The sequence below is a fragment of the Oryza brachyantha genome, chromosome 12, assembly GCF_000231095.2.
Source record: "Oryza brachyantha chromosome 12, ObraRS2, whole genome shotgun sequence".
NCBI lineage: Eukaryota > Viridiplantae > Streptophyta > Magnoliopsida > Poales > Poaceae > Oryza > Oryza brachyantha.
The window spans coordinates 5,118,003-5,234,432 of NC_023174.2; the positions used below are offsets into that span (position 1 = coordinate 5,118,003).

The window sequence follows — 116,430 nt, forward strand, 5'->3', positions numbered from 1 at the left end:
CATCTTTTTTTGAAAGATCACTTCCATCGATGCCATTACTGATCTCTAACAAGTTTCTTGGTGTTCGATATTGCTGCTGCTTGTGCCTTGCATGAGACCCATTTTTAATACATCACCTAATCGACCTCACCTTATTAATAATTGCTATAGATACGAGATGACATGTAATTAACAATGGGAATGTCCTTATGAACTGTTCATATGGTATCATCCTGTAAACACTTATCAGTAGTGAGGACGTAAGGAAGATGGATAAGGATATGAGTGCTTTTATTTTGTCATAGTCATTTCAACAAAAAAAAGTTGTAGGCCAGTGAAACAAAAAAACACATCATTTGATACTATCTCCAATTATTAATATTTAATGTTAAGCGCAAGTTCTCTTCTAACTTTTAAAACTTTAATTTAACGACAAAGTTTTCTATAAAAGATTATTAAATCTTATAAGACTATGATATTACGACAGTACATACTTTAATTTTGCAGAGAATTCTCAAAGCTAATTAAATATTTGAGAAATTATTAGTGAAGTTCGAAAGTTCTGACCAAAATCTTATCAAACATGAAATATTAATGACCAGGGACGGACGGACAGTAACTATTTAAATGCTTTGACTTTTTCACAAAAATGCTACATATGGGGTCAAAGGGCAGTCAACATTCTCATCTTGTTAACACCCTTCTTGGCCTTATGTGTGAGTGTGCCTTCCAAATGGCCAACACCCCATTTTCTTGAGGTCAATTCTTCTATGCCAATCCATGCATGCATGGTCACAGACACCTGCAGTAGTGAGTAGGATACATGCATGCATGATCATTAAATTCTGCCTTATGATTTGTCCACTTCAGATTGACATGTATGCACTACTCGATTGACATGTATACTAGTTTCTAAATTTTTTTTTCAAAAACATCACATCAAATCTTTGGACACCTAAATAAAGCATTAAATATAGATAAACCAAAAAACTAATTGCACAGTTACGGAAGAAATCTTAAGACGAATCTTTTGAGCCTAATTAGAAAATGATTAGCCATAAGTGCTACAGTACCAACATGTGCTAATGACGGATTAATTAGGCTCGAAAAATTCGTCTCGTGGTTTCCAGCCAAAATCTAAAAGTTGTTTTGTAATTAGACTATGTTTAATACTTTAAATATGTATTCGAAAACTTAATATGATGTTTTTGTAAAAATTTTTTTTGCAAACTAAACACCACTTTAGGTTCACCTAGATCATGTATACTGTCAATGCATGCAGCTTAATTGGCAGCGGGAACTTTGATGTGACTGGGAATGTCATCGAGACATCGCCGTTGTCGGCAACGGCCAATTCATGCCTGCATGCATGTATCCAGCTAGTATATTGGCCTTCAAGTTCATGAACTTGCTGGCTTACTGCGTGTCTGCAGGGTTCCTCTTATCATGATAATCATCATGATTATGATTATCATGATAATTGGACGTACCGTCGAGGAATATAAATTTGATGGAAAATTCAAAAAAATGAAAAAATTGATGGAAAATTAAGAAAAAAACAAGGTCATAGATATGTATTTATTGAGCTTAGTTGTGAAGAAAAGTTTCAAAAAACTTATTGAATCAGACATAAATTTGAAAAAAGACGACCTGAGATGAGTTAATTGGAGAAAAGAAATGGTTTTTGTGCTAATATTGCAACGACACAAAGGCTAGAGGGGGTGCAACAAGGTTTACAAGGCCAGTCTCAATGCATAGTTTCATGGCATAGTTATCAAATCTAAAAACTAGGTAACCGAGCCAGATAAGTTTTATGGGGATAAAACTCCTCTCTCATCTTATGAAACTCCCTTATTTAATGACCCTGCTAAGTCAGCAATTTTATTGATATGACACCCGATTTAATGTGCATGACTCCAACATGAAATATGCATTGAGACTAGCCTAATTGACATGGCAAGAAAGCAAGCTGAGAGGATGTAATATGCATGTTTATTTCGTAGCATGAATTGTGAATTTGTGATTGTTATCTTTATTCTTAATTGTTAAATTGTTGAACTATTAGCAAATGTCATACCAACTTTTTTCATTTACTCTATGACATAGACTGCTCAGGTATACTTTGTTTTTTACCGTAAGCCTCACCATCTTTTCCTCTAATTTTCCCTTTAATTGAGATTCATTTCAATGCCTAACGACCTCTATACATTTTAGGTGATTATCGCTTATATCTCCATGGGTTGTACCAAAAACTACACGATTATCGCTTCAAACCATGCGATTATCCCTCAAATCGCTATTGCCATACTGTCACGATTATCATTGAAACCATCGTGATTATCGTTGAAAACCACATGATTATTGCGCAAAACCGCGCAATATGAAGGCAAAAGCTGTTTTGATATTTTTTGAATTTTCAAATTTGAATTTACACGGTTTTCTAGCGATAATCGCCGATTATTGCGCCTCCTTCCAGGAATGGTTTAGGGTCTCTCCACGGTAAATGAAACACTGAGTGTCTGTTCCATAAATGCAACTTTGGACCATAATCCACATAAATACCATGAACTTTGGATCATAATGCATGGGAAAAGGGAGGGAAAGGGAGAGGGTGAGCGTGAGCGGGTCGAGAGGGGAAGCTGGGCCGGGAGAGGAGAGGAGGAAGTCGGCTACCGAATTTTTTGAATTTTGAATTTTATTTATTAAATAATTTATAAATTTAATTTTGCATTTCAAAAAATCACAAAACTAACCTCCTGCCGCCCCCTAGGAGGGTGGAAAAGTGACATGGCAAACGGCCACTTGATCGTGAGGAGCCGGCAGCACGGGAAATGTTGCATTTAGGTCCTTGCCGACCTAAATGCAAAATTCACCGTGCCGTCCGGGAATTTTTCGATTGAACCGAGAATTTTTCAATTGAACCGTAGTTAGATACGTATATGTATAACGTATGTAATTGTTTGATCACAAGTGCTATCTTGGCTTAGTAGTTATCGTCCCACTCTTCTATCTAGGAGAATAGGGGTTGAATCCTGGTAGAACATATTGTTTTTCTTTTTTCTCGGGTTGGCAAAAATAGGAAGAAAATATGTCCTAGATCCTAAATAGAAGAGGGAGATATGAGCCAAGTAGTACTATTGATTAAACAATCCCATACATTATACATATATCTATCAAATCACGGTTAAATTCCAAAGTTTCCAAACGGTGCGGCAAATTTTGCATTTAGGCCCTTTCCGCCCTCTATAAGGGCGAAAAAGGCCTAAATGCAAAATTTGCCGTGCTGCCGTTTCCAGCCGTTCGTCGCGACCGAGTGACCGTTTGCCACGTCTTTCCGCCCTCCTAGAGGTCGGCAGGAGGTTAGTTTTGTGATTTTTTGAAATGCAAAATTAAATCTGTAAATTATTTAATAAGTAAAATTCAAAATTCAAAAAATTCGTTGGCTGCCTGCCCATACGATTGGGAAAAGAGAAAAGAGAGAAAGAAGGAAGGGAAAGAGAAAAAGGAAGAAGGAAAAAAGAGAGAAAAAGGGAGAAGGGAAAAGAGGAAGATTTTGCCTCCAATTTTGCTGATTTTTATTAAATTTATTCAAGCAAATTTTAATCATTGAAATTTGAATATAAATCCTATTAATTATTTTTAGCCCTTTGATTACATTTTAAAATATTCCGAAAAGCTTCCATTTAATTAAATTAGTGCAATTAGATATTTTTCTCCTAAATTTAATTAACAATTTACTTTTAGCACATTACTTAATTAATTTTTGGCTAGTGTAAAACTCTGGGCGTGACATATTGAAACAAGAAAAATGTATCAAAAGATGGCATTTTGAAACAAGCAAACAGTAATCTAACCAATCCTAGGATTACACGACAAAGTAGCGAAGCTACAGTTTGATTTAAGCAATTTCCGAGTTGATCGATAGAAGGTAAGGAAAATATATAGGTGGGTGGACAATTCAGGGTCGTCCTCTAACTCTAAGACACATCCCTAACGACTCAACTTGATATATGGGCCTATGCCCCAAAAGTGGTGGTGCAACACTAGGTAGTTTTGACATCCCAGTACTGTTTTGATAATTATGACTGATCATTGGAGAGGAATCTGGAGATAATGCCACATCTGTTTGAAAGTAGCTTGAGACCTTTTTATCAAGTACTTATAAACACTCGAAACAGACTTCTGGATCGACGACTATGCTCATTTGAGTCCGATGCTATGCAGAAGATCGAGCCAAAGACGATCTTTATTCATCATGTCCTTTGTTTTAGAGCACAATAACATCATCATCAGCACTTAGTAGTACCCTAATCAGGAAATCATGCATATGCAATCCCAAGAACACATTCATTTCATAATTAAGTTGACGAGCACAAGCACGTGTGATTGGTCCTTATAACACTAGTTCAGTTTGTGGACTTGACATGGTTATATAGTCGGTGGAGATGTCATCATCAAAAGCCGACGTAACACTACAAGCTACTAAATTTGTTTCACTATGTAAGACTTTATATAATTGCCTAGATGTATATGAGTACTAATGAATCTAGACATACATATGAACAATATACATTGATCAACGAATGAATATAAATATAGCTAAAATATTATAATACAAAATATAAAAGGTATCTCGCCTTGGAATTGACAAGCTACTAGCTGCCCAGAAAACTAGAAGTTGTCCTTAGGCAAGTATGTGGTCGATCTTACGTGTTGCATGCATACAAATGAATGAGCTGTTCATCAACATGTAAATGGCACGAGCTCGCTACTCGGGAAACAATTTTTCAGGTGGCCAAAACACATGTTTATAGGCGGCAGTGGGAGCCGAATGAAATAGATCGCCTGTGATGGTGAAGCATCTTCGATCACATGCGGCTCAACAGCCACATGTGAAAATAGTAGTTTACAAATGAACAAATCACATCTCAATTAACCTAACAAAGTAGGGTCAGATGAGCAAGGACATGAATTCTATTTCTTTGGCTATGTTAACACGGCCGGCAAAGGTTAACAGAATAGGGTCAGATGGATAGTTCATTTTTGAAAACGATGCTCAAATGAGGAAAGTAAAAAAAGTAAGGTAATTTTGTTAGTTAGGCTTCAAACAGGGTTAATAGAGCAATTGTCCTTAAATTTTGTGTAAATATGCAAAATCATAAGTCAAGCTTAAAGTGTATTTACTAAAGAAATCTAATCATAATAAAATAATTAATAGTTATGTAATTTTTGAATAAAACGACTAGTCAAACGTAGACAAAAAAAATCCACTACATTAAACAAAAAAGTAAAAAAAGTAAAGGGAGTACATAGATTCTTCTATTATCCATTGATCATATCATTAATATGTGTAGAATTTCTAAGAAACACATGCAATATTCTTTTAAATATTTTGCAAAAGGAATAAGAGGGAATAATGCTAACTAATATGCGTACTCACTGTGCATATCATGACGGTTTGTGTCTGGTCAAGCAGCATGCATGTGACTAAACGATCGAGCATATATACATGTGCCATTCTAAAGCCCATGCATGGGTATGCATTCAGTGTCATACCAGAGAGATTAATTACCAAATAAGTACGTACTATACATATATAGCAACATAGACGACGGCTCTTGCATCTCCTGTCCTCTCTCGTTAATTTGCCCAGTATTTAGTTCTCATTTATGCAGACATAAATATATGCGTTATTAATTAATCATATGTGTCTTAATTAAGAAAATAATCACATACTATATTATTGATTCCCAATGACCACACATAAGTCATTGCACACCGTCGACACAGATGAATACACCCCTCGTATTCTTAAAAGGGAAATTCTATTATTGTCGAAAATCTATCTAGAGCTATCAAATTTTTACAGTAAAATTTTAGTATCTCCATGTACCCAGTACTAATGCCTGGAGATACTAAAATTTGATATAGAAGATATGATACCTCAAATTATACCTTTTCCAGGATGATATAAAACTCTTGTAAAACATGATTAACAACAACAAATCTTTGGCATCGAATCGTTTGACCACACACTTGAGCATGTTAGGTGCAATCTGCAGTGGCACTAGAACACGCGCAGCCACAAGGGGGTAGATGCTGCCAAACAAGCAACCGTGAGAGACCATGAACCCATGCCAATTTGTCTTGGGCTCAACAAGTTATCTTGGATGTTTTCAAACAATGTAGAAGTGATAGACTTTATGGATAAATGTAGGTCGTAAGAAGGATAAATGTAATAAATTGACTTTGTGGATTGACTGGTGGTTGATTCAACGTGCCTTGTCAGTAGAGGTGTTCTTGCATCTACAGTGACTTCACGTTAGATCTAGCTAGAAAAGTATGAAGATTATGGAAACCTTGGCCCCTAACTAAGGAAACAAAAGAATAGTTAATTTAAACTCGGACCGGGAGTATATACGTCTTTTCCACAAATTTGGCTTGACTTGTTTTAAATTTGTTTGTCAACAAAATCCTATTAAAAATATGTGCAATATTTGTAGATCTAACTAAACCGCCACAGTGGTTCTTTTAATGAGCATACTTAATTGCTCGTAATAACTGTAAAATTTTGGAATTTTCTAGTACTTAAATTTGGTAACTTTTGAAGTCTCATATTGTACTCCTTCCCTCCAAAATATAGTTACTTACATTATTTTTTCCACACAGATTAAGAAGAGAGGTAAGGAATTGATCATGTTGTACTAAAATTATTCCAGGTGGGTGGGGGGTTGTGGATTCACTGGTATTTTGGACATTTCGTTACTATAAACAGTTAAGCACTACTTTGTACTTTAGCAGTAGTCATATTTTAGGATAAAATTTCAATAATAAAAATAGCTTATATTCCGAGACGAAGTGAGCCAGCCGTTCTGATCCCTATATATTATTGGAGCCGTTTAATGTGCAGTTTCGGTGAAATTAACTGTCGGCATGTACTCAAAATAAGGCCTAATCAAACTTAATTATTTGAACTTCATAATTAATTAGATGAGCTGTCTTATGTACTTTTATGAAATTCGGCGTCCATTTATCGTCTCAGGCATGCCACAGCAGACTTGATCGAATTAATGCAAAATTATTGATAATCTTGGGTCAGGATCGAACAAGTGCAATGCATACATCCCAGCTGGCCCCCTACTGAGGCTCTTGCCGTTGTGCAATCGGCCATGTTCTTCAATGTATATATGCTGTATGTATTGCTGGACCACAAGCTAAACCTTATCTGGTCTGCATCGATTGGCACTACAACTGCAAATCACTCGGTGGTTAAGCATGCATTCTGTTGGTTTTGGTAGGCTGAGCATTCTATTTCTGAAGTTTTATCTTGCACAACTAAGGCGGAACTTTGGACAAACCACCTATAGTTATGAAAAGTGAATAAATTAAAACCAAAAAAAAAATTACATGAACTATTTTGAAACATATACTGTTCTCTTTATTATTGTTAGGCCCAGAGTTGCTTCTCTAAATATGTGTGTTTGGGTTATGGTGCCTGACTACATTTCTATACTTCTGCTTAGTTACCTATTTGTGGACATGCAAGTATTAATATGTACCTTTGGGGGAAACGTCCATCCCTATTATTGCCTCTGTATTTTTATTTGACACCGTTAGCTTTTGTTTCTTGGTTTGACAATTTGCCTCATTCAACAAATATCATAATTATAAATTATTCTTTTTTGATTTGATTTAGTATGAAAAACACTTTAAGCATGAGTTATAATTTTACATAAGAATTTTAAATAAAATAAACGATTAAATGTAGTTTTAAAAGTTATTGGTGTCAAATGAAAAACCAGAGAGACTATCTCATCTCTTCACATGGCCTATTTCTTATCCAACCCCAGTGACATATAGAATCCATTCCAGCTATTAAAATAGTTAAATTATGTGTCCTTGGGAAGCTATATACTCCGTATGTAGGTAATTTTATCCTAGGGGGCATCCTAACTGTATAGCAACATAAACGGCCCATTAATTTTTAATGAAAAACAAACGATCAATTCCTGAGGATTGGATTTTTTTTTAAAGCCATTCGATTCCTAGGGATAAATGATAAGAAAAACAAAGAAAATTTTCCTTCCCTATGAGTTGTTGAGAGAAAATGTAGAAAATTTTCCATTCACTAAAACCTCTTAAAAAAATTCATTTGGATTGATGTTGCCACACATTCCTATTCCTCTTTTTTTTTTTCAATTTTTATGGGTTAAAATTCCTCCAAACCGAATATGCCCAAAATCTCTGTATAGAATAGGAAGGGGTTAAAAGGCGAGCTAGCTTGTTCATCTTCCTCAACATCTCTATAATGTAGGGTTTGAAAGTCAGATAATTATTGATCGTTTGTTATGATTTGATTTATTACTAGAGTTAAAGTAACTTTGAGTATGATGTATAATTTTGCATCTGTTGATAAATCTTACAATTTTTCCAATTGACGCTGTTGAATCTATATTTGATCATTTATTTTATTCAAAAAAATATATATTATTGATTGCTTTGTTATGATTGATTTATTACTAAAGTAACTTTAAGCATGATTTATAATTTTACGTATGTGGATAAAAATCTTGAATAAGACGAACGTTCATATATACTACTATTATAAAATAGTTTTTCAATCGTCCGTCTATTAGACCCATGCCGTTACTCAATGAAGGAAGCTCTCAACTTTGCAACACAAAGCATTTTTATATAGTCAAAACACAAGGTATGGTACAAAACAAACATGGTAACATGCATAAATATAAATAGGGATGGAGCAGGTAGGAACTATTTTGTTTGGGGCAGAAGAAGTGCTTAGAAATCAAAAGGTAGACACCGTATAAAATTAAATATTTACGTCATATCAAAAGATCAAAAGGTGTTGAACATAAACAACTTAGTTGAAAATTACATAACACTATTTAGTAAGCCCTTGTCTTACTTCGTTATAGAAAGACCATATCCATCTTATTTAATTTGTTTTTCGTTGCACAATTTACTATTCTGAATTGTACACTTTCCTATGCAACATACATTTCCTAAATTATTTGTATGTGGATCACAATTTGCCAATCCCGACTTGATACGTAATTTATTTTTAAAATTTATTTTAATTTATAAAATTAAAATTAAATTGCCAATCCCTATTTGATACGTAATTTATTTTTAAAATTTATTTTAATTTATAAAATTAAAATTAAATTGATCCGGTGCAACAGATGGCCATTTCTTTTCTAGTTTTAGAAAGAAAGCTGAACAAAATATACAAGGGGGTGAGTGGAGAAAGGGGGACGGGAGAAGGGGCTGTTGAACCAACAGGAGTTACCGAGAAAGTTTAGCTTATCTGCAATTCAGGTACTATTCGATAGCCAGTTCCTGATTGAATAATTTACTGCACTTAATCATGAGACGAGTTAGTAAATTAGATAATCATGATAGGATCAGATGACTTATATACCCACGACAGTCCACATTTTTCCTGGGTGATTGGCACTGAAAATGTTTGAAATAAAATGATTACAAGGTAGCTAGAGTACTCATAAGTTTCTGTTGTCCTCATTAGTCCTAATCAACATTGAGCCACATGGCTTGTCCTAGCCATGTAATATGACAAACCATCGGCCATGTGCCTCCCATCATCTGGTTTTTGTCACCTATTGCTGTCTGATCTTGTGCTGAATTCTTCATGATTTAGTTGGATCAGTTTATGGGGTTGATACACAATAGATGGTCTGAGCTAGCCAGCTATAGTTAGTTATGCATAGTCAGCCATGCCTGTCACTGGATGGAAAGACATTCTATATACAAGACCAGCTGGCTAATTAGCTAGTTTACATTACCACCATGGCACCATGTGTCTTGCCACGTGTCGTCGCCATGAATAAGTCGTATGTGCAGAGGAGATGAATAAGTCAAGAATGTTAGCAAGTACACTCTCCATCCTTTAAGTATAAGATATTTTGGAGATGAATCTAGACATGTGTTCGTCTATAGTGTAAGATATTCTAGAAATGAATTTGGATAAGCGCACACATGGTTATATTTATCTTTAGAATCTCTTATATTTGAGTATCAAGGTATTATTATGATTAAATTGAGTAAAACAAATCCATAATACCTTTAATTTGGCACCATAAAAACTTTCTACACCTTCAATTGTTTTACATGATCTTCTTTGAAAACGTTAGAAATTGTCCTATTTTTATGAGAAAAAAATCAAACTGGTTCTTATGAACATCTATTGCCGCATTTAAAATTAAGCCGTACTGTATGGACTAAATGGATAGTATGATACTCGTTCAATAGGTTTGCTCTACAATAATGACGATCTAGTTCACTGACTAATATATATATTGTCTTCGTTTCATACTATAAATCGCACGGTATATCACAGTAATTAACTGTGGGCCTACCGCTGAGAAGGTGCAGCAACAGTAAGGACCCCGTAGTCAAACATGTTAAGAATAACGTGAAATTCAAATTTCAGATAAATTTTGTTCCTCTTGCTAACCACGGGGGTTACGTTTCAAGTAACGTAAGAGAAACCCTTGTGTCAACCCCACACTGTAGATCGACAAAATAATTAAGTATTATCCCTCCATAACAAGTTTAAAAATGTTAGGGGTAATTGTAAATTTGCCATCGGACTGAATCATTATTGCCATGGACAATTTCGTTTCTGCCTAGATTTTCAAGTTTAATATTGATTTTACTCCTCCTTTTTAGGGTTTTCGTTTTTATCCCTATTTTTTTAACCGAATGAACCGTTTGCCCCTATTTTGGATGTAAGTTATGTTAACTGTTAGTTGACCAATATATTTAGTTTAAAAAATAAAAGATTTAATTCCCAAAATAATTAATAACAAAATTACCCTGTTTAAAAAATTATAAGTTTTTAAACATGTCATTTGAATTAATAATATATTGCTTTTGTATATTTCTATGAAACTTATAATTTTTTAAAAAGTTTGACATAGTTTTGAAACTGTCAAATATTTTAAAAAATACAAGTTTTTAAACATGTCATTTGAATTAATAATATATTGCTTTTGTATATTTCTATGATTTAGAACAAAGGGTAACAACACAAATGACTAAAGAAATCAAAATGATATTCTCGTGCAGGGTAAAATAATCCTTTAACGTGTCATTTAATACCGTTAGTCCTTCCATCCAAAGAAGAGGTAACTATTTCGTTCAATTAAAAAAGTAAGGGCAAAATCAAAAAGCCTAAAAAGGAGGGACAAAATCAGTATTAGAAGATTAAACAGGGTCCCCTTATTGCAAGGCTGCCACTAGAAAATTATAAAATTGCCATGAGATCTACCTTTTGTTTGTCATCTTTGCAATAAAGAAATACTTATGGCAAATTTGCAAAACCCCCAAAATGTTACTACCGGATCGAGACCAGCCAAAAGTTGCTTAACTTACTAACCCATCCTCAATTGAACGATTGTAAAAGTTCTGAGCTTAGGTTAATTTGTCCACCTTCAAAGACCCTCTTTACAAAACTGCTAGCACATACAGTTCAATCCTCATCCTCACGTACTGAGACAAAAAAAAAAAAGGGTGGCAAGAAGCTCGAGCAGCCGATGCACTGTGTGATAGCCCATTGGTCCCGGCATGTTCATGAACTGTCGCTGCATCCGCTGCATGTGCCCCTACCATGCACGTTCTCTTCCCCGACGTAACGACGCCATGCCTGCTGCTTCCTCTACCTCTACCTATAGCTTGATTGGCTAAGGCGCTGTTGTTTGCTTGGTAACCGGCGTGAAAAACGTAACAATAAATTATGTATGATCAATTAGTTGTTAGCTATAAAAACGTTAAAAAGTGAATTAGTATAAATTTTGAAAGTCAACTTGTCTATAAAAAAAATTTCACAAAAAACTCACGGTTTAGCATTTCGAGAAGTGTTCGTATGAAAAACAAGAAATCTGGACCAGTTAACTAGCTGAAATAACACGGCTTAACTCACCTTGCCTCCATGTGGATTCAAATCATGCATTCAGCTCAAAAACATTCAGAATTGAATCCTCACGTACGTCGCATCGAAATTTTTTTGCAAGGTAGCTAGCGCCAAAATAGCATAGATAGTACTACTCCTACCGGCCCATCGTTTTCTTTTTCTGTACTGAAGTGTACTGTTTCGTTCTGCTCTCCTGCCGGCAGTAGCTTCCAAATGGAGTTCGAATTAAAGCCATGCGTAACGATGGCAGGGCATGTGATATCCCGCAACGCCCAGGGGCAAACGCCGCTCTCTTCGCCCTATAAATTTGGCCTCGCCGCCGCATCGATCGCCATGGCTCCTCCTCACCTGAGCTGGTGAACTACTCATCACTCGCAAGCTCGCCTGAGCTAGCTAAAGATCGCCGGCCGTCAGAGAGACAGATATATAGCTGGTTGGTACGGAGGAGATGGTTCACCGGGCGGCGGACGAGCAGGGGCGCCGGCGGCCGTCGGCGGCGGCACCAGGATCGGCGTCGGGCGGAGGCGGGAGGCAGAAGAAGGTGGCGGCGGCGGCGGCGCTGGGGCGGCTGCCGTGCAACAAGGGGAAGGCGTGCCGGTTCAAGCGCAGCTGCTTCAGCGAGGAGGACGACGCCGCGTCGGCCGCCATGCTGCTGCTCGCCTGCGTCGTCTGCGCCCCCATCCCTCTGATTAATTAATTAATTAATTATCCATTAGTGATTACTCCATCTAGCTACTTAATTAATCCCAGTCACACTTCGAGGCTGCTGGCAAAATCTCTTGTAGTATTTAATTAATGTGCGTGTGTCTTGTGTTGTACTAGTAACTAAATGTTGATAAATATTAATATAATTCGTCCCCTCCATCAAAAATATCTGTTCACCTCACCTATGGATGGTTTATTCATTTTTTCTGCCATTAGTTTGTGAAATTATAGTCAGCATTATGCACAATTACATGCTGATGCTTGATTATATATATAAAAAAATTGCTGAGTTGTGCACCTATGCAAAAAAAAAACAAAACAAAACAAATGGTGTCCAACTGCATGCTTAGTACAGTGCCCAACTGCCCATTGGGCCTCAGTAATGCTTGAAGCTTGCTGGACCCATGCTTGGGGGAAGACATAGGCTCAGCCTTGTTTTGGGTTTCGGCCCAGTAAACTCTATGAGATCAAATTGAAATGGGCTTCTGTGTTCAAGAGATTCAGGATTAAATTACTGTACAACATGGACGCAAAAAAATGTTTATATTAAATCAAAGTTGAAGAGAAATACTTTGCTAAATTTATCCCTATAAAATTTCTACTACACCTACTGTCGGTGTAGTATAATAAAATCAGATCCTTCGATCTAAAGCAACGGATGACTCATAATCATTCGACGGTATGTTAAAAAAATCCTAGAAAAAAAACATATGTGCAGGTCATGGCCACTGGATCTCGACGATCTCGTGTTCACTCAAGTGTTTGTGGTGGGATTCGTTAATATTCCTTGTCTTGTCTTGATCTCTGGATATTATGTTTATATTTGTTCTTCATGTATGCGTACATCTTCATTTCGGGGTTCTAGGGCATTTGTTGATGCAAAAATCGCACCATTGTGAGGCAAAAATCGTAGTAACACACGTAGGCATGGAACATCTTATTAACTATGTCCGAAATATTTGGGTTTTGAACGTGCAGTAAATTTGACCTCTTCAGTTGACAAAGAAGATAGATAAATCTGGATTAATTCAGCTAGCTGATCATCCTCGAGGCCGATAGGGCTCGCTGAGACTAGCCGATTGGCCTATATGAGCAAACGTAGTAAGACAATCAGCTATGTCATCGGCTATAGCCAACTAGTATACAATCGATCTGGTAAGCCATTGATTGATTACTTGTTGACTGGAAATCCTAAAACAAGGAGCGTGATAAGCCAACTTGATATAAACTATTCATATACCCCAATCTAATAGGTCAGACCTAACCGCGATAATACAAGATTGAAGATATCAACCATGAAATATCAAATTAATGTAAATAACTCAAAGTGGTCGAAGAGATCAATTCAAGATACAAGAGTAACTTAAAACCCACCCAATACAGTCACTAGTAATAGTATTAGTTTTGATCACAACAAAAACCGCTCTCTAACAATACGTGCTTACCAACGCATTGACCATCTGTTGAAAAAACAAACTTAGCAACATTTACTAGTAAGTGAGGTGAGTTTGCAATGGATAATTCACGTTACAACACATATGTTGTAACATCTTACACAATTGGCAATACATAATAGTATATATTGCTAGTTATGTGTTGGAGAAGATGAGCTATGTTGGTAAAACTTTTAGTACTAGATATGTCAATCTCATATATATAGAAAAAATAGCATATTTCAATCTTATCCGTAGTTAGCCAAAAAAATCTCATTCATGAGAAAAATAACATATTTTAATCTCATCCGTAGTTAGCAAAAAAAATCTCATTCACGAAAAAATTACATATTTTAAAAAATTTCATATATAAAAAATAAAATATTTTAATCTTATCAGTAGTTACCAAAAAAAATCTCATTCATGAAAAAAATAACATATTTTAACCTCATTCGTAGTTAGCCAGAAAGAAAAATCTCATTCACGGAAAAATAACATATTTCAATCTCATCCATAGCCAAAAATAATCATTCATAGGAAAAATAGCATGGTAAAAGTGCACAAGTCCAGGCTCAAACACACTACCTATAGGTTGAAACATTGAGTCACTAACCAAGTAATCAATGTGTGAAGACTTGATATGGTGAGTACTTAACTTTTCTAATAAAGAGTATATACCAGAAGTGGATTAGTCATTCACGTTCATTTAATAAAATAATACATTTTATTATAAGTTAAATATTAAATTATTGTACATATCCGTACTCAGAGGTACATGTCAATAATTTAAGAGAAAATTGACAAAATAATACGTTTTATTATAAGTTAAAATATTAAATTATTGTACAAAATAATACATTTTATCAAAATATGTCACGAGCTCACGAACCTAATCGAGATATTTTAAATCATTCTCACGCTCAAGCTGACTACAAATCGAGATCATGATCCAATGGGTAGGGCGTCCCTCCACAAGCAAGAGGGCTTCAGTTATATTTAAATAATAATATAATATAATTATAAATATAATAATAAAATCATAAAACTAGAGGAACATAAAACTGTCGATTATTAAAATTAACAGCGCATAAATATATTGTTACAACTTATCTTCTTTATTGCTAACTAGCCATGCTTATTGTCACATATTACCAATAGTTGTGCATGTATTATAAATGATGTTAGCAATGGCAGCAAAGACAGCGTATATATAATACGTTGGTGCAGACTCTAGCAATACTTATTTGAACTTTTAGCCATATAATATATATATATATATATATATATATATATATATATATATTGCTAAATGGGGTTTTCTCTAGTAAAGATAGATTGATCTATCAAAAAAAGTCGTAATCTAGCAAATACAGTAACTAGGTGACTAACAGAACGAGTGAAGACACAAAAGCAATTTAAAGTGAAACTAATATGATAATTAGCAACGATATATGTTTGATACAAATATTGGACATAACTAAGAAAGCCCCGATCTATAGCATACTAGGGTGAAGACAACTCATTCAAATGTTGTCGGAGATTGAACCTAACTGATGCATCCTAGAAAAGAGCTCAATGCGTCGAAAACTACTTACTCAAGTATCGGATGGCATTAATATGTTTGCCTTTACCCTGTAAAGGCCCCACTGTGTTGTCGTGCGATTGGCTCTGGCAAAGGAGATGACATACCACCGTACAAGGGCTACAAATGTTTTAATATCTCTATTTCAAAAAATAGGAAGTATTCTATTTCATTAAGATAATATTTTAACGAAAGATTATTTTATTAGACTATAATTTTTGTGACATCAAATCAATATTGTTAAGTCCTTTTATGATTATACTTTTGTGTCATATAAATGATATATTCATACTGTTTTGATACGTGGAGATAGTTTAGTAACGCCTCGCGGTGTACATATCTGCACCCTTGCATATATCGATACTAGTTTATATCGGACAAAAGAAAAGACGTTCATAACAATAAAAGATAAATAACTAATTTTGCCTAATTACAAGAGACATTTCAACAAAATATAAAATTGCTTTGCCGTGATTTTAACGATGTGATCTTGTTGAACTCGACTTTCCGTATGTCAATCGGCTTCTTTACTTAACCGAATTAATTAAAGAATTGTACGAAAGTTTGTTGTTAACATCATCACAGAGATCAACCTTGTCGAATTGAGGTAGTGGAGAGCTATTTACATTATTTTTTTTGGCTCCGGTTCAAAATTTCTTATAGATGTTGTTATATCGTAGTATATGGTATTGGTGCCACCAAGTTGGTTCCAGATGAAATTCCGGCACCTATGGCACTTTATAGACCGAACAACTACCGCACTTTCTATGCTATTGTATTTTTCGTATGTACTGTACGTACTCACACAAAGCTAGCTGGATCAATAGCGCCTTAATTATTTATTGAATGAAAAGTGTGCATGGTACATATTAATTCCATTTGTCATAGTGATCATCTCTCAACTTCACTTTAGCTATATTACATAGTACCATCGATTACATGGACAATTTTACTGCTATACTACCAGTAGAACTAATCTCGTCCGTGATTAAAAAGAATATTTTCATACTTGTTAATTATTTGATTTGTATTTGCTAATTATTTGATCGCTTGTATTTTTTTCTTCGTCCAATCTACATCGTTAATTGGACGGGATTAGTTCTGCATCGTCCAATCTGTTCTGCATCGTCCAATCTGCCGTGGTATCCCATTAGGTAATTTAGGATCATAATAAGAAAGACGATATTACCTCTCAAATTTCTACTGCACCTAATATTGTTGGTACTATAATTTAATCACAGGCGTCCGAGAAAAATAGATCAGCGGTGCAGATTAAATTCTACTAGAAGTAAAATGCACCGGAGTCAGCCCTTGGTTACATACATGAAAGGAAATCTTTAAGAGATGTTTTTTTTGTTTGTTAATCTTGGTGAACATCTAGTAGTGAGACCAGTGGTTCCTTTCGTACAAGAGACCAGTGCAACCCATTCACAGGGCTATATAAACATTCAGACGGCAACCTCTAGGGAGGTTAAGATGCTTCAATCATCTTTTCATAATTAAATTAAATATAATTAATATGTTACTGAATAAACTTGATCAATTGGCTGGTGAGCAAGATCCACAAGTTGATTTGTTTCAGTTTAGCTGTGGAAGAGAGAAAATACGTCCCAGCCATATGTACAAGGAAAAATTTAACTTTTTAGCACTCTTACGAGCTGGTGGCATCAAACATCAAATTTGCCATTCTTGTATTACAAGGGTTGGGAGAAGGATTAAACCCTTCATAAATGGATCGATGGCAATTAATGTGTTTGCCGTTACCCTCGTAAAGACCCCACTTTATTGTTGTGCGATTGGCTGTTGGTATTGCCACCATACAAAGGGTTGCAAACGCTTTCCTATCTCGATTTCTAAATATTAGAAGTATTTTATTTTGTTAGAGTAAGCTTTTTAACCAAAGATTATTCTATTGGACTATAATATGGTTTGCTTCACCGCACCGATATTCTATTAGTTTATTAAACTACGTATGGCCACATGATTACTTAAAAATTACCTGGGGATCCCTTCCTCTGCCTCTAATGATTCCATCGCTGAATTAGCTGCTCTTGGAAGAGATTCCATGAGTGTTGGCAGCACAGTGAGGACGGAGCAGCAGAGCTGGTGGCGATGGCAAATTTGGATATCAGCGGATCATGTCATGCATGTTACGGTTAATCCTCTTGTGCTGAATCATTATGACCTCATCCAAGTATATGCATGTGCAGGACATGTGTTGCCGAGATTGAACAATTTTACTATCTTGAGATAATATCTCTAGCTACCAAAATTTACACTTAAGATTTTATCATCTCAAGTATAAAATAACTAGATGTATCAAATTTTATCCTAAAAATTATGGTACCTTACGATACTTTCTCAAGTATGGTAAAATTGCTCATTCACATTTTGTTTAGCTGCAATTAATATTTCCCAATATGTCTGTGGGAACGCTGTTTGTGTTTCTGTATGTACCCAACATGCTGAGTTAGTAAATCCACTTCTTACATTCAATTGCATCCACCTACTGCATCAAATTCACGTTTCCTTCCCTACTTATAAAATCCACCGCTTATGTCTTTTCGATCAAGCCATATACTCTCCCTAATGAGATGGATGGGCATCGAGTAGATCTTAAACATTCTCAATGGACAATTTATCAGTAAAGAATGAGGGGCATGGGGAAACTCACTGAAAAGGCAGGCGGAAAAACCTAAGTTTAGGTGGTGTTTAGATTGAGAAAATTTTTGAGAAGTGTCACGTCAAATGTTTAACCGGATGTCGGAAGGGGTTTTCGGACACAAATGAAAAAACGAATTTCACGGCTAGCCTAGAAACCGCGAGACGAATCTTTTGAGCCTAATTAATCTGTCATTAGCACATATTGGTTACTGTAGCACTTATGACTAATCATGGATTAATTAGGCTTAAAAGATTCGTCTCAAGATTTCTTCCGTAACTGTGTAATTAGTTTTTCGATTCATTTATATTTAATGCTTTATTTAGGTGTCCAAAAATTCGATGTGATATTTTTAAAAAAAATTTTGGGAACTAAACAAGGCCTTAGTTTTGATACGGAAGCACTAAAAACTTGGACATGGTGAAGCTATCTCTTTGTGATCTCCTACTCCACTAACGTAGTTTCTTCTTCAATGTCTTCTTACTACTTGCAGTTTTAATCCTGTGGCCTACTTTTTTACAGTTTCTTTGGATTCGGATTTGGTAGATGACAATACTTGTCATCTGGAGGGTTATTGTTTGTTGTTCAGCCATGGCATGGTGGTTTGAATTGGTGTGTGTGGGCAGCTTTGTTCCAAGGTGAAAAGGAACAGCTTGGTGTCCCAAGATGACGACTCCTTCAGAGGTGCTCTCTTCTTCTACCAAAATTTCCTGTGTGACATGGTAATGAGAATATAAGATTATGTGTTTATCCTGTACATTGATTTTTCCTAGTGGTGCCAGATTTGTTTTTCTACCAAATTGTAGTTTTCATTTTGTTCGATAGATATAAGTAAGTGTAACTTCATTGAACCGAAATATATATCAACTCCTGAAAACAATGTTGAATTTGAGCGAATTTCCAACTATACCAACTACAGAAAATGGGGACAACAAACAATCAAATAAGTGCTTTACTCCAATTCATTACACATCTTTCATGCTCATTCTATAACTCGTCATGTAGATGTGCTCATGGAATTACTATATATTGATGAGGACATTGATGTTCTTAACTAGCCATTCATCTCTTCTCAAGATGAGCACTTGACAAGGTTTAAAACTTTAGTTATAGCTGTTGTTATCTCCAGCGTTAGCCATTTCAGGTGGTTATAGCTATATATTTGCTAGCTCTCATGTACAATTTGGCCTCTATTAGGCACTATAGCCCTATTTAGGTCTCTATTAGCTATTTGAGCTGACCAACCACTCAATACCTGTTTAGAACACTGGCATTTGTACACTCAATAATTCGGGGGTATTAAGAAGACAAACAACCTAGATTCTTGTTGTTTCTTTGCCAACCTACCCTGAAGTTGATCGAATGTTTATTTGGCAATCCGTAGATGCATCTGGTGCATGGTTTTTTGCCTTTATCCTCTCTGCAGAATCATCACACGTAAAATTATTGGGTTTATGTTGAAGGTTTTTTTGACAACGTACAAAGTACATGGTCTATTGACCGTGGTTTCGTGGATCCTGCAAAATGCATCTCCTTCAATGGAGCAAAAATATCTCACATCTGAATAACTTATTAGCCAACTCTGATAAAGTTATGGACTTCTTGGACCTGATTGAGGAACACTGGCCGCTTACTCTGCTTTCGTGCCAGAAACTATATTGGAAAAAAAAGAAGATGCACTAACAGATGGATGAAACTGAGGGATGACAACATAAAATTCTTCTAAGAAGTCACTACAGAGATATTTCGCATTAATACTATCCCCACGTTACAGATGATTCTGGCAGCACTGTTTGCCTACGTAGTGATAAGGCTGAGCTGTTTTATAATTGTTTTCAGCAGAGAATGGGAATTACAACATCACCAAAGATGGCATTTGACCAATCTACAGCTTTTCTATCATCCTTAAAAAGTATCTGAAGGTATAAAGAATTTTAATATAAATTTTTGGTACCTCAAGATACAATGTACCTTAAGAATTTTAGTCTACTCTTTTTAGTGTAAAAAAGGTGGTACCTTAAGCTACTTTTTTAAGAATGGTAAAAAAGCTCACGCTATATACTCCCACAAGTTTAGATAGCTTAGTGGACTACTTCTTCATATAGGAAATAGACAGTCTTATCTGTTTGCTCCCACTTGACAAAGTTCTTGGACCAGATGGCTTCAATGGTTTTTCCATTAAGAAGTTTTGGCCTACTATTTCCCAGTAGTTTATAGGTTGGCTCCTCATTTTCACTTTGAGTGCATTGATTTACAAGGTATTAATTAACAATTCTTATACCACTCATGTGCCAAAAAAGTCGCCCCGCGAAAAATTCTTTGATTACAGGCCTATCTCCTTAATGAGCATCAGATTGAAGATTTTAACTAAATTGAGGGCTGATAGGCTGCAAAGTGCAATTCTCAAGCTAGTACATGCGAATCAGTATAGTTTCATTAAAGGAAGGATGATACAAAATTGTCTAGCTTAGTCTTTCGAATACATCCATCAATGCCAGTAGTCTAAAAGGGAGATAGTATTGTTTAAACTTGATCTTGAAAAGGCTTTTGATACAATAGAGCATTAATATGCCATCATTACAATTATGAAATAAATGGGTTTCCTGATAAATGTCTTATCTTGGTATCCATGATTTTCTCCTCAGCCTGTTCTTCAGTTCCTCTAAATGGTGTCCCAGGTAAAACATTCAAATGCAAGAGGGGTGTGAGACACGGGATCCTCTTTCACTCCTATTGTTTGTTCTAGGTGTAGACTTGTTGCAAGCCGTAGTGCATAAAGCTTTCACTTTGGGGCTGTTATCTAAAACCATTAATGAGCTTGATGATCAGGGTTTTCTAATCATTCAGTATGTAGATGACACTCTTATTCTACTCAATTAAAGCATACCAAAAGGAAATTTTCTCTTTCAAAGCCCTTCTAAATACTTTTGCACAATCTACATGTTTAGAAGTGAATTACAATAAATCAAAACACTACCCCATTACCGTGCCAGCTGAAAGGGTTCATCTCTTGTTGGGCATTTTGGGTTGTTCTATTGGAGAGATGCCTTTTACTTATCTGGGCTTGCCCATCGGCACTACAAAACCAAGGGTTGTGGACTTTGCTCATTTGATTGACATAATCGAACACACAATGACTCACTGCCAGTTCAACATTTCTTTCTTACGATGGTAGACTAACCTTACTAAACGTGATCAAGGCTATTGATATCGCAACGAGGAATTGTATTTGGAGAGGAAATGGATCTAATGTTGGGAGGAGGAAGTCGTTAGCTGCTTGGGAGAAGGTCTGTCGGACAAAAGAGAAGGGCGGTTTGGGCGTTATTAATCTTAGCCCTGCACAACATTGCTCTTCTTTTGAAGCATCTTGCAAAGTTTTGCCAAGGGGCTGATCTTCCGTGGGTGAAGCTAATTTGGAATTCATATTATCAATGAAAAGTACCCCCATGAAATTTTCAATAACAGCTCTTTTTTTGGTGGAGAGATGTTATTAAATTGTCAGATTACTTTTGTGGGATTGCGTGATGCCATATCCGTTCAGGGAGAATAGCTCTTTGTTAGGATGATATCTGGAATCATTAGATAAGAAGCAATGCTTACCACATCTTTTGGCACATGTATAAACAGATTATTACAGTTAGTTGCCCTTGTCCTCTCAAAGCCTCTTGAAGATTCTTTCAGACTTCCTTTTACCCATGATGCTTTTGAGGAATTTTTACAGCTGAAAGAGGAGATTGATGGTATCACTCTCAGTGCTCAGCAAGGAGATGATTGGAGTCTTATTTGGAAAGGGCATGATTATACCTCTAAGAGATTTTATAAGTTGCATTTAGGTTCATTGCAGCCGCCAAGGCCTTTTTGGTGGATTTGGAAAGCTAAGTGTGGAATGAAGATTAAGGTTTTCATGTGGATGCTTTTTAGCAATCGCCTAAATAGAAGAAATATGTTGACAGGAAAAGTTGTGGTCTACCCGGCCCATGCAGATCTATCATGTGGCTTCTGTTCTTTATAGCACAAGGAAACTCTTATTTATCTCTTTTTTTACTACTTGGAATCTCCTGGAACATGATTTTGGAATTCTTTCAGATGCTCATTGGCCCAATTGAGGTTTCGACACCAAGAATTTCTAGAAATTTGTTCATAGGTTGCTGGCATATATGGAAGCAACGAAATGGGAAGATTTTCAACAATATTGATCCAACTTGAATTCTTGGTTTACGACTTTTATGATCAAAATTCTTCTACATATGTGTAGAATAAATGATACTCTCAAAATTTTAGTTTATCCCTGGTTACATAGTTTGTAAGTTTTGATGAGAAGGTACTTAGCCCGTTAGTCCATCACCTAACAAAAACACACAGGATTTTTTGCCTATAGTTGCCATGGAAGTATTACAACAATGTACAATATATTGCGATATACAATGCTACTGCTACGGTTTTAAATTTTATGGTAAGAAAGTTTTCTTATATTGCCATGATATACTATTGTTGCAGCAATTCGATTTTTGTTGCAACAGAAAAATTAAGGGTTATTCCAACGTGATAAAAGCACGTAGAGAAATATATGGTGGAATAGGCTGGATATATAGTGCTCGACGTCTGGTAGTGTCACCTTTCTCCTCCACACCAACCAGAGGAAAGTCGGAAAGTACTAGTCCTCAAGTAATTAATCCACTCTCCCACCAGATTAATGTATTTATCGATTTGTAATGGATCCTTAGCTTTTTTTAAACAAAATCATCGACTCGATTAAATTGTGTTACTCAAAAGATGCTCGATCTTATGCAGAGTAAACATGCAAAATCATCCAGAGGCTACTGTAACTTAATCAGGATATCTTGCCGTTAAATAACAAATCATAAATTCATGTTGTACGTGATTCAAATCTTTCTTGGAACTTTGCACTGAACTATATGGGCCACGCTTCCTAGTGTAAAATTTAGGAACGTCATCAGAAAAAACATATAAATTATCATTATATTCTGTTTCAAATCGATATGTCGTATATAGTTGTCATCAAAAGAATTAAGCCCATGCACAAAGCTACATCATCAATAATCATAATCCAGTTGATCATATTGCATATAAATATGAAACATTGGATCAAGAGTCACTTTTTCACATTTCTTAGAGCAGGTACAATAACATGTTATAAGCAAGCCATAAACATATTTTAAAAAGATGATAGAGGGGAGAGAAGAGAAGTAGGTTACTAATTTGTAGCCAGCTGTAGCACGGACTTCAAAACACAATGTGTGTATGGCATGTGGGACCATATATTAATATTTTGTAGGTAACTATTGTATGAATTGGCTATTAGATTGACTATAGATGAATTGGAGCTAATAGTTGGCTATACTAAATAACTTGCTCTTAGTGGTCTCTTACCTTCCATTTCAACTTTAATTAGTACATACTTACGTACATTTGTTAGTGGCCCAGTCTAGAAATTTTTTTATTAAATAAACCTCTTTAGCAAGTAATTTTTATTACTAAACTATTAGGCAAAATTTTTCTAAAACGAAACCTTTTGGCATGGTGTGGTAAGACAACGTTGTCATGTGGTCTGTTCAACGTGGCATGGCATGGCAAGCCGTTCCGCTACGCCAATGTTGGTGGCTTGGCCAAAAGGTTCATATCATGGAAATATTTTCCCGGAGGTTTACTAATAAAATCATTTATTAAAAATGTTTAAGAAATAAAAAATTTCCGCAGTCTACTGGATAGCTCTAGTGGGTCGGTGGTTAGCCTCCAACATATTGGTTGCTTGACATATATTTCTGGGTTAAGTGTCATTATATTATGTGGAAATTAAAAATATATACCTACCAAAATATCTAAATAAAGAACATATATACGACGTATGCACAGTTAGATGTTTTCGAGGTCCACTATGCTTGTATCGTGTTAATGAGTCCAGTTCTATACTATGTGTAGAGTAATGGTGCCAATCAAAATAGAGTTTAACACACCTACCAAATAGGGGGTGAATGTTAGGTATATCAAAAATCCAAATTTTTTTTGCAGAATTCAATGATCAGATTAAAAACTTATCAGTCTGATCATCGTTGTTTAACCAGTCTGATGGTCGTTTATACTATAGTTGGAGGACCGCCAACCCTCTCTTCTGACCGCAATGACACTAGTTAGATCATTGGGATCCTGTAGAACACCGATTGACAGAACCGGAAGATGTAGATTGACAACCTCTTGACTTTTATTCATCATCTAGTGTCTACCAATTGCACCTACAACACTCCTTAGAAAACTTTCGAACTAAAATCATAATCTAGGCTAAACCCTAATTTTCTCTCATTTATGACTCATAAAAAAAACACGTTCAGGGCCTACCCCTTTGTACCTATTTATACGCTCAATGTGGTTGTGCAAAGCCTATGTGTAGTACAAATTAGGACTCCCACTCTCGTCAGAAACCCTTTCTTAACTAAAGCCAACTTATATTTATATCTTTCCATATGCGGACTTCCTTCTGAATTTAACTTATCTCAATCTCCATACGCACATGCATAATCTCTCTTGTTTGCCGTATGGAAACTTTATCATCGTGTGCATTATCCTCTAGCCTTTAATATCCCGCATGATCTCGTGGTCCCTGTACATTGTACATTGACTACTTCCTACCCAACTCCGATCCCTCAATGACAATACTCCACTAGAACAGAATCAATTATCTCTAACGGGATTAAAGTATCATCTCTATCGGGCAAGACCCCCGTCACTAAGCAAAAGTTAGTGATATGAGAAAATATCTTAATCGGGCATCCGACCGTCACGGATGACACTTATCTCAATCGGACCTAGATTATGGTCCATCACACATGACTCTAATCTCTAACAGGCCATAATTATAGCCCGTCATAGAAGACCCTCATCTATGAGGGGCCTAGATTATGGCTCATCATAGATGAGTATAATCCGAAAGAAATAAATTTTATCATCTGTGTGCCTTTGGTCAGCTCTGACGGGCATTTGGTTTGCCTTTGGCCTCACTCGTGTATCTTCCGGATAGGTCACCCATCTAGGAATTACTCTAGGCTAAGCACGCTTAACATCATAGTTCTTTGAAGATTGCTTTCGAGAAAGAAATTGTAATTTGTTGGTATAAATATTCTATTAATTCTATTAACCCCTAGACCAAGATGTCACATTCTAGTATCCCCAATTCATATACATTCATTCATAAACACAACCATTAATATATTTAACACAACCACATTAATATAAATTTTTACTTTGGTCTTTTTGCTATATAACATTTTTTGAACAATTTGAATTTGAATTTAAAAATATGATAACTTCAAACAATATTTCAAATACTAAATGATTTCAACTGAAAATTCATCAACAACGAAGATGTATAATCAAGATTTATAACTTTTATTTTGGTCATTTTGTCCATCTGACAAAGTGATAGTAACTTTTATTTTTGTCATTTTGGTTATTTTGGTCAGTTTGTTTGAAGTTGTCATAACTTGATGCCCGATTGAGATATGTAATGTTATCTCAATCGAGCCTAAACTATGGCCTGTCACTGATTGGTGTCATCTGTGACGGGCCTAAGTTTTATGTCCTTCTAACAGATGACTCATCTATGACGGCCCACTGATTGCAGGCATGTTAGAGCCTATTACGGATGGAAGGCTCTGTACTAGTGCTCCTCCGAGGCCCAAGCAATACCTACAGATGCAACAGTTGAAAAACCCATATGTCAAATACAAGTTCATCGAACTTGACTCACTTTAGCATAACAACAATACCTATATGTATAGGAACAATCTTGAAGTCAAATCCTCGAAGAATAAACCCAAAACCGAAAAGATTATTCAAACCAGGGACTGAACAACACTTGTCAGTCAAGCCTTGCGGTCTGACCGCCATGGTCAACACATCACAAAATTACTTATTCATAATGTATTACAAACCGTCAATTGTTCACCATAAAAAATTACAAAACAACTCCTTAATCCTACTTGAATTTAATTTCCAACTACTTTGCTCTCTACATAATCCCACAGAGTTAAAAGTAATGCAGTTGACCTAACAATTCACTCTTGTTTCTATCAGCCATTACAAAGTGTGGTGAGTCCTGGCCTTATATATTCTCTAATGTGGCCAATTTTCATTTTAGTACAACCTTTCAACGTGCAGATTCACAAAGAGTTTAGAACCTGACAAGGCATAGCTGTGCATTAATTCAATACATCTGCACCCGTCTCCTTCCCTTAGTTAGCTTCCCGTGCCTTTTTATCCATTTCAGTTCTCAGATGTGAGCTGTCACAAATGATCTTGCTTGGAATGGGAGACAATGGGAACCATGTCTACGGGATATGACATCTGGGAAATGCTGGAACGAAATTTGCATCCCACATGTTATACAAGCATCATATATACCAGAAGAGATGTGTTTATCTTGATGTTCGTTTCGTAGAAACAGATATCGAACATATGAGTGCAGAGGAGACGAACTGATGATTTCGAGCTAGGCTAGCATTTTCAATGTCCTGTTAATAGTCATAGATTTGAACTCATATCCTCACTTTGTGACATGTTAGGATAAGAATTTGAGTAACCCCTTAAACGGGTGCAATCACATTGCGTAGCTCCCGAATTCCTAGAATTTACATTATTTTCACCTCAAAGTAATAAACAGAAAAAGAAACAGTTGCCCTGACTGTCAAGAGCTCAAACAATAGAAGTTACCTACAAAATGAGTTCGCCAAATCTGCCATTTGTTGAAGCACGAACATTGCAGCTCAGCAAGCAAGACCGGGTGTTCCATTTCATGGAGTATTACAGGGTCAGGGATGATTCAATGATTCCATGGTTCCATCTTATGATTTCTTTCTAATATGCTTCTTGGTTGGAGTTTCAAACCATTTGTTCGAAACCTACTTGTTGTATTAGCAAATTATATGAATTGATTCATACAGGTAGCCATTTTCAAATCTGGTTGTATTAGTATTGTTCAATGCAAATCTTGTGTCCCTTCACACAATTTGGCTCCTAATTTGGTAGAACTGGGATCACACGCCCACAAGGAGATCAAGTTGCACAGATTTCTCATTATTTCAGAGTCTACTAAACGCTTAATTTAATTGAGTGTCCAACATCTGAACATCAGACTTAACTAGTTGAAAGATATAGATGGTCGATATTTTCAGTTTTAATAAGTTTTGTAAACAATGTTGTCTTCTATTTCAATGTTGTTAAAGCAGACACGTCCAGCTCTTATGTTTGTCAGAGGGCCAATGGCTAGCTGTTCTTTTAGCGGAAATACTACCAGACATTTACTCAGTAGTGCAATTTTATATGAAGAAGAAAAAGTAATTACAAAATAGATGACAAGAGCTAAGCACCTCCACTCCGAAAATCAAATGTTGTGTAACCAGTCCGAAACTAAAATCTAAGAACTGTCATTCATTCTATACATATGCAAAAGAATATCCATCCTGAAGGCACTCAACCAAGTTTAGAAAGAAGGATCAACATTTTGAAAGATGTTTCCATTGCGTTGTTTCCATATATGCCAACAATCTATAAAACAAATTTCCAATAAACCGTTCCGTCTGAACCTCAATCTGTCTAAAACCAACATTTGATAGAACTCCAAAGAGGTATTCCATAAAATTCCAGGATTTTGCAAGCACCTCCCTTTGTTGCAGGGAACAAAGAACAATAAAGCTCTAATTGTCCCCTTGCTGATCGGATAGAATTAGACCATCAATTTCCTCTTTAAGCTCTAAGAATTTAATATAGGCAAAATAAGCACCAGTCCCTAGCGGGTGGAGTTCGGCTTTACGTTTTGAATTTAAAAATGGGTGTTTCTCACCATTCTACTGCCTTGTTTTTCATTATTTTTACTAAAATGGTGTCTAAAAGCCCTAGCTAAAAGGTTGTCACTACATGGTTCAATATGTGAGTGAGTAACCACTTCCCAGGGCCTCTCGTTCCAACATCCACATGTTTGAGCGTCAGGCAAACAGGCAATGTAACAACATAGAAAATGCAAATTAATGAAATCATTGTTGATATCTCCGGAGTGAAAATGCTCGAGAAGTATTGTTTATATATACCATTCCTTGTTGGTTGATCCCCTACATGGAGATAACACTTTTAATGTCTTTCATATCGTTGTAGATATGTAAGATAGAAATAAGAGCCTTTTTACTCTTCTTGAAAAAGTACTTTAAGGTACTATACTTTTTAGTATAAAAAATGTGGTAACAATAAAAAGTATGGTACCTTAAGGTACCAAAAATTTGTACTAAAATTCATAGTACCTTGATATACTTTTTAAGATTGTAAGAAAGCCCTAGAAATAAATATTATGGGTGAACTCTACAAGCTCAGTTCGTAGGGCTGGGGAACCATTGGTTTCATACCTTTGCAAGCAAGTAATTACCATACATCCTGCAGACATATTGATGTAATTGTACTACTTGTTTTTGGATCTCTCACAAATACAAATCTCATAGGCTGTGCTTTGCTGTTTTACGAAGGATGAAAAATTATGTAATTTTCTTTAGCTATTTAATACTATAAACAATAAAAGTATCTACTATAATAATAAAAATATACTTTACAAAGGTGAGTGATGCACTCTTATATATATATTTTTGCAAAAATTATATCACTTACACATACGGGAAGTGTGAGTGCAAAAGCCAAGAACAAAGCTGGCCAAAAGAATGCAGCCTATTACTTTAATTAATTTATTTCACAAAACATTTACAAGTTGATACAATGAAATTTGTAATATGGTGAAATGATCAGTCAATCCTACATAAAAATAGTATGATCATCAGTCAATCGTTCATAAAATTTATTATGGTCTTCATACTTTACAGACATAGTTATAGCTTTCCTTTGTAGCGTTTCCTTATGGATAGATGGAAGCTGAGTGAAATAAGTAGATGAAAATTAGGTTAATATATTTTTTTAAAGCAGCTTATAAGTATGAAAAATTTGTAAAAAAAATACACCGTTTAACCGTTTGAGAAAGTTAGCCCTATTTTTGTGGTCATCTCTCTTTCTATTAGAAAAACCAAATTACTGTATGGCAAGTGTGTGTATATATATAAGCTCACTCGACTCATACAAACGGACATCATCAGGCACATGTCTGAGTGCAAGCAATAGTACAGTCATAAACTCTACATCTTTCCATGTAGAAACTTCCAAAGGGATACAAATTCTGTGTTGACTCAATAAGCCAATTTATTGGAATGATAGGAAGGAGGATTAAAAATTTAATTGTCAAATGTTTGTGGTACGAAGTCTACAAAAATGTGGGTATATTGTTCCGTTCAGCGACAACTGACAAATTATGCTTTTCGCTGATTCCTGCACATCCGAAAGTATGACAAATATCTCAGTGAAGTGTAAGACGAAGTAGATTTTGGACTTGGTCTCACTTTTCTGATTTCATGTAGTTCTCTGCTTTTACTGTCTCTAATCTAATATATTTAGTAATATGCATATATGCTTAGTAGTTCACCTTCTGGTTTATTAAAACAAAGCATCATACGACGGTAACCGTCATGGACGGGGAAGCAAAACCTTAAGAATGTGTTTGGTTACTCGTATTGTCTTAGCTTGACCCATCTCTCTTATCCAGGCTAAGTATGTCTAGCTACGAGAGTACATATGCAGCTATTTGATTGCTTGCATCAGTATAGCCTGACTGACCGTAAGATTATGTTTGGTTACTTGTATTGGAGATACGGTCGAGTACAGAGTTTGTTTGGTTGATTGCATTTACTATTTGTATGGATAACTATTATATACTATTGGTTAAGATGATCAATTTACGAAGAAGAATTCTATTATAGACAAAAGTACATATATAAAAATGACATTAAAGGATATATCATTTAATTAAATCTTGTATTTTTTTAATCATTTACACAATCAAATCCATCGGTCACTGTTCAGCAATAGCAATAGCAACAGCTTCATCAGAAAATTCACGGTGGGGAAATAATCACTTCAACCGCAACAATTGCCTCGTGTCTGCGTCGGAGACGAGCTCGGAGGTGAACCAGGAGTTGAGCTCGGAGATGGCGAGGACAGCGCAGACGACGACCTAGCGCGAGGCCGGCGGTGACGAGGGCTGGGCGCGCAGGAGGCGAGACGGCCGGGCGCGAGGACAGCGACGAAGACCTGGCGCGAGGCCGGCGGAGATGACGGCGGGGTGCGCGGGAGGCGAGACGGCCGGGCGCGAGGAAGGCGGCGACGACGGCCAGATGCAAGGGAGGCGCGAGGACGACGGCGACGATGATCGGGTGTGAGGGTGGCAGCGACGATGGCCAGGTGCGAGCGAGGCGAGACGGCCGTGCACGCGTGGGGGAGCTCGACCCAGATCTGGTGCGAGGACGGCGGCGACGACGGCCGGGCGCGAGGGCGGCAGCGATGGTGACCGCGCGAGAGGGCCATGGCGGCGACTGGCGTGCACGAATGGGGCCGAGGAAGGTGAGGCGTGCGCGGCCCCTCTCACGCCCCTGCACCCGCGCGTCGCCGCCTGCACCCGGGCGTCCCGGCCCCTGTACACGCGCAGCGTGGACGAGGAGAAACGCTCGATCCCCGAGCGTTTCTGTTGGGCCTGGCTGAGGAGGTTATTTTGCATGCACTAGGCCAGGCCCTGAGAGTCATGCAGTCAACCAAACACATACTATTTGTACAAGACGACGTGAGACAGACTTTATACAGACAACCAAACACACCCTAAACGGACGGGTTGATCGAAATCATAGTTGATCGAAATCATAGGACTTTGCTCAAGACCACCAAAACACACATGGTTTCATGTTTGTCTACTCCACTGAGCCATTTTAATGGTTTAGAAGTAGCACCGTTGGAACAATATTGTTGAATTACTAGTATGGCCCTCGAGAAAAATTTGTGTTCTACTTGGTACTCTATCTGTTATCTGTTATATATTAGTAAGAGCAACTCCACCAGCTCTCTATCTAAACTTGCCATCTCTTTTTTTTTAGGCAAATTCTAAAAAAACCGCATCCAATAGTTTGGTATTTGGGTTCCCAAATTTTAGCAACTTGCAATATCCTCTCGTTTGTGCGCATCTATGAGAGTCCAGATTTCACTTGCCATCCAAGAAGTACGATGCTAGGTTTCTCTCACGCCTTTGTCTGAAAAATTCACGTGCGCTTCGTTCTTCCTTTCTGTCCGCTGTCCCGTTGCTGCCCAGTAGCCGAGCCGCCGCCCACTGGTGTTCCGCCGTTGCCGCCGCCAAGGTCCGTTTCTGATCGCCGCCGGCCGCTGCACCCCGCGCCAGCTCGCCCGTCGCCCACGGCCGTCGACCGTGCCGCACCCTCGCATCGCCCTGGCCGCGTGGCCGCCGCCCGCGTCGCGACACCGCGCCCACCGGCTCGCAGTAGGAGGAGAGTTGAGCAGCAGCATCAGCAGGTGCCAGCGATTCCGGGGAGGCCATTGCTGTTCCACAACTCGTCGAGCCCTGCACATCTGCAGCTCATCTGTGTGGGAAGTCGGTACCTTCCAAGTGGGAGGATGCAGAGAAGTTTCTGAGGCAGGCGTCGTTCCTGGTTTCGTTAGCTTTAGTTTTGTTTTGTGTTTTTGATGTGATTTCTGTAGTTCCTTCAGATGTCATGTGTATTCAAAGTTTCAGTTGTTTGTCCTGAATTTGACAAAAATACAGTGTTGGGCCGGGCGGCGCGGGGTCGCGGCACGACACGGGTGGTGCGGCATGGCGTGGGGCGATGAGAGCGATGGCAATCTGCTATCTCCCTCAACTTTCAATGGTTTTGATGACTAAATCTATTTTTGCCAAGTGAAATATATCCCTAACTGTTGGAGATAAAATAATTTTTTCTTTGCCATATTATTTATAAACTTGCTAAAACACCATATTTGGAAAACTATTTTTGCCTAACTGTTAGAGTTGAATTAACTAGCCTTATATTCATCAAACAATAAAAGGACAGTTTATATAAATGTTCAGCCTATTAGCATCCATATTGTTAGGGAGAGCCTTAGAGTACCTCTAAGAGATGTTTAAAATTGATCTCTAAAACCAAATTTTGGAAATTAGACTTGAAAATATATCTCCAACAGCTTACCAAATTCATTCCTAATATTTATTCATGCCTAAAATTACCTCAATTGTATCCTAAATTTGGGGCAAAAATATGGGTTCCTAATACAATTTATTCATTTGTAGATTTATGTTGAACGAGTATGTAATTTTTATGCTTAATATTTTTTAGATGAATCCAATACAAGTTTTTGAATAACAAAATATTAGCATTCTCTTAGAGATGCTCTTACTTGTTAAACAGAGGGAGTAATAATTTTTCTAATAATTTTTAAAAATTATAATGTGATTTATTATAACTAATTTTTGGGTGGATTTACTGTGAAGCATTGTTGTTTTGGTGACTACCGCCTACGGCCCTAGCCGGTAGTGGTTCAATCAAACCTATATTTATATGCTAAAATGCTTTGAATTTTTACGTGGACATTCCAAAGAAATAGCTGATTAATCAACTTTCAAATACCAATAGATGATAATCTACAAGTTAAGTTTACCACCTCTATCCTTTCCTGTTAGCTTCTTAGCTGTAGCTAAAATCTAAAGTTTGAAATTTAATATTATATCTGATTTTAAGGTGTTCTTATTATAGTTTATTTTTTTACATTGTTTTTCAAATTGCTAAGAACACAAATAAAAATTTTAGTCATAAATTATATTATATGTTTTTTATAGTTTTCCAACAAGGAACTAATTTTTAGTTATGGCCCTATTAAATATTAAAAAAATTAATGTTCTTACCGTAGGAAAACTTCCATGTCCTTTTATACTCCCTCCGGTTTGATTTTAATTGACGCCGTTGACTTTTTATCTACGTTTGACCCATTGTCTTATTTAAAAATTATATAATCATTGATTATTTTGTTATGATTTGATTTATTACTAAAATAAATTTAAGTATGATTTATAATGTATTTTTCAAAATAATTTTAAAAAATATAAAGGGTCAATCGTAAATCAAAAAGTCAGTTGTGTCAATTAAAAAAATCGGAGGGAGTATACGATAACAAGCATATCACATTTTCTTTTTCTATTCAAATATTCATAAGAAGAAATCAATTTCTTAATTATGTGATAATAAGCTTAATATTATAATTCAATATGAAAATAAATATAAGGTTTGAAAATAAGAATATAGTTACTTTTATATTTTAAAATTCAAAACAAAATAACACCGGCCATTTTTTAGAGTCAAGAGGGAGAAAAATGTAGGCATGGTGGATTTACACAAGACCTATTGGTTAAGGAGACAGAGCAAACCAATGAATTCGACATACTTTCTTCTACAGATAGCCCCACTGTCAGTATGTAGCTCTGCGCAAAAGTAAATAGCGCTGATCTATTGTGATTTGGCACTCATTTTTTCATTAAGATGTTAAAACTCGGTGCAACATTCAATGCCGCAAAGGTCCTGGCCAATGAGATTTCAGCCCTGTCGATTTTTTTTAAATAAGTACGTGTCCATTGTTAATCTTTTTTGCGTGCAATGGCGCAGTTTGGCAATGTGCATGAGCCTCACGGGCTGGCTTCACAACAGAAGATCCACAAATTAGCCAAGCTGGCTTGTGCCGTGAGAAGGCTCTGGAAGAAGTGGGGCTAACAACGCTGAAACTGTTGACACTACGACCTCCCGTACGCCTCCCATTTCCATTATGGTGAGAACTCAACCACAGCAGCACCCAGAATCATATCAGCCATGGTTTCAAATTTATTCCCATGCTTTGTTGCCTTGTAAGAAACTGGGAGTTAAGAACCTGAAGAAGACTATGTAAGTGTAAACTAGCACAAAGTGTATATTTATATCATGCTCACGTTATACCACTGGCCCACTGGGCGATCCACAGATATGCAGTTCAAAATAAGAGTTGGTGAGATGGGTCCTATAGTTCAATTTGCCATGGGGTGTACCAGCATCATGTGGTTGTAATTTAATTAATTCGGCCGATGCAATGTTAAATACTGATAATCAGTTTGAAAAATAAGACAAATACTACTACTGTAACGTTTTCCCTTTGGCTTATGGTTATAAGCCAAATTTTAAATTTTTAACCTTATATTTGAAGTTAATTTTGGGGTTTTTTCGTCGTACTTTATTTTTTGGCCTTTGCTTTTAGATCAATAGAAACAATTATATAATAGTTTTGTTCATAAATTATTTTTTCATTTGCAAATATACTGTTTGGCTTGAAAGAACCAAACAATCAGCCACTACATATATTATACTCAAAGGCTTCAAGTTAAATTGCATGTATTTAAACAAGTTATTAAACTTTTGGTACATTCAACGCATTTTCATATTTTTGCCTATTTTAAGCATTGGAAAAACAGTATATCAACTATTAAAAAACAATTGGTGGCTTAAGCATTTACATACACATTCTTAGTGATGAAAAGAAGTGGCGCAAGAGATAAAATATAGTAAAAGAATCCTTAAAATTATTTATATTTTATATTTTAACTTATAAACATAAGCACGACAAGGGGTATTAACATCGAGTCAGAGCTGCTCTGTTCGACATAAAAGATCTTTGACACACAGCTGTCTAGAGTCTCTAGGCTCTGTTGTAGAAACGTATGCACTCTCTGGCCTCTTGCTGCTTCTCTCCTACTCCCTCCATTTAACAAAAAACCAACTTTTTGGTTTTTGTGTTGAGTGTTTGACCATTTATCTTATTTAAAAAATTTTTAAGGAATTTTTTAAAAAAATTAGTCACACATAAATTACTATTCATGTTTTATCATCTAATAAAAATAAAATTATAAATTATAATTTTTTTTTAATAAAACGAAGAGTATCTGAAAAGTAAAAAGTTGATTTGTTTTGGGACAGAGGGAGTATAATATATTTCTCTTGAACCCTAATCATGGCAGAATTCCACAAGCTTGGATCATCTAGTTTGCTGATGGATCGGGTTTAGTAAACAGGTGATCATTCAGATTTTACTACATATTTGCAAAAAAAAATTAATTTATAAATAAAACTTATAGAAACGCTACTCTACCACTCATTTTCTCCAAGGCTTCCTTCCCCACGTGAGTGCCGCATGCTCCTTCGCCGCTGGTGCTGCCTCCTCAGTGCCCAAACCTCTGCACCGCCGGTGCTGCCTTCCTTGCACGCCCGTGTATCTCCCCTCTGCACCATTGTTTTCCTCCTCCACGGACTTTGCTACCACAGATGATTTTCAACTGTGCTAGAGGGGGCTTCACCACCGCCGCCAATCTCCGTTAGCGCTCTCCCCTCCAGCGCCTTTGCTGCACTGTCTCGTCGCACAACGTCAATGAACTGGTATCATCTACCACCTCCGTTTTATAATGCAAGATGTTTGATTTTTTTGGTTGCAATGTTTGACCATACGTCTTATTCAAAAATTTAGTACAAATATAAAAAATATCAAGTCATGCTTAAAATTCTTTTGATAATAAAGTAAGTCACAAGCAAAATAAATGATATTTTCATTATTTTTTGAATAAGACAAAAGGAAAAATATTGCAAGCAAAAAAATCAAACATCTTATATTATGAAACGGAGGGAGTAGATCATAATTTTTATCTTGTTTGAATGGGATACCATTATGTAGTCAGGCTTTACAATTTTTGTATGTGTGTTCTTAGCAATCTAAAGCAGACAATAAATAATAAACTATGATAAAAAATTTCCAAAATATAGTCTAAATTTAAGGTTAAAAATTTATTTTTTTTTTGTCTATTATCATAAACAAAACCGAAAAGATGGGGCTGAAAGTGAATATGTGATAGTCTAACATTGGACATAAATTGTTTGTGCCCTGGTTATAGATGCATCTAGACTGACAAGGAAAATATTTATAAAATAAATCTTTTAATCATATAATTTTAAAACTAAACTACTAGGAAATCTATTTCCATAAATGAACATTTTCGTCATATCAACAGAGATGACATGGACATGTTATAAAGTTGCCACGTCAGGACAATTGATATGTCAATATAGAGCCCGTGGTGGTCAGACGTTGGGCTGGTCAAGTGGGTGTTGACGTGGAAGTGTTGACTATCCACATAGTGAATGTACACAATCTATAATTGCCCTGAAAAATATTTATAGATGATCAATAATATTATGCATATTGTCTTAAACAAGAACGGATACCGGAAAATACGAAAGATTTTTAACGAACAACGAAGATGGTGGCTATATTGTGACAAATGAAATATTTTCTTCTGAATGTCTCATGTTCGAGGGATGTTGTCACATGGCAGCAAGTTTTGAAACTACATTTTGGACGCTCGGACCATTCAGGGATACCTAACGGATTGTTCCTCCAATCGAAGCCAGCAGATTGTATGTGGCGTTTGTACTCCATCAATGCATGAATGAATTGGGTTATCGATTCGGGTTGTGTTACCCTCCCACCAAAGAAACGTACTCTCACTGTATCCGATCCACTTTTTGAAACCTACGATTTCGTTAGAATAGATCGCACATAAAAGACACACAAGTAAGTGGTATTGTATAGATAATGAAATGAACTTACCACAATTGAAGTCGTTGTCAATTATGTGTGGACAAACAAAGCATCTTTATCCTAGAGTTCTATGTTTTACCGATCTAATAACCTGACAATGTTCACCACAATGACATTCAGGACGCTCTCGCCACATTGGTAGTCTGTAGGATTTACCTGCCAATCTAATGCTTCTAGCGTGGCACCGACGATATTTCCCCTACCACGTGAGGCGGGCTGGCATGGCACCGTCACGCCACTGAGCCTCGCGTGGCAAGCTCAGCCAACTGCCCCTGGCACCTTAGCACACAGTAGACTAGTTGAGCGCCGATGACTGCAGTGGGATGGCTTGCACAGTAGACCAATTGACCTGGCGTGGCAACTTTACTTGCCCATGCCATCTCAGCTGGCCTGGCGAAAATATTCATTTCTAGAAATAGTTTTCTCGATAGTTTGGTTTTAAAACTATTTGCTTAAAAGGTTTATTTAATAAAAAATTCACTGACCAATTGATTGCATTTGGATCAATTCAAGCGAAGAAGACGAGAGAACTAGATTCCATTGTGATGCTTGTAGTCCTGCTTGCCCGGCATGTAGAACCTGAGTGGAATTTCAGAGAAATGAACATATCAACTGCTGATGTGCACATTCCTCATTACGTATGCCTCCCATTTCCATTGGTGCCCCAGCATACTCGGACTTGAATGTTGGGAGCTTAGACACAAAATGAGATTTCATTGGACTGACTGTATGATCTTTGAACATGATCATAACAAATGTTTGTTTTTGTCAACTTCTAGTATAAATGGCATGCATTGCTTTTGCATGCCCATTTGTAAAAAAAATAGAAGGATTTTATAGTACTTGCGACGTAACTAGTGGTACAAAAGATGGTGCAACATGAGCTTTTGATCTGTGAGTGACAATGCATGTATGGAAAGGAAATATTGTAATCGATGATATTGGTGTAATTATAATGATATTTGAATGACAAATGTATTTCGTGTGCATACCTTCCGAGTTTTTAAAGTATGGAGAGATATTTTCCTTATTATAGATGCATACGTACGCTTACTCTTATACTGTTAGTTGGTATAGGAGGCCATTCTCTATGGAAAATATTGGATGGAAGAGAAATCTATGATCTGTTGTATTCTGTTGTATATTGCACTGACCCTCGTGGGTATATTTATAGGGTATATAGGAGATAGAAAATTGGAGTACAAGATAAATATTCTATCGTATATCTCTAGAATTTTATCTTTATCTCTAGAATTTCTATTGGACTCTGTTATCTCTAACCATATGTATCCATATCTCTAACATCCCCCTCAGTCGTAATGGGAGCAAAGCGAACGATTGCGACTGGATTTGAAATCTTGGGTTTCACCATCTTTTCTTCTTTGTTTCTCCATCATCATTGTATCTCTGATGGATAGTCCTCCACTTTGGTGACCGTGTCTCCTTCCGTGTCGTTTCGGTCCTTCACCTTGGTGACTGCGTCCCCTTCTGTGTTATCTCTTGTCTCTCTCCTCTATTCCCTCCCGCAGTCATAGCGGGAGTGTCATGGACAATAGCGATGACACGAACGCTTTTGACTGGAGTTGTCGACGATGATTTGTTGTAATGTTTGTCGAGGTAGTCGATCATGTGGTAGCCGTGGTCGTTGTAGACATGGTAGTTGATGTAGCCGCATATAGCCGAAGGCGAAAAAAATTGGAGACGGAGCTGCAATCGTAGATGAGGCACCTTGCAGATGTCAGAGGATGCCGTTGAAAGCGTCTTTGCATATGTCAGAGGATGCCCTTGGGTAATCTTGCATATTTCAGAGAACGTTGTTGACGTCGGGTCAGCAATTTTTGGTTGTACTCCGTACGTCACGTAGGAGGTCACCACCGTAGTGATGCCAGGTTGATGCAGTCTTTGTCCGTCGTAGATGACGTGGTCGATACCGTCGTCCATGAAGCGTCTTGTAGAGATTTCTGTCAGAGGACGCGAGATGAATGTCCATCGTTGTGGACGAAGCGCCGTCGTGTTGTTTCCATGTTGATGCAGACCATTGGCGGTGTTACTTCAATGCATGTTGATTGCGGACGTGGAGACCGTTGGTTGCTTGATGTAGTGCTTGCTTGTTAGTTGATTGATGTCGCCGCACCTCTGCTTCTGTCGCTAGAATTTGGGGATTTTGTAGTGAGAAGAAACTAATCTAATCTAATCTATATATGATATATGGTGGCTAAAAAGAAATTGATCTAATACTAATTATTGGAGAAAATCTAATCTATGAATAATCTGTAGAGACTAGATAGCTACTTAAAACACAAAATACATGCACAGTATCGTGTTTCTGTGCTGAAAACTGAAGATGCATGGTCGTCGTCCTCGCCGCCGCCTTGCCGTTGATTTTCAGATCGGAACGATATTGCTGCCGGCCGAAGGCTCGATGTGCTGCCATGCGTTTGCTGATCGATGGCAGTGCATATTGATGAGATGGATGGCTGGCGTCCTCGTTGTCAGCCGGAAATCAGTTGATGGGCATGGACTCGAAATCAACGACTAGTGTTGGGATCTAGGCTCGGCGTGCCGGCATGGACTCGAAATCGACGACTAGTGTTGGGATCTAGGCTCTGATACCATGTGGAAAATATTGGATGGGAGAGAAATCTATGATCTGTTGTGATCTGTTGTATATTGCACTAACCCTCGTGGGTATATTTATAGGGTACATAGGAGATAGAAAATTGGAGTACAAGATAAATATTCTATCGTATATCTATAGGATTTTATCTTTATCTCTAGAATTTTCATTGGACTCTGTTATCTCTAACCGTATGTATCCATTTCTCTAATATTCTCATCTTCTATTTTAGGTAGTAATCACCGGAGAAAGAAGTCAGTGGCATGGGTTAGGGTTTGTGCCACACGGAGCGTCATCCGGTCCTGAATGGACGAGCATATATATATATATGTTCCCTCGAGAGTTTAGAATAGTTTCCGCTATGCCAGTATTTAATCTGTCAACCTTTTCAGCTATAGGGCACAACATGGTTTAGGTTAGCTTGGTTGGCGGTCTTCGGATATATACATCTTCTAACCTACTGTCCACTAAATTGAAGTGGATGATATCATATGATTAACTCATACCAAAGGACAGTACGTCAAAGAAGACTCTCCCGGTGGTCTTCTGTGTTCAGTCAGTCGATGAACCTGGAGTGGAGGATATGTAAACGTCATTGAACTTTTCGGTTATGGAACCAATGAACCAGCCAATATGTTGAATCTCATCTCGAAGCTACACACGGTAACTGTGCTGCATGGAGCATTTGGGTTGAGCAAATTGGATGGCAACGTTGTTCATCATTACCGCTAGTCTTTCGAAAATGATTCTTTTCCTGCCTAGTAGTCGCAGGGAGCAGCAGGCATGCGACATTTCCAAAGCTTCCCATTCCCATGTATTCAGCGTCTTATCTTTGTACCATGGAGAAAGTGGACAAATTGACCCCCAGCAAATGTGCCAAAGGAGCAAATGAGCAATGACGATATTGCATGAACTGTTTGCGTTGTACTAGTCGGGAGCCTAGCTAAATCTCGTGCCTAATGTAGATGCAAATCAAACTGAGAAACTACAGCCCATCCCGGATGATGCCTTGGTGATGGGCTGTAACTTACGGCCCGTCAAAACAGTTGTATCGGTGACAGGCCTTGTTGCGGTCATCACTTTTGATTTCTTTGACTGACTTTTTACACGGCCATCACGGATGTGTTTGACTCCAAGTTAACTCGTTCTAGGGTTATCGGAAGGTGAGTCACTCCACGCCCTGCCCCGCCCTGCTTCTCGTCTATTGCACGCTCCAAACCTCAGAGCAGCACACCGTCCATCGCGCCCCCCGCGCTTTGCTTGCCCCGGATCTGAGCCCTCGGCCTTCCATTCGTTTATGTTTTTGCAGGTCGACTTGACTTCGCACATCGTTCGTGACCTGACTTCGCTCAAGGTACGCTTCCCTGTTGGTGCCTGCGATCTGTTCCTCTCGCGGGAGATTCAGCTGGCCGATTCATCACTTTGAAGTTAGTGATGGCTAAATTTTTAGTTTCCCTGAGAGAATTACTAGTTAGATTCTTATTTGTTTCTTATTTTTGTTTTTCTCCAGGCTGTCCCTACTGCAAAAAGGACAAGCACTGGCTAATGAATATGGCATCATGTTTCTTGAAAGAGTTACTCTCCATTGCATTTTACTTGTAGTATTATACTACCAGTAGAAAATGGGTATTTTTGTATTTTATTAATTACTTGATTAGCAGTATTTTGTAATTTTATTTTTTTCAATAAAGATTACAATAAAAAGGACGATATTACCCTTTTAAATTTCTACTGCACCTAATGTTGTTGGTAGTATAATTTAATCACAGCCGTCGGATAAAAATAAATCAACGGTATGGGTTAAATTCTACTTACTAGTAAAATGCACCGGAGTCCGTCACTTTTTAAAACTGTATGTTGCTCGCCTGAACTGTTTCATCTTTTCAGTTTACAGTGAAAAAAATGTTTTGATTTGCCCTTCCAGAGTGCCAAAACGAACCTTAACGTGGAGCAAGTTTTTTTCTCCATTGCACGTGATATTAAGCAGAGGCTTGCTGAGACCAATTCCAAGCCTACGGTCCAGATAACTGTAACTGTATATACTGAATTGTGCCTCAAACACCTTCCTGTACTAGTACTCTTGTTCTGGATGGGCAGTTGTTTGTTTCTTTACTCTGATAACACCGATAATATGAACGATGTAATTCGTGGACGGATGTAAGTTGTCATTTCATCGACAGGGTCCTGAAATTTGGAATGTCTGATTCCATGTCTCGCATAAATGCACCTGCAGATTCTTTGAGCTGTGCCTTTACAAGCTCTGGTCTGGTTGAATTGTAGCTGGGGATTTAATCGCAATAGGGGTTATGTAATTTTCAGCAGTATCAATTCTCAAATCTTTGAGTAACTCGCTTTGGATTAATCTTTCGTGCAAAGGACATGTCTAGCATAATTCTGAGGCTAGCTATTTTTCAAATTATTTTTTTCCCTATTGCTATCGGTGACGGGCCATAACTCCAAACCTATCACGAATGGTATATCTTTGACGGGCCGTAACTTAAAACACATCACGAATGTGGCATCCGTGACGGGCACGAGGTTATAGCCTGTCACGGATGATATATCTCTGACAAGACCGTATGCATAATCAGCTACAAGCTAATGTTTTGGTCCATCATGAATGGCCATAGGCATAATCGGCTACGGCTAAAGTTTTGGCCCGTCAAAGATGCAACCATCGGTGACGTGCGTCACCGATGGTTTTTCTTATCACTGACCACTCATCACTGATCAGTTATCCACTTGTCACAATTATGTCTTTACACTCTTCACAGATAGCGTATACTGTGCTGGTGAGAGTTACCTCAGTTAAGAACTTTAACACCAATAGTTATGACATTGAGATGTTAAAACTTGCTAACAAATTCGATGGCGCTAAGGTTCTAATTCATTATACTAATAAGATTTCAGCACTTCCTATATTCTGCATAAGATCCTAGATTCTTCCTTCATGGCAATTACTTTTGTCTAATACTCCATGGAGTATCTCGCGTAGAGGAAATGCCGGCATCTCGTAGAGTATCTCGATTATTTCTTCTACGAGATGCCGGCCAGTGCATTTGCAGTCTGTGAATGTGCATGAGCCTCACGGGCTGGCTACACAACGGAAGATCCACAAATTAGCCAAACCCGCCTGGCTTACGCCCTGAGAAGTCTCTCCAAGATGTAAGGCCAAACAGGAGTAAAGAACCTGAAGACTATGCAAGTGTAAACTAGCACGAGTGTATGTTTATATCATGGCCACCTTAATTATATCATGATCCACACATATGCAGCACAAAACAAGACTTGGTGAGATGGGCCCTATAGTTCAATTCGCCATGGAGAGTACCAGCATTCTGTGTTTGTAATTTAATTAATTCAGCAGATGCAGTGATAAATTCTGATGCTAAGTTCGAAAAAATAAGATAAATACTATCACCCTCCTCTTTTTGCTTCGGCTTATGGCTATAAGCTAAATTTTAAATTTTTTAACCATAAATTTGGAGGTAATTTTACGGTTTTTTCATTGTAGTCAATTCTTTGGCCTTTGCATTTAGATCACCAAAAACACTAATATAAAAGTTTTATTCACAAATTATTTTTCATTTGCAAATAGATTGTTGGACCTAAAAAAACAAAACATCAACCTCAATATGTACTACACTCAAAAGCTTCAAGTTAAATGACATGTATTTAAACAAGTTATTAAACTTGGAGAAATTCCGTCCAATTTAATATTTTTGCCTATTTTAGGCATAGGAAAAACGGTTTAACAACTATTAAAAAATAATTGACGGGTAAAACTTTTACTGTCGTATTCTGAGGGATATAACGAAAAGGCTAAAATAAACTACAATGAGAAAAATCTCAAAATCAACTCTAACTTTAAGTTCAAAAATTTTGAATTTTGACTTATAAGCATAAGTACAAGTAAAAAGATTATGGGTATTAACATCGAGTCAGAGCTGTTTTGTTCGAGTTAAAACATCTCTGAGAACCAGCTGTCTAGACTCTCGGACCGGTTGTAGAAATGCAATCCTTGGCTTTCTTGCCGCTTCTCTTCCATAATATTTTTCTCTTGAACCCTGATCATGGCAGAATTCCTTGAGCCAGGATCATCTAGTTTGCTGATCGATCAGATTTAGTAAAAGGGTGATTGTTTGGCATATTAGACAAAAAGCTAAACTGTATATTTACAAATAAAAATTAATTTCTGAATAAAACATTTAGAAACTCTGCGCACCGGCTTCCTTCCCCCACCAGCACCGCATGCTCCTTCGCTGGCGGCTCAGCTTGCCCCGCGCCTACGACTAAGTGGATGTTTGGATCCAGTGACTTTTTCGTAGTCTCTTGTCACATTGGATGTTTAGATGTTAATTAGGAGTATTAAATATAGACCGATAATAAAATTAATTACATAAATAAAGGCTATTTTATTAGACAAATTTTTTAAGCCTACTTAATCTACGATTAACAAATGTTTACTGTAGCATCACATTCGCTAATTATAGACTAATTAGGCTCAATAGATCCTACTCACGAAATAGTCTAGAGTATGGGGTGGGTTTTATTAATAGTCTATATTTAATACTTTTAATTAGTGTTCAAGCATTCGATGTGACAGAGACTTAAAAAAAAGACTCTAGATCCAAACACGCCCTAAGCCTCGGCGCAGCTTGCGATGCCTCCCCCCGCGCTTATTGCGGTCCCCTCCTGCTGGAGGAATTGGCCGCCACATGCTGGAGGGGCCTTTGTCGCCACCACCGATCCCCGTCGGCACTCTCCTCTCCACTATGTCCTCCGACGGCGGTAGCAACGATAGAGGCAACGCAGGAGATGGCAATGGCACTCTCCTCTCCACTATGTCCTCCGACGGCGGTAGCAACGATAGAGGCAACGGAGGAGATGGTAATGGCAGTGAAAGAGACACCGTCAACAATAACACTTCATCAACTCAGAGACCAAATACGTTCTCAGGGTATAACCACTCCCTTACTTTTGTGCTAAATATATCTATATTAGATGTTTTTACAGTTACTTGTATATTCATGTTTAGCATATTCACAAGGTCAATATTTTTGAATGTCATGATTAGTATTTTGTTTCTCTAGATTAAAACATGCCGATCAATTACCATATTTCCAACATATGTATTTTGCTACATGTTGCCAGCGCAGGCACAAAATAATTAGTACTGGACTTTTTTATGTTCCTACTTGAAAAGGCAGTACTCATCTTCACATTTCACTACTACCCATACCATTTTTGCAAACGGCCCGGAATAATTTTCGCATACGGTTGCCCTAACCGTATGCATCAAATCGTATGTAAAAATACAACACTTTGCATGTGGGCAGGTCACCCGCATGGGCGCTTAAGCCGAGCGTATGCGAAGAGAAAAAATCATGGAAAAAAATAAAATTCCAAAAATATAAAAAAGAAAAAAAACAAGCGCCGCCGCCCGTCCGAGCTCTCACCGCCGCCGCTTCCTGTAGTAGATCAGCTTGGCGCAGCTCTGGAAACCGCCGTCGTTGCTGCACACCACGACCATGTGCAGCATGGAGTTCCCATCGGTGGTCACGCCTGGCGACGAGGCGGCAGCAGGACAAGGACGCCGTGGAGCGCCGTTCCACCACCTCCAGCCGCAGCAGCACGACGTCGCTGCCATGCTCGGGTTCCACCACCGCCAGCTGCTCCCTCTGCCGCAGCACCAGCAACAGCACCCGGAGGTGCCCCAAGATCCCAGCGCCGACGAGTTCATGCGGAAGCGCTACAAGGAAGCCGACGACCTGTTCAAGGACACCTCTCACCAAGACCCCGACGGCACCGCCGCCGGCGAGAGATCCGCTGCCGAGCACCGTCGCCGTGGCCGCTCGAGGACGGCGCCGCCCGTTCCGCCGTTGTCGTGTCCCCGCCGCCGGCCACCGAGCGCCGAGCTCGTCCCTAGGGCAGCGGATCCAGCCCTCCCGAGGAAGGCGCCGCTGGATCCGCCGCCGTCGGCGCCTGCCGACGCCATCTCGTGCCAGAGACGTACATGCGGACTATCTAATCGTTCGTATGAGAAAATATATTTTTGCATGCGGCTGTTTAAGAGTACCGCATGCAAAAATATTAATTTGGTATTAAATGAACTTCGAGTCGAATTTTAAGATATTAAATGAACTCATGTGAAAATGTTGTCAAAAGCAAAGTTGTAGAGCTCATTGAGATCTACCATTTTTCTTTTGTTAATTTCGTCATCCAAGCTTAATTGAACTATATAAAATTTGAATTTTAAAATATAAGAAATTCAAATAATTTTTCGGGTAGTAAATGATTTGAAATAAAAAAGATCAAAAACAAAGATGTCTAACTTATCAAGAATAACAACTTTTGTATTGGTAATTTTTCTGTATGACTTTGTTTGAATAGTTTGAATATGAATTTCAAATTATGACAACTTCAAACAATATTTTTAAATACTAAATGATTCCAACAGAAAAAATCATCAATAACAAAGTTATATAGCTCATCAAGATATATAACTTCTATTTCGGTCATTTCTTTATCTGATAAAGTGATTTGCAAGATTGTTCACAAAATTTACATCTCTTGTATAGTTATATAAAAACTAAATAAGAGATGTACATTTGGTGAATAATCTTGCAAATCACTTTCTCAGACGAAGAAATAATCAAAATAGAAGTTATAGATCTTGATGAGTTATACAACTTTATTATTGATGACTTTTTCAGATGAAATCATTTAGTACTTCAAAATATTATTTAAAATTTTGAAATTCAATTTTTTAATTGCTAAAACAAAGTCAGAAGAAAAAATAGCCAATATAATACCAGCAAGAACACAATAACATGATAGAGCATGATTTTAGAAATATTTAGGAAAAAATCATCTAATTTACAGTTCATATGAGTGAGATACACTTGTTTCAAATTTTTCAAAATTTGCAAAATTTATTTTCACAAATGGCTTCTTAAGTGGCCTGTATGAAAAAAATCGATTTTTCTATGCGGGCGCTTAAGGGAGCAGCATGGAAAAATAAACTAATTTTTGCATGCGGCCCCCTTAAGTGGCCCGTATGGGAAAATCGATTTTTTTCATACAGGCCACTTAAGCAACTGTCTAGGAAAATGACCATCGATTTTTACAGACGCTATTAGTTATGGTCCGTCTAGAAAAATAAGGGGGTCTCATAGAGAAAAATCAATTCTGTAGTAGTATTTTGAACTCAATAGCAGAAATAACACAGGTCGAAGCTAATTAAGTTACCACTGTTCAGATGAATACAATTTTCGTTCCACAGAGTACATCATACCTTTCTTATTTTATAATATTTTTATACACAACCATTTGCGGCAAGCTGTTCAAGGACCATGCACAGATCCATTTCTTGAACTATATATGTAATTTCAGATCATCCGTATTCAGCTTCGTCAGCACAGAGCTGAGTTGTTGATGTTTGGATGCATTCCGCTTCTTCTTCCTCCAATCCCACGGCTTCTCAGGGTTGTCATACGCCCAAAGCCCTCGACGTGCATCTTGCGCCATCTTTTCCCACTTCACAAATCACAGGGAGATTAACACCCTCATGAGAATAGAGTTCTTGAGCGAGATTGGGATTTCGATGGTGTATGACAATCCATCTTATTTTCTAAATGTTAAATTTAAGATCGATGCAGATATGTATGTATTGTTTAAAATTGGATCTAGTACTAGTTTAACTACCTTATTTTAAGTTGCAAAATCAGCATGGAGAGAATGTTCACACATGCAGGTGATGCACCAAACTGTTGTAATTAGTTTCAACACAAATAGAATTTGAGCTAAAATCACAAGTTGTGTTGATTTGGTTAGTCTGCAGAAACAATTATAGTGATATGACAATCTATGCACTATCAATAATACTTGTGATTTTGGAAGTACAAAATGGAATGCAGCACAATATATAAATATGCTAACCAAAAAATATACTACTGAATACACCACCATTGTTTATTGATCCATTTTACAATCCAACAACAAGTAACAAAAAATACCTCGAGGTACCAAATCGTTTCGGATCGTTGGATCTAACAGCACACATCCTACTTAGCTAGATCCAATGGTAAGAAATGATTTGGTACCTTAAGGTATCGCTATCTCGAGGTACTTTTGTTTATTACCTTTGCAAATTGCGGGCGTTTGTCGTAGGTCATGAAATGCCAGGCATGACCATTCACCAGCATTTGCTCCTGAAATGAAAGATCACGACATGCACAAACATTTACGACCAAACAAAAAATTTAATCGTTTGAATATGATATGATACGAATTAGAGCTTTACTCTTATCCTTCCTTTTGTACCGCAATGTACTCGTATCGTAGGACATTAATATTCTCACTCGTGCTATCCACTCCACGACTAAACTAGTACCTCGAGGTACTATGTAATCGTAACCGTTCAATTTATCATTACCAACTGTCGGGATTTTAGTACCACCTTGATCATGAGGTGTATAGCAGGAGTGAGGATTTTAGTACCTCACGGTATTAGTATCACACGGTACAGAAGGAAGAATGAGAGGAAACTCTACGAATCATGATATGATATGGCTCTCTGTTTCACCTGGACGAACACATTGTCACAGTAGATATCACAGACGAAGCGATTGAACTGGTCCTGCCCATAAACATGAAGTGTGACGCACTTCCAGGCGATGAGTTTCACCAGTGCATCTTGCGACTCCTTTCCATACTGCATGCCCATCTCCGGTGCATCGATGCCCCTGCCAATGCATGCCACTTAATTAAGCACTTATATTTCATTTAATTAATTAATTATTGCGTTGAGTTGTAATGTGTATGTATAATAGAGTCTGTATACCTTAGTCTAATTTCATATTGTCTTGCAACGATCTCACGGCCCCCATAGAAAATCTGCCTGCTCGTAGAGGTTAGTATGCTATGCCGTCTGTATGTAATTTGAATGGTGTACAGCTTTCGCTGTTAAGGGAAAAGTCAACAGCATAACAAGATTGATGTAATGGACCTGGGCTTGTTAACATTTGCAGCCCTTATGCGTCTTGATTTATAGTTGTGGAGAAAATGTAAATACATCCAATACTCTACAACTAGTGGTAATTTCGCCTCTGCATCATAGGTTTCCAACAATTGGAGCCCACATGTTATTCCAAGAGATAAACACTAGAAATTCTCGCATTAATAAATAAATCTAGAAATTTTCACGTTAATCGGAAAAAAAATCTTCACCATCCAATATACATAAAAGATATAATCAATAGCTAAGATTGATATATATAGCTTATGGCTGTTAATGAAACCTGCGTGATTTCACATGTTGAAAAACAAGACGGACTGAAATTCTAAATTTTTGTATCAAAATGCCAGTCTTACACCCTAGCTACCCGTAAGAAGTTTTTCTTTTTCCTTCTGCTTCTACTTATAAGCCAAAATTTGAAATTTTAAACATTAATTTGAAGTTGATATTGGGATTTTTTTTCTTCGTGGTTTATTTTTCAGCATATGCTTTTGGATAACTAACAACTCATATATAAAATTTTTACCCATAAATTATTTTTAAATCATTAATAAACAGTTTCATTTATGCTTATAATCAGCAACACAAGAGTCCCTATCTAAACTCTACTGGAAATATAGATTGTGCAACATTGAGATATCTATCTGCATATATACTAACTGGAGGCTCTCTTAAAAGCCACCACATTAATCATACAAATAAATAATGGCTAGACTGCATATATACTAACTGGAGGCTCTCTTAAAAGCCACCACATTAATCATACAAATAAATAATGGCTAGAACTTCTCACATAAATTAAAACATCTAGAAAATTTCACATAATCAAAGGAAAAAAAAGGAAGTCCAAGTAGACATATAGTTTAAAATATATGAAATTGGACATGAAGTATGAGAAATTAAAAGAAGAGTCCATCTAGAAGCAATAATTCAAAGTCGGAAATAAAAATATAACAAAATAAGTTATTGATTACAATATAAATTCCACAGTAAAACAAAAATTTTACTATAAAATTCAGAATATAAAATAAAGAGAATAAAAAGAAGAGTCCGTATAGAACATAATATGGACTAACTAAAATTTGAAATTAAGTAAATTGATTAGAATAGAAATTCCGAAAAAAAAGAAGTTTCACTGTGAAATTCGGAATAAAAAATTAACAGACTTAAAATAAGAGTCCATACAGAACACAACATGGATTAATTAAAATTCAGAAAATAACATAAAATAAATATATAATTTAATTACAACAAAAAATCCAAAGTAAATTAAACTGTTATTATAAAATTAGAAATAAAAAATAAATAGGATTAAAAGAATAGTCCATATAGAATGCAATTTGGACTAATAAAAATATAATAAGATAAGTAATTCGATTACAATGCAAATCCCAAAGTAAAATATAACTTTCGCCATAAGATGTAATTATATGAAATTTGGAACAAAAAATAAAAGAATTTATAAGAATTGATTTTGGAATGCAAGGTTGGGTAATTTGAGATTGTAAATTTTTGGCGGTATGAATAATGTTTATTTCTTATAAGATAAAAAAATTCAATTGTCAATAACACTCTTAAGTATCATAATAGATTAAGCTTACATATATGAATTAGAAACTCCTCTCTATTTCCATCCGGACCTATGGCCTAAAGAACGACACACGCAAATTCCGTAGTAAAATTATAAAATTATGAGCATTCCATTACATTTAAATTTGTAGTGGAGAGATAACAAGCTATCCCTTTCTTTCAAGCTGTCTAATCAACTATTTACGAATTTAAGTAGCTAACTCTAGATACAAATAAATTAAAATAAGAATTTGTGCATGTCGAAGGTAAAAAAATTTGTGTTCCAACTAATAATTTAGTGATGAATTAAATCTAAGTTTATGGTAAACAAAAAATAAAACAATATTGTAATGACATATTTCAAAATATTGATAAAATAAAATCTATCTATTAGAAAGGATCAAGCATGCATGGTGTAGAAGACAAAATAAAAGTTATCAATGATTTACAACGGGGCACTAGTGAAATTCAGAGAAATAAATTAGTCATACTTTGGACGGAAAGTAATTAACGTAAAACAAAGATAATCTAAGAAATTCAATTGACAAACACCTAATTCTATAAAATGTCATCGATGAACATGAGTTCTATGAAATGCCATTTTGTCTAAGAAATGGCATCGCCATTACTTCTAGGCGCATTGGGTAACGGTGGTAACATCATACCCCCTTGGCCAAATATTACACAACCGAGAAGGAACTGGACGGGTGGTAAAGTGGGCATCAAGCTCTCGGAGTTCGATCACCACTTCGCGGCACGCCATGCAATCAAAAGCCAAGCACTGGCAAATTCCGTGGAGGAATGGACACCGTCCACCACCCCCGAGCTACCCCTGGAGCCCGGAGCCGTTGACCTGGAGGATAGCATGAATCGCGGTCCACAAACCACACACTGGACAATGCATTTCGACGGCTCCCTAATTTTGCAGGGGGCTGGCGCAGGTGTTATCCTTACGTCACCCACCGGCGACATACTCCGCTATGTGGTGCGGCTTGTGTTCTGGATGACCAACAAAACGGCACAATATGAAGGGCTCCTTGCTAGACTACGAGCCGCGACGAGCATGGGATCCACCGCCTCCTGGTTCTAGGCGATTCATAGCTAGTCATCAACCAAGCCGCCGATACAGATCTATTTGCCTTTTTGGTCTGACCCCAAATTATTTTCTCATTATCTCAACAACTTTATCGGCCAACTTATATTCCCTTGCTTTATCTTCATTGTGCCAATATCAATGAGACTCTTCTGGCCGATACTGCCCCCCGAGTCGAATTCCTTGAGCAGCGTATTCATGAATTGTTGTCTTGATCAAGTCTTGTAACGTGCTCATCACAACTCCAGATTGATCGAACAAGGCACGACAAACCAATTCATCAACTGTATCTTGAAGTGTCTTGACCATCAGCTTGGGGAATTGAATCTTCTGAACGGACCCTTCTGGTGTCATGATGAAAGATTGAAGGCAACGCTTGTTAAGATCTGTCACATGTTGCTTCACCAGTTCCCTCTGCTCTTCCATCAAATCCTCCATCATGATCGAGTTCTTGGCATCTATTTCTTTGGAAGACATATCTGACTTCTGACCAGATGATGGTTTGTGAGTAAAAATAGCACACGTGTCCCACTAGGCGTGCCAAAAATATGTTGGCGTCAAAAATGTAACTCAACATGTCACACACGAAGGCTTGAGAGTCAATCTCAGACAGCTCCACTGCAGGACCTAAATTCTTAGAATGATGCGCTGGCGTGCTAGTTAGTTTGATCCTACAACTGACAAGATGAACAGTAAAACAAGCCGATCGACTACCGAGCCGATAGGTAACCAGATATTCAGCCGATCGGATATTGATGCTACAACGGTTAGCCGATAGGATAAACGGTCGGCTGTAAAAAGCTTGGATCGGCTAAAAACTTGATATAAATAGACTTGAATTAAATATTAGACCAACATAACCCGCCAAGTTACTTATTAACCTTAGTCGATCAGATGAGCCCCTATAACCAGATCAAACCAGACGTACATAGATCGGACTTAACCAAGAAAGTATGCAGTCGAGCACGACATAATTATAGGAAACATGAAGATTGATAAGGCTAATAAACAAACCAACGAATTACATGGAATAAACAATGAATCATGTATTACAATCGGCTAAACCCAACTTGCATGTAATTCTCATAAGCAGATGCAACATAAATAACTGCCAATCTAACATAAATAACTGCCAATCTACTAGATTGCACTGAACCGAGACAGTACTAGATTGAATATGTCAAATAGATAATATCAAACCAACGTAGATCGTCCAAAGTGCTCAATCGGATCAACTCAAAGCACGAAAGTGATCTACTTGAAACCGATACGATAACTAGCAATCGCATAACTTGATTAGAAGATTACACTTAACCGAGACAGTCCTAATCTCGTCGATGCGATTACCGTGGCCCAGCGGAACGTAGGACTTACCCCTCCGCCGGATATCGAAGCGATGCAGCACCGCATCAGGTGCCAAGTTCGGCCGGAGTTGAAAACCTTGGACAAGAGGGTGGCGATGCACCGAAATTTGGTTGATCTGATTGTAGATGCTTTACAATGACCCCGGGCATACATATTTATACCCTTGGGTGGAGGCTAGACCGTGTTGGACACGACATACAACTCCTAATAGATAAAAAGAAATAACAAACCAGTCCCATATGGACTCTATCTCTAACTTCTACTGGATAAAACACACACAAGCCCCGATCGGACTCTAATCTCTTAGAGATAAAAAAGTCCTAACTAACTCTAATTAATAGATACAATTAAATTACACGGACTCTGATTATTCCCGAATCTATCTGCAACATTCTAGGCCCAATCAGACTCTATTTCTTATCTGATCCATACTCCATCGGCTGAATCTAAGTCGTATGCCGCCTAGTCTTCTTATCCGATTGTCATGTTTCCTATCTGATTCGGTCTTTAATCATAGTATAATCTCCAGCGGCGATTATCCAAATCCTGGCGTTAACACAAGCCCCCCAGTTTTGGAGTATGATATCTCATACATCAAAGTTATCTTATCTACTCTGGCTTTGATAACTAAAAAATTTTTCTTCCTCTACCTCCTACTGCAATCGGCTTTCATGAACCGATACTACTTGAATGGGATGGGCCAAACTTGCAAACTCGTGGCAACAGAATTTGTCTTTGATATGATCTAGCAGTCCTCCAAATGCAAGCTCTGCCAACTGTTTATCATCCAAGCTCAAACCATAGCATCGGTTGCGGACATTACGGAATCTTTGTATGTATTCCATAGCTGATTCTCCTTCCTGCTGCTTAACCAGAATTAAATCCGTAAGTCTCATCTCATCCATGCCAACAAAGAAGTATTTATGAAATTGCTTCTCTAGATCGGCCCAGCTTCGGAAAGAATTTGGAGGTAATGATGAAAACCAGGTGAATGCCGATCTGGAAAGGGACAGTGAGAACAACCTAACCTTCAGGGTATCATGAGCCGATGTCTCTCCACACTATGCTAGGAATCGGCTAACATGTTCAATTATAGAAACATCGTCTTGCCCTGAAAATAAGGAGAATTCTGAGATCCTATATCGGCGTGGCAATGGAACCCTATCAAACCACTCAGGATACGGTCGCCGATACAGATCTATTTGCCTTTTTGGTCTGACTGCAAATTGTTCCCTCATTATCTCAACAACTTTATCAGCTAACTCATCTTCCCTTGCTTTGTCTTCATTGTGCCAATATCGATGAGACTCTTCTTGCCGATACTGCCCCCCCGAGTCGGATTCCTTGAGCAGTGTATTCATCAATTGTTGTCTTGATCAAGTCTTGCAACGTGCACATCAAAACTCCAGATTGACTGAACAAGGTGTGACAAAGCGATTCATCAACTGTATCGTGAAGTGTCTTGACCATCGGCATGGGGAGTTGAATCTTCTAAACTGGCCCTTCTGGTGTCATGACGAAAGATTGAAGAAAACGCTTCTCAAAATCTGCCACATGTTGCTTCACCAGTTCCCTCTACTCTTCCGTCAAATCCTCCATCGTAATCGAGTTCTTGTCATCTATTTCTTCGGAAGACATATCGGACTTTTGACCAAACGATCGTTTGTGAGTAAAAATAGCACACGTGTCCCACTGGGCGTGCCAAAAATGTGTTGACGTCAAAAATGTGATTCCACGTGTCACACACGAAGGCTTGGGAGTCAATCTCAGACAGCTCCACTGCAGGACCTAAATTCTTAGAATGATGCGCTGGCGTGTCAGTCAGTTTGATCCTGCAATTGACAAGATGAACAGTAAAACAAGCCGACCGACTACCGAGCTGATAGGTAACCAGATATCCGGCCGATAGGATATTGATACTACAACGGTTAGCTGATAGGATGAACGGTTGACTGTAAAAAGCTTGGATCGGCTAGAAACTTGATATAAATAGACTTGAATTAAATATTAGACTAACATAACCCGCCAAGTTTCTTATTAATCTTAGTCGATCGGACGAGCCCCTATAATCAGATCAAACCAGACGTACATAGATCGGACGTAACCAAGACAGTATGCAGTCGAGCAAGATATAATTATAGAAAATACGAAGATCGATAAGGCTAATAAACAAACCAACGAATTACTTGGAATAAACAATGAATCGTGTGTTACAATCGGCTAAACCCAACTTGCATGTAATTCTCATAAGCCGATGCAACATAAATAACTGTCGATCTAACTAAATCAAGCCGATTGGTATAAAAATAGCATAGTAAGGCAATCGGCTACTCTATTGATGTAAATATGATAAGCATGTAGATCGGTAAAAATCATCGGCTATAGACGGTAGACAAACAACTAAGATCTATAAAATATCTAGCCCGGATTGTTAAGAATAATCGTAGAAGATCGGACCCAACTGAGACAGTTCAAGATTAGGCCTAGCAATGTCAGGCTAGATAATAAACAGATCTAGATTGCTATCAAGCCAATGAGCCGACGACTGATAACTTATCGTCTGGAACTCTGATAAAACAATGAACAAAACACATCGATCTGATATAAACCATCTGATAAACGTAATCTACTAGATCACACCAAACCGAGATAGTAGTAGATTGAATATGTCAAATAGATAATATCAAACCAACGTAGATCGTCCAAAGTGTTCGACTGGATCAACTCAAAGCACGAAAGTGATGTACTTGAAACTGATACGATAACTAGCAATCGCATAACTTGATTAGAACATCGGACTGAACCGAGACAGTCCTAATCTCGCCGTTGCGATTACCGTGGCACGGCGAAACGTAGAACTTACCCCTCCATCGAAGATCGAAGCGATGCAGCACCACGTCAGGTGCTAAGTTCTGTCAGGGTTGAAAACCTCGGACAAGATGGTGGTGATGCGCCAAAATTTGGTTGATCTGATTGTAGATGCTTTACAATGACCCTAGGCATACATATTTATACCCTCAAGTAGAGGCTAGGCCCAATACAACTCCTAATAGATAAAAAGAAATAACAAACTAGTCCTATATGGACTCTATCTCTAACTTCTACTAGATAAAATGCACACAAGCCCCGATCGTACTCTAATCTGTTAGAGATAAAAAATCCTAACTAATTGTAATTAATAGATATAATTAAATTACATGGACTCTGATTATTCCTGAATCTATCCACAACATTCTAGGCCCAATTGGACTCTATTTCTTATCCGATCCATACTCCATCGGCTGAATCCGAGTCATATTCCACCTAGTCTTCTTATCCGATTATCCTGTTTCTTGTCTGATTCAGTCTTTAATCACAGTTTAATCTCTAGCGGTGTTTATCCAAATTCTGGCATTAACACTTGCGTTGAGGAAGTACGACGTATGGAGCGCCGTTTCGATGGGCTCGAACTTCGGCACGTGCCTAGAGAGGATAACACGTTGGCCGATGAGCTCTCTAGGCTCACGTCTGCGTGAGCCTCACCCCCTCCCGACAACTTTAAAGAAAGGCTCGTCTAGCCATCAGTGAGCCCCGAAAGACCCCACGAGCCACAGACACCACAGGGGCCTTCGGAGCCCGATGGTGCAACCCTGATGGGTCAGACCAGGTCAGACCCCGTCGAGCCCGAACAATCCCGACTGGTCGCTTGGATGATAGGAATCCAAGACTAGTTACAGGACAAATCGTTACCCACTAAAGAGATGATGTGAGAAGAGTTATACAGGTTCGGGCCGCCAAGAGGCATAATACCCTACTCCTGTTGCTTATGCACTATATGAATCGAAACATACAAGTCATTATGGGGAGTCCAAAAAGAGTCCAAAAAAGGTCCCCTTCTCAATAGGGCAGGACCTCCTTTTATAGTAGAAAGGGGTCACCATATTGCCCACCTTTCTACCAACTCCTAGTCATAGGTTATCATCATGCTTCTGTTGAAAGCTACCTGGCGCGCCAGCTGGTTGCTGCGACGCCATGTTGGCGCCACGCCACCCTTGCTCAATCCCATCCGTCAGAGGGTAGGTGATGTGGGCAGTTGTGCTGCCCTTGCTTGGTCCCATCAGTCGGTGGGTTGGTGCCTGTATGGCATTTAATGCGGTGCAGACGCACGCCTTTATCCACCACGAGGGCCGTGCGTGCCCCCGGCCCTCTCCCATCGCAATAAATGCGGTGGTCGAGTTCCAGGACTACGCCCTCCTGCCATATGGGCCCCACAGCGCCTTAGGGGCATACCACGGGGGTCGGGGGTGCCCCAATCCTCCATTAAGTGCTATAAGATGAACATTATATTTAATGGTGCGAGATAGACGGAACCTTAATGGCGATGACATTTCTTAGATTAAGTTGTTTGTACAATGATATTTTGTAGAACTCGTACTATCAATTATATTTTTTAGATTTAGGCGTTTGTCATGGTATTTCTTGGATTTTCTCAAAAACTAATTGTCAGTAAACTCATCAACTGAGAGTTCCCAAGTATTGGAAAAAATTGAAATTCCGACATTTATATATAAAATCCATGCAGATGCACGGGTTGAAGGCTAGTTAGAGGTCAATAGGCAGAGAATATATGTTTTTCTTCATGTACAGTAAATTGTTTCACAATTAGTGCCGTTTTAATTTTTTTGGGGGGACACTTTTCAGTTATATGTTAAAATTATTTCGTTCTACGATATGCAATCTGTAACTTATTCTATAAGACATTTTCCAATATTGTTTTACTCGGTTTGATTAGCACTCCTTTCTCCCCACAAATTTAAATCCCATTTGAGCAAAACTGAATATATATCAGCATACTGAAAGTCAATTTGAGAGAGAAAAGACAGAGAGGATACTACCTCCGTCCCATAATAACTTTATTTTTCGTTTTTTCGTATCCAATGTTTGACCATTCGTCTTATTTGAAAATTTTGTAAAAAACTTAAAAAAATTAGTCACGCATAAAGTGCTATTCATATTTTATCATCTAGTAAAAATAAAAATACTAATCGTAAAAAAGTTTCAAATAAGACGAAAAGTAAAAACATTGTATCAAAAAACTGAAAAATGATCTTTTTTCAGGACGGAGGTAGTATTAAATAAACCTCGCATGCTGATATACAGGTGGTGATTGTTTTGACTTTTTAAGACATTAGTGAAACGTATATAATTAGAGAACAATTTTTTTTCAGATTTTCCTCTCTTCTTCATTAACTCATCAGCTAGTTCTCTGTTGAAATTACTGTACACGTGGAGCAATGACTCTGCCCCAATTCCATTTAGCCTACACTGATTGATTACCTATGGTTTCGAAAAAAAGGCAATTTTGATTCCAAGAATATGAAGAAGTATAAGAAAAAGTTCAGTTTGCATACTTATGCCCAGCATTTTGGAGACTTGTTTGCAGATCATCTGCTCTTTCCTGCTTCCTTTTTTGCCTTCTAGAGTTGGGATCCTGACCACCTGCATCCAAATCCTCACACACTTCTATAGGAATCGCTGTGTCGACATAGGCAGTAAAGCCATCACCGTCTACTATGCGTTTTGCATTAACCTGATGAAAGAATTGATTATTTTGTGAGAATTAATCACCAGTTTACGATATTTGCTGCCAAGTCGAAATAACACGATGTTTTGTGACAAAATCTGGTGTTATCTGACCGGCAAAGTTTTTAGCACGAACAGCACGCCCTTAGGTATCGATGGTGGATGTGTTGTTTCTGATGCCTCTTTGGGGGTTGGAGGAATTGGAAATCCATAAAATGCAAGAACTCCCTGGGGACAAAACACATGAGTGAATTGATTGCTTGAAATTCTGTAAATTGTAACTGTATACTGCATTTTTAATCATTTAGCTATAATTTACTTTGTTTACAAACGGTCTTAGTTGTTCTAGCATATCACTCATGCATTGCAATTGAATATTAAAAAAGTATCGTTAGCCTGTTATTAAAGTAGAGTTAATAAAAGTGGTTTGATATATATGTCTTAGTTATTTTTTCTTTCAAAATAGGAGGGAGTTGGTGGTGGTAGATGGCAGATTCACGGTCACCCACCATCACCATTGCTTCTTGTGCAATACCTGTATTAGGGGTATCCGTAGACTACATGTATACATACAGTCGTAGGGGTACTGAATAAGAAGAAGATTATATCGGTATGGTATCAACCAGAGTTTGGTTACGGCTGGATTCATGCCGCCTATACTGGATTCGAGTTGTAATCGAATTAGGATAGATCTTAGTCTCATTAGATTAGGACTCTATCTGTAAGCCCTATCCCCCACTATATAAGGGGATAGGGGCACCCCTCATGGGGAGGGCCAGACAGACGGCATATTTAGATCAGCTATCTTCTAGTTGATCTGCCCACGATCCAATACAACCACCAAGCAGGAGTAGGGTATTATCTTGCTAGTCGAGAGCCTGAACCTGGGTAACCCTGTGTCTTCATCCTAACCATCGATCTTTACGCTTTGCTAGTCACCCCATATATATTGCCGACATCCGAATTGTCAACAGTTGGCGCGCCATGTAGGGGAAGCTACTCCGAGGTCTTCGACGAGATCAATGGACCCAAACTTGAAGATCATAAAGACAAAGTTTATCCCGGGGCAAATCTTCAAGTTTGGCGGCATCAACTTCCTCGCCGATCAGGGTGGTGCGCTCTCCTACACGTGTTCAGATTCATCTGGGCCTGAGGAGGATGTGTGCCGCTTTGAACCAAGTAACTCAGCGCTGTTTCAAGATGAGATCCAATCTAGATCTCACCACACCGAGCTGCAGTCTCCTGAGTTAGCGCCTCCGCCGCTTGGGATTGAGGTCAATGCAAAGCCGACTGGTCAAGTCACCGCATCAAACACCTGCAGCACCTCGGGAAGCTTCGTTCCCCCTAGAGAGGTCATCACCATCACTCGGGCAACAATCACCGAGGTTGAGAAGAAGTGGCAAGAGCAGCAAGCAGCCAAGCTGGCCGGAGAACAGCGGCAGGAAGACGAACGCCATCGACTTGAAGACGAAGCCAGACGCCAACGCGAGAATCAATCTCGCGAACAACTAAGGAGCCAGTCGGGCAAAGTACAGCGCGATCTACTCCACACACGGGTTGGGGGACATGCAGTTTTTAAGACCCCTTGACAAAACATCCCAGCGGCGGCGGATCTACTTGGCAACATCGTTCAGCAGCTACCTCAACAAGATCTACCGATGGTTGAAACCATCACCAAGATCAAGGCAATGGTGACTACAGCTGCGATCCAATACTCGTTGCAACGCAACTCGGGAACACCCCCGGTACGGTAGGAGGCTTAGTCGTCTAGGTCACCCCGATCTAGATCGAACGTTTCCAAACGACCATCCGGAACTCGGCCACCGACTAGTAACAGATCGCATCGAACGTCTCCCGACCCAGATCAGAGGAAAGACACAACCAGTAAGCAACGCCGTCTCAATGACGAAATCCGCCAATTGGATAAACAACGCCAAGACCTTGAGGCCGAGAAGAAGCGTATCTACCAGGAAGATAGCTTCAACCTCCGCCGAAAGATCAAACGCCAATGTCAAGCCTGTCAGGAAGGTGGTTGTTGGGACGGCGAACATCAGAGCCGTAGTCGGGGGTCTAGACATCGGTCACCCGAGAGCTCAGACACCGACATGGTTGACGGTGTAGCGGCCTTCACCAAAAACTTGAGCCAACTTACTTGGCCGACTGCTTTCAGGCCGACTGGCATCAAGAAGTATGACGGCTCCACCGACCCCAAGGCTTGGCTAACAGTGTACACCATGGCTATCCGAGCAGCCGGCGGTGACACTAAAGCAATGGCCAACTATCTACCAGTCGCTCTGGATAACTCGGCTAGACATTGGTTGTTGGGACTCCCCAAACAGTCTATTGACTCCTGGGCAGAACTCCGCAATCGTTTCATAGCCAACTTCCAGGGCACTTAGGATAGGCCACGACCCAAATACGACCTATACCAGGTCCAACATAAGAAGAACGAATCTCTCCGGGCCTATATCAAACGATTCTCTAAGGTTCGCAGCCACATCCCCGACATCAAGGATGACGTGGTCATTGCCGCCTTTCGCAAAGGCATGAAAGATGAGCCATTTATCGCGAAGTTCACTCGCAAAGAGCCGACTACAGTCAAGGATCTCTTCGACATGGCTAACTCCTATGCCGCATCGGCAGATGCAGTCTCTGCATCTCGTTCCGACCAGCACGACGACTCAGACGACAAGAATCAAGAAAGTTAAATCTACTGCTCATGAGCTCTTCGTCTGTTTACTAGATCGACGTCTGGATGCGGTTATACGACTTCGTGGCTACACCCTACTTACTGTTCTGAAGCAGGTAAACGACGCTATGCTTCGCGCTGGCTAAGTCCGCCCGGGGGCTGTCAGGATGGGCACACGCCGCAAAGCCAACTCATCTCACGACTAAGAGACATACAACAGTAAAAGACTACTGGCAAACAGATTAACACCAAACATAATTGAAGTCCGCCGAGTGGACAAAACGAAATGAGTGGTCATCAGTGACCCTAGTTTCCAACAGAAGGTCGTAGGTTCTTCATCAACTTCATCACCACTGAGATCATCGTCGCCGAATGGAGATCTCTTCACCAAGTCGGCCACACCCGTTCATCCTCGCCGAGTGGTGATCCCATCACCATATCGAAAGCATGCACCGTCACCGTGTCGGACGCATCAAATTCGTCGCCGCTGAGCGGTAATCTATTTACCATGTCAGCCATGACTCTATTCGACGTTAGGATCGTCACCACCAAATCATGATCGCATCCGTATGTCGGCCGTCATCATCAACGAGAGAACTTATGGAATATCGAACAGCTAAGTCCCTTTCATACTTAGTACATTTTTCGTAAAAACCTCCTCTTTCTCCATCCTTCGACTGCCCACGCCGAGTGGTTTTCACACTCAGCAAGACAGTCGGGGGGCTCACTGTATTATGTCATACGGTTCTTTTAAAAGTCTATTGTTTAAAAGCTCTTTTTTGATCACGAGATCAATATCTGAATAAAGCTAAACAAACTTCGCGACTACGCCCTACTTACCGTACCAAACCGAGTAATACGCTACGCTCTGCATTGGCTAAATCTACTCGGGGGCTGTCAGGATGGGTACACAGCATAAGTTCACACAGCTCATTTCAGATTGCGAGATCTAAATCAGAATAAAGATTTAAAGCAATAGCAAAACGATTTACATTACAGACAAACAAATGTCTTGCAAAAGACAGGTTACTGCTAATGACTATCTTTCCTATTTGCATGTTAAAGGTCCGAACTATGGATTCGGCACCGGCTTCAGTCTCCTCCACTAGCGCCAACACCTTCTCCGAGTCGCAATCGGCTGTAAAATCTTCGACGGTGGCTAAAAAGACTACCTAGGGGCAAAGGGACTTCATTATGGCGAAGGCTTAATGAGCTGCAATCATCGCCATGTCCCTTACCCCCTCGGCCACGTGCTCGGGTACCTCATTAAAACCTCTCAAGGATTTTATTGGGTGGCATGGAGCTGAAGCTGGTCATCATAGTCTCGAACGACCCAAAGATCGCCAAGGCTGCAGAAGCAAACTGGTCCCGAGTAGCTTTGACTACATTAAGTCGGGCGTCGAGGTCAGCTACTGTGGCACGGGTGCTCTATCGCACCAAATCTCCAAAATTGCCGAACTAAAATAGTTCAACGGCTCAAAATCTCCAAAACCAACTAAGTGTTACTATGTCCCTTCGTGAGCCTAGCGGACCGATGCGTAAAACTCGGTGTTAGCATAGTTGATACCATGTCGACGAGGACGTTGCGAGTTTATGGTCCGCCCAAATGGTGACATAAAATTCGTGATTTCCCACATTTCGGGAATCAACGATACGCCTATGTTATGAGCCCATGGCCGCACTCGTACATGCGTTAGTTGATATCGCCCATGGCACTTAATTGCGGTTTTCAGCCTGTGCCTAAACTTTGAGTAAAACCAAATATACTCGGTACTAACTACTCGGCTGTAACGGTTAAGCCAATTGGCGTAACCTATTTCACGGGCAGAACATAGCCGAAGGTTGTATGTCTGGGGAGACACGGCACAAAAATCACCTCCAAACCACTTGGGTTCAAATCGCTCGAAGAGAGCAACCAGAGCTAGGTACCACTCGGGTCCGGAAGCACTCAGAATAGTGTTGCTCGAGTCGGAAAACTCGAAACTTTGAGAAACATCTTTTGGGTAACAGTCCATACAAGACTCTATGTTTAATTGTTATGCATTTAAGCATAGAGTCGGAGGCTACACCTATTAGGTGCATCTCCAATGCACCTAAGTTTTTTTTATACAGTCTCCAAAAGACTATGTTTAATTGTTACGCATTTAAGCATAGAGTCGGGGGCTACACCTAATAGGTGCATCTTCGATGCACCTATTCCTTACTTCCATTCGGAGCCATCCACAGCCTCTACAATCATCACAGAGTACTCGGGATCACTCGGGAAGCACTCGGATACTGTGTGAAGATACGCCTGATGATCAACAATCCACACGGATGCTTTGCGCGGCTATGTACAACTCAGGGAGCTGTTGTGGAATACCTGTACTAGGGGTATCCGTAGACATGTATACATACAGTCATAGGGATACCGAATAGGAAGAAGATTATATCGGTATGATATCAACTGGAATTTGGTTACGGCTGGATTGCATGCCGCCTATACCGGATCCGAGTTGTAACCGAATTAGGATAGATCTTAGTCTCATCAGATTAGGACTCTATCTGTAAGCCCTATCCCCCACTATATAAAGGGGATAGGGGCACCCCTCATGGGGAGGGTCAGACAGACGGCATATTCAGATCGGCTATCTTCTAGTTGATCTGCCCATGATCCAATACAACCACCAAGCAGGAGTAGGGTATTATCTCGCTAGTCGAGAGCCTGTACCTAGGTAACCCTATGTCTTCATCCTAACCATCGATCTTTACGCTTCGCTAGCCACCCCATATATATTGCCGACATCCGAATCGTCGACATTTCTTTTTACAGGAGTATAGATGTAGTGCCAACAGCTGATATTCTGATGATTTCTGTGGACTTGTTCATATGCATTGATAATAGGCATATAATAAAATGTATATGCAACGCATCACCAGGTATTGATTTGTTTTTTTTAAAACACACATCGTATTGAACAACTTTAGAATCTTAACAAATGACATGTTTAATTTTAGAGTGAAATGCATCAGCGGTCCCTAAACTTGTGTGCATGTATTATCTAGGTCCCTGAACTCTTAAAATACATTTTTGGGTCCCCAAACTTGTTCGGGGTTGTCAAATAAGTCCAAACTGGCTCCAACCTGCTTTATCCGCTGACGTAGCATGCCACGGTGGCGCCTACGAGAAGGGAGAATAAAGAATAAGGAGGAGAGAGAGAATGAGATGTGGGACCCATATGGCACCACCAACATGTAAGCACCACCGTGGCATGCCACGTCAGCGGATGGAGCGGGTCGGAGCCCGTTGGGACCTATATGACACCCCGGACAAGTTCGGGGACCCAAAAATTTATTTTGAGAGTTCTAGGACCTAGATGACACATACACACAACTTTAGTGACCGCTGGTGCACTTCACTCTTAATTTTATCTATACAAGTGAAATTTGCAACTACTCTAATACCTTAAGAAATTACCTCCAAATTAGTTTGTTGTATCCCTCTCAGGGCTGTAGCAACTAGTGTGGCTGCATCTGTCGATGACCGGGGTGGACATTTAGTGTTCTTGTATGCGGCCAATATTTTCACATACCTATCAAAAGTGAATGAATGAAATTAATTTGCACAAACAAAATTTTAGCATAATTTGCATTTTAGCACCCTCAAGGGTGGAAAATATTCAATTTTCAACCTCTCCTCTAATTCAGACCAGACGATTTGTTACCATAAAACTCACAACCTTTCATGTCACCTTTCCACTAGCAATCGTTCTTTTCATAAAGCTGCCAATAGAGCTAAGAATGAACAATGCGCTAGATAAATATTGTAACTTATTCTTTTCCTTCCAAATTAGTTTTGTAATCATCAGGTTTAGTCTGAAATCAGGCTAGAATATAATATGGGTTGTGCGTGTCCTTAAACTCTTGGCTCATATGGATGGATGTGATTTAGCTTCAACATAATGAGGAAATTAAGAAGTAAATGTTCAAACTCCCCTAAATTTTCAATTTGAGACTATCCCAACAATAACTAAATTTTCAACGTAGAACAATTCCAACAATTCTCCCGTCACACGTTCGTGCCCACGACACTAACCAGCATCTAACAAGGCCATTTCACCGGGCTTTGGGTCTACACCCATATTATTTATTCTATATATTTTAATAGAAAATTACGGTCAAATGTAGATTTAGGAGACCACGTCGTCGTTGAAACCATACAAGTTACCAAACTGGAGAGAGAGTATGTATTTTCAAAAGAAAACTATGACAATTGATCATCAGGAATGATAATAGTGATAATCATAGCATTTAATAATAACTTCTATATTCAATATTCACTAATAATTAGAAAAATTAAGAAAAATGTTCAGAAGCTGTTAAATTGGGATCTTCTCTCCTACCTACCATGTAACTTGCTCCACCTTAGACGACGATGTAACATGCCGTGCAAGCCCCTCAGGGACCTAAAATAGGACAACAAAATCCAGTTAAAAGAACATATCACAAACAAAATAGTGATGCCATCACGTACATAACATTAGCAAGAAGAAACACATGACTCCGGGAAGAGCAATTTAATTACCCGGGAGGTTGCCGCGAGGTTGACCAGGTCACGCTCCAGGGAGGAGGCGCCATGAGAAGCCAGAGGTGATAGGTTGGTCCCACATGTCAGTACCGGTACAAATACATGGTTATCTTTCTCATCACTGCACCTAAAAGGTGTGTGTATATATAGTACCAATCATTAGTAAGCCTTTAATTCGTGCTTTTCGGCCGGGCATCAAACTGTTTTGTTATTCAATACATTTTGAAAAATAGAAACAAATGGTACTACTACCGGGGTGATAATGGACCAAGATTCTTGGTTCTTTCATAACCCTACTAAATCCTTAAAAATTTTTAGCTTAAAAACCTATATAATTTCAGCATACCCCATTTTGGACCCTAACCCATAAATTTTGTATAGAAAAACTTAAGTCCTTTACCACCCCTAGGTAGTACAATTAATTTATATTTTCAGCGTGGAATAAAAAAAATCGTGTACAACTTGATATGATATGCTGAAAAATAAAATATGATTAAAAAACGCCCCAAAAATCAACCCCAAAATGTTAAAAATAAGAGTGTCAATAACAGCATTAGTGCGTTGACAATTTATAGATCTTGCATTCGTGTCAATTGCAAAACTTAGAATTCAGGAAAACAAAAAAAACAAAAGAAACCAAAAGCTGTTAGGATCTCAGCCATACCGATTAGGATGTGTCTTCCTGTATGATGTATCGTTATGTCTGGGTCCTGCTGAAACCTAACAATATGGCAAGCAGTGTATTATTTATGACCCGGCAAAACACTAGGAGAAATGGTGTCGAGAAATTAAATGGTATAACATTAAATGTTCTTTACATGTTGCCAATTCTAAAAATTTTTAGAATCTAAACGCACCCTAAATTACACCCACCTTACGACCTACGGTTCTTCCGGTCAATGTTCCGCATAAAAAACACATGGCACCTTTTGGTTCCATCTTTTTTAGAAGCCAAAAAAATCTCCAAATAAAACAAAGAGAATTTATAGTATTTACTTTACAGTGTCAAGGTTTATTCATCTTGTCTTTTGGCAGAAGAAGATAAAAAAAAAGTGGACAGGTCTGAAATAAAAAAAAGTGTGACACTTTAAAAAAGTTGAAGTGATGACGTAGGCTCTATGACTTCACCAGTAACGCATGCACGTAGTAACACGCGCTGGGAGCCTGGGCCCTGGGACTACAGTCCTTGTAACTCATGATTCAACACTAAACTCTATTATTTTTCTGAAGGTAGAAGTGGCCATTTGAAGTTTCTTTGCCTGCAGCAGTACTAGGAGAAGTTTTGGAGGCGTCTTCAGTGAGATAATAACAAAAAAAATCCAGTAGTCCATCTGTTCAGACTACCATGAGATCAATATGACAGTTATTTGAATTACCGTAGATGTGAATTCCAGTTTTAGGAAATCGCGACACTGGGCGCTGGTCTTCTCTACCCTGACTCCATGGCGGTAGCCCAGAGGAGGCTGCTGCCGCTGCCGCCTAGGTCGCGGTGGTGGCGGTGACAATGGCAGTTGGTGGTCAGCCGAACGCAGAGGCTGGTAGTAGTAGAGTAGCCTTGATGAGGGCGAAGAGTAGCTGTAGTTGGGGAAGTGATCAGCGCGGCCATTGCCGCCGCTAATTCCTTGGTCTTCTCCGTCAAAGCAACTGATGAGGCACCTCAGGATGTTCCCCATGGAGCCCTAGTTTTGTGTTTGATCTGCTGGCTGCTACTCCATGATCTCCATCCCTCTAGTTTGCCATCAGCTCTATTAATATGAGAGTGATGGAATCATAGCAAGTTACCTGCTTACTTGTGAGCTAAGGAGCTAAAAGGATGCTAGTGCTATAGTGTGGTCAAGTCTTCGCCAATAATATGCATCCCATCACCTGAATCAAGGGTACATCCGGCTAAACTACTCCTCGGTTTCCGTTAGCATGTTTTTTAAGCTACTAAATAGTGTATTTCGTGCAAAAGTTTCTATACAAAAATTATTTTAGAAGATCAAATAAATCTATTTTTAAAATTTTTAATGAGCAATACTTAATTAATCATATACTAATTACGTTTATCGTTTTCCGTGCAGCTAATGGGCTTTTGTAACACGCAGCCAAAAGGTGAAAGTTTATCAGCAAATCTCTTCCGTCCATATTTGATCATACCATTGGGACTGATCATACTCCAAAGTAACCGTACTGTGTCATTACTTTCAAAAGCCAAAAGATGTGTGCTCTGCCTGCCTGCCTATGGACCAAATCGATCATGTTGGTAGTAAGTGTATAGTAGTGGAAAGAGGATACTTAATCAGTGAGGCAATTGCTTTTAGTACGACTCATGGAGTCATCCTGTCCAACATGCGGCGACCTCATGATGCGTTCTCACCACTGATGACATGGAAAAGGATATAAACAACGCTCCCTTTCTGGAAAGTAAACAGTGAGTTAGGTTTGGATCAGTGCAATCAAATGTTCAGTTTCATTGTTCCAATCATCCATCCCAACAGAAAGCTGTTGCATCTCTAGAATCTCTAGTGCTAATCCATAATGTTAGAGAAGTGTTGCTCTGTAGTGTAAAAGAAGTGGTACCATTTGACAGCTTTGTTTTTTTAAGCATCATCAAATCATTCCCTCCTGTCTTGGCTTTATATATTGGAAGTTCCATAGAAATGTTTGTCACAACAAAACATAATGGTACTGTATCGTGCTTCATTTCTTTCAATATTTATTAGAGTATTCCCACATATGTCTTTTGAAACACAGCATATTGCAATGGAATCACTACTGCATAACAGCTCAAATGTACTTCCATATCAGTACCGATTAAATTAAAATCATCGTTGAAAGGGTCTTCCCGCCTAAATCCATGCACCTGGTATATAATATGCTCATGCTAAGGCTATTGCTGCTATATCAATTGCCAAATTTATTTTCATATAAAAATACAATCAAGCTTAAAACTTATCCACATTATATATTAAATATAACTAACGCAATGTGCAAATAATGTATATATATATATACACACACAATGGTGCTACACAAAGCGCCATACAAACGATGCGCTTTACAAAACAACGTAGCACGTCACATAGCAATCGACCAACCATCCTCCACGTCAACCCAACCCCTCTCCCACCACCATCACCCCCTCCCACCGTGGAGTTAAAATTTAACTGATAATAACATGGAAGGAATGTGTGTGTTTACTGGTTGAGGAGTTAAAAATTAACTGAAGACCACCATAGATTTTAGTCCCCACGAAGGTTTACGGAGTTAAAAATTAACTAATCACAACGTAGGTAGCATGGTGTTGTGTGTTGAATCAAAAATTAACTTAAAAGTGATTGTCCACTTATTGAACAATGTGTTGGCTGTTTAGTTAAAAATTAATTCGCGTTCACTGGCTTGTATTCGTGCTTCAGTAAGTTAAAATTTGACTGAAAAGAGTCAAAACTTAACTCATTTTATTCAGGCCATCCCGCAAGTAATTTAAATAGTTAAAATTTAACTATATCTTGTATATGCGGGGTAGTTGCTCTATTGGTGGATGGTGTGGGGCCTGGCTTGGTTGCGATGTGTCACACACCGTGTATTATATAGCGCTCAGAGCGCTGTAGAGCAGTTATATATATATATATACACACACACACAGTGAGTTGCAACTCACGGGCTGCTCCATAAGTCGGAGTCCAAAAACATATCAAATCTCCTCTAAAATTTTGGTTTATATGGCTCACTAGATTTTTTTTATCAAAATCTTGTAGCACGTAAATTTTTTCATTTTTGGAGATTTTTAAGTATTTGTTTGAGATTTTTAAAAGTGATTACACTATATTAATAAAATAATCAATGTGTTATGTAGCGCCAACGTTGTATATTATATATATATATATATGGTGTGTGTATATATTTAGATTGACTAATAAGTAATAAGGGAGCCTTTTTTACACGGTGGTGGTATTTGTAATCCACTCTCTAGGCAAAAGAGTCGAGCTGAGCGAAGTGAATAGCTCATTAGCATAAGAAGCCAAGCCGAATCAACTTGCTTTCCTAGTGAGCCAAGCTGACTCGATCGTCGATATTGAGCATCAGAGCGTGTTCAGACGTAGAGTCTACTATAGACTCATGTCTGATCCACATAGTAACAAGAATATATTTTATAATGATGATACATATAATTGTAGAGTCATGTTTGATTTCTTTTTTAATATAGCAAAATATTTTTTTACACTACTTTACTTTTTATCTATCCTCATACAATAAAATCTATTTAATAAATCCTAATAGTCGACTCTAAGCCATTGTCATGTATAACAACAACTTTTATCTTTCCTTCTCTCTTTTCTTCATATCACCAAATTTACTTATAAGGCAAGGAAAAAAGTCAGTAAACATCTTTTTATGTGCTCTTTAGAGGTGGCCATGAGAAGTTACTTCGGCAGGTTCAATGGTTTATCAAGAACCCAAACCAGCCCATGTACAAATGGGAAATTGTTTGGGTTTGGTTTGGTTGCCTAGGTTCAGTGGGTTATGCCGATTTTTTAATTTTTATTTAATAAATCATTTACAAAACTATATTTTTATTTTAAAAATTTATAAATCTAACCTCCTCACGGTCTCATAGAGGGCGGAATATATAAAACACCCTCTAGAAGGGCACGGTTGATGACGTGGCATACGGCGGGGAGGCCACCGGGGACAGCCGATGATGACGTAGTGGCGATTTTACGGTTTAACCCCTTGGGGGAAATTGAAAAAACGTGCGCGCCCCTGGGGAGGCCGGGAGTAGGCCATTTCACAGACAGCCTCCTGTAAGTAAGGGCAGTTTGGATTATTTATGTTATAAGCCAAGTTTAAGGGTTTTGATTAGGGTTATACTTAGTGTTAGAATTAGTTTTGGGTTAGTATGGAGGGCTTTTACTAGTAGTTTGGGTCTATCGGTTAAACGTTGCCACATCAACATCCGATCGGCTAGTTTCTCAGTTACCTATCGGCTCAACATAGCCGATCACCTTGTTTTACTGTTTATCTTGTCAGTTGTAGGATCAAACTGACTAGCACTCTCACACACCTTCTAAGCATTTAGGTACTGCACTGGAGTGTTCTGAGAAGTGACTCCCAGGCCTTCATGTGTGACACATCATTGGGTCAACTTTTGACGTCAACAAGGCCTTATATAGGTCTCGAGAATAAAGCCCTTACAAAGGACGGCAAGGGTGCCGCCTACAAAATGGCCAGCCCCGTGCCTCCCCAGGCGTACATGTTGTTTTTCGTTTTGCCACCTTGCCACCCTTACAGAGGACAGCAAGGGCTTAAACTGCAAAAACACCACGGTGCCATCATCGGCCATCGCCGACACGCTTCCCGTCGTCTGCCACGTCACCAACCGCGCCCTTCTAGAGGGCTTTTATATATTCCGCCATCTAGAAGGGCGCCGGGAGGTTAGATTTATAAATTTTTAAAATAAAATATAATTTTGTAAATTATTTATTAATTAAAATTAAAAATAAAAAAAATCGTTGAATGCTTGCACCCTTCGAAGGCTGGAAAGAATATGGAGCAATAAAGGATAAAAATCGATCTAATGGAAGTCTGCATTCATAGCTTCACTCTTCGGTTGTGGCCGTCTTCGCAGTGCATTCCTGGTTCTATCGATTTAGACAATTCTTTATTCTTTTGGGTGAGGCCTTGTTTTTTTATAACCATTGATTTTCGCTTATGTCTTGCCACCCTGTAGTACTATTGTCGATCTGAATCATCGTCGATTGGTTATATAGCATTCAAAATTCACTGGTTTAGATGCATAGCATCGAAAGTTCTCCATTTATTTTAATGGCATCGAAAGTTTCACCCGTTCCTCTGTTTATCATTACATTTAAATGTCTATCAAGTTTCCTTTATTTTTAATTCATTTCCAAAAACACAATGTGCGAATACCTATACTACCCTTGATTCATCTTCCTCCGCAAGCTCTCTCTCCTTCTCCCACCAATGGAGTTTAGCTACGGTGAGCAGCCTGCCAGATTTGATCCTCCCCATCAATTGCCCTGATCACTGCCATTGACCCCACCCAGCACGTCGTCCTTGCACTCGCCCGTGTAGTCCATTGTCCTCGCACACCCCCGTGGCCCACATGGCAGCTAGCTTTCATCAACCTCGCTGACCATCGAAGTCCGGTAGTCCACTTCACTCGATTCCAGCCCCCGTGGCCACCGTCATTGTGATTTCCCACAATCGACGCCTTCAAGCTCGATCGCTTGGACGACCAATGTCATCCAATCAGTTTGCCACCCTCGAACCCCCCACGACTACCGTCGTTAGGGTCCTCCATGGCCACCACTGTCAGGCTTGCGTAGGATGCGGCCACCCTCAATGTTGTATTGCTTCATGTAGAAAAGCCTCTATTGCTTCTGTGTACTGTCTAGAAGAAAGTGGAGAGGAGCAAGAGGAAGAAGGTAGATGGGTAAGTTGGGAAGGCTAACGGTGTTACCTACCAAATGCTAAATCAAAGAATGGAGAAAACTTTCGATGCTACTAAAGTAAACATAAAGCTTTTGATGCTGTATATCTAAACTTGTGAACTTTATATATACCAGGGTATCTACGACCATCGATCGGCAATGTTGCCAGCCAATCGTTCTCATCTATGCTAAAGATGCCACTGTCATCATGCGGTTACAACTCTATTTAAGGGAGAACCTACGACGATTTCGACTCTAACTCTACTCTACACATATTACAACTCCAAGTTCTAAAATATATCTAAGTACTTCCACATATTCAATACATACTCGAACAAATCACCTTCACAAATATGGCATGCCAAATTGAATTTGTTCCAACAGTGAATCTCTATATACCAACATTTGAGTTGGTTTCTTTAGCAGTTTATGCCAAGCCACCTGACAAGCCCATGCCAGCCTCACCGACATCAAGATACTTCACTATCACTGTAACTTCTTCCTCCAGACTCTACCTGCAACAATGCTCCAACTTGTCTTCTATCATCTCAATCGTCTTCCTAAGCAAAATTGCATTCCTCCTTAACTGGCATGTACCCAACACCTAAGAATATGTTCACCTCCATCTTTTGTCTTAAATTTAATTTAATCTACTCCCTTGCAAGATAACTAATGTCATTCCTGTTACAGATATAGATGCATACGGTTAGAGATAACAGAGTCCAATAGAAACTCTAGAGATAAAAGATAAAATCCTACAAAGATACAGTAGAATATTTATGTTATACTCCAAGCTTTTATCTCTTATGTACGCTATAAATACACCCACGAGGATCAGTGCAATATACAACAGATTATATAATTTCTCTTTCATCTAATATTTTCCACATAGTATTAGAGGCTAGATTCTAATATCAGTCATCAAATTCGAGTCAAGGCCGGCACGCCGGCAGCACCTCGCCGCCGGCGAGCCCATCCAACCGATCGGCGACGAGCAGCGTCTGGTTGTACCGGGCGAATATGTCCTTCACCTCCTTCTTGGAGGCCTCGTCGACATACTTCTGCATGTAGGCGACGAGGGCCTTGGCGATGGCCTGGCGGATCACGTAAATCTGGGCAGTTCTAACAGTGAGGACACAGCAGGCATGCATCGTGTCAATTTCCAGCGCACAAGCACAGATACAGTGCATATGCAGCGCATGCATTTATTGCATTTATTGTTCTTTCAATTAGCTACGCAATCTCCCAAAGATTATTCATAAATTAGATTTTCTCTAATAATTAGTATCAAATCAATTCATTTTAGACACCATATATCATCTATAGATTAGATTAGATTAGTTTCTTCTGGCTACAACATCTCCCAAATTCTAACGACAGAAGCAGAGGTGCGGTGACATCGATCAACCAATAAGCAAGCACTACATCAAGCGGTCGACGTCTTCACCGAGTCTCCATGTCCACCATCAACATCCATTTAAGTAACATCGCCAATGGTCTACATTAATATGGGAACAGTACAACGCCACTTCGTCCATAACGATGGATATTCATCTCGCGTCCTCTGACAAGAATCTCTACAAGGCGCTTTATCGACGTAGGCAATGACAGCATCATCTACGATGGTCAAAGATTGCATCAACCTGGCATCACCATGGTGGTGACCTCCTACACGGCGTACGGAGTACAACCAAAAATTGGTGACCCAACGTCAACAGCGTTCTCTGACATTTGCAAGATGACCCAAGAACATCCTCTGACATATGCAAAGACGTTTCCAATGGTATCCTCTGACATCTGCAAGGTGCCTCATTTATGATCGCAGTTTTGTCTCCAATTTTTTTTCTGCCTTCGGCTATATGCGGCAACATCAACCTACCATGTCTACGATGACCACGGCTACCACATGATCTGCTACCTCGATAGACATTACAACAAGTCATCCTCAAAAACTCCAGTTAAAAGCGTTTGTGTTATCGCTATCATCCATGACACTCCCGCTATGACTGCGGAAGGGAATAGAGGAGAGAGACAAGGGATGACATAGAAAGGGACGCAGTCATCAAGGTGGAGGACTGAGACGACACAGAAGGGGACACAGTCACCGAGGTAGAAGACTATCCATCAGAGATGCAATCGATGGTGGAGAAACAAAGAAGAAAAGATGGTGAAACACAAGATTTCAAATCCAGTCGCAATCGTTTGTTTTGCTCCCGTTACGACTGAGCGGGAATGTTAGAGATATAGATGCATACGATTAGAGATAACAGAGTCCAATAGAAACTCTACATATAAAAATAAAATCCTATAGAGATACGATAGAATATTTCTCTTGTTCTTCAAGTTTCTATCTCCTATGTACGCTATAAATACACCCACGAAGGTCAGTGCAATATACAACAGATCATATTATTTCTCTCCTATCTAATTTTTTCCACAATTTCAAAGTAGAAAAATTGTAAATCACAATACCGATATGAAGAGAACCATTTCTTACTAAACGTCCTATAAACTGAGCTAACAAATCCAACATCCACAGTTAAGAATAATTCACCGTTGCCTCAAATTGCTAGAATAAATTATCATGACAGATTGCTCTTCCTCCTCCAGTGACACAGGTTTCTATATCCCTGTCATTCTAAACCGTAGATTCTGGACATATCATGTACTTCCAAACAGCTACGTTGACTACATCAAAGAAATCGACCAGTTGTTGCCCAGTGAAAATTAATTGTTTTCCTGTCCAAGGCGACCCTCCTAGCAGCATGAACAGCACCATGGAAATATGTAAACAGTACTGTGTCTGCGTGAGCAATGTTCAGCCTGCCAAACCACCGGACCAACTCATTTTCAGCCAATCAATGATTAATTCCAACCTGCTCACGAAACCATTTCGCCGCCCTCGCTCGTGCTCTTCGTGCACGCACCGATGTCAGCCCCATCCTAAAGTTGTGACTCCACGACCAGTATTTCTGCTTCTTTTCATGGGAAGTATCACTGTCGCGCTAAAGCCATCTCCGATATACAAATCCCACCGGAACTCCTCCTAGAGCTCCGACCCAAACTGCCACCTCCTCTCACTGCAGCTGACCTGACGAGTTCCACCGCCTATATCGCGCTCTGTTACACCGGCACATGCCCCGCAACTCGTCCGACAACATAGCTTCAACTTACAATTTAGAGGGAGTACAGCTTACCAAAATGTTTGGCCCTTTTCATCTACAGTATTTGACTCCACCGATCGAGAACTTCGATGCCCTCTGCTTTCTGTCAACCTAAGCATCACATATGTGTTAGTGGTATGTCCTAGAGTTAATCCTCGAGATGATTATACCACACACTATATTTACATACTATGCATTGTTCTTTGAAATAAAGAAGTTATTATTGACTAATGAATAAGTGATTTGTTTACGAGACTTTATGTTGTAAGTTACTTACTTCATTAAAGGTTCTTTGATTAAATATCTCATATGGAACAAAAATGATTAGATGATCAGCACATGTATTGATTAATGATCATGTCTCATGTATCATGGTGTGGAGATACCAAATCGATCATATGGACACATGTTGGAGAACATAATGTTGGATAGATCCAACATGAGACACTACGGGAGCTCTATGTGTGTGACGTGCCATCAGTGTTCTCACTAAGTATTGATGTATGATCATTTGACTTGATATTATCACGGTTCTCAACATGTATAATGGATTTCTTAGGGACTACTAAACTCTATATCATGACTGGGTAGTCATAAAAGTAGTCTTCGGGCATACCATAAAACATATAGTGAGATGTGAATAATCAAGCTATAATTTGCCACTCCATTTGAGAGATAACTCTAAGCCCCTTAGTATTATAAATTATGGAAGTGCATGGGCATCACAAAAGTCATTGAGAAGTCAATCACAGGTTAAGTAATCTATTGCAGGATCGAGAGAACAATTGAGTTGTTCAAAGAATGACACATATCTAGCCTTGAGCTTAATTGATGTCGTGAGGCAAAGGGATTAATAAAAAAATACACTATAGGTTCAGTCGATGTGATCTTTATGGATGCTCGGCGAGTCAATATGTTCTGTTAGGAGCCACTATTGGCACGTAGACCGAAAAGGAGTTTTAGGGTTGTAACCGAGTATTCATGAGCCTATGGGTCGCATGCTGATGGAATATGAGAAATGGATGTTGATCCAATACGGGCTTAGTTCGGATAGGGATCTGAGTAAGACTCATACCAGCCTTGGAGTCCTGATTTTAGGTCTTGTATGTGTAGGGTGAGGAGGCTGGTTTGTCACGTGAGAAAACCGTAGACATCCTCCTCTCGAGTGAAACCCCAGCCGCATGTGGACGATAGCACATCCGTGCATGATGTTCCATCCATATACGTGTGGATACCAGAAGAAGCACCGATAGATTATGGTGTTGATCAGCATAGTTGCAGACTAGGGTACATGCACGTGTATGAGAAGATTGGGCTACAACTATGGCTACATCCTCTACATCGGCACCGACGGCACGCATCATATCGCCGATATTTCTTTGGCTTTTTAGTACCTTCTTCCACTACACAGTGTGTCGTGTGGTAACGATCCATGAATCCACTATTTGCATGGTTCTTGGCTTAGTGATAGAAAATTTTGTTTTATGTTATAGTAACCTACATGTATCCATAAAATATGATCTCCCCATTGAAAGTAGCTCATCGAAAAGTTCAGGCCACCCTTTCAAAATATCTTACAGTATTGACTGCATCGCTAATTGCTTCTATCGTGAATCAACTTGAGCTCTACGTCTAGTCACCTCCTTGTTGATTGCAGTCCATCAAACAATTCAGGCCACAACCCAAAGTGTTCAAATCAACTGATCAAATTTCGTTGATCACTGTCGAGTTCCACTTTTGCGTCATTTCTCTCCCTAGACATCCTATGTAGTAGTCATTGTGTGGAGCACCTCCATTGCACCTATATCCATAGATCTCCCTTCATCACCAAGTTCTAATACCACTTGTTATAAAACTTTGTGGGAAACAAGGTATCCACATTGATAACTCGTGCTTCCTAAAAGGCCAGGTGGCACTTGGTTAAAGCTGATCATCAGTCATTTCTCACCAGTCGATCGGCTCTGGTGATGGTCTTCCAATCGCCTGACCTTGGTTGCTCCCATCGGCCCATTAGCTAACATGGTGGTCTAAGGATGTGGCTTCCCCCAATAGGAGGAGTGAGCCTGCCCCGACTCCTGTCACGCCCAGAAATTCCTCACACGAATTTCTGAACTTAATTGTGTATTAAAATCCCTGTCCAGGACCAGCCAGGGTACACAAAAAGGCAATGTTGATTACATAACCATCGTTCTTAGAAACAACTGAAAATTACACTTATTCTAGCGGAAATGCAGCGGAAAGAAAAAGGTAGATTAGCTCCAGCGGGTACGGCTCCAGTCCACAGGCAACGCTTCGACGGCGAAACAGCTCACTCCTGAGAGGCACCTCCATCGGACTCAACATCTACCTCTGGGGGGAAAGTTAAGCAAGGCTGAGTACAAACCACCGTACTCAACAAGTGACACGAACAAGAGAACAATAAATGATGCATAGGGATTAACAAGGACAGGCTTCAGGTTAGTTGCAGTAAAGCAGCAGTTAAACAAATCACAGAGATTAAAAGAAATACAGGTAATTGAATACAGTAAAGCATAAATAAATAACAGTTGTAAAATACCACAACACTGTCCAACGTTACACCACGTTGCAACAGGCCCAACCACTACTCAACGCTACACCACGTTGCAGTAGTCCCGAGTGACAAACCAATTACTCAAGTTATTAAAGGTTCACTAATCACAGTGAGGCTGGGAGCTCGCCCGTAACCGTGGGCACGGCTATTCGAATACTTTATACTCTGATCAGAGGTGTACTACTGTACCCACAAGACACGACTCCACTACACTTGAACGTGCGCCGACATACCACCATGGTATACCGGAAAGGAGACCGTGATAGGACCCGTTACACAACCCTCCCTATTTAATCGTACCACACTTCAGGTTTCACCCCCTCCTTTACACCAAGTCGGGCAGTCCCCTCTTGTGCCTTGGCAGATCCGGAAGCAGCAGAGACTTTCGTTACACCACGATTGCCCGTCCATACTCCATCACGCCTACCCTTGCCACGGTACGTCAAATAGTTCGAAGTCATGCTTCAAATCCCACCTTACCCATTTCAACATGTGATTAGCACTTAATTACTTCCAGGGTTTTCCGTGAACCGGTCCTTAATTGCCATGCGTGCGACTCTCAAAACCATGCACCCACAGCCCACCATTATCAATATTTTACGTGACAGTAACCCGAACCGGGTAATGAATCAATATCTCAGCTATTCAGAACTAAGCATGATTAAATGTGATCCCAATGAGCTATTTGTTCTAAGCACGGCTAAGCATTAACCTAGGCCTAACTCTAATCAAGTTACCCCTGGTCCAGCATGGGTAAAGTTGGGTAATCAACGACATAATAATAAGGTTTACCCGAAAAATACATACAGTAAATACTTTAATTAAAACAATGCATATTTGAATTAATAAAGCGGGGAATTTGCAATAATGGGTTCAATATGATCAAAGATGAGTGTCACTTGCCTTGCTCTGGCCCCTGGGGAACCTCGGCGACGATCTCGAAGTAAACCGGCTCTTCGGCGGGGTCCGAATCTAAGCGACAAAGCACAAAAATAAATAAAACAGGCACAAACTCTACTGAAACAGCAAAAGAAAGCATTTTTAATGGATTCTTGACAATTTTATGAATTTAATGAAATTTGAATGGACCTAAACGGAGACTAGATGAATTACTTATGAATTTTAGAAGTTTTCTGGGTTTTTTAGCTAAACAGAAAAGTCCTAAATCAATTATTGCGCAATTAATGGGGCTGCTGACGTCAGCGAGGAGAGAGGAGGCTAACGGCTGACAGGTGGGGACCACCTGTCGGTGAGAGAGAGGGGGAGGGAGAGACTGACACGCGGGTCCCACGGGAGGAGAGAGGGAGGAGGGGCGCGGGGTGACTGATGGGTGGGCCCCGTCGGTCAGCGAGAGGGGAGCAGCGAGCGCGGCCGGCGACGGGAGCTGCGGGCGGAAAATAAAGGCTAAACGTAGTTCTAGGACAAGGAAAATAAAGCCTAAGACTACTATATTTTGTAGCTTTTTCATGCTACTGGATGAAAAGAAAAGGAACTAGGGTAAATTCAAGCCTAACGGTATACCTAAAGCTTTGATGTCACTTGATGGAATTGGGGTGCTCAACCTTCCGTCTGGTGATGATAACTATTGATTTAGCATAAACTTGACGCACACGATCTAGCTTCCGATCAATACGATCCTAACCATGCAATCATAGCACCACGTCTCATTTGGTTATCAACCGAGCCAAAACTCCATTGGCCTTGTCGAGAAGGCTAATCCCTACGTGCAAATCAAATAACACAATCAAGAATGATAAAGATAGCAACTCAATTGCAGATGATTGATTAATCAGGAACTCGGAGATGGGGTTTTACAAACCGACCTTTTGGTGAAACAACAATGGTAGAATTAATCTAAGCGAAATACAAAAACCTAACATGGGGGGTGGTGACGAAGTATAGTATGTGGGGCGTGGTGCCCCCTGAACACACCCCTTAATAGGCTCTAAGATGTTACACGATCCAACGGCCCAAAAGACAATGGCAGCACCCTAGCAGATTCTGAACGCTGGTTTGTTTTGATGTTTTCCATTGACTTCAACGTGATTCTAATGTCAAACTAAAACCGATCATTTGGTGAAACAACAATGGTAGAATTAATCTAAGCGAAATAAAAAAAAACCTAACATGGGGGATGGTGACGAAGTATAGTATGTGGGGCGTGGTGCCCCTTCGACATAACCCTTGATGGGCTCTAAGACGTTACATGGTCCAACGGCCCAAAAGACAATGGTAGCACCCTAGCAGATTCTGAACGCTGACTTGTTTTGACATTTTCCATTGACTTCGACATGATTTTAATATCAAACTAAAACCATTGGATAGATTATAAAATTATCTTTCCATGGATATGTGGATCATGAAAGAGGGGGTTCGTATGCATCTTGGGCATCCATTTTAGTGCATGCTTGTCTTGGAGGCCGAGACAAACTTGAACTCGAGTTGGACTAGGCCTCTTGCTTTACTTGCACATCCTTAATGGTTTTCTCCAACTCCACACCTCTCTCCATATATTTCATGACCCTCTCCAATACTCCTAAGCATAATAACATAATTAGGTAATAATCTATTCTCAAAACTATAAAACGAAGTATTTAGGAACGAGCTTACATATAAATTCAATTGGCAGGCGAGCTCTAATGATTGGACCTTGCATAATAACTCAAGGAGTATTATGTGTATCTAAAGTAGTGATGTTCTCATTACAACTATATTGATGAATGTATGTTTTTGTAATCTAGAAACAATTTGATTACAATATACAAATTTACTTTTTCTCCAATAAAAGTTCAAATATATAGGGCATGTTTGCTAGGACTCCAAACTTCAACTCCAGTATAAGCTAACTCCTGTGGGAGCTAGAGGACACCTTAAACGTGTTTGTCTAGCCTTATCAGCTCACAGGTAGTCCACAAGATGCTCAGCAGCCACGCACTCCCCTTTGTCATTGCGTGCTCCACCCGGCCGTCGCATATGCTCTACCCATGGCTGCACGCGCTGCCCGCTTGGCACCCTCCAGACACGTTTGTCATGTGTATGCGAGAGAGAGGGTACACGCTTGTGTTAGGGTATTTGAGTGGCAATTTCGTGCAAATACATGAAAATAGTAGAGGGTAGTTGGTCTTTTGGGGAGTGAAGCAGCAAAACCTAGCTCTACCCATATAGTTCATTTTGTAGGAGCAATTCCGCTAACTCGGCTCCAAAAAATAACGAATCTGTATTGTTTGGTATAACTCTAGCTCTATCTCTATGTACTCTATGTAATACCGTTTGGTATAGCTTCAGCTCTTGGTGAATTGAAGTTGGGAGCTAGAGTTTTGCTAAACAAACCTATAAATTGTAATATGGCAGCAAAATTTGTGGAATGACTACATAAGAGTTGTATTTTCATCAACAGATTCTTCGTTTGTACATGTTTTAAAACTTGATCTGTCATTTATTCACTGCACATTACTTTTAAATTTGAAATGTTTGATTAAATATTCAACGTTTGATAATTAGAGCCATCACCCAGTTGTGATACAGTAGTACGTATAAGAGTACATTGGACACCGGTCGCTTTTGTTCTGGATTGACCACCTAGCAAAGCCAAACAAGGACTGGTTTTATACTAGGGCTGCCTTCGGTGGAGCGGGGTGTGGGGACAACTTAACTTACCCGACGCGAAAAACGTAGTAATAGATTAGTACATGATCAATTAATTATTAATTATTAAAAAATATAAAATAGATTAATATGATTTTTTAAAATAACTTTCCTATAGAAAATTTTTACAAAAAATATACCGTTTAGCAGTTTGGCAAGCATGCGCGCGAAAAACGATGAAAATAAGTTAACTTATAGCCTCGCGTTTGGCGGGGGCTAAGTTATCTTAGCTTACCCGTTTTTCATACGCACGCTTTCCAAACTGCTAAACGGTGTATTTTTAAAAAAAAATTCTATGAAAAAGTTGTTCTAAAAAATCATATTAATCTATTTTATATTTTTTAATAATTAATTAATCATATACTAACCTATTACAATATTTTCTATATTGGATAACTAACCCACCCTCTCAGCCCAAACAAACGCGGTCTAGGTGTACTAGGAAACAAAAGGCAATACTCTGAAAATATTCTTTGCTTGGTGCAAGACAACAGAATCAGAGCAATATTGTCCCCAAACTATACCATCAACCTGCAGCCACTTTTCTGGAAACTTCGAACAGTCCAAAATTACAAGGGGTGGTTGTTTCGTTTATTTAGAGAAAAAAATCAAACAACATATTTATAAAATATAAAATAATTTATAAATAAAATTTTATATACACGTTGATAGCGATCTATAAGCCAAGACTGGAAAGTAAATTTAATAAAAAACTCTAAAACTTACTTTAATATTAGGTTAAAAATTTAAATGTTAGCTTAAAAACGTGGCTACCAGTAAATCAGTGATACCAAGATACAGTATGCCACTTTGCGAGTAAGAGTACTGCATCGGCATCGGTTGGTTTGGTTGCGAAAAAAACACAAAATCATTATCGGATTGTTACGTGTAAATATAAGTGTTCCCCTAAAGGATGAATTAGTCGGTTCGGCTGATTAGTTAGTCCAAGTCGGCCCCGTTAATTCAAGTCGACCAGTATAAATTGGTAACTATGACCTAAATAGATCAACTAGGACGTAGAAATGTGGAACGGACCAAATATTTAGAGCAAACACCCATCGCACGCGCTCTGTCTCTCTTTCCGTGGGTGCTCGCAATAAGTTTAACTTCTCGCTCTGTTGTAAACTATAATTATTTATAGGATTTGAATTTTGTATTTAATATAAATATGTCTAAATTTTTCATGGTACTTAGCACATCAATTATTTTATATTTAAAATTATTCTTGTTTTATCCCGTACCCTCTCACCCACGCTTATTCATCATTTATTTAGTGACGGTGTTCTCAACATTAATCTATATTAAATAATCTAGAAATGTTTACTTTTACGCTCATTCATCATTTATTTAGTGACTGTGTTCTCAACATTAATCTATATTAAATAATCTAGAAATGCTTACCTTTAGATATGCAGTGGTACGATAGAAAGTTGGATCTTCGATGCCTTCAAAATAAGTTACTTATTGATTCTGGTCTATTCAAAAAATTCATTTTTATACTTCTTTGATTTTGGTTTTTTCAATAATCGAATGCGTCAAAACAATCAAACTATTTCAGTTGTACTTTTTCTTTCATCAGGGCAGAGCATATAGTAATTTTCTTTTCTTTTATTAAAGCAGACATAGCAAAAACAGCCATATGGTTATAGTAAAAATTGCAACACATAAAGCAGTAAGTCAATAAACTCAATAAATTTCAGCAAAAAAAGTTCGGTTTATTAACTTTTACATGTCATGTGACTTGTGACTAAAAGTTCAGTTTTCTAACAGTTTCCCTTTTCCCTCATATTGTTCAGAAGATCACAATCTCACGTGAAACACAAATTTAAATAGGTTCGACGTTCAGTGCAAGTAACATAAAAACAAAATATTTTCATATGGCATCAGTAGTTTTTAGGCCTTGTTTAGTTCGAAAAAACATCACATCAAATATTTAGACACACATTTAAAATATTGAACGTACTATAATTATAAAACAAATTTTAGTTTCCGTCTAGAAACCGCGAGACGAATCTTTTGAGTCTAATTAATTCGTCATTAGCACATGTTGGTTACTGTAACACTTATGGCTAATCACGTTTCAATTATGCTCAAAATATCCGTCTCACAATTTCCTCCGTAACTGTAATTAGTTTTAGTGTTTAGGTATATTTAATATTTCATTTGGATGTCCAAAAATTCGATGTGATGTTTTTATGAACTAAACATGGCCTTAGTTTTGTCTATATTTATTACTTATTACTTCCTTTGTTTTATATTGTAAGACATTTTAGCTATTTCTAGATACATCCATTGATCGATATATAACAGTTGTATATATATATATATATAGATTTATTAGCATCCATATAAATATAAGCAATGCTACGAAGACTTACATCGTAAAACGAGGTAGTAATATATATGAATGTATATATGTTTTGAGTTATTAATATCAATGTAAATTTAGATTAAAAAATTAAAAAAAAACACACGGAGTATTTACCATGTTTGTACTCTAATATTTTTTCCCAAATCTCAACCGACAACAGAAAGCTCCAACATCCAACAAACAAGTAGAGGAGGCGAGCGTCAACCGTCAGCGAGTAGGTCACATGCGCTCGGCTCCCAAAACCGCCCGCCGAGGCTACGGTGGGGCCCACCCATCAGCGAGCGCCGACCCGCCCCCTCCCCCGACACCCGCCACCTCGTCGGTGGCAAAGCGAAAGCGCATGCAGGGTCACCCACTAATTAATTAATTACCAGTCATTAGCCCCACTAACTAGGGACAGAGAGAGGGAGTGATTAACCACAGAAACCATACTGCCAAAATTAACTTGCACTCATCCCACGGATGATGCTGTAGTTAAATGGTACTGGCTCCGTAATAAAACATCAATTTCTTTTTTTTAGGGAAGAAAACATCAATTTCTGGTTTGACCATCTGACTTATTTTAAAAATTTATAAAAAAAACCTCAAAAAGTTAGTTAGATGTACAGTAATATTCATATTTTATTATCTAATAATAAAAAATATTAACTACATAAAAATTTCAAATAAAATAAAACTGAAAAATAAAGTTATTTTGGTAATTTACTAATGTGCCTTTTGCCATAGTACGCAGCTCAGCTGTCCCGCTCACACGCTGTCAGCATGGGCATGGCTACTTCCACGTGGAGGAGGCGGCCAACGGGAGACCCGACACCCCGCAAAGTGCACCCGCGAAAGCTACCCAGATGTGTTACGTTCATTGAGGGTTTTGATTTTTCTTTTTCTTTTTTTTTGAAGGAGATTTTTCTTTTTCGATGTCACTTTCTCGAATGACAAGAGACGACGGTTCTTTCTCATGGATATTTGTTTATTTCTATCCGTTCTTATCTCCTCTCGTGGATATTGGTCCCGGGAAAAAAAGAGTGAGGTGATCATAGTTTGAATTTGTTTATATAATAAGCGCACATCTTTAATGATTGTGTTTTGTACTTAGTTTTTTTTAACTCATGCACTTTATTTAGTACAGAAGAGTATACATGTCATGAGTAGTCCTCGGCACCAAGGATTGAACTGCATGTATCAGTAGTTTTTCAAAGAGGGCCCTTGCAGAAGGCCAAATTAACCTAAACTCAGGACTTTTGCAATAAAGGATTTTGGAAGATCAAAAAAAGCAATCATGCCCTTCGTTGTTTCTCCGCTTGGACGAAGACAACTATGGCGACGACGATGGTGATTTGAAGACCACAAGCACTTGTAAATAAACGTCAAGAAACAAACCCAAAAGGGGCCTCCGGTGGAGGTTGAGGCTTCATTGACTGCAATAAGAAAGTTCAGCCACTCGCTGAAGATCCGTCCGCGTTGACGAAGAAGGTCAACGTTCTTGCGGATGGATCGCCGGAGATAAAGGTGAAGGCCGGCACAACCTGCTAAAACGCAAACCTGCAGCACATCCAGTTGAAGACGCCATGGAAAAAATCGGAACTGTCACCACAGAAGATCAACAACCATGGTTTTGCACCGAGACAAGAGGACGCGACGCTGGTGACCTCTTGAGCTGCACAGAGAAAGGAAAACACAAACAAAGTAAAAGGATTTACCCTACTATGGGATCTACCCGACTAACCTGGACCCCCCTCCCGCCGCCGGCGATCGAAGTCGCCGAAGTCGGAGGGGAAAGGGGCCGACGAAGTCCTCGCGGCTAGCTCGAGGGGAAAAGGGGCGAGGGGGCGAGGAGAAAGGCGGCAGCGCCGCCGGCGCCACACGGGCGTGCGGGCTTCGCCTTCACCTTTGCCTCCGCCTCCGCCTCCACCGCCGAGGGGGGGTCCCTGTTGAAACCCTGTTTTGTACTTAGTATTACTTACATTTGTAGTCCCTATCACATGATAAATAATGTTATTGTATATTTTGTCCGTTATTGATTGGAAATAAATAAGGAATTGGAATGATAGTATAAAATGTTGCTTTTACACGCATAATAAATCTAGCCAACATCTGTTATTTAGGCTTTGGAGGATTGTACATGATACATTTTTTTGAATTCACAAGGTTTTTCACATTTGTTTAGGCTTTGACTTTGTGGTTTTGATCTTAAATAAAAAGCATGATAGTAGGAGCATATGTGTTATGTTGGTTTCGTTGTCTTATTAGGGTTGTGTTCGGCAGTCGGGGGTGGGTTAGTTATCCGGCGCAGAAAACATAGTAATAGTAATAGATTAGTAAGTGATTAATTAATTATTAATTATTAAAAAAATATAAAATAGATTAATATGATTTTTTAAATAACTTTCCTATAGAGATCTTTTTGTAAAAAAAACACCGTTTAACAGTTCGGGAAGCGTGCGCACAGAAAATGAGGGGTTTAGATAACTTAGCCCTATGGGCAGAACGCGGCCTAGAAATGAGATGATTTTTATGAAGTTACAGTTAAATATTATATGCATGTAAGTGCAACTTATTGGTTTTAATTTTTGGGCCCAATTACAAAGCCGTGCCGATGATAACGATTTTATTCTACAATTTAAAGATTGCTGCCATCTAGATTTTCGCCGATTCAATTAAGTTTATCTCTCCTTCTAGTTTGGTGTGTTTAAGAGTCTTTTATCTTCTCTCACGAACTTTGCAATACTGCTATGTGTTGATTTCAAAGTCCTATAATAAGTGGTTGTAGATTTGTTTGAAGTAAAGGTCGGATGTTATTCATCCATTATCTTACAAAAGATGTAATTGCAAATTTACTACCGGTTTAAAATATTATTGTAAAGGTGGAATTAGAAAATTATGAAAATAACATTATATATGTAATTCTAGTTGCACCCTTATAACAAAGAAAAAACGGTGACAAACTTACGAAAGCCTCTAAAAAAGCTAATCTACAGTTGCTCTTTCATGTACTATGAAGTTTTAAGATCCTCTTTTTAGAAAATTGGAGCAAGACAATAAAATAGAAGCAATGCTAGAATTATCCCTAGTATCAAATCCAATTAAATACCACTTCCAAAGACCTAAGCTAATAAGACATCCCAATTTTGCCGAGACACACCTGAACGAAAGACACGCCATCCATGCCAAATGGAAATGAAAATTTGGTGGACATCAGCTGGGTTCCCCAAGCAAATCCCCAATTATCTAACTACCGTCTCATGCCGAGCTAATCATCCCTATCAACACACCTAAGCACACACCAAATTCCAAAAAAACAAAAACACCAAGAGAGAGAAAAGCGGCCACCGTCTCCATGCCACCTCTCCCATGGCACCACCACCCTCCTGACGCCGACGCCGACGCCGCCGCCGACTGACTCCGCCGGCCACAGAGCCATTCAGCCCCAACTCCGGCGACGGCCATGCCCCCCGTCGCAATCCAGCTCTACAGCCTCATCTTCAAGCTCCTCCTCCGCCGCCGCCTCTCCGCTGCCGCCGCCGCCCCGGCGTCGTCCTCCTCCTTCGGCGTCTCCTCCCGCCCGGCCGCCGAGCACCACCCTTCCCCGCCTTCGAAACCTTCGTTCTCCTCCGCGGGCCCCGACGCGGTCGCCACCAAGGACCTGCACCCCGACCCGCTCTCCGCGCTCCACCTCCGCCTCTTCCTCCCGAGCCCGCAGAGCGCGGCGCCCGCCGCTGCCAACGCTCCGCTCCGCCGCAACTCGTTCCCGCAGCCCCACGACGGGCACGCCCCGGGCCAGGAGCTCTCCCGCCGCGCCAGCGCCAGCTTCAGCGGCGTCGCGTCCCCCGCCGCCTCGTGCTACGGCGGGTACCTGCCGACCGCGCGGTCCGCCAGGAGGCTGCCGGTGATCGTGCAGTTCCACGGGGGCGCGTTCGTCACGGGCGCGGCCGACAGCGCCGCCAACGACGCCTTCTGCCGCCGCGTCGCGCGGCTCTGCGACGCCATCGTGGTGGCCGTGGGGTACCGGCTCGCCCCGGAGAGCAGGTACCCCGCCGCGTTCGAGGACGGGGTCACGGTGCTCAAATGGATCGCCAAGCAGGCCAATCTCGCCGCGTGCGGGCGGACGATGGCGAGGGGGGCGGGCTCCGGCGGGGCCGATTCGTTCGGCGCGGCCATGGTCGAGCCGTGGCTAGCTGCCCACGCCGATCCATCCAGGTGCGGTTTCTTCGGGTGCTTTCTTGGGATCTTTTTTGCTGCCTTGTAGATGAATGCTGTTCGTGGTTGCTGCAGGCTAGAGTTCGCATTACGCATTACCAGTTGCTAAATTATGATGAATTGATTGATTTCGTTTCATGGATGAATGGCTGTATCATCATGAGTTAATTTCAGCTCTTTCGGATTTCAATTGCCAAAATTACAATATGTGATAAACTTTTGGGGATGTAAGTTTTGTCTGACAGATCTAGTGAGGATTGTGTTTGTAGATCTGATTAATTCTGTACTGGACCTTGGATATGGCCATTTGCTAATTTTCTGGATTGAGAAACCTGAACTAAACTCCCTCCCACACAGTTGCATAATGTGCCATACATGGTAGTTTTGCAGGGTGTATTCAATTGCCACTGACACATGGCCAACTCATTATGGTTGGTTTCCAAATATGTTCAATGATGGGCAGTTGAATGTAGGAGTAAACAATATCAACTTATGAAACACATACTGAATTTAGAATTGTTCTCTGACCCAGTCTTATGTTTTTCCTTGGTTGAAATCAGTTAGTTCCTTCTTGAGCCTCCAATGTAAGTATAGTAGTTCAAGTTCAAATGGTAAAATATATTACTCTAGTTCTAGTCTCAATTGTAGCCTATACTGTTTGTATGATTAACATTGGCATAGCAGTAGCACGAGCTATATAACAGTCATTCTGATGCACATGTTCAAAATTTGTCTTTGCCTGGCTGCATCATACTTGGTTCTCACTCATTCAAGAAGGTGGTGTCAACCATGACAGCATTTCTGTTTGTCTGATAATACCAAGAGGGAAAGATTAGTAGTCATGAGAAGAGGGGATGGAGAAAGGGTTAGAGGACAAATATCATGTTGCTTCCGCATGCTCTTGGATATGGAGGTAAAAGGAGATTAACATACCAAAGAGAAATAGGACATGACCAGTGGCACTGAATCACTAGGTTTTAGGAGCAGGGGAGAGAAATTCAAACCATTATTTGTAACTTGGTACGTTGTATGAACGTGAAGACTTGTATGAATAGCATTGGTGAGGGAGGAGGAATAAATAGGAGCTGAACAGAAGGAAGGGATAAATTATAGGTGTTGGAAAGGTTGAATTATCATTGAGAATGACGCGAAGGCACATGGTGTTTTCTGTTGGAAGTTTGGAACATGTTGAGATGATTTGTGGGCTTGCAGTTGCATTATTGCACTCTATATCTTATATACTTTCCGTGATGTTCTAGATTGTTTTGTATGCACTTTATTTGTTTTATATGTCTATATATATACATATTTTTTTTGCCAGCATTTGATCCATGGTGTAAACTACATCTGAGGCCTAAAATATTTATTATAAAATATTGGAACCTAAAGTATTCAGGTTGTACGCTTTATCAAAAATTTATTTTGTTTTATGGTGACCATGTCTTTCTCCTTGTTATTTGACCTAATACAAAGCTAACAAGGGCCCAAAATTATTTAAATACTCATCTAAATGATATATGGTGGTGTCAATATTTGCACTGTGTTTAAGGTTTTGGGAGAAATGAGAGCAGAGTGATTACTAGGAGTCTAGGATAATGAGAGCAGAGTGACAGCAGAATGTATAGCTGTTCCGTTTCCTTTGTTGTAGGGTAGTTTTATGCACTGAGAACTTGACATAGTCAGTACTACGATGAATTATGTTGAAGGATTAAAGTCTGAGTTGATCCTATATAGATTGATAAGATTAGTGAGTAGGAATCATAAACTCTTTGGGAGAGGGGATTAAACTAGTTATACTTCTTGTCAAATATGTCAGATTGTCAGCAGTTATTACTTACAACAAAGATGCATCGTTTTACACTTGTATGTGATACATTTTATAATTTTATTTACTATGACTTCATTGTTTTAGTATTCATGATTGAAGTCTGACAAGAATTGTCTTTTTTTTCATTTTTATGTCATGTATTTTCTGAAACATAAATATCATTTTAACCTTTTGTGTTGATCAATAGGCAGTGAGTGCAAGCTCAATGTCAATTACATTTGTACCATTCTTGTGAACATCTATTTGAAGTCATATGAATCAAGTTCATAACAAGATAGAGACTACAATATTTAAGAGTATATATTTGAATGCCTTGGAGTCAGAATAAGAAAGAGTCCCGACAGTAGGAACTTGGGGCAAAACAAAAGAGGAATGGACTGATGGAGCTAATTCAGAGTTGTAGTCAGTTGAGAAAAGTAATTAGAAAATTTTAGACTAGCTAAATCTCCATGCTTCACTACAGTCTACGGATAAAAGGAAAAAATATCATAAAATTGCCTAAGATAAATAAATGCATATTTTACATGAATATGTTGCCCATCTTTTTGCATAGAGAACACTCACCTTAATTTAATTTTATATATGGCTACTCATCTTGATTTAGCAGTTTAAGGAACAGATTCACTGCTACCACCATTGGATTAAAGGAGTATAGACATATATAACTTGTGAGTTCAAGTACTTTACAAGAGTCCTGGCTTAGGACTTTAGAACAGATATGATTCTATGATTTTTGGCAAGCAAGAAATAAGTCAATCTCTATATACCAATTGCTGTTTTCAAGCCCTATATTTTCCGAGTCCTCTTATAATGCCAGCCATAACACCTACCTAATGATAGTGGTGTTGTATGCCTGTGAACCATCCCTAAAATCTTTGTTGCACATGTGCCCTCAATAAGGATTGTAATTCATTGATTTGATAAATTGACAAAAAAAAGCGCTTGAAGTAATCATTCCCTACATCTGTTTTGCTCTAACTATTTGCATCAGTATGTTCAGTCACCCAGTCTATGATTAACATTTGTGTTCAAACTTTCTGTTTGCTGTAGCAACATAATTGATTTGCATGTTAAACAGTAGGTGTTTTGCACCAGAATCCAAATGTGCTGATTAATGTGTTGTATGTGCTTTATGTTCTAGCCATTTCATTTCCTAGGCATCATTGCTGTTGCTGGTATGCTGCTCATGTGACTTCCAACTATCAGTGTTCTGTATTTTGTTTTATGGTAAAATAAACTGCCGATGCTAACTCCTTACACGCATTTCCTCTTTGTTGGTAACAGGTGTGTTCTCCTTGGTGTCAGTTGTGGAGCAAACATTGCTGACTATGTGGCTCGAAAAGCCGTTGAGGCTGGGAGACTCCTCGACCCCATCAAGGTTGTCGCTCAGGTTTTGATGTATCCATTCTTCATTGGGAGCAGTCCCACCCAATCAGAACTAAAGCTGGCAAACTCCTATTTCTATGACAAGTCAACGTGTTTACTGGCCTGGAAACTTTTCTTAACTGAGGGTGAATTCAGCCTGGATCATCCAGCGGCAAACCCTCTCGTGCCTGGTAAGGGTCCCCCTTTGAAGCTTATGCCTCCAACATTGACAGTTGTCGCGGAGCTGGACTGGATGAAGGACCGTGCAATTGCTTACTCGGAGGAGCTCCGCAAGGTGAATGTGGACGCCCCAGTCCTCGAGTACAAGGATGCGGTTCATGAGTTTGCCACGCTAGACGTCTTGCTGAAAACTCCACAGGCTCAGGCTTGCGCTGAAGATATATCCATCTGGGTTAAGAAGTACATATCACTGCGTGGCCATGAATTTTCATATTGACTCTGCCTGGTGCGCTTCTGTGAGATTTTTTTTCACCTGAGCTGCGCCCCCCCACGTTCAAGGCTTCACGCTGGTCGCTCCAGTCATGTGCCTTGCGTGCTGCACTGAACCATTTGATGAAGCAGGGAGAATACAGTGGCTGAGTGGTAACATGCGTGCTGATTGATGAAGAAAGGAGAGAGCCCTGCTCCTCCGTGATGTTAGTTGGTTCTTGTACGGCAATTTAGGTTGCCTGGGTTAAGGATCTGAGTGTAATCTAGTACAGAACTGATGATGTTGTAAATTTCGACGTTCTAATGGCATCATTTTCATGTGTCCACTGCCTTGTCCATAGATCTGCTTGGCCTGATCAAAGCGGTTTATTTTTCCCTTGTTTCTTTTCTCCCCGGTAATGAGTTCATATGCAAATGATATTATATTATAATAAAGAGGCAATTGCAAATTGGTTTGAATCGTTATTACAAAATTGTCACTACAAAATAGCAAAATTGCCACCTGAACTATGAGTGGCATCCTTGTAATAAATAAACTATTTGACACATTTGCAAAAGCCTTGTAATAAGTGGGGGGAGTGATGAAACGGTGTATATCTCTTTTTAATTATTTTGACTAATGTGAAGAGAGTTGATAACTGACAAATAACCTATTCCCTCGGTCTCGTATTAATAAAATATCATTAAATATCATTAGACATATTCTAGTACTATGAATTTAGATAAAACCTTTATAGCAAGCTATGTCTAATTCTATACTAAGCTTACAATTTTAAGATAGAGGTTTTAGTCCTATGCATATTATGAAGGTAAGTGGTTTAATTTTGTAGGAATTCCAAATGGTCTCTCATTCATTTCAAAGGGCACCAAGTAAAGGCTTTTTACGATATTTTAATCTATAAAAGTTCTCTATTTTCCTTTGTTCTAAAGGAACCCAACTTTATGAGAACACCACTTTTGTTCTTTTTCTACTCTACATGAACACCACTTTTCTAATGGTAATTAAGCATTCTAATTAACATTCTCCTTTTGAATTTCATTGTAGTTAAAATTCAACGATTATGTCTTAAGAACCCTATCATCATGGTCCACTTCCCACCAACTCCATTACCACCATCCAAATGTAGCACACAATCTCCACCATACTAAATCGACGCCTCTCTGTTGGTCAACTCCTGGTTCTGCCACTAGCAACCACTATAGTTAGTGCCCTCTAGATCACCGCCACTCCCTATGCACAGTCTAAGGCCTCCTCTGTCCCGTTAATCACCGGTCTTATGACCGGATCTGGCCAAGGAGAGCCCGAACATTGGCAAGACTACTTTGGAAGCCCAAGCCTATTTGTGTTGTGCGGTCATCGACTACATCCTACCTATGGAGCTTTCAGCAAAGGAGGAGAGGAGCTCCACAGAAGAGAACATTGTGACAAAGAAGACATGCATGACCATTGTACCTTCGCACCATTAGGCCGCCACTACCATCCTCACACTAGTCGACTTTGACGCTAATGCGCCATAGGCTCATAGCCTTGTTGCCTACCGGTCTCCTCTCGCAAATCAATGCATGTGCCACCTCACCTCCCACTAGCAGCCTCATGGGTTAGAGATGGTGCTTCGCCTATACCTCCCAACCACCATTGACCTCCAGTGGGCCATACTGACGCCACTATGCCACAACCTCATTGTGTCTAGATCCACCCAAGGGGAGACTAGATTTGGCCATAAGCTAGCTGAATCTAGCCAACCCTATCATCGCTAGTCGCAGCCTCCCTGACAACAACCTTCTTCAATGGCTAAGATCCTTCGTCATCCACCATATATTGTCGACTATGTTGTGTTGGACTTCACCTTGCTGACTTGCCCATCATGGTTGCTTGTGTGCCTCCCATTGATGAAACATTATTTTTTGCCATCCTCAGTCACCACTCATTTCCGACGGCTCTCTTAGATGGTGCGAGGCGTAGGAGGAAGGGAGGGTCACAGCGGAGCTAGGTTTTGCTCACCACCAACGTCACTCGCATCGCCTGCGTGGGAGTGACGTGAAGGCTTTTTTGCGTTGGCCATATTTGATAGAGCGGATGTTCTTAGCTAATATGAACACAAACAATGTAACATTTTATCATAGCATGACTAATGAAGCATACTCTCTATGTACCAAAATATAAGGATTTATGTGATATGAATATAAGCATTTATAGCACTATTCAAAGTATTGTTTGTCTCATCAATCACCTCCTATTCAAAATTCTTCTCATTTTATCCTCATATACCCTCCAACCCCCATTTATTCCGTGTTTATTAAGGGGCATAATAGTATTTTTCTTCCCAACATTAATCCTAATTAAACAATCTAGAAATGCTTATATTTTTGGATAGAGGTAATAGCTGTTACAAGTTGAAAATGTATTTGTTTTATCATTTTAAGGAACTTTTATATAGAAGTTTTCTTTGGCAAATGACGCATAGTTTGAAAAGCGTGTTCCCAAAAAATAACAAATCAGTCCATCCAGCAATCGAAAAGAATGGGTTCTTAAACCTATGTTTTTCCTTTAGTTTACAGAAACCATTTTTAATGCTAAATAGGCAATCAAGTTTGTATTCAATGATCAAGTCTTAAGCATAGTTGACTAATACAATATAATGTATGACATCTTGACTTTAGACTCAATGTTTGACCATTTGTCTTAGAAAATTAGTGCAAATAATCAAAAATATATATTATTCTTAAAGCAATTTTATGAATAAAACAACTCACAACATGGTTAAACTTCGTCTGCAAAGGTTAAAGCGTTGTACATTTAAATATGGATTAGGTAGTTTCTTTAGTCGAAAAAGGAGAGTTCCATTGAGAAGCACTAGTGTTGTGGTGTGGAGTCATGTGTGCATGATTCTATCCACCATAGTTCAAATCCTGGTGCCACAAATATTCCGCACATGTAAGTAGTGCCATTGGTTTATGCCTCTTTGAATGTGTGTTTGAGCATATGTGAGTGTAGTGCTACCGTTGACATCAAATTTTGACTGCTGATGACGCGTCACACATGAAGGCCTGGAAGTCTCTTTTTAGATCGCTCCAGTGTATGACCTAAATTCTTAGAATGCGTGGGTGTGCTAGTCAGTTTGATCCTGCAACTGACAATATGAAGAATAAAACAAGTCAATCGGCTATCAAGCCGATAGGTAACAAAAAAATCCAGTCGATCAGATATTGATGTAGTAGTGTTTAGCCTATAGGCTAATCAATCGACTGTTGAAAGCTTGAATCGGCTGAAGATCCGATACAGACATACTTGAATAATTGAATGAGGAATGAATCATGTGTTACAATTGGCCAAAACCAAATAGCATGTAATTCTCATAAGCCAATACAACATAAATAACTAACAATCTAAATAAACAAAGCCTATTGGTGTAGAAATAATGCAATAATGCGATTAGCTACTCTACTAATATAAACACAATGAAGATGTAGATTGGCAAGGATCATCGGCTAATCAACTGATAATCGACCAAAATCCATAAAATATCTAGCCTAGCTTACTAGGAATAATCATAGAAGATCAGACCAAACCGAGACAATTCAAGATTGCGCCTAGCAATGTTAGGATAGATACTAAACATATCTAGATTGCTATCAAGCTGATAAGCCGATGACTGATAACTTATCAGCTGGAACTCCGATAAAACGATGAGCAAGATACATCGACCTGATATAAACTATTTGATAAACACAATCTAATAGATCGGACCGAACCGAACTGAGATAATATTAGATTGAATATGTCAAATAGAAAATATCAAACCAACGCAGATCACCCAAAGTGGTCAACCATATTAACTCAAGATATGAACATAACCTAAGCTGAAACTGGTATGATAATTAGCAACCGTACAACCAAATCAGAAGATCAAACCAAACATAGATAGTTCCGATCTAGCCGATACAACTGTCGTGGCCGACAGAACGTAGTACTTACCCCTCCGCCGAAGATCGAGATGATACAGCCCCGCATCCGGTTCCAAGTTCTGTCAGCGATAAAACCTCGGTGAAGAGGGTGGCGATGCGCCAAAAGTAATTGATCTATATTATGAGAAGTAGATGATTTACAATGACCCCCGGGTGTACATATTTATACCCATGGGCGGATATGAGTCCATGTCGAACACATCACACGATTCCTAATAGATAAAAAGAAATAACAAATTCTATTTGGACTCTATCTCTAATTCCTATTGAAGACGACATTGTTTCCTAATAGATAAAATAAATAATAAGTCTCGATCAGACTCTAACTCTTCTTAGATATAAAGGAAAAATCCTAAACTAACTCTAATTAATAGATAAAATTACGTCGCCATGCCTTGATCTTCACGATTCCTTGTTGAATTCGAACTCTTCCGGATAAAATTTGCATCGGTGATTGCACCATTCCTTATCCGAATCCAATAAGAAAATTTACCAAATTTTGGTGTTAACAGCTACGTGTCTATTGGTTTCCTTTTTTGAGTGTATCTCAGTGTTGCGTATGTCTGGTACATATGCCCATGCATCCGTCATGTAATGGAGATAGAGAGAGAGGAGATTTTCACCAACATCTCGTATTGAAGAAGGAATACTTGGCTTCTTAGGTTGTGCCTCAAGCATTCCATTTCTAAGTTGTCAAACACAACCATTTGTATAGTCTATATTTATCCTGAATAGCGAAAGTTGTTCTAGTATTTGATTTTAAACTGCTATTTTCCATTTAGGTAGGCTTTCCATAAGAAAAGTGAGTGTCCAAGTGAGTATGTGACCCATTGTCAAGCTCACTATTGTCATGGTCAGATCAAACTTTGATTAACCCAATCAAACTCGGATATGATCAAGGAGTATGGTTTGCTTGTTTGATTTGTTAGTGATATGCCATAAAGGCAATCATAGAGATGATTGTATCATATACTATGTTTGCATATTATCATGCATTGATTGTTGAGATAAATAACTTATAATTGATTAATGAGTATGTGATTCTCATAATTTATAATTGACTAATGAATATGTGATTCGTTCATAAGACTCTTTATGTTTTATGTTACTATTTTTGAAACGGATATCTGATCAATTGTCACATATGGAGCGCATGTGATTATATGATCAACACATGTATTGATTGATGACCATGTTGATGGATCATGGTATGAAAATACCAAATCAATAATGTGGACAAATGTTGTTAGATAGATCCAACGTGAGACATTGCGGGAGCCATATGTGATGTGCCATCAATGTTCTTATTGAATGTTGATGTATAATCCTTAGACTTGAGATTATCGTAGTTCCCAATATGTATAGAGGATTGCTTATGGACTACTTCATGACTAGGTACTTATAAAAGGTAGTCTTTGGACATACTATATAAAATATATAGTAGGATGTGAATAATCAAGATGGGGTTTGCCCATCATTGGAGAGATATCTTTGGCCACATTGATGTTATAGATTATGGAAGTGCATGGCCATGCTAAAAGTGATTAAAGAGCCAATCACAAGTTAAGTAATCTATAACAGGATCAAGTGAATGATTCAGCTACTAAAAGAATATATATAGCCTTGAGCTTAATCAATATTGTGAGGCAAAGGGACTAATATAAGTATATACTAGAGGTTCAGCTAGTGTTCTCTTTATGTTATCTAGGAGCTGCTATTGACACATGGACCGAGTATACATGAACCTATGGGTCATGCACTTAATGGGCTGAAAGAAGGGAATTGGATGATTATTCAATAGAGCTCAATTCAGGTAAGGATTCGAGTGTGACTTCTACGTACAGGCCTTGGAGACCCATTTTCAGATCCCATATATTCAAGAGTTCTACGAGCCTTGGAGACCCATTTTCAGATCCCATATATTCAAGAGCGAGGAGGTTAATCGAGAGTGAAGAAAAGCCCTAGTCATCCTTCTATCGAGCCAAACCCTAGCTGGACACAAACGCTAGCATGCCCACGCACAGTCTTCTGTTCCTGGATGTGTCAATACTAGTAGAGGCCCCGCTAGATTGCAATGATGATCGTCACAACTGTACGGTGAGATGAATGTGTGTGGAGGAGAAGATCGAGCTACTGCGATCAACTACTTTCTCTACTTCGACGGACGCCATATCCTCAACGTTCTTTTCTTCTTAGCACTTTCTTCCGCTACACAATGTGTTGAGTGGTAACGATCCAAGATCTTTTACTTGAAAGGTTTTAGGTTTACATGGTATCAAATTTTTGATTTATGCTATCGTAGCCTACATGTATCCCTATAGTGTTATCAAAGCTACCTTGCGTAGTTTGTGATATGGATACAAACATATAGTTGATATGTGGGTGTAGTAGCTAGATGAAATCTATTACATGCCAGAGAAGTTGTGCCTGAATGGAACATGGGATGCATCAATGGACATTCAAATTGATTAGATTAAATCGTAAAGGGTTCATAATAGCTGCGCACTTGAGAAAATAAGGTAATGAGATTGACTTATGTTCGACGTAATTTGATCATGACATATGCATCATCCCTTAGGTTTCACTTTCGGTAGAATTTAATTATACACTAAACCTATGCTAAGTGAGTAATACTATGCTAAGTGAGTAATTCAGCGATAGAGATCATATCACCACTTCTTGAACAATTGTGTGCTACGTTTTATGTGCTAGCATATGACTTTCTATTTTGCTTCATTGTAGTAGTATATTTGATATGATGACACAGGCCGCGTTCGAAAGGCAACATAACTTATCTTATCTCTCTCATTTTCAACGCACGTGCTTCTCAAACTATTAAATGGTATATTTTTTGCAAAAAATTTCTATAAAAAAGTTTCTTTAAAAAATCATATTAGTCTATTTCATATTTTTTAATAATTAATAATTAATTAAGAATGTACTAATCTATTACTACATTTTCCGCGCCGTATAAGTTAACTTATCTAGCAACCTAACGAACACGACCATAGTACGACATAATCCCTTAGTAAAATTAAGTGTTATTGATGCCATTCCATTAATTGCATCTATCACGGTTGAGATCGTTAGTGATGTGTTTGACATAGTAGAGTGTCACGGGCTATCACAATAAGATAGAATAAATATCATATATATATATGTGCAAAGATTATTGGTTTGCTTGACAATGTTATCAAAATGGTTTTGAACTATGGAGCAGGTTGGGTTGGAATATGAGGACATTACGTAACAATATGAGAGTCACGTGTAATTTGATTGGTAAATTGTTGCTTACCTATTTTACTGGTATTCTAGTTGTGATGCTAAAACTCAATAGAAGCCAATACTATCAGGATTATGATTCATGTTAAAAGAAATTTTGTTACAAAATATATACCGGGAGCGTATCTCGTTGAATAGTTTGACGAAAGATCAATGTAAACACAGTGTTGATTTTTTATATATACTCTCTTTGATTTTCTATATCTGACCATTCGTCTTACTCAATTTTTTTAAGTATACACAGTTATAAGTCATTTTTAAAGTTTTAAAGTTTCTTTAGTAATAAATCAAACCATAATAAAATAATATAAATTATATATATATTTTTGAATAAAACAAATGGTTAAACGTAGTCCCAAAAGTTAACTACTCAAAAGAAGTATTTTCTATAATAGGATGCGGGCATGCGGTTAGTTTGAAAGTAAAACACATTGTTTTGGTTTTAATAAGTATAAGCAAAATCGTTTATCAAGAGCGAAAAATTATTATATAAAATTTATATAAACGTTGTTAGCAACCTAAATGTAAAGGATGAAAAAGTATAAAATTCAAATTTTGACTTATTGCATAAGCGAGAAAGGCCTTGTTCAGTTTGCAAAATCAAATTTTTGCACGTATATTTGAAGTATTAAATGTAGTCTAATTATAAAACAAATTTTAGATTCCGCTTAGAAACCGCGAGATGAATCTTTTGAGTCTAATTAATCCGTTATTAGCACATGTTGGTTACTGTAGCACTTATAACTAATCACGTACTTATGACTAATCACGTCCTAATTAGGCTTAAAAAGATTCATCTCACGATTTCCATTATAAGTGTGTAATTAGTTTTAATGTTCATATATATTTAATGTTTTATTTAGGTGTCCAAAAATTCGATGTGATGTTTTTTAAAAATGGGTGTTTAGATTGAGAAAATTTTTGGGAGAAGTGTCACGTCAAATGTTTGACCGGATGTTGGAAGGGATTTTCGGATACGAATGAAAAGACAAATTTCATGGTTAGCCTGAAAACAGCGAGACGAATCTTTTGAACCTAATTAATCCATCATTAGCATATGTTGGTTAATGTAGCACTTATGGCTAATCATGTACTAATTAGGCTCAAAAAATTCGTCTCAAGATTTCTTTTGGAACTGTGTAATTAGTTTTTTGATTTACAAAATTTGATATGATATTTTTAGAAAAAATTTTTGGAACTAACCAAAGTTTTTGGAACTAAAAGGCCAAAGATGCGAGCCAGAAATTTAAAATAAGCAACTGTTCAAATTTCGTGGGTCTCGTCAGAACCCTCGCCTATCCCCGTATCCCCTCCCTCTCCATGGCGGCCTCCGTCTCGCCCGCCGCCTCCCCTCCCCGCCGCCACCGCCACGGCCACGGCCACGGCCACGGCCACGCCCGCCGCGACCACTCTCCGCGTCGCCGCCGTACGTCCCCGTCCCCGTCCGCGTCCCCCTCCCCCTCCGACCGCGACGTCGACCGCCGCCGGGACAGATCTAGGGCTTCCCCGCGCGATCACGACCGCCGCCGCGGCCGCGACTCCAAGCCCTCGGAGAGCAACGGGGGAGCACCGAAGCCTAGCGGGGGTGAAGACGGCGACGGCCGCGCCCCTCCCAGGCGCCCTCGGTCCTCCGATGGGGAGGAGGAGGGCGACCGCCGGAGGAGGCAGTCTGGGGTTTCTGACGACGAGAAGGAGGGCGGCCGCCGCAGGAGGCGCTCTGGGGACTCCGATGACGAGAGAGGCGACCGCGACCGCCGCCGCAGGCGGGAACGTGACAGCGGGCGCCACCGCCGCCGGAGCCCCAGCTTGGAGTCAGATTCGTCCTCTGGTGGTGACCGTAGCAGCCGTCGGCACCGCCGTGATGAGAGCTCCAGGCGGCAGAAAGATGAGAGGCGCCGGGACAGGGCCAGTCGTGAGGAGCGCCGGAGGAGTCCCGAGAGGAAGGAGCCAACTCCACCACTGCCCCCGCCGCCACCGCTTCTACCGGAGATGATACCAGGGCGCACAGGAGGGATCTACATCCCGCCTTTCCGCATGGCACAGATGATGAGAGAGGTTGAGGACAAGTCAAGCACTGAGTACCAGCGTCTCAGCTGGGATGCTCTGAAGAAGAGTATCAATGGTCTGGTGAACAAAGTGAATGCCACCAACATAAAGAATATAGTGCCAGAGCTGTTTGCCGAGAACCTGGTCCGCGGAAGGGGGCTGTTCTGCCAATCGTGCATCAAGTCACAGATGGCTTCACCTGGGTTCACGGATGTGTTTGCGGCACTTGTCGCGGTTGTAAATACCAAGTTCCCTGAGATTGGCCGCCTGCTTCTTGTTCGTGTTGTGCTCCAGCTCAAGAGGGCATATAAGCGAAATGATAAGGTGACTTTCCTCAATTCTTCTTTTTTTGGCTTGACAAACTTAACTAGTATTGGTTAATTTACGCCATGTTAGAGTAATGGTTGTCTGTTTACCTAGTGCCCTGAATGCCAGTCAAGGTTTCTAGAATTGTTTTACAATAAACACTTCATAAGATTATCCATTCTGATTATGGCCGCGTTCGTTTGTGGGATAGGGAGGGTTAGTTATCCGGCACGGAAAACGTACTAATAGATTAGTACATGATTAATTAATTATTTGTTATTAAAAATATAAAATAGATTAATATGATTTTTTAAAATAACTTTCCTATAGAAAATTTTTGCAAAAAATACACCGTTTAGCAGTTCGGGAAGCATGCGCGCGGAAAACGAGGAGGTAAGATAACTTACCCCCTGCCGGCGAACGTGGCCTATGTTAGTTTGGAAAAGTACTAAATTGGCTGCCGCAGCTGCATCAGAAACTGCAAAGCCCATGACTGAAATTATATATGTTCCAAAAAGGATGCTGTTTTGTAATTACAAACAGTGTGAAGTATTTATTCATACTAGTATGACATACTCCAAAATTTTACTTCGCATTTAGGATTGAAATATGAATTGACATGAACAGCTGTTTGGAATAAGTATGAACCCCATGTATATGCTGTTTCTGACTTTCTGTATATCATGAGGATTTTTACTGTATGTCGAGGACCCTAGGTATAAAATCTAATATATCAATTGTTTGAATTTTGTGCTTATGGTGCTACTGATAAAAATACATATGAGCTTAATTTTATGTTTCTGCATATGTAATGTTCATAACAGCTCTTGTTGGTTGCAGCCCCAATTGCTTGCAGCAACCAAGTTCATAGCACACTTGGTTAACCAGGTTGTTGCTCATGAGCTTGTGGCACTGGAGCTTCTTACAGTGTTGCTTGAGAACCCAACTGATGATAGTGTTGAGGTGCGTATCTTAGTACTTCTGTATTAATCATAACTTCATTTGTGCAATATCTGAAGTATGGATATGTTTCTGGTATGGCAGGTAGCAGTGGGGTTTGTTAAAGAATGTGGGGCAATGCTGCAAGATTTATCTCCACAAGGGCTTCATGGTAAGGTTCTTTAGATCAGCTGTTATTGCAAGTGCTTATTTTTAGCGCATGACTTCTTGAACCTGTTGGCTAGCACAACTGTATTTCATAAATTTAGGCATGATATTCATTTGATCTGTGTGATATTGGAGAAGTGAGCCGTACAGCAAGTCTAGACTTTTTTTTACAGTACTATGTTTTGGCTTTACCTGGATGATCTGGATTTTGGTTGAAAACTCAAATACTCTTCTATTGGGATACAGAGAAAATTTGTTCTCTGGAAACCAAATTTTTATCACTGTGGATGGTGGAATATGGAAAGCGTATGTGATGTTGTAGATAGCCGATAGGTATATACCTCATACTGATGGGAATTAAAAAAAAATGGAAGTTTAAGTCTTTTGAGCATATTGATATTAAATGGATCAGCATTCAGGGAGATATAAAATGTCTTTGAATGTGCTGATGTACTTGTAACAGTTACAGAAGCCATAAATGCACTCAATGCATATAAGTGCTCCATTCAGTGTCGAGTTGGACTATGGTATTCCTTTCCATGCCTCCACTTTTTGAATCTTTTGTGTTTGGTTTAGTACTTTTCTTTTGAACTATTGTTACCACTGCACTTCTGTATTGAGTAATAATAAGCATAATGCAGCACAACACAACTGCATGGTCAAGAGATTGTTTCTCCTGACAGGACAATCCATTTAGATAGACTTCTAACTGTGGACCAAAGACTTTCGTGTTAATCATGCCTTGCATTTTTGTTCTAAATGGATCTTTCTCAATCTATGCAGCTATTTTTGAAAGGTTTCGAGGTATTCTCCATGAAGGTGAAATAGATAAGCGTGTTCAGTTTCTAATTGAAGGATTGTTTGCAATTAGAAAGGCTAAATTTCAGGTACATTTATTTTTTTTCCTAATATATATTGCCTTTCGTATGCATGCTTATGGCAACTTCTGACAATAGGATATCTTACATGTGTAGGGATTCCCTGCTATCCGTCCAGAGTTGGATCTTGTCGAGCAGGAGGACCAATTTACTCATGAGATTTCCCTTGAAGATGAGCTAGACCCAGAGACTAATCTAAGTAAGTTCTTATTTCATCTGACATTCACATCATTACTTTCATAAGATAAAAGCTTATAAGTTTTGTTTGGAATGTGGGGCTTTCAATGGAGTCTCAGACCAGTTCAATTCCCATGGAAATCTGGAAACTTTCCTGCATTTCATGTGTCTTAATACTTCTGTATGGTATTGCACTTACCTTTCCCAACTTGCAGATGTTTTCAGGGCAAACCCCAATTTTGCTGAAGATGAGAAGGCATATGAGAACCTAAAAAGAAGCATCCTGGGAGCAGAATCTTCTGATGATGAAGAAGGGTCGGATGATGCTTCTGATGAGGATGATGAAGAATCTGATGATGAAGATGATGAAGAACAGATGGAGATAAGGGATCAAACTGAAACCAATCTAATTAATCTTCGTAGAACAATTTATTTGACAATCATGTCCAGTGTTGATTTTGAAGAAGCTGGTCACAAGCTTCTCAAAATTAAACTCGAGCCTGGTCAAGAGGTAAGTACTGTAGGTTGACTCTATTTAATATTGATTTTCAGTTTATATGTTTTCTAATTAAAAACTTCCTTGTTTGTGTGGTTTGTTTTGTTTTTTGCTAGACAGTATTCAGTGTGCCTTAGAGTTTGTTTTTCAGACTAAATTCTAGTACTGTTTAATTATCTGTCTTTATCGTAATTTACCAATCTTTCATTGTCTGAACATATTAGAACAGATTGTTTTGATAATGCATGAAATATAGTATCTCAATAGTCACTTGCCATTGGGCTGCTCCTGATGATAATGTCTATCTAAAAAATTCTGATATATGTTATAGCATTAGGAAAAATGGCAGAACGTAGTTAATGCCTCTATTTACAGTCCCAGTTAAACTTATTAAATAATTGGCTTGATAACAGAGGCATTTGTCTGCACAATGTTTGATGTGAAATGATTCTTCTTCAATATGCATTTGATTAGATTGATTCCCTTGGTCCTTCAGTGACGAATTTGCCAAGTTTGTTTGTATTCGCCAATCTAACTGTTTTTTCGTTTACTAGATGGAATTATGCATTATGTTGCTTGAATGTTGCTCTCAAGAGAGAACCTACCTTCGTTACTATGGATTACTAGGGCAACGCTTTTGCATGATCAACAAAGTTTACCAAGAAAACTTTGAGAAGTGTTTTGTTCAGCAGTATTCAATGATCCATCGCCTTGAAACAAATAAGCTGAGGAATGTTGCAAAATTTTTTGCGCATTTGTTGGGAACCGATGCACTTCCATGGCATGTTCTGGCTTATATCCGTTTGACAGAGGAGGACACCACATCGTCCTCTCGAATTTTCATAAAAATACTGTTCCAGGTATGATTTCAATATTCTGCTTTTATATTTACTATGTCAATTCCATCTTTTATCAAAACAGACAATTGAAGTATCTATTTCTTGTTATGCAGGAGCTGTCAGAGCATCTGGGTATCCGTTTACTGAATGAGAAACTTAATGATCCGAACATGCAGGACTCATTCGATTCGATCTTCCCAAAGGATCATCCTAAGAATACAAGATTCTCAATCAATTTCTTCACTTCCATAGGTCTAGGTGGCATCACTGAGACTCTGAGGGAGTATTTAAAGAATATGCCACGACTTATAATGCAGCAACAAAGACCAGCATCGTCTGAGTCTGGATCGGGCGATTCAGGATCTAGTTCGGACAGCTCCAGCTCAGAATCAGAATCGAGCTCTGACGAGAGCGACAGGAAGAGAAGCAAGAGGAGGAAGAAGTAGGAGATGTATTTGTGTCCATCTCACTATGTGCAATGTCAGATCTGGAGCTGTGATGGTGCTTGTTGAATTGAGGACCCAATCATACTCTGAACACAAGAAGCTAGCTGTGATGATGTAAGATATTGTGCTTCAGACATTGCAAGTTTTGTATGTTGAGAGTATTTTCTTACAGTCTGTAGTTTTGTAACAGTGGTAGCAGCTGACCAGGAAGTGTATTTTTTTTATATTTAAAATCTATGGATATAATTGCCATTCCATAAAATTACAAAACACACTCGTATGTTACGCCCATGGCTGAGATTTCACGTGGTTTTAAACGGCTACTTCCTCTATTAAAAATATGGCAACGTAGTAATAATGGATTAAACATATTCTAATAGCACATCCAAATAGTACAGATTCGTAGTGCTGTGTAGAGAATAGAGAATTTGATAGGAGAAAATTTCTAAAGCAAAACGAGGAATTTTTTATTTATATTATTTTCAATTAAAATTTTCAAAAACAGACTTTTGTTTAAAAAATTGCAAATATATACTCCCAACGTCTACACAGTGGATGTTTTATATTTGTTGAGTGTTGGGAGTATATTTGTAATTTTCTAAAAAAAATCTATTTAAAAAATTTAATTAGAAACTACAGAACATTCGCAAAACGAGCTAGGCCGACCAAGGTAGGCCCAATCCATCGCAATCCGGCCCAGGAAGATGGAAAAACTAGTGTCGCGCCGCGCCGCGGCAACCCTATTCCCCATTGTTCGCCATTGCTCCATGATTGGAGACTTGACCTTGTCGCACGGTTGTCTCCATTCCTGTGTTATTGATGTCCCACTGTCCACACGCTCTCCTCCAAAGCCCCAACTCCTATAGCGCCACTGCCTCCATGTTGGTCCACCCCTCGCCTTGCCGGTTGATACACCGCTCCTCCCATCCCCTCATATCATCATCATCATCATATGTCTTGAGCATTGAGCTTTGCCTCTTGGTCATCCTCCTCGTGATGTGAGTTTTGCCATCTTCACAATCCGTAATAGCTTTGCCTCCTCGTCCCCAGTGGTTCCATTTTGTCCTTCTCTACCCCGTTTGCCATCACCTATTCCCCTACAAAAAACAGAGAACCCTAATTGCGATGTGGGTTTGGGTAATCTTACTTGAAGTTGAAGGTGAAGCGACACTGGTGCATCGACGATAGTGGTCCCTTGGCCCTAGGAGGTCGACGATGAGGACTCACCACTTCATATGAATCAAAGAGGCACAAGGGACCGAGTCTCTACCCTGGTGGCAGTAGTGGTTTCTCGGTTGGAGAGGCTAGATCTAGTCTTGATGACCCCATCGATAATGGATTTGGCCTCTCTCTCCTCCTGGTGACATCAAGAATAACAGCAATGACATGCATGGCGACGGCAACAAACAACGTAATAATGGACATTTGTAACGACTCTTAATCCCGAGACATTACAGATAGTGAAGATCTATAACGACTATATAGTTGTTAATGACAAGCCTCCTTATCAGTGACCAAAAGCCTGTGATGCCTAGTTGACCTGATATAATGATGATTTTGAGCCGTTAGTGATGAGAGGATCTATGCTAGTTCCAATTTAATTATATGACTTGGTTTTGAGTTGATAGCACTGGTACAAACACAATGAAAAGGAATAAGCAAGGACATCCATCAAGATGCAAGGTTTCACAAAAGACTTTGATGGTTCGGAACTTTGTTTTCCGCATTTTAGATTTGAAGTTTTTAGGGTGCTACGAATCTTGGTGACAATGCAGCCGCTCTAGTTCATTTTTTGCTGATCACATAGTTTACTTTATATCTAAACTTCATTAATTGCATGTTAATTCTATTTTTTTCGCAGTACGATGGAGCAACTATATTACTGGGAAACCCATGTAATCTTATTGCAAGATTTATATGCTCTCGTAGTAACGTTATAATAGAATTATAGTAACACGAGATAAGTATAGTAACATGTGTCGTACTTACTAACAAGCATGTGTGTTAGGTTAATATACTTCAATATTTAGCGGTTGTAATTGTGTGCAAGCAATGGTGTTAGTCTATAATCATTGCAGTGTAATTGCTACAGAATTATTGCACCGTTATATCCAAAAAAGTCATTATATCATAGAACTATCACTATGCATAAGCCATAGTGTTAATGTATTATTACGTTAGACGAAACCTTAAAAAAAAAAGGGTGGGGGTCGAGGTTTGACAGATGTGGGAGCGGTGGAAGATGGGCTTGGTCATCAGAAAGAAGTTTGGAGGTAAGTTGGACCATAGGACAGAAGGTGTTCTTTAGGTAGATGAAGGTGAAATATTATCTAATTTTTGGGTAGCTATTTGATGGTATAAATAATAAAATTAACTAACGTAAAGTTATAAATTTACTTTAGAAATAAAAGATGATCAACTTATACATAGAAACTGTTATAAAAAATGCACTGTTGAGTAGTTTAGAAAGCGTGCACGTAAAAGCCGAGAAATAATGTACCGTTTGAGTGCAAACGAACGCATACCTAGAATTGTTATTCTAGGGGTATAGAATATATTTGCAAAAATATATTTATTTATACACTGTATCTTTTATAGTGAAAAATAGTGCAATTATTCCATTATAATTTGATTTATTACTAAAAAATATATAATTTTTAATTGACCAATCGTCATATTAAAAATATATAATTATTGATTATTTCATTATATTTTGATTTATTACTAAAAGCATTTAAAATATAATTTATAATTTTATATATTTGCACAAAAATTTTGAACAAGACCAATGGTCAAACATGAAATGAAAAGTCAACGGCATCAAATAAAAAAACAGAGTGAGTAGCTATCTGTATTAAAATAACAAATTTGTTTGTTAAAAACAAAAGAAAAATGTAGAAATTAGTTAAAAACACAAAACCAAATAATAAAAAGACAGATTGTATCTTAAGAAGAAAATAAATTTTAGAGTAACTGTCACACAAATACATATATTTTAATCAAGCTATCACTAAATTATAGATTTAAGATTTAAGCCCGATACCCCATTACATGATCTACTTAGGGATGCATTGTTTTTATTTGTAAACACATGCAAATCTATTTATTGATTAGAAGCATTTAAATACAAAGTGCACGAGTGATGGTTACATCTCCCAAATTTAATAGTAGAGCTAACCATAGCTATACGCTTATATTAAAACTAACATGTACAGTAGGTTAGGTATAAGGTTGCCTTCAATATTTCTCTTCATTCTCTTTCTCTCACTTATATATTTAATGTATATATCTTGAAACATGTATAGAACTAGCGAGAGTCAACACACATTTTTCTTCATTTTCTCATAGTTACTGCTAGAAAGTAGTACTACTGCCGGAAATAATGGAGTAAAAAATGACATGTGCACAGTGGTTTCTGACAACAAATTTTAAATTGCACGTGGCCGTTGCTGCTTCCAACCGTTGCTCCCCTCCCTAGCCAACCGGAACTCGTGCGAAGGAACTGAGGAGCGCCGATTTCTTTTACCCTGTGGACCCCACCTTATTACCCTCTCGCCTATATAAGCATTGTGGATGGGGTCTTCTCCTACTACCACCTGTGACAGGGTCCCACACTAATATCCATGTTGATAATATACATTGGTGCTACCCTAAGAGATAACAACAAAGCCTGTTAAGTGGGACAGGATGCCTGTAAGAAATATGAGTGAGAATGGTACAATCAAAATGTCTGCCTCCTTGTTCAGATCCCTTGATATCCATGCTATCTGTATTATATATATATTTTTTAGAAAAATGGTTTAAAACACTGCCTCTGCATCCTCAGGGGATGTACACAGCCAATGCTATTTGTATTTGATGATCCAGCAAGTGACTATGGATTTGAGATAAAGTTGGCCTTAAATCTTACTCCCTCTGTCCTAAAAAAAAATCAATTCTCCGGTTTTCGTGTCTAACGTTTGACCGTCCGTCTTATTTGAAAATTTTTTTAAAAATTAGAAAAAAAATTAGTCACACGTATAGTACTATCCATGATTTATCATCTAATAAAAAAATATCAATCGTAAAAAAATTTTGAATAAGAAGAAGAGTTAAAAATTATAGGTAAAAAGTGGAAAATTGGTTTATTTTAGGACGGAGGGAGTAAGTACCAATGCCCTGGATTGTTGTCCGCTGCTATTTTAGTATCTGTAGAATAAATAGGTCCTTAAACTCCCAGCTGCTGACATGTATCGCCAGTGAAGACCTGCAAGTTCCATCACTAAACGGGATTATATTTTTTTCAAGATTTTGGCTTTCATTAAAATGCACTAATGTAGCGGTTCCAGGAGGCATCAATGTCGCATCTGTGATCTGCAGGAAAATTAGAAGAGTGCTGTTATGGTTACTTGATTCTGTATTTGGCTGATGCTGATCTTCCGGTGTTTTTATCTTCTTGTTGACGAAGGAATTCATATGTTTTGGTCATTGCATCTGCTGCATTACAAACTTTACAAACTTGTAGCGGTTCCAATTGTTCTGCACTAAAGTTAGCACCATTATTGCTGCCTTCCTTATCTGCCACGACATTTTAATCATTTTCTGCAAATTAACACCATTAGCTAAAAGATAAGCAATTATACCCTGTATGGTTTTGTAGAGGAGTAAGGCTATCCGTTTTGGTGTTGAAATCTGAGGTAAACCAGGCCAATCTGATGTATGAGTTAAGGCATAGGCTTAAATACCTAGGGTTTTGTTTAATTGGACTAAGTTAATTAAATATTGGGTCAGGATATGAATTTAGACTTCTGAGCATTTATTACCCATAAGTAAACAGGTACGAGGATCATATGAACGTTCCTATACCCACGTATCCGTTGGATGAAAGTATTTGTCCGATTAGATGCCCATAGATGATAAATTTGGTTCATATTTATACTATCGGGTATTGGGTCCCGTTGCCATCTCTACTCACAACTGAGGCAGAGTCGGACAATGTCTTTTCCTGTTTCTTTTTTTTTTTTTTTTTATGTAACAACGGCCTGTACTGGAACTAACATCCATGAAAGAGCGAATGCACACACTTTTACGTCAGTTTGTGAAAAACAAAACTTCAGATGAAATTTACAAATAAATTTTGCTTTCCTTGCTTACATTTAAGACCATAATCAGGATAATATTGAATTGTAAAATCTAGACAAAACTCTCAATATGAATACCATGGAAATGGAGGTCTGCAGCTTCAAGTTGATTGTTGCCGTAAGTAGTATAAAATCTTTCTAGGAACCTCTTACATACAACAACAAATATATAATGTCTTTGCAAATTGCGCTGCCTTATGAAGCATCAAACATTAGGTGACCAAGGCTGAGGGCAGAATCCAAAGAAGCTTGTATTGAATGGCGGGCTGCTAAGTCATCTTCAGAACTTGAAAGAACAATTTGTAAGTAAATTCCAGAGTAGGGCCCAGCTTTGCTCTATCTTCAGCAAAATTCAACTTTCAAGAACAGCCCTCTAACTGGAGAACATCTTCATACCTTTAGTAGAAGAATCCAGAATATGGTTGTGGCAAACATGAACTTTGTGGCATTATAGCCTGGAAAACTGGGCATCTCTTTCACCGCCGCAATTGTGATTGTCAACCTGTTGATGCTGATGTCAATTCAGATCATGGGACATCCAAAAAACAGAGTGCAAGTTCTACCTCCTTATTTACTAAAATAGGCACAACCATATAGATACAAGTAAATATAGAATAGACAAATACAGACGTGGATATCCATATTGTAGTTATAATACTTGCACAAAGTTTATCTATATGTAACTTGTCATATCAATGTAATTCAGATATTAACATGACAATATCTTGACACGCTTAATAAATATTGAAGGTTATAGGTCACCTTTTGGTCATCCTAACAGAAATTTTGAGGAATTAGCATAAGGTAACCTTACCCGTATGGTGGAGGCCCCGTATGATGAAGGTTGAGTATGGATTAAGAAGTAAGTACGAACTACTCCCAGCTCTGTAGAAAGACAAGTTATCTAGAAGTAATACCTTGGTAGAATAAAAATATTGCTCTACAAAATATGTCCACATAGCAACGGAAGCTTCATGCCTTACCCTGTCATCCATTTTCAGAACAGAGGCTATGACCAAAAACACCTAATGACGGACATGAAAGATTGAACAGACTCAGCTAACATTGGTTGATTCAGGTCAAGCAGCAAGAGATCTAAAATGCGGCCAGTGATTACAGAACTAGACTGGTTATGTCCTTCTGCATGTCATAATCCTTATTTACAGTATTGCTAGATTTTGTTACCAGTAATGGGAGTATTTTCCAAAATCTATTGCTTCATCAAGTTCATTCCAGATGAAAGGTTTTGTACCACCACAGAGGTGAACCATCTGTTAGACTGCTGATCAAGTCAAAATTATCCCAGCAGAGCTACCCATCCCCAACAAGAAAAGCTTGTAGCTTGTTGCCATCCTGTACCCAGCTATAGGCTGGATTTTTCTGTACTTTCCTGGATTTCATTAATTTCCTGATCTTGTTTGCTTCATTCCATCTCCCAGTCTCAGCATACATGTTTATCATCAGAGTGTAGTAGCCTGAATGCTCTGGCTTCAGCTCAAACAAATGCTCCGCTGCCCATTGCGCTAATTCAATATTTCCGTGTATACGACAAGCCCCAAGCAGTGCTCCCCATACATCGGAATTTGCAGGAAAAGGCATGTCTCTGATTATTTCAGCAGATTCAGACAGTTGTCCAGCACGTCCAATAAGATCAACCATGCAGGCATAGTGCATTTGCTGTGGCTCAATATTTTGAGCAAGCATTTGACTGAAGAACTTCTTCCCTTTCTCTACAAGCCCACCGTGGCTGCATGCTGATAGCACTGCAATGTAAGATACATGATCATAGTCCAGACCATCAGCTCTCATCTGATCAAACAATTCAAATGCAACATCAATTTGACCATGCATCCCATATCCCAAAATCATAGTATTCCATGAGGCAACATCCTTCTTGGTAATCTTACTAAATATCTTTGATGCAGTAACAAGCATTCCACCTTTAGTGTACAAGTCCAGCAGGGAATTAGCAAGAAAGAGATGCCCACTTAACAATCTCCTTACTAAGACACCATGAATTTCTTTGCCATGCTTAAATGAAGACAAGTTAGTACATGATGATAGAGCACCCATGAAGGAAACAGCATCACAGTCAATTCCTACAGACCTCATCTGCTCAAAAAGAAGAAGAGATTCAAAACACCATGGACTCTGTGAATATCCCAAAATCAAAGTATTATACGACACATCATCCTTCTCTGACCTTTCAAAAATATTTCGTGCCAAGCTCAGCTGTCCACACTTGGAATACATATCAATCAAAGCATTTGATATGAACAAATCAAACATTAGAACTCTACGAATTGACCATGCATGGATCTGCTTACCCATCTTTAGAGAGGCCATCCTCGCACAAGCTGGAAGCACATTCACTAGCGTGATCAAATTTGGGCATTCCCCACTTTGTTGCATCTCTATGACAAGTTTGAACGCCTCAGTCTTAGCTCCATTTTGCACAAGATTTGCGATCATTGCATTCCAGGACACCACATTTCGGCCCTTCATTTGTTCAAAGACAGTAGATGCTTTCTCCAAAGAACCAAATTTGGCATACATATCAATAAGAGAGTTTGCAACAAAAATATCCAAGTCCATTGCTCTCTTTATGCTATACCCGTGGACTTCTCTCCCCAAATCAAAACTACCAAGCTCAACCAAGGCAGGAAGCAAACTAGATAGTGTGATAGAACCAGGCATGACATTATGCGCAGACATTTTCCTAAACATTCTCAGGACATCACCATAAAGCCCTGCATTAAGAAAGCACCCTATTGCAGAATTCCAAGAAACCTCATTGTGCTCCAGCATTCCATCAAACACCCTCATCGATGCCTCAACATCCCCAAACTTACCATACATATCAATCAACGCATTCGCAAGATTCACTACAGTGTTCAGGCCAATTTTCACTGACAATGCATGGATGCTCAAGCCAAACTTCTCTTCCTTCTCCATACCACAGGCAGGCACGACTGACACTAAGCTTGCCACGTTCAAAGTAAACCCACCCCTCAGCATTCTCACCAGTGCCCATATCGCGTCATGGAACATACCGTTCGCCAGTAATGCCGATACTAGGGAGTTCCACGAGACGACGTCCAGTGCAGGCATTTCGTCGAACATCCTGCGCGCGTCGCAGGCCCTGCCGCAGGCCGCGTAGAACGCGACTAGCGTGTTGCCCGTGAAGACGTCAGCCAGGTGCCCCCGCCTGAGAGCCGCAGCGTGGAGCTCGAGGCCCTTATCTTTGGAGATCCCCTCGTCGGCGGCAGCGGCGGCGGCGGCGTGGAGAGCGAAGGGGAATGTGCGGTCATCCGGGCGCACGGCGGAGCGGAGCATGAGGTTGTACACCCGAAGGGCCTCGGACGGCAGCGACGCCGAGGAGAGCGCGCGGGAGAGGGAGTTCCAGAGGAAGGCGGAGCGGAGGCGGAGCGGGTGGTGGCGGAGGACGAGGCGCGCGGAGGCGAGGTCGGGGAGCGCGGCGTACGAGAGGAGGAGCGCGCCCGCGAGGGGCAGGGACGATGCGAGCGCGCCGGAGACGAGGGACGCCGCGTGCGCGCGGCGGAGCAGGAGGTGGCCACCGCCGCCGCCGCCGCCGTCGCAGCCTCGGTGGAGCTCGAGGACGTGCGCGTGGAGGCGCGCCGCCGACGCGGGAGCGCGCGGCTGCGGCATGAAAAGAAAAATCGAGGAGGCGGGAGGAAGAAGAAAAAAAGAGGAGGAAACATGGCTGGATAGTTCTTAGCCCATGAAAGCCTGTGGGAGCGTTCACGAAGCCATCACCCGACTAATGTTTACCTTAACTTTTACGCGCACGTTTTTATAATATATATTTTATTAAAAGAGTTTATATGAAAGTTATTTAAAAATTCAGATTAATTCACTTTCAAGTTTATAATACTCGATACTTAATTAATCATATACTAATGATATTTCTCGTTTGGCGTACACCGTTTAGCACCACTCCCACCCTTCCTCTAGAACGCGCCATATGTGGTTTTTAATTATTGCTAGATTCATACACACACAGAAATAATAAATCATTTTTTAAAAAACCAATATAAAAAGGAATACGGTAGAAGACACCATACTACGGTACAATTGGTTTAGTTTTATATAAAAATAGCATGTGCACGATTAGATAAAGTAGGTGAAATAAGAACCATATTGTTTTCATGCTAGAAGACACCAGGGTTCACGGGCTGAGGCCTCCGCCGAGGTGCGGTTTCGGCAAGCCACGAAAACTCTTTTTAAATTTGAACCGAATTCAAAAAATTTGTTAAAATTTGAAAACAAATATACATGTAGTGAACATCTGTTATTTTGTAGTGAACATTGGTGCAAAAAATATATCGAAAAACATAGATTTAGATGCAATATAAAAATTAAGAGTGAAAAATTGTTGAAAAAATAAAAAGCGCACTGAAATCCCCTCGGAAACCGCGGTTACCGCAGCTTCGACGACTGAAACCACGCGCTAAGCGATGGTTCCCTCCTGTGCCTCCAGGTAGCTTGCGGCTGTGCGAAACCACGGTAGCCATGCTTGATTTGGCGACTTTTTTGGCTTTTCGCGCGGTTTTTTCTTGAAAGCTGGCGGGTTGTAAGTGCCGCACATATTTGTAGTTGACAGCATGTGCATATATATGTTTATTAGGCACATCGTAAATATGTTTTGCAGGTTTCTAAATAGTTTTAGCTTGTTGTAGATTGTGATAATTGTTTTAGACATATCTTTAATGTATATTAAGTCCTATTACACTTGTATAATAGATTTCTAAGTCCACTTAAGCCATATATGTGAGTAGTGGCACGTGGTAGTTGTAGTTACGTATGTAATTATAATTATTACATAATTATGTGACACAAAATTAGAAATGAATGTTTCGGTAGTTCTTCATAATATTTTGTCATATTTGTAACATACTAGTACTTAACTTAGTATGCAAATTCATTTGTTATATATTTGTATGCAAATTCAAAATGATAGCTATTTTTTCTATTTTTCCTATTTTCTTCCTATTTCTCATTTTTTAAGACTTTTTACAATTTATTTTGCAATTCACATGGGTCAGCTTATACAGGCCGCGGTCATCGCGGGAAACTGCCTTTACCGCAAGATTTGAATTGAAATTTATTGGATTCAAAATTTATCATGGTTTTTGTAGCTTCCACGGTTACCGCGTAGTGACCGCACGTCCGCCGTTACACAGGAGGGGCGGTAAGGACTGTAACGGGAACCTGCAAGACACATGATCCTAGAACGCTACGATGATAAATATAAATATAATAAGGGAAATGCTATAGCACACTATATCGTTCTAATGGCATAGTATGCCTGACATGATTAACAGTGGGGCAGATTAATTTAGTAATTAATTTTTTAATCGTCAAGACGTTCACTTCATTTATATATACAAGAAGCAGCTGACATGGTTCTTGTTATTTTCAGAAAAAAAACAAGAAAAGAAAACACATTTGCTGTCCACTCGAGGCCTATAAATGGCAGGTGCATAGTGGGTAATTCTCGTCGGTTGAAGGTTAGTTTATAAAATAATTACTAAGACAGTGGAATATTGTATATGCATTCCCATTAAACTGTAATGATCGAATGCTCCAAATTTTATTTTGGTTATTCTTTTGCATTGTTAAGATCTTTATATTATAAATATCGAAAATGCTACAATACATTCCATCATGCGTGTTGTTTGGGATGGAAAGATTTTCCAGTACTCACTCAATCCGTTACCTTGTCATTTCTATTTGAGAGTATCATCTTAGAATCGGCGATTATTGTCGGTATCATCTTAGTATTAGCTATTACCGATATCAACCGAAAACACCCCAGTATCACTCGGTACTAACTAAGTATCAGCTAGTATCATCCTGGTATCAGATGGTACTGACCGATCATCAGTTGGTACTGTTCTGGTATCTGTTATCGGTGAGGTATTAGACCTAATACCGTTAAGATATCATGTTTGGTACCACATAAGAATAATCTCGTTCCAAAACAGTATATCGTACCTCCAAATAATAATAAAGAGAAATGACTGATATAACTCTCTAAAATATGGAGGGGCTAGTTTAGAGAACATGGCAGCGATAAAATTGAGACAGCACTTAGAGATCCGAAAACTTGTGCAAATTAATAAAGGCAATTTCCTTTGTGCATAGCTGGGGGATTCCCTCCCATACTAATTTTGGCAAACGATAATTTTTAGGTATTTTTATATGTTAAAAATTATATTCTTGGATTCAATTTTTACCCTTGTTACATTTCTTACAATTGTACGGAACTCCAAGTAATTTGAAAGCCGCCTAACTCACTTGACCACTCACCTGACATTATTTCTTTTGA

At 39.1% G+C, this 116,430-nt stretch overlaps 4 protein-coding genes and 1 long non-coding RNA gene across 9 annotated transcripts; 3 read left to right on the plus strand and 2 right to left on the minus strand.

The window, feature by feature from the left end:
• Positions 1 to 40,649: 40,649 nt before the first annotated feature.
• LOC107305454 lies at positions 40,650 to 41,178 on the plus strand. The gene is made up of 3 exons (XR_001551612.1): positions 40,650 to 40,688; positions 40,835 to 40,879; positions 41,036 to 41,178. It is a non-coding gene; the product is annotated as an uncharacterized LOC107305454 (long non-coding RNA).
• A 5,504-nt stretch (positions 41,179 to 46,682) lies between these two features.
• On the minus strand, positions 46,683 to 67,148 carry LOC102721792 (probable staphylococcal-like nuclease CAN4). 2 transcript variants are annotated; one of them, XM_015843359.2, is made up of 11 exons: positions 66,766 to 67,148; positions 66,054 to 66,109; positions 65,387 to 65,510; positions 65,209 to 65,267; positions 64,280 to 64,394; positions 58,248 to 58,361; positions 57,962 to 58,140; positions 48,371 to 48,427; positions 48,113 to 48,272; positions 47,670 to 47,738; positions 46,683 to 47,064 (listed from the first exon to the last, which is right to left on the minus strand). In XM_015843359.2, exons 1-11 carry the CDS (start codon positions 67,060 to 67,062, stop codon positions 46,903 to 46,905), a joined length of 1,392 nt encoding a protein of 463 aa, XP_015698845.1. In that variant the 5' UTR covers positions 67,063 to 67,148; the 3' UTR covers positions 46,683 to 46,902. The 2 variants fall into 2 exon arrangements, with proteins under 2 accessions (XP_015698845.1, XP_015698844.1); XM_015843358.2 differs by having other exon boundaries at positions 65,387 to 65,516.
• A 19,686-nt stretch (positions 67,149 to 86,834) lies between these two features.
• Positions 86,835 to 91,850, plus strand: LOC102722072 (probable carboxylesterase 16). The gene is made up of 2 exons (XM_040529227.1): positions 86,835 to 87,772; positions 90,885 to 91,850. Exons 1-2 carry the CDS (start codon positions 87,021 to 87,023, stop codon positions 91,420 to 91,422), a joined length of 1,290 nt encoding a protein of 429 aa, XP_040385161.1. The 5' UTR covers positions 86,835 to 87,020; the 3' UTR covers positions 91,423 to 91,850.
• An 8,118-nt stretch (positions 91,851 to 99,968) lies between these two features.
• On the plus strand, positions 99,969 to 105,270 carry LOC102722355 (pre-mRNA-splicing factor CWC22 homolog). Its single transcript, XM_040529617.1, has 8 exons — positions 99,969 to 101,033; positions 101,856 to 101,978; positions 102,060 to 102,126; positions 102,906 to 103,009; positions 103,097 to 103,199; positions 103,393 to 103,688; positions 104,228 to 104,533; positions 104,626 to 105,270. Exons 1-8 carry the CDS (start codon positions 99,984 to 99,986, stop codon positions 104,956 to 104,958), a joined length of 2,382 nt encoding a protein of 793 aa, XP_040385551.1. The 5' UTR covers positions 99,969 to 99,983; the 3' UTR covers positions 104,959 to 105,270.
• Positions 105,271 to 109,847: 4,577 nt separating this feature from the next.
• On the minus strand, positions 109,848 to 113,859 carry LOC102722635 (pentatricopeptide repeat-containing protein At5g27110-like). Of its 4 annotated transcripts, none has more exons than XM_040529295.1 (3): positions 111,062 to 113,859; positions 110,893 to 110,963; positions 109,848 to 110,580 (listed from the first exon to the last, which is right to left on the minus strand). In XM_040529295.1, exon 1 carries the CDS (start codon positions 113,745 to 113,747, stop codon positions 111,390 to 111,392), a length of 2,358 nt encoding a protein of 785 aa, XP_040385229.1. In that variant the 5' UTR covers positions 113,748 to 113,859; the 3' UTR covers positions 109,848 to 110,580; positions 110,893 to 110,963; positions 111,062 to 111,389. The 4 variants fall into 4 exon arrangements, with proteins under 4 accessions (XP_040385229.1, XP_040385230.1, XP_040385231.1 ...); XM_040529296.1 differs by having other exon boundaries at positions 109,848 to 110,589; XM_040529297.1 differs by having other exon boundaries at positions 109,848 to 110,356; positions 110,475 to 110,580; positions 110,893 to 113,859.
• Between the last annotated feature and the right edge of the window lie 2,571 nt (positions 113,860 to 116,430).

Bases quoted from the DNA above. Each gene is read 5' to 3' on its own strand.
- LOC102722072 (XM_040529227.1), top strand. From the start codon at position 87,021: ATGCCCCCCGTCGCAATCCAGCTCTACAGCCTCATCTTCAAGCTCCTC. The intron at 87,773-90,884 runs GTGCGGTTTCTT...TGTTGGTAACAG, and splicing joins GCCCACGCCGATCCATCCAG to GTGTGTTCTCCTTGGTGTCA.
- LOC102722355 (XM_040529617.1), top strand. From the start codon at position 99,984: ATGGCGGCCTCCGTCTCGCCCGCCGCCTCCCCTCCCCGCCGCCACCGC. The intron at 102,127-102,905 runs GTAAGGTTCTTT...CAATCTATGCAG, and splicing joins ATCTCCACAAGGGCTTCATG to CTATTTTTGAAAGGTTTCGA. The intron at 103,200-103,392 runs GTAAGTTCTTAT...CCCAACTTGCAG, and splicing joins AGACCCAGAGACTAATCTAA to ATGTTTTCAGGGCAAACCCC.
- LOC102721792 (XM_015843358.2), bottom strand. From the start codon at position 67,062: ATGGGGAACATCCTGAGGTGCCTCATCAGTTGCTTTGACGGAGAAGAC. The intron at 48,428-57,961 runs GTATGCAAACTG...CTCTACGAGCAG, and splicing joins CTCCAAAATGCTGGGCATAA to GCAGATTTTCTATGGGGGCC. The intron at 47,739-48,112 runs GTGAAACAGAGA...CTTTCATTTCAG, and splicing joins GTGACAATGTGTTCGTCCAG to GAGCAAATGCTGGTGAATGG.
- LOC102722635 (XM_040529295.1), bottom strand. From the start codon at position 113,747: ATGCCGCAGCCGCGCGCTCCCGCGTCGGCGGCGCGCCTCCACGCGCAC.